This window comes from Mobula birostris, chromosome 6 (assembly GCF_030028105.1).
Source record: "Mobula birostris isolate sMobBir1 chromosome 6, sMobBir1.hap1, whole genome shotgun sequence".
Classification (NCBI taxonomy): Eukaryota; Metazoa; Chordata; class Chondrichthyes; order Myliobatiformes; family Myliobatidae; genus Mobula; species Mobula birostris.
The window spans coordinates 145,839,079-145,983,257 of record NC_092375.1 but is presented as its reverse complement, the minus strand read 5'-3'; the positions used below and the strand labels follow the sequence as shown (position 1 = coordinate 145,983,257).

General features: G+C 41.5%; 9 protein-coding genes and 1 pseudogene across 9 annotated transcripts; 1 reads left to right on the top strand and 9 right to left on the bottom strand.

Annotated features, from left to right (window-relative positions):
* Positions 1-13,405: 13,405 nt before the first annotated feature.
* Positions 13,406-15,654, bottom strand: LOC140198749 (gamma-crystallin S-1-like). The gene is made up of 3 exons (XM_072259763.1): positions 15,484-15,654; positions 14,760-15,002; positions 13,406-13,681 (listed from the first exon to the last, which is right to left on the bottom strand). The coding sequence occupies exons 1-3, from the start codon at positions 15,652-15,654 to the stop codon at positions 13,406-13,408; spliced, it is 690 nt and encodes a 229-aa protein (XP_072115864.1).
* An 11,397-nt stretch (positions 15,655-27,051) lies between these two features.
* Positions 27,052-30,064, bottom strand: LOC140198748 (gamma-crystallin S-1-like). Its single transcript, XM_072259762.1, has 3 exons — positions 30,023-30,064; positions 29,010-29,252; positions 27,052-27,327 (listed from the first exon to the last, which is right to left on the bottom strand). Exons 1-3 carry the CDS (start codon positions 30,062-30,064, stop codon positions 27,052-27,054), a joined length of 561 nt encoding a protein of 186 aa, XP_072115863.1.
* Positions 30,065-37,482: 7,418 nt separating this feature from the next.
* LOC140198747 (gamma-crystallin S-1-like) lies at positions 37,483-40,025 on the bottom strand. The gene is made up of 3 exons (XM_072259761.1): positions 39,834-40,025; positions 38,841-39,083; positions 37,483-37,758 (listed from the first exon to the last, which is right to left on the bottom strand). Exons 1-3 carry the CDS (start codon positions 40,023-40,025, stop codon positions 37,483-37,485), a joined length of 711 nt encoding a protein of 236 aa, XP_072115862.1.
* Positions 40,026-46,228: 6,203 nt separating this feature from the next.
* On the bottom strand, positions 46,229-55,253 carry LOC140198746 (gamma-crystallin S-1-like; annotated as a pseudogene).
* An 8,975-nt stretch (positions 55,254-64,228) lies between these two features.
* Positions 64,229-70,764, bottom strand: LOC140198745 (gamma-crystallin S-1-like). The gene is made up of 4 exons (XM_072259760.1): positions 70,672-70,764; positions 67,762-67,806; positions 65,591-65,833; positions 64,229-64,504 (listed from the first exon to the last, which is right to left on the bottom strand). Exons 1-4 carry the CDS (start codon positions 70,762-70,764, stop codon positions 64,229-64,231), a joined length of 657 nt encoding a protein of 218 aa, XP_072115861.1.
* Positions 70,765-73,757: 2,993 nt separating this feature from the next.
* LOC140198744 (gamma-crystallin S-1-like) lies at positions 73,758-78,702 on the bottom strand. The gene is made up of 3 exons (XM_072259759.1): positions 78,655-78,702; positions 75,874-76,120; positions 73,758-74,026 (listed from the first exon to the last, which is right to left on the bottom strand). The coding sequence occupies exons 1-3, from the start codon at positions 78,700-78,702 to the stop codon at positions 73,758-73,760; spliced, it is 564 nt and encodes a 187-aa protein (XP_072115860.1).
* Positions 78,703-83,557: 4,855 nt separating this feature from the next.
* On the bottom strand, positions 83,558-98,181 carry LOC140198743 (gamma-crystallin S-1-like). The gene is made up of 3 exons (XM_072259757.1): positions 98,146-98,181; positions 84,913-85,155; positions 83,558-83,833 (listed from the first exon to the last, which is right to left on the bottom strand). The coding sequence occupies exons 1-3, from the start codon at positions 98,179-98,181 to the stop codon at positions 83,558-83,560; spliced, it is 555 nt and encodes a 184-aa protein (XP_072115858.1).
* Positions 98,182-98,553: 372 nt separating this feature from the next.
* On the top strand, positions 98,554-106,996 carry LOC140198742 (gamma-crystallin S-1-like). The gene is made up of 3 exons (XM_072259756.1): positions 98,554-98,557; positions 103,954-104,153; positions 106,721-106,996. Exons 1-3 carry the CDS (start codon positions 98,554-98,556, stop codon positions 106,994-106,996), a joined length of 480 nt encoding a protein of 159 aa, XP_072115857.1.
* A 9,552-nt stretch (positions 106,997-116,548) lies between these two features.
* On the bottom strand, positions 116,549-122,004 carry LOC140198741 (gamma-crystallin S-1-like). The gene is made up of 3 exons (XM_072259755.1): positions 121,807-122,004; positions 118,813-119,055; positions 116,549-116,824 (listed from the first exon to the last, which is right to left on the bottom strand). The coding sequence occupies exons 1-3, from the start codon at positions 122,002-122,004 to the stop codon at positions 116,549-116,551; spliced, it is 717 nt and encodes a 238-aa protein (XP_072115856.1).
* Positions 122,005-133,648: 11,644 nt separating this feature from the next.
* Positions 133,649-143,855, bottom strand: LOC140198739 (gamma-crystallin S-1-like). Its single transcript, XM_072259754.1, has 4 exons — positions 143,825-143,855; positions 142,170-142,286; positions 136,156-136,418; positions 133,649-133,924 (listed from the first exon to the last, which is right to left on the bottom strand). Exons 1-4 carry the CDS (start codon positions 143,853-143,855, stop codon positions 133,649-133,651), a joined length of 687 nt encoding a protein of 228 aa, XP_072115855.1.
* Between the last annotated feature and the right edge of the window lie 324 nt (positions 143,856-144,179).

The window sequence follows — 144,179 nt, the reverse complement described above, 5'->3', positions numbered from 1 at the left end:
ATTTCAGGAGCAGGGCAAGGTGGCATAGGTTACCCTGATGAGGAAGCTGAGTCTGGCTTGTGGGATCTTCCGCAGGTCAGGCCAGCTGAATGACCTGTTGAAGGTGCCTCCCATGTTGTCTAGCTTTCCTGGCGGCCCTGTGCCACTGCCTTCACCCCGTAACGCTCCTGCTCTGTCTTTATCACCTCCTCCATTACCATGGCTTTCCTCTCTTTCTTCAAGACCTTGGACCACAAATGTTCTGCCTTCCCCCAGCCAAGTCCTGCTTGTCCAGCCTGGACTCTTCCGACAATTTCTTGGTGTTGCAACCTGCTGATAGCCTGGTCTACTTCAGCTTGAGCTCTCCATTTACTGCCAGTATGGATTGGGGCATTGGCATTCCTCACCAGTGGGTCAGTGGACTCTTCAACTCAATGACCAGTAGGGTTTTCTCCTGCTTGTACCCCAGGCTGGTGGATCTCAATGGTAGCTGCAACATATTCTTCCCAAAGAGGTCAGTGTCGAGAAACACCAAGGCAGCCCCAGCCATTTCTGGATGTACAAACTGACTATCCCATCCATCCTACTGGCAGTTGGTTAGGGAATATTACACGTTTTCAGGAGACCACATCACCCTTTGGTACAATGTGAACTTTATACTTTCCGGGTAGTTGACTCTGGTCGATTCTGACCAGGCCCTCTATGAGCTGTTTCTGTGCTACTTTTCCCATCTGCCTGTCAGAGAGCTCTGTGGTGTACTGCCTCCAAGGCTTTGGATGGGACTCCTGGCCAACAATGGGACTTTCTCGCCCCCTAAACGAAGGTGATTTTGTCACCTTTGACACCTGTTCAGAGGGGTGGGCTTAGTGACTTGCCCATGATATTTGTTCAACCTCTTCAGCAGTCTTCTTGTGTATGCAGCTGCCTGGAGAATGTTTGTGACATCACTTCTCAATGGAAATCTCTGTCTTGACTGTAGCTTTATCCCTCCAACCACCTGCCTTGCTCCAATAAGGACAATCTTGAAGGCTGCCACAAACAGGATGGGAGAGATGGGACACCCCATTGCAATGCCTACTTCGAGATGCTACAACTCCGTTGTAAAATCTTAAGAAAAGCCCATCTGGAGGTCACTGAAGTAATCGTAAACCATGCCTCTAATATAATCAGAAATGTAAAAGAACTCCATCATAAAGTTCATGAGCTGGTGAGTCACAGATCCATAGGCATTCCCAAAATCCAGCCACTCAACGTGTCAGTCAACTTTCTCACTCTTAGCTCATTGGATCTGGTTCCATTTCAATGATGGATGCTCCACACATCCTGGGAAGCCTGGAACTCCTGCCTTCTGGCAGCTGGTGTCAATGTATCCATTGCCCATGAGGTAGCTGGCCATCCTCTTAGCCACAACCAAGAAGATTTTTCCCTTGACGTTCAGTAGTGCAATGGTCCTGAACTGGTTGTTGGAACTGGAGTTCTGCTCTTTGGGGATGAACACCACCACAGTTCTTTGCCCCTCTGATGGGATGCGCTGGTTTTCCAGAGGTTCTCATTTGGTTCCACATGATCTTCAGCACACAAGGGCAGTTTATGTAGTGCCTGTAAGGAATTCCATTTAGACCTGGTGCTAACACTGACCTTTTTGATGACTTCTCTGACTTCACTTAGCTTGGTGGAGGGGTCAAACTAGACAGTAATCCAAGGGAGGTTTTCCTTGCTGGATCACTGTACTGGCCCATGATGTACTGCACCAGCTCCTCTCTGGTGGCTTTCAGCTTCCTGCTGTTTTTATCCTCCATCTGCTGTTGGGTGTACTTGAAGGGATTCTTGAAGAATCTATCTCTCTCTGTCTCTCTCTCACTCACTCACACTCTCTCTCTCTCTCTCACACTTTCTCTCTCTCTTTCTCACACTCTCCCTCACTGTCTCTCTTTCTCTCTCTCACTCTCTCTCTCTCTCTCTCTCTCTCCTTCTTAATCCTTCTAAATGTGCTCTGCCCTTCACAGCCTGGACAGCTCCATTCCACAATAGCTTCAAACCCACTTTCTCCTCCTGTGTTGCTTTCTTCCAGTTCTTCGCAGCTGGTGCTGCCTTTGTACGGGCTGCTCTATGTCCTTCTCTCTTCTTCCCTTTTCTCTTGGAGCAGTGAATTGCTTGACGCGTCAACTTCACCAAGACTAGCCTTACATGCCTCATAGAGGAAGTCTCTAAATGAGTTAAGCGTATCTTCCACTCGCTGAGTAGCGCATGCTCTAGGATCGCACTGAGATCCATGTCCAGCCTCTGCCACTTGCCTATTGATCTTGTAACTCTTCCTGGGTTCTTCCCTCAGCTTTGCAGCGTGGCTCCGCAGGTGGGTGGGTGTCAGTTCTGTTTGTGTGCCTACACACAGGGGGGTTACCTTCATTACTAGGCCTTTTTCCCCTACCAACAAATCACCTCCAGCAATGTTGGATCCTTCAGCTGGTTGTTTTCTACATGACTTTGAGTTCCTCTTGTCTGATCTGTCCAGCAGTGCAAGGTTGCTGTTGGCCTTTCTTGCTGCACTTCATTCTCCCCCGATGGATTTGTAGTCCTTTTATGTGTCGATACATTTGCCCATCCACATGTGCACTTCCAAAGGATCCTTATCTCATTGTCTATATTCGTTCTGGCTGTTGTGGTGTAATCGATCCTTTTCGACCCATCTTTCATTATGCCTCTCAGACAGCCTTCGGATTCTCTTCTCTTATCTGGCTTCATAGTCATTTGATTGATGTCTCCACTACAAGAAACTAGTGGGTTGGGTAACTAACTGTCCACTCCTACAGTCATCACTTTCCTGGACATCCTCCAGTCCTCCCTGGACTCTTCCTGCCTTCTCATGGTAGACGCTAGATACCCAGAAGTTTCAATGAGATTTACAGGAATATGTTGTTTCCTGCTTGGCATGGCTGCCTGCCCCACATCCAACTTTGCCCTTAGGTCAGCTGCAGGGTCATCAGCCGGGGACCACCACTCATTGATGTCTCGCTCTCTTAGCCCTGGTACCTCTCCTGGTGGCGGAGCAGTGGCAGGGACGTCTCCCTACTCACCCCCTGCAGCTTCCAATGGGGTTAGTCGGTCCCCCAGTTTCGTCCTTCCTGCTCAGGCACAGCCAAAAGCTGCCCTTTTCTGGCTCTTCAGCCAACGCTCTGATGGCCCTTCTGAACCTCACTCCAGTCACTGCCGTATTACCAGTAACCTTGTCGTCGATATGCCAATGAAGCCCTAGCGTCCCACCTCCACAGGGTAGATCCTTACATTCAGCTGCCAGGTCAGAATATTTCAGCCTTTTCTGTTCGTGGGCAGCCTTCACTCCTTCCTCCCATGGGACGGCTAACTGCCTTGGCAGCCCTGGACCACAGTGTTAAGTCTAGATGGTGAGATGTGGTGGTGATTTCCATGGGGAACGGTAGCTGTCTGCCGAGATCTGCCTTCATGTTCCACTGCTTGCCTGTGGAGGGGAGTCCTGAAGGAACTCTTGGGCAGATGCAATCTGCACGCTTACCAACCTTAACAAATGGGATCACTTGTCCCACTGGGTCGTCCACAATGATGAAGTGTGTTGAGAGGTGAATGATTCAACTCAACACGGATCTGGACCCACTGGAACTTGCCAATCGCCACTATAGGTCTACGGCAGATGCAATCACAATTGCTCAGCTTTAGAACACCTGGGCAACACAAATACTGATGTCAGGATGCTGTTCATTGACTATCGCTCAGTATTTATCCTGTAATATTATATACGGATGGATAGACTTAATCTTGTCATAATGTAGTTTGTACAAATCTGGCTCTAAAACTGGATCAGGCTTGAAGTAAGGTGTGGTGTCTTTTAAGTTTGTTTCTGTTTTCTCTTGGCATTTTCTGCATTAATGGTCTTGATTTATTGGTCTTTTATTATATATTTTGATAATTTCTTGTGTGTATGCCTCAAGGAACTCCTCAGATCATGCAGATGGACAAGGATAGATCTGGTCCTAGGGTTGACAGACTGAGAAGGGGGCGCCAAGCATTTTGTTATTTTACTTACTGAAAAATATATTGGAAAGGTACATGGACAAGGATAGATCTGGTCCTAGGGTTCTTAACTGGAAGAAGGCCAAATTTGAAGAAATGAGAAAAGATCTAAAAAGTGTGGATTGGGACAGGTTGTTCTCTGGCAAGGATGTGATTGGTAGGTGGGAAGCCTTCAAAGGAGAAATTTTGAGAGTGCAGAATTTGTATGTTCCTGTCAGGATTAAAGGCAAAGTGAATAGGAATAAGGAACCTTGGTTCTCAAGGGATATTGCAACTCTGATAAAGAAGAAGAGGGAGTTGTATGACGTGTATAGGAAGCAGGGAGTAAATAAGGTGCTTGAGGAGTATAAGAAGTGCAAGAAAATACTTAAGAAAGAAATCAGGAGGGCTAAAAGAAGACATGAGGTTACCTTGGCAGTCAAAGTGAAGGATAATCCAAAGAGCTTTTACAGGTATATTAAGAGCAAAAGGATTGTAAGGGATAAAATTGGTCCTCTTGAAGATCAGAGTGATCGGCTATGTGCGGAACCAAAGGAAATGGGGGAGATCTTAAATAGGTTTTTTGCGTCTGTGTTTACTAAGGAAACTGGCATGAAGTCTATGGAATTAAGGGAAACAAGTAGTGAGATCATGGAAACTGTACAGATCGAAAAGGAGGAGGTCCTTGCTGTCTTGAGGAAAATTAAAGTGGATAAATCCCCGGGACCTGACAGGGTGTTCCCTCGGACCTTGAAGGAGACTAGTGTTGAAATTGCAGGGACCCTGGCTGAAATATTTAAAATGTCGCTGTCTACAGGTGAGGTGCCGGAGGATTGGAGAGTGGCTCATGTTGTTCCGTTGTTTAAAAAAGGATCGAAAAGTAATCCGGGAAATTATAGGCCAGTAAGTTTATCATCGGTAGTAGGTAAGTTATTGGAGGGAGTACTAAGAGACAGAATTTACAAGCATTTGGATAGACTGGGACTTATTAGGGAGAGTCAACATGGCTTTGTGCGTGGTAGGTCATGTTTGACCAATCTATTGGAGTTTTTCGAGGAGATTACCAGGAAAGTGGATGAAGGGAAGGCAGTGGATATTGTCTATATGGACTTCAGTAAGGCCTTTGACAAGGTCCCTCATGGGAGGTTAGTTAGGAAAATTCAATCGCTAGGTATACATGGAGAGGTGGTAAATTGGATTAGACATTGGCTCAATGGAAGAAGCCAGAGAGTGGTGGTAGAGAATTGCTTCTCCGAGTGGAGGCCTGTGACTAGTGGTGTGCCACAGGGATCAGTGCTGGGTCCATTGCTATTTGTCATCTATATCAATGATCTGGATGATAATGTGGTAAATTGGATCAGCAAGTTTGCTGATGATACGAAGATTGGAGGTGTAGTAGACAATGAGGAAGGTTTTCAGAGCCTGCAGAGGGACTTGGACCAGCTGGAAAAATGGGCTAAAAAATGGCAGATGGAGTTTAATACTGACAAGTGTGAGGTATTGCATGTTGGAAGGACAAACCAAGGTAGAACATACAGGGTTAACGGTAAGGCACTGAGGAGTGCAGTGGAACAGAATATCTGGGAATACAGATACAAAATTCCCTAAAAGTGGCGTCACAGGTAGATAGGGTCGTAAAGAGAGCTTTTGGTACATTGGCCTTTATTAATCAAAGTATTGAGTATAAGAGCTGAAATGTTATAATGAGGCTGTATAAGGCATTAGTGAGGCCAAATCTGGAGTATTGTGTTCAGTTTTGGTCACCAAATTACAGGAAGGATATAAATAAGTTTGAAAGAGTGCAGAGAAGGTTTAGAAGGATGTTGCCGGGACTTGAGAAACTCAGTTACAGAGAAAGGTTGAATAGGTTGGGACTTTATTCCCTGGAGCGTAGAAGAATGAGGGGAGATTTGATAGAGGTATATAAAATTATGATGGGTATAGATAGAGTGAATGCAAGCAGGCTTTTTCCACTCAGGCAAGGGGAGAAAAAAACCAGAGGACATGGGTTAAGGGTGAGGGGGGAAAAGTTTAAAGGGAACATTAGGGGGGGTTTCTTCACACAGAGTGGTGGGAGTATGGAATGAGCTGCCAGACGAGGTGGTAAATGCAGGTTCTTTTTTATCATTTAAGAATAAATGGGACAGATACATGGATGGGAGGTGTATGGAGGGATATGGTCCGTGTGCAGGTCAGTGGGACTAGGCAGAAAATGGTTCGGCAGAGCCAAGAAGGGCCAAAAGGCCTGTTTCTGTGCTGTAGTTTCTATGGTATGGTTTCTATGGTTTCTTCCATGGAGGGCCGTATTTTTCCACTAGTTAACATTTTCTTCTGCAGTGATAATTTTTCCTCTATCTGGGTTGTGCTTTCACTTAATTTTAGTGGTACACATCTTAACAGAATTGCATGTGCTCACGTGGAGTGCTGCATCCTGTTTCTGTTGATGAAAGTATATCCTCCGAAGTTTTATTTGACTGTTGTGACTGTTTTATGTCTGTTATTCCTCTTCCTCATTCTGTCCCACAAGTGTGTTCGAGTGTACACAGTGTTTTCCAAAATTTGTCATTTCAGTGCCTATTTTTCTTTGTAAATTTTCCAAATGGGTTTTGGATCGAGATATTATGCCAAAAGAATATGTTAAAATTGACATAGTAAAAGTGTTTATTGCCTTTGTTGTATTTTTTACTGTTGAGCTCTGCTTAGCAGAGGTTCTTCAGCCATGAAGTAAATTCTTTCGGAAGGTTTCCCTTTAACACACTGTAATACTTACATGTTTCAAAGTCATCCAGCGGTTGTACTGTATCCTGCTGCTCTGTTTTCCATTCTGCCAGCTCTGTTTGCACCTTTCTTTATGATTAATGTTCTGCATTTATCCAGTCCAAAGTCCTTCTTTATATCTTTTGAAAATAGTTCTACTATTTGACTTAATTTCTTTAGCTTTACTAATGATGGAGCGTATAATTTCAAATCATTCGTGTATTAGAGCTGTGTTAAAGCATAACTTGTTTTTTCCTGATTTGCTACCCTATTTTCATCCAATTCAGTAAATTAGAGAGCCCGTTTAAACCTAGATAAAACCATAAACGGCTTAGAAAAATGCCCTGAAAGATATCTCCATTTATTTTGATAAAAACGGTTCTTTTTCAATTGTAAATAGATAGAAACATATAGAAAATAGGTGCAGGAGTAGGCCATTCGGCCCTTCGAGCCTGCACCGCCATTTATTATTATCATGGCTGATCATCCAACTCAGAACCCCGCCCCAGCCTTCCCTCCATACCCCCTGACCCCCGTAGCCACAAGGGCCATATCTAACTCCCTCTTAAATATAGCCAATGAACTGGCCTCAACTGTTTCCTGTGGCAGAGAATTCCACAGATTCACCACTCTCTGTGTGAAGAAGTTTTTCCTAATCTCGGTCCTAAAAGGCTTCCCCTCTATCCTCAAACTGTGGCCCCTCGTTCTGGATAGGGTGATTATAGAACACCAAAGCTTCATCAGATGTTGCAGGAATTTCACAAGTATTGGGTGTAGTTTATATATATTAAAACTTCTATTATCCATGAGTGTGGGACAGAATCAAATATAACAACATGAAAGACTTCTGCTTTTCCTCTGTGCTTGAGTAGAATTACAGGATTTATTATCAGATGTTATTTACATCCTTTCATACACTTACAGCATCCTTTCTGCTCTTCTGTAGGTATACTTGTGTGATTATTTATGTGAGTAGCAATTAATTACAAGATGATAAATGTTACAATTTTATATCTAGTTTGTAAACAAGTGCTAGGACAACATTTTGAGGGTCATTTTAGCTTTCTCCTTTAAGTAAGAGACTTGTTTTACCTTCTGTCAATAATTTGGACACTTTTTCAGGATTTTTAGAAAATTGTTGATATCTTTTAATAGTTACAAATGAAAGTAAGTAAATTTTATATCAATAATTATAAGTAATATCACAGTGACTACTTCAACAATTGTGGGCATTTTATAATTCTCAGGTGTTGATGAAGAATTCTCATTTAGTTCATTTTCTGAGTAGCCCTTGCCTTCCCCATTTTGAACACAGTTAGTCTGGTAACCAGCTGAATGTTTCACTGTCTAACACAAGTTGGTATTTATATGCAGGGTAGAAAGGCCTCACTAGGCAGTTTCTTGTTGTTCTGATGACACAACATTAAACATCAGCAAAATGCAGCAAAATCCTTTTTTCCATTTATTGTAGAAAAACAACAGAAAGACATTTGTTGCATCGTGCATTCTTTCAGTTGTGCTTTCTTGTCATTTTAATTGTTGTTTAAACCAAACAGTTCAGGAACGTTCATAGCTACATATCACCCAGGTCTATTCACCTTTGTCTGAGTAGCAGTTTGGTTCTCTTTCCCGAACTGCCAAAAGTAAAGCCATACATCATTAAACTGACAAACATCTTTTGAAAATCCATCTATACAGCTTCTGCTACACAACACTGATCAGTCACCTCTATTTTTTCTTCAGCCAATTCAGTTGTGATTTCTCTTTAATAATATCTGCTGCCTCTCCCATCATAACCCCTTGATCCTTCAAGTGAGAGTTAATATTGTCCTTCACTGTGGTTCTTTGTAGTTTTCCCACCTCCGACATTCATTATGTTTGCTCCACTTCTCTTGGTGAACGCGTTGAACAGTCAAAGCCTTCCACTCTCCTGTCATTGAAGAACTGTACACATACACTCAGCATTTCAGTCGCCTCCACATTCTGGATTTCCTCATCACACTTGTGATATCCCTTCCTTTCAATTCAAAAAGATCGATCTATCAATAATTGCCTCTGATAAGCTGGTTGTTTATAAAAGCAGTCTCATACGATTGTGTCACCACAAAATCATTCAGATATTTCCCCATATGGAAATGCTGGATGAATCACTTGATCTGAACTCTGCTGAGGGCCAGATCAGAGACATTCATGTCTGGCAACCAAGGAAGTTCCAAGAGTTCCAACTGCAATCTCCGGAAAGCCATCCCATGAGCAAAGTGGCAATTCTGGGCTAAACTCAAACCAATGAAGGATGCTCAACAGCTGTGGCAGTGCTTGAATACTATCACTTCTTACAAAGTGAAATCAGGGCTTCACTTCCAGATGAGCTCAATGAATTGTATCCTCGCTTTGGCCATCAAAATAAGGAAGAACCATCCTGAAGTCCCACGATTCCCAATGACCCTGTGTGTTTGGTCTCTGAAGCCAACATGAGAGCATCCTCAGGAGAGTGAACGCATGGACATCATTTGGCCCAGATGCCCAGGTACAGGAGACTCAGGACGGACACCCCCAGGTTTAGAAACAGGTATTAATCCTCAAGCATCAGGCTCTGCAACTACCAAACTGTTTCCACAACCTATGGACTCACTTTCAAGGACTCTTCATCTCATTTTCTCGATATTTATTGATTATTTATTAAACATTACTTTTTTTTTCTCAGCTCAAGCTGGTAAAACCTGAAGTACAAGGACTCTCCAAGCACTATCATTTCTCAGTTGCTGCGAACTTCCGGACTATTCTAGTGGTTTAGTATTAACATCATAGATATTGCCGTCTTGCCCAAGTTGTTTAATACAATTCTGTGGTGACCTTACGATGATACCAATTGTAGATATTACCAGTGGGATAATGTATGAACTGTTGATGATCCATAGGCATTCAACTTCCTCTTTTAATTCAGCATATTTCTGTTTTACTTCACTATTGATTTCTGTATGTTATGTGTATTTGGAATATCTGTATCTGCTAAGTAAGTTGATTATGATTATGATTATGAGGACACGCAGTCCCCTTTTATTGTCATTTAGTAATGCATGCATTAAGAAATGATACAATGTTTTTCCAGAATGATATCATGAAAACACATGACAAACTGACAAAAACCACATAATTATAACATATAGTTACAGCAGTGCAAAGCAATACCGTAATTTGATAAGAACAGACCATGGTACAGTAAAAGTCTCAAAGTCTCTCGAAAGTCCCATCATCTCACGCAGATGGTAAACCTCCAGCGCCGCCAACTTGCCGATGCAGCATCCTGGAAGCATCTGACCACAGTCTGACTCCGAGTCCGTCCGGAAACTCCGAGCCTCCGACCAGCTCTCCGACACCGAGCACCGAGCACCATCTCTGCCGAGCGCTTCGACTCCGGCCCCAGCAACAGGTGATACGCAAAGCCGGGGATTTGGGGCCTTTGTCTCCGGAGATTCTCAACTGCACAGTAGCAGCGACAGCGAAACAGGCATTTCAGAAGTTACTCCAGATGTTCCTTTGCGCTTCTCACAGCTGTCTCCATCAAATCCGGATTGTGCACGGCCCCCTAGTTACACATAATTGATATTCATTCAGAACGGCCGCGCGTGCTGCATCGCATCGCCATCTTCTCTTCCCTCCCAGTTCTTCTAGTTTGTTTACCCTGCACTATTATATCTGGAATGTTATTATGGATTGTCCTACTGGTAACAACAAATTGGTCAGAATATAATTTTTTCAACCTCTGACTCCGAAACTGGAAAAGACTTGATTTATAGTAAAGTATGGTGTCTTTCATATTTTGGTGAATGATGTTTGCTACTTGATTGTGCTTGTGTAAGGTATCAGATTGAGTTAAATTGCTGTAGGATCCTGTAATATGTTCGATTGTTAGGTTTCTCTTGGCATTTTCTGCTTTTACTGTCTTGAATTTGTTAGTCTTTTATTATGCAGGTTTGTTAATTTTTTGTGTTAACTACCTGGTCTTGTATTGTCACAAGGACTCCTTTCAGTTCTGCAAAGAGGTCTCCAACGCAGAGCCAGGCATTTGTCGCTTCCTTGTCGACATCTTGTCTGCTCAGATCATGGGATGTCTTCCATGGAGCATCATGCTCTTCCTATGGATAACTTTCTCTTCTATAGTGCACATTTCTTAATTTATCTGGGTTGTGCATTCATTTAAGTTTAGTTGTGTGTACTTCTTATCAGAATTACATATGCTCACATAGAATACTGAATCCTGTTTTCACTGATGAAACTATATCCTTAGTAGTTTTATTCCATCTGTTGTGTAAAGTTTTTACATCTGATATTCTTCTTCCTCCTTCAGTCCTAGGCTGTGTTAGCCTAAGTGCGCTCAGATGCACATAGAGTTTTCTAAGATGTTTTATTTGAGTTCTTGTTTTTCTTTGTAAATTATCCAGATCGGATTTACACCAAGATATTATGCCAAAACAATACATTAATATGGCTGCAGCGAAAGTGTTCATTGTCTTTGTTATATTTTACTATTGAGCTCTAAAGGATTTTCTTAAGTCTTGAGGTAAATTTTATCGAATGTTTCACTTTATTTCACTATGATCTGTTCTCTTTGCTTGTTGATATCCCAAATACTTACGTATTTCATATTTATCCATTGGTTGTATTGTATCCTGCTGCTCTGTTTTGTATTCTATTAGCTCTATTGCATTTTACCTTATGTTTAATGCGCTGCATTAATCTAGTCCGAGGTTCACGTTTATATCTTTTGAAAATAGTTCTGCTATTTGAATTAATTTTATTTGAATTAATTGTTTTGGATTTACTGATGAAGGAGCGTATAATTTCAAACTGTGCATGTATAGAAGGTGTATCATGGTGTAATTCATTTGGTTGTTTCAGATTTGATACCATATTTTCACCCAATTCAGTAAATTAGAGCTAGACAAAACTATAGTTGGCTTACAGAGTCACCCTGGAAAATGCTTCACTTTAGTTTGATACAGTGGTTGTATTTTTTTCGGTTATTAATAGATAAGGTCATCGTAGTACCCAAATGCTTCATAAGATGCTGAAGGATTTTCACAAATATTGGATGTAGTTTATGCTGTATATATTAAGAACTTCTACTAACCATGAGTGTAGGACAGAATCAAATGCTTTTTGGTAGTCTGGATAACAAAATGAAACATTTCTGAATTTCCTCCAGGCTGGGTTTAGAATTACAGAATCTATTACCAATTGTTCTTTATATCCGTTCGTACCCTGACAGCATCCTTTCTGCTCTTCTGAAAGGTGTAGTGGTTATCTAAGTGAGTGGCAATTAGTTGAGATGCATATGAATTTGTATGTAGTTTGTAAACAAACAATAGGACAATATTTTGATGGGTGATTTGTGATTTCCCCTTTACGTAAGAGGGAAGTTTTAACTTCAGATTTAAGAAAACCATTGATATGTGTTAATAGGTATGGATGAAGGCAAGTAAATTTTTTATACCAATAATAATGAATATTATCACTGGTGGTACTTTTCCAGTTGTGGGTATTTTTATAACTGCATCTAACATATCCATTTTAACTTCAGGTGTTTTCATATCTTGTGAAAATAGTTTGGCTTGGAGGCAACTTCCAGGTGGAGGTGTTTCCATGCTGTTGCTACCCTTATCCTTTTCGCTGGTGGAGGTTGAGAGTTTGGAAGGTTCTCTCCAGGGAGTACTTGGGTCATGGAGTTATACAGCACAGGCTTTTCAGCCCAACTCAGGCATGTTGACCAATTTGTTCACCTTTATCAATCCTACTTGCCTGCATTGATGCATATTTGCAATCCATGTACCTGTCTAAATGTCATTTAAACATTGAAATTAACAAATTCCTCTGATAGACTGTTCCACATACCCACTATGCTCTGTGTGAAACATGAGCTCTTCAGGTCTTCTCTGCCCTCTCTCATCCTAAACTATGCCCTCTAATTTTATACTCCTCTACAATGTGCAGGATACTGCAACCCTCCACCTTATCCAGGTATCTCATGTTGTAAGTGTCTTACAGCAGTTTCCTTCACTCTGGGGGAAGCTTTATCTTTACAGTGGTTACTTACTTCATGTAAAACTCCCATGGTTTTTGTGTATTTCATGGTTATCTGGAGAAGACAAACATCAGAGTTGTACTGTCCATGCATACGTTAAAAATAAAATGAAGCATTGAAGCTTAGAAAAGTGCCATTTTCTGTGCTTTTTAACTCATGTCTCTACTTATGTTATTAATACTTTTGTGAAGACATTTCACAAAACCATCAGAATCATGGAAATCATAAAGATAGATATCTGTACTCATTAAATTCATGGGAAATAAATTTTAGAAATGGAGCTCAATGCCACACAATGGACATAATAAAACAAGAGGAGAAGGACAACTTCCTATTCAGTTTATATTTTTCAGCCTCCGATGAATCATCACAATGTTATCTGTTAACTGGAACCAACTCAGGTAAAACAATTTAATGTGGACCTCAGATTATAATTACTGTTTTACAGTGATTTTCAGTGGAATCAGGGTAAATTAATTAAATGAGCTGATCGTGTCATCAAATGTATTTTATTAACTTCATAAATATTTCAACAAGATAAAATCAGATTTTCAAGAGTGACTTTTAGAAGTCCCTCATGCGCCTGAAGGACCCAATAGTTGAATTGTAGCCACCCCAGTCACTGTATCTCCTGTATTCCCCAGGTCTCAGGAAGTACTGTCGGCCTCTGTAGTTGGGATGTTCATAGAAGATCCAGTAGCCATCCAGCACCTGACAGGAGTGGATGTCACGGTAGCAGAAACGATCATAGACAGAGGGACAGTCTTCCATGAATTCCATCATCTGCCCCTCAAAGTCAGGCCTTTCGTAAATCCTCATTTTGTAGGTGCCGCCTCGGTACTGGAATAGATTTTAAAAAGCAGTTTTACTCATGATATTTGAGAGATCATTCACTCATTGTACACGACATCTGAACATCAATTCATAAACTGAACATTGACTTCAATAGGCGTTAAAGTCAGATGCAAATTGATCATTTCACTTATTATTTGTCTTAAAGATGCCTCCAACCAGCGTTGCTGCTGGTTCTAACATATGGTAAAAGAAAACTCAGGGAAAAATATGAGAAATTCTGCATTTAGAACATAAACAGAGAACAGGTAGAGCATCGGAACAAGCCCTTTGGCCTACAATGTTGTGCAAAACCAACTAAATTAGTAAATCTAAATTTAGTTGGCTATTTAAATTAAATGGCCAACTCAACTAATCCCTTCTGCTTAAACAATGTCCATACCCTTTCACTTCCCTCACATTCATGTGTGTAACTAAACATCTCTTAAATCCCCCTATTGTGTCTGCTAACACCACCCCTGTCAGTGGTTTCCAGGTACCCACCCCTCTCTGTGTAAAAACTTGCCACTCACGTCTTCTTTGAACTCACACCCGCTCACCTTATATGCATGTTCTCTGGTATGAGATATTTTAACCCTGGGAAAAAGATCCCGTTTGTTTACTCTATCTACGCCCCTCATAATCTTACAAAGCTCTGTCAGGCCTTCCCTTAGCCTCCACCACTCCAGAGAAAATAACTCAGGCTTGTCCAACCTCTTGTCATAGCACATGCTATCTAAACTGGGCATCATCCTGAAAAGCCTGCTCGGCACCCTCTCCAAACTCTTGATATCATTCCTATAACGGTGTGACCAAAACTGCATGCAAAAATCCAGATGGTTGGAAGAGATGTGAAGATTTTAGTGAATGTTCCAGTTATCCAATGTCTTGCCTCTCTCAATAACCAGAGGTATATTTCATCAGGCCCTGTAGACATATTCACTTGAATGGTCTTTAAGAGACTCAACACTATTTCCTCATTTACATTGAAATACCCGGGCATACTAATGCACTCAGACACATTTGATACATATTAGGTACTTGTTGGGCAAATTCTCCATTTTCAGAGCCAAACAGTAAAACTTACATATGGGTAACTGCGACAGGATTTGACACAGTCATTGAATCCCATCCAGCGCTGGTAGTCAGGATACTCTCCCCTTCTCAGGACATACTGGTATCCCATGTAGTTGGGTCTCTCGTACACCACCCACCAGTCACTCTCGACACGGATGGAGTTACAGCGGCTGAAGTAAGGCGAGAGGTCGGCACAGTCCGAGCTGCACTCATAGTGCCGACCATGGAAGTTTCTGTCCTCGTAGAAGATGATCTGTGGGAAGAAACATATCTGTGTTAATAGTTGCTCAGGTATTCATGAAGAATTCTCATTTAGTTCATTTACTGAGTAGTCCTTGCCTTTCCCATTTTGAATACAGTGAGTCTGGTAACCAGCTGAATGTTTCACTGCCTAACACAAGTTGGTATTTATATGCAGCGTAGAAAGGCCTCACTAGGCAGTTTCTTGTTGCTCGGGTGATGCAACATAAAACATCAGCAAAATGTAGCAAAATCCTTTAGTCTTTGTTGTAGAAAAACAACAGAAAGACATTTGTTGCATCGTGGATTCTTTCAGTTGTGCTTTCTTATCATTTTAATTGTTTCAACCAAATAGTTCAGGAACAATCACAGCTACATTTCATTCAGGTCCATTCACCTAGGTCAGGTAGAATTTTGAATTACTTTCACAAACTGCCTAAACTGAGGAGTAATCTTGTGAATCTGACAAATGTCTTTTAAAACTCCATCTGTACAGTTTCTGCTACACAACACTGATCAGCCACCTCTACTCTTTCATCAGTGAATTCAGCCAGATGAGTTAAATGTGATTCACCTTCAATAATCTTTGCTGCCTCTCCCTTCATAACCCCCTTGATCCTCATTTCACAGTGGTTCCTTGTAGCTTTCCCACCTCCGACATTCATTATGTTTGCTCCACTTCTCTTGTTGAACACGTTGAACAATCAAAGCCTTCCACTCTCCTGTCATTGAAGAACTGTACACATACACTCAGCATTTCAATTACCTCCACATTCTAGATTTCCTCACTACACTTGTGATATCCCATTCCTTTTAGTTCATTTTTCTGATGTGAAAAAGGCCAATCAATCAATAATTGCCTCTGATAAGCTGGTGGTTTATGAAAAACAGTCTTAGACGAGTGTATCTCTACAAAATCATTCAGTGATGTCCCCAAATAGAAGCACTGGATAATCCCTGAGACTGGCAATCTGCTGAGGGCCAGATCAGAGACATTCATGTCTGGCAACCAGGAAAGTTACAAGAGGTCCAAGTACAATCTCCGGAAAGCCATCTCACGAGCAAAGTGGCAATTCTGGGCTAAACTCAAACCAATGAAGGATGCTCAACTGCTGTGGCAGTGCTTGAATACTATCACTTCTTACAAAGTGAAATCAAGCAACAGGGCTTCAATTCCTGATGAGCTCAAAGTCTTCTGTACTCATTTCGGCCATCAAAATATGGAAGAACAATCATGAATCCCTCAAGTCCTGACAACCCTGTGATTTCAGTGTCTGAGGCAAATGTGGGAGCATCCTTAAGGAGGTTGAGACCATGGAAATTATCTGGCCCAGATGGGGCACCTGGCCAAGCACTAAAAACCTGTGCTGATGAACTGGCTAGAGTGTTCCACCAGTTATACCAGTGCCTAAGAAGAACATAATAACTTGCCTCAATGATTATCATCCAGTAGCACTTTCATCCACTGTGATGAAGTGTTTTGAATGTTCATCATGAAACGTTTCAATTACTGCCAGTCAGTTTGGACTGGCAACAAATTCTCCTCCACCATCACCATCATCAGAGGTGCACCTGGCCCCCTGCAATACTTGATGCAAGGATTCAGCTTGACATCTGAAACTCTTACAAATTTCTATAGATTGACTGGTTGCATCATGGCCTGGGTTGGAAACACCAATATCCTTGAACATAAACTCGTACAAAAAGTAGTGGATATGAGCCAGTCCATCCCAGGTAAAGCCCTCCCCAGCAATGAGCACATTTACATAGAGCTCTGTCACAGGAAAGCAGCATCCATGATCAGAGACCTTCCACCACCCATGTCATGCTCTCTTCGTACTGATGTTCTCTAGAGGAAGGTACAGGAGCCTCAAGATTCACACCACCATGTTTAGGAACAGTTATTAATCCTGAAGCATCCGGTTCTTGAACCACTGAGGATAACATCACTTGTCACGTCTCTGTACTGCTCCACAACCTATGGACTTGCTCTCAAGGACTCTTCATCTCATGTTCTTGAAGTTTATTGCTTATTTAGTAAATATTACTTTCTTTTTTCTGCTCACGCTGGTAAAACCTGAGGTACAGGAATTGCTGTGCACACTCATTTCTTAATTGCTATGAATTTTCGGACTATTCGAGTGGTGTTTAGTACTGTGACTTTCTGGAACTTCAATCACAGATATTGTCATCTATCCCTAACTGTTTAATGCAATTCTGTGGTGACTTTGGGATGTACCAATTGTAGATTAAGAGGAATGCATAGAGTGGACAGCCAGCGCCACTCCCCCAGGGCACCACTGCTCAATACAAGAGGACATGGCTTTAAGGCAAGGGGTGGGAAGTTCAAGGGGGTTATTAGAGGAAGGTTTTTTACTCAGAGAGTGGTTGGTGTGTGGAATGCACTGCCTGAGTCAGTGGTGGAAGCAGACACACTAGCGAAATTTAAGTGACTACTGGACAGGTATATGGAGGAATTTAAGGTGGAGGGTTATATGGGATGCAGGGTTTAAGGGTCGACACAACATTGTGGGCTGAAGGGCCTGTACTGTGCTGTACTGTTCTATGTTCTATATTACAAATGGGATAATGAATAACCTATTCATAGTCCATAGGCATTCAATTTTCTCTTTTAATTCAGTATATTTCTGGTGTTTTAAACTTATTGATTTCTGTAGGTTATGTGTGCTTATAATATCTACATCTGGTAAGCAAGTTGTTCGAGCTTGTTTATCCTGTATTATTATATCCGGACGGTTACTATAGATTGTCCTAGCGTTAATCACAAATTGTTCAGCATATAATTTGTCAAACTCTGACTCTAAAACTGGATAAGACCAGATTTATAGCAAGGTATGGTGTCTTTTATGAGTTTGTACTCTAACGCAAGATTTCAGTGAATTATATTTGCCTTTTGATTGCACCTGTGTAAGTAATCAGATTGAGTTAAACTGCTACAGGATCCTGTAATTTGTTGGATTGCTTCTGGTTTCTCCTGGCATTTTTTGCATTAATTGTCTTGAATTTGTTGTTTTTTTATTATGTATTTTTGATCATTTTTGTGTTAACCACCTGGTCCAGCATTTCCACAAGGAATCCTTCTGTTTCTGGGAAGAAGTCTCCAACTCAGAGTCAGGCATTTGACGCTTCCTTGTTGACATCTACTTTGCTCATATCATGGAGAGGTCTTCCATGGAGGGTCATGCTGTTTCATTGGTTAACTTTTTCTTCTACAGTGATAATTCCTTCATTTATGTTCATTTGTGTGTACTTATGAGAATTACATATACTCGCATGGAACGTTGGATCCTGTTTACATTGATGAAACTATATCCTTAGGAGTCTTAACTGACTATTGTGTAAACTTTTTATGTCAGTTATTCCTTTTCCTCTTTCTCTCCTTAGTGTTTTCAAGGGTCAATAGTGTTTTCTAAAGTTTCTCATTTCAGTTCTTATTCAATACATCAATATGGCTGTAGTGAAAGTATCTATTACCCTTGTTATATTTTACTATTGAGCTCTGTTTGAAAGATTTTCTTAAGCCTTGAAATAAATTCTGCTGAATGTTTTCCCTTTATTTTGCAATGTTCTGTTTTGTTTGCTTGTTGGTGTCCCAAATACTTACATATTTCATGGTTATCCATCACTTGTATTGTATCCTGCTGCTCTGTTTTATATTCTATTAGCAATATTGCAACTTTCTTTATGTTTAACATTCTGCGCTTATTAGTCCAAAGTACATGTTTATATCATTCGAAAATAGTTATACCTTTTGAATTACTTGCTTTAGCTTTACTGATGAAGGGGTATATAATTTCAAATTGTCCATGGATAGGTGTGTCAAGGTACAATTCATTCGGTTGTTTCTGATTTGAATTATTTTCATCAGATTCAGTAAATTAGAGAAGGGTTTAATGCTGGACAAAAACCTAGTGGGCTTATAGAGTCAAGCTGGAAAATGCCTCGCATTATTTTGATAACAGTGGTAGTTATCTTTTGGTTGTTAAAAGATAGTACACCAATGCTTGATCAGATGTTGAAAGAATTTCACAAATATTGGGTATGGTTTATATATTTTAAGTCTCAATAACAACATGGAAGTTTTCTGCATTTCCTCCAAGCTTGATTTGGAATTACAGAATTTATTATCAGTTGTTCTTTGCATCCTTTCATGCCCTTACGGCATCCTTTCTGCTCTTCTTTAAGTATATAGTGGTTATCTAAGAGTGGAAATTAGTTGTGAGATGCATGATGTGACAAATTTGTATATACTTTGTCAACAAGTAATAGGAAAATATTTTGATGGATCATGTGTGATTTCTCCTTTAGGTAAGGGGTAAGTAGTAACTTCTGTCAAAAATTCGGACACTTTTTCAGGATGTTAAGAAAATTGTTGACATGCGTTAATAGGTACGAATAAAGGCAGGTACATTTTTATACCAATATTTATGAATATTATCACTACTGGTATTTTTTCCAGTTGTGGTTGTATTTATAACCACGTTAAGCATATCCAATGTAACTTCTGGTATTTTCATATCTTCACGAGTGAGTGTGGCATGGAGGCAACTTCCAGAGGGAGGTGTTTCCATGCTGTTTCTGCCCTTGTCCTTTTCGCTGGTGGAGGTTGAGAGTTTGGAAGGTTCTGTCCAAGGAGTATTTGGGTCATGGAGTTATACAGCACAGTGACAGGCCCTTCAACCCAACTCAGCCATGTTGACCAATTTGTAAACCAGTGCAGGTCCCACTTGCCTGCATTGGTGCATATTTGCAATCCGTGCACCTGTCTAAATGCCTTTTAAACTTTGAAATTGTACCAACCATTACAAATTCCTCTGGTACCTTGTTCCATTTACCCACCATGGCCTGTGTGAAAAATGTGCTCCTCAAGTCCTCTCTTTCCCCTCTCATCCTAAATTGACTCAAATTGCATCCTTCACAATGCGGACTCATACAGAATCATAGATAGTTTTTTTTTGTAATTTATTTTTTATTGCATTTCATCATCAAACAAACATTTCCATAAAATGTGTTTCAGATACTGTACATATATATTATATAAACATATTTGTCACAAATCTCCACATAATATTTATCTGAGGTATACACTTATAGAAAGGAGAGGAAAGATAGAACAATCGAAAGAAGAAAACTATGTACAAAGTAGGGAGTGATTTTTTTTAACAGCATATTCATTGACTTGTGAGAATAAGATCAGGCCTATGAGGTGTTATATAGTTAAACCATTTTTCCAGTATGAATAAAATTGTTCCAACTTATGTTCAACAGATGCTGTTATCTTCTCCATTTTGTAAATGTCCATTGTAATTTCCATCTATACATTTAAAGTTGGGCTCTCCCGAGATAAACATTTCCTGGTAAGGGTCTTTTTACCAGCCACCAGCAGTACATTCATTAAATATTTATCTCTTTTCAACCATTCTTGAAGTATATACCCAAAATATATGGTCTTACTCTCTAAGGGTATTTCACATTTAAAGATGTCTCGTAGGGCATTATGTATCCCACTCCAATAGTCTTTGATAACAGGGCATTCCCAGAAAATATGATAATGGTTTGCATTTTGATTTCCACAATTTCTCCAGCAAGCAGGGGGATTACTATTATAATGGGATTTCTGAGAGGGTGTAATAAAATATCTTATCAAGTTTTTCCGCCCGAACTCCCTCCATTTCTGTGAACTGGTACACTTCCATTGATACCTCCATATTATTGTCCAGTCTTCCTCAGATATTATTATCCCTCCTTCCTTCTCCCATTTTGTTTTAACGTATGAAGTCGAGTGTGTTTTAAGATTTGACAAACCCTTATAAACGCTTAAAATTATTCTACTACTGTTGTCTGAATTATATGCTTTTCTAAATAGCTCTATCAGACATGTATTTGCCTTGGTTACATTTTTAACCATCCTATTAACATACGGTTGCATCTGTAAATACCGATAAAAGTCTTGTTTTTCTAGTAAGTGTTTTAAATCTAGCATCCAGTTTATTCAGCGTAAAATCTGAGTCATATGCACACCATTTAAGAATTGCAATGTCTCTCTCTAGTTTATATTCTTTTATAATAGTTTTCCATATTTTAAGACTTCATTCACCCACAGATTGTCAATATTATTTATGTAACTTTGTAGGTTGTTATCAGCCAAAATTGCCTGTATGGGGATGGAGAGTATCCTCTCCTCAATGTTTTTCCATTGTGCGTCATATGATGGATTGCACCAGCATATCACTGCTCTCAACCGTGCTGCAAAATAATAATCTCTAAGAGAAGGTAGGCCCCATCCCCCCTTTTCCTTGGATAATTGCAAAGTTTTGAGATGAACCCTAGGCCTTTTACCTTGCCATATATATCTTGATGGCATTTTGTTCCATTCATTGAATTGATTTTGGTTAATCTCTATTGGTAGGGTCTAAAAGAGACATAGTAGTCTGAGCAGTATATTCATTTTAATAGATGCAATCCTTAAACTGAGACCAAGAAAAGGAATTAGGTTCCATCTTGTTATATCTTTTTTTATATATATAGGCTGATAATTGCATTCTGATAATCTTGACAAATCTTTTGGCATAGTGATGCCCAAATATTTGACAGACTCTGTTTGCCATGCCCAAGGATATCTACTTAAAACTTCTCTTGGTGGGCTATAGTTATATGAAAGTAGTTGGGTTTTATCTATGTTGATCTTGTATCCTGATAATTGGCCATATTGTTCAAAGGATTGCATCAATTTAGTTAAAGAGTCTGTTGGTTGCCCTAGATAGATCAAAATGTCATCCGCATAACAGGCCAATTTATGCTCTGTCCCTTTAGTAGTAATTCCCCTGTTATCTTCATTTTGTCTGATGTATTGAGCTAATGGTTCCAGATATAACGCAAAGAGTAGCAGTGACCATGCACAACCCTGTCTCATGCCCCTTTCTAGGGCAAAACTATTAAATAAATATCTATTCCTTTTAATCCTGGCAGTAGGATTGTCATATAGAGCCTGAATAGTTTTAATAATTGTGTCACGTAGACCAAATCTATGTAAAACTCTGTAAAGAATATTCCAATTAACCGAATCAAATGCCTTTTCAGCATCCATGCTTATCACTATTGCTTCAATTTCATTTTTTTAAATATGTTCCATAATATGAAGTGTCCTTCGTATATTGTGTTTGGCGTTGTTGTATAAAACCTGTCTGATCATTATGTATCAGTGTGGGTAGAAACTCTTCTAATCACTTGGCCATGGTGGAAGTAAATATTCTATAATCCACATTAAGAACAGGTATCAGTCTAAATGACCTAGATTCCATTTTATCCTTGCCTTCTTTCGGTATAGCTGAGATTATCGCCTCCTTCCAGCTGGGTGGCATTTGCGCCTTTCTTAGGTTCCAGTTCAGTGTGGCAGTAAAATAGGAATTAACTCACTTCTAAACTCTTTATACCACTCTGCCATGTAAACAACTTATCCTGGTGACTTGCTTAATTTAAGCCTACTAATTACAGTTTTTAGTTCAGCTTCAGTTATGTCAGCCGTCATTGTTCTATTTTGTTCTTTCCTTAAGTGGGTAACTCTAAAGAATTCAGGAAGGTGTCAATTTGGGTTATGATTCCTCCTGGAACTTTGGAATATAGAATTTTGTAGAACATTTCAAAAGCTTCTTGAATTTCACTTAGCTTTTTTTTTATCACTTTTGTTCTTGGATCCCTTATTCTATGAATCGTATTTTCTGCTAGCTTTTTTTTCAGTTTCCACGCCAGTTTTTTCATAGATTTAGATCCACTTTCATAGTGTCTCTGTTTCAGAAACAATAATTATTTTCTAATTTCTTGAGTAGCCAAACTGTTAATTTCATTTCTATTTTTTAAATTTCGTCTAGTGTATCCTGTGCCAAACTCAATTTGTGTTTTTTTCTAGTTCCTTCAGCTTATTTTGTATTTCCTCTAATGTTTTATTCCTTATTTTTTTCTTATATGAGATATCGCTATAATTTTCCCTCTTAAGACAGCCTTCAGAATATCCCATAAAATGGGAGGTGAAACCTCTCCATTATCATTGAATTCTAAGTAAATACCAATTTCTTTTTTAATTTGTTCCTTAAAATAGGGATCATTGAGTAGACTTGAATTTAGTTTCCAAATAGTATTCTTTGGTTGTAGGTCAAAATCAACAGATAAATATATAGGTGCATGGTCACTTACAACTATTGTCCCAATTCCACAGGTGATTATTTTGTCTCTATCTTTTCCAAATGTTATGAAATAGTCTATTCTTGTATATACGGAATGAGGGGCAGAATAATGAGTGTAATCACTTCTGTCGGGGAGAAGGTCCCTCCATATATAAATTAGACCAGCATCCTCAAAAAGAGTGTTAACTTTCTTATGTAAGGACTTTGTTTCATAAGTTTTTCTACTGGAAGAGTCTAACTTTAGTTGTAATTGTAAATTTAAGTCTCCCCCACATATCAAGAGACCTTCTGTTTCCGTTACCATAGTATTAGTAATTTTCTGGAAGAAACTAATATCACTTCCTGGGGATGCGCATATATTCAATAAAGTAACTGTATTTCCATCCATATTCCCCCTTACCAGAATATATCTGCCCTCCTTATCTCCCATTTCGAATACTTTTTCAAAATTTAGCTTACTTGAGATGAGAATAGCAACTCCTCTTCTATGTCCTGATTTATATGAGGGGAAAAACAAATTAGTGAACCCCTTTCTCTTTAATTTTCCATGCTCATTATCACTTAGTGAGTTTCCTGTAAATATACTACATGGGCTTGTTCTTTTTTTCATTTTTGACAGAATTTTACTGCGCTTGACTGGATTTAACAGCCCATTGATAGTAAAAGAAATGAATTTTCCTTTGTCCTGAGCCATGTGTATTTATCTGTTAGTATATCATTGAAATTTGCAGAATATAACTTAATCAATCTACTCCCTGAACAAATAAGAGCCAAGAAACGTGAATAATAAAAAAAAGTTAATGAAGGTGTGATTCCAAGGCTGGGGTCTCTAGATGACCCTGGGTTGGGCTAGAAGAAAAGTCTAGCTGTGGGGGATAGCCCCTCCTACCTGTGGGTTGAGGGCCCCCCTTGCAGTACCTATAAAAGTAAGTAAAAAAAAACTATGTCCATTAAACAGAAATTATCTCCCTGTGTATTCCTCCCATGTATATATTCTCATTTAGGTGGGGAAAAAGGAATGAATAAATGACTTTTTAAAAATTGAGTAATATAAAATCCACATTATAACACGTATTTCTCGAGATAGGTATATCACTGTCTATTTTTGCTTCCATTTAGTTTATCAGCACTTTTAAAGTTAGCCAAACCTTATGGCTCTTCGGGAGGAGGTGAGGGCTGCTCTCGGGGAACTGACGGTCTCTTCCTAATATCCTTCTCTCGTCCTACTCCCGTCCCCTGCTTTCTAGGTTCTCTATTTCCCAAGCAGATCGGGATAACTGCTCAGCCAGACTTTCCCTTGGTTTGACCACATTAATGGGCAGTCCTCTGTTGTTCATGTCTGTAATTGCCTACTCCACTGTCTGGTATAGTCGTATCCCTTCTTGGTAAAATACCTTCAGTTTAGCAGGGTACGGGGTTTGGAATTTAATCTTGCTTTAATTTTCGTTTCGCTTCAGAATACTTTTTCCGTTTCTGTAGGACCACCGGAAGGTAATCATGATCGAAGTATATTAACTTACCGTTCCAAAAAACCCTCTTCTTGCCCCAGGCCCTTTGTAGAATCTCCGCCTTGCTCTTGAATCGAAGAAATTTGAGTACAATTGAGCGCGGTTTACTTTATCTGTCCCTGGGAGGCTGCTGGACGAGCGAACGATGTGCCCTCTCAATTTCAATCTCCATAGTCTGGGGAAGCTCCAGCACTTCCCTCAGCAGCTTGTCTACAAAGTCTATCATCGACAACCCCTCCGCTCCTTCGGAAACATTATAAATCCTGATATTTTTCTGTCGCGGTCTTCCCTCCTGGCCAAGCAATTTACTTTCCTGTTGATTTAGTATTTTTATCGTCTTACTTAGTATCTGTTCCAGGTTTTGCACGCGATCTTCCACCTTTTCAATTCCAGTCTCTGCCACCGCTATTTTCTGATTGACATTGGCGAGCTCTGACTTGGTATCATTGAGTTGCTGTTTTATATCTTTTCGGACTTTCAGCTTTGCCGCCACGCGTAGGTGTAGGAGGGCCATGCGCTGCACCTCTCTCTTCCATCAGCTCCGCAGTGGTGCTTTTTTTATCTCCACTCTTTTTCCCCATTCTGGCCCCCCTTATCAATTCAGATATTTTCGAAAGATCTTGTGTTTAATGAATTAACGGGGCAAAATATGCGTTTTTCCGGAGGGGCTGTTGATTTAAGCTGCCATTCTGAACGATGACGTCACCGGAACCCAGAGTCATAGATAGGTATAAAGTATCCAGAAGGTTTCTGTCCAGGTCATCATGTTATTTACACCAGTCTCAACTCTAGGAGAATTCATCACGTTTTGTAAATGTAAAAATAAAACTTGTAAAACATTTTGTAAATCTTCTGGTCAAGGAAGCATCTGTGAACAACAATTCCTCAAGAGACATCTCAAAAATAGCCAATCTTTTCAGTTATTTCACTTTCTCCACATCTTCTGTGTGCTCCTTTTATCTTCATTGCGTTACAGAAATTGCCTGTGACATACAGTTTGGAATTCCATCAAATGATCTGGCACTCAGCTGTGTCCGGAGAGGACCGAGAGAATGAGCTGCCTCATCAAGAGATCTGGAGAAAGAATCCCAAAGAGGACCAAAAGCACGAGCAGCCTCATAGAAAAGACCGAAGGTGGGGCATGTATGTTCACAAGCAACTTCATTTCGAACCATCCAGGAAGATTGAAGCATGGAGGCAAATGCGGAGGTCAGGGCTTACACTCAATGGTTGCCATAGGGTCCACAGCGGTCAGTAGCTGGATCAGCGGCATTCGAGCCCAGAGTTGCGGTCGTTCTTCACGGAAAGACTGAGTTCGTGTGGCCACTCTCCTCAAGTGCTTAAGAGAGGATGTTTTAATATTCGGAGATTTATGTGATTATTGGACCGTACGTTATATAGGTCTCCTTCAGTTGTCAGTTTTCTTTCTTTTTGCCTATCCGTAGACTTTTACTTTTTCTGAGAGGAAGCAGTTGGGATTTGATTCAGGTACTGATGTTCTTGTTGGTGATTTTCTGTGTGGGCAATCTGTTAGTTTTTTGTGAGCGAGAGAGTTTGAGGGTTTTCATGTGATTGTCACTGATTTTTTGCAAGAGTTGGAGATGGGGTTTTGATGTTATTGTCACTGTTTTTCTGTGAGGGAGGGGGTCAAGGGTTTGATGTCATTGTCACTGCTTTTTTTGCAAGGGCTGGGATTGGGGGTTTGCAGTTTCTGAGGTTCCAGCTGCCATTTTCCATGTGGCCAATCCGTTAGTTTTTTTGTGTGAGGGAGGGGGTGTGGGGGGTTTGGGTTTGCAAGTATTGCTTTTTTTTTCATGTTACATACAGAGAGTTGATGTCTTTTCCTTCAAAATGACCTTTGGTTCTTTGGTATTTCATGGTTATCTGGAGAAGATGAATATCAGAGTTGTATTGTGCAACCATACTTCAACAATAAAATGAACGTTTGAAGCTTTGAAAAGTGTTGCTTCCTGTGTTGTTCCAATCCAAGTCACTTAAATAAACCATCAGAATCATGAAACTCGTAAAGATAGATATTTGAACTAATTTAATTCACTGGAAATAAGTTCAGAAATGGAGCACGATGTCACACAATGGACACAAAGGCAAAGAACAACTTTCTGTTCATTTTAGATTTTTCAGCCTCCGATGAATCATCATAATGTTATCTGTTAACTGGAACCAACTCAGGTAAAACAATTTAATGTGGACCTCAGATTATGATTTCTGTTATACTGGGACTTCCAGTGGAATCAGGGTAAATGAACCAAATGAGCTGATTGTGTCATTAAAGGTATTTTATTACCTCCATAAATATTCCAACAAGATAAAATCAGATTTTCAAGAGCAACTTTTAGAAGTCTCTCATGCGCCTGAAGGACCCGATCATTGAGTTGTAGCCACCCCAGTCACTGTATCTCCTGTATTCCCCGGGTCTCAGGAAGTACTGTCGGCCTCTGTAGTTGGGATGTTCATAGAAGATCCAGTAACCATCCATCACCTGACAGGAGTGGATGTCACGGTAACGGAAACGATCGTAGACTGAGGAACAGTCGTCCATGAATTCCATCATCTGCCCTGCAAAGTCAGACCTCTCGTAAATTCTCATCCTGTAGTTTCCACCTCGGTACTGGAATAGGAAACACAGAACTTTAGTAGTGATCTTTTGTAAATCATTCACTCATTCTACACTACATCTGAGCACTATTTTACAAACTAGACATTGACTTCAATGGGAAATAAAGTCAGATGTAATTTGATCATTTCATTAATCATTTGCCTCAACGATGCCTCCAACCGGCATTGTTGCTGGTTCAAACAGAAGTTAAAGAAGAAAACAGCAAAATTAAATATGAGAAATTCTGCACTTAGAACATAGAACATAGAACAGTAAAGCACAGTTACAGACTCTTTGGTCCACACTGTTGTGCCCAACTAATTAAATTAGAAAATTTAAAGGGTTAGTTGGCTATTTAACTTAAACGGACAACTAAACTAATCCCTTCTGCTTAAACAGTGCCCATATCCTTCCACTTCCCTCACATTCATGTGCTTATCCAAACATCTCCTAAAAGTTCCAAATGTATCTTCCTCCATCATCACTCCGGGCAGTCCATTCCAGACACCCACCTCTCTCTGTGTAAAAAACTTGCCCCTCACATCTCCTTTGAACTCACATCCTCTCATCTTATATGTTTATCATCTGGTATGAGATATTTTAAACCCGGTAAAAGATACTGTCTCTCTACTCTAACTATGCCTGTCATAAATCTCTATCAGATCTCCCTCTGAAACTCCACCACTCCAGAAGAAAACAACCCAAGTTTTTCTGATCTCTCATTATAGCACAATCTCTCTAATCCAGGCAGAATCCTGATAAGCCTTTTCTGCATCATTTAAAGTCTCACCATCATTCATATAACAGTGTAAAACTGCATGCAATACTCCAGATTTATAGGAAAGATGTGAAGATTTATCCACCTTATTGCTCTTTAAGAGACTCCACACTACTTCCATTTCACATCGAAATGCCCGATGGGAGGAGAAGATGACAGCGCGACGCAGCTTGCAGCGGCCACTCCAGTGATGATGATATCCGTTATTTGTCAAGTACGGTGCCGTGCACAATCCTGATTTGATGGAGGCAGACGTGAGAGCACGGAGGAACATCTGGTGAAACTTCTGAAATGCCTTCTTCGCTGCCGTTGCTACTGTGTGATTGAGAATCTCCGGAGAGGAAGGCCCCGAGTCCGCGGCTTTACTTGTTGCTCGGCGGCCGGGGCAGGGTTGAAGCACTCGGCAGAGATGGTGCTCGGTGCTCGGTGTCGGAGGCTTGAAGTTTTCGGACGGATTCAGAGTCGGCTGCGTTCGGGTGCTTCCAATGCATCGGCAAGTTTGCGGTGCTTGGAGTTCATGGCAGGGAGAGTTTCTCCCCTCTACAGTCTGGGTGAGATGATGGGGCTATCGCGACTTGAGACTTTTTTTACCGTGCCCATGGTCTGCTCTTTATCAAGTTACGGTATTGCTTTGCACTGTTGTAACTATATGTTATAATTATTTGGTTTTGTCAGTTTTAGTCTTGGTTTGTCCTGTGTTTCTGTGATATCTCTCTGGAGGAACATTGTATCATTTTTAATGCATGCATTTCTAAATGACAATAAACGAGGACTGAGTGTCCTCATAATCTAATCTAATCTAATGTTAATACACACAGGCATATTTGAAACCCATTAGGTACTTGCTGGGCAAATTCCCCATCTATAGAGACAAACTGAAAAAAGTCAAATGCCCTGAAAAAAAATTGAAACTTACAGGTGGGTAACTGCGACAGGACTTGACACAGTCATTGAATCCCATCCAGTGCTGGTAGTTAGGATACTCTCCCCTGCTCAGGACATACTGGTATCCCATGTAGTTGGGTCTCTCGTACAACACCCACCAGTCACTCTCGACACGGATGGAGTTACAGCGGCTGAAGTAAGGGGAGAGGTCGGCACAGTCGGAGCTGCACTCATAGTGCCGACCCTGGAAGTTCCTGTCCTCATAGAAGATGATCTGTGGGAAGAAACATATCTGTGTTAATAGTTGCTCAGGTGTTCATGAAGAATTCTCATTTAGTTCATTTTCTGAGTAGCCCTTGCCTTTCCCATTTTGAACACAGTTAGTCTGGTAACCAGCTGAATGTTTCACTGCCTAACACAAGTTGGTATTTATATGCAGGGTAGAAAGGCCTCACTAGGCAGTTTCTTGTTATTCTGATGACACAACATTAAACATCAGCAAAATCTTTTTTTTTTCATTTATTGTCAAAAAACAGCAGAAAGACATTTGTTGCATCGTGGATTCATTCAGTAGTGCTTTCTTATCATTTTAATTGTTGTTTCAACCAAACAGTTCAGGAACATTCACAGCTACATATCACCCAGGTCCATTCACCTTGGTCAAAGTAGAATTTTGGTTCTCTTTCTCAAACTGCCTAAGTTGAGGATACACCTTATTCAACTGACAAACATTTTTTGAGAATCCTTCTATACAGGTTCTTCTACACAAAACTGATCGCCGCCTCCATTCTTTCATCAGTAAATTCAGCCAGATGAGTCAAACATGATTTGTCTTCAATATTTACTGCTGCCTCTCCCTTCATAACCCATTTGATCCTCCAAATAAGAGTTAATATTGCCTTTTGCAGTGGTTCCTTGTAGTTTTCCCACCTCCCGCATTCATTACGTTTGCTCCACTTCTCTTGTTGAACACGTTGAACAGTCAAAGCCTTCCACTCTCCTGTCAGTGAAGAACTGTGCACATACGCTCAGCATTTCAATTACCTCCACATTCTGGATTTCCTCACTACCCTTGTGATACCCCATTCCTTTCAGTTCACTTTTCTGATGTGAAAAAGGTCAATAAATCAATAATTACCTCTGATAAGTCAGTGGTCTCAGATGAGTGTGTCTCTACAAAATCAGCCAGAGATTTCCCCATATAGAAGCGTTGGATGATTCATATCCGCAGTCTGCTGAGAGCCAGATCAGAGGCATTCATGTTTGGCAACCAAGAAAGTTACAAAGGTCCAAGTACAATTTCTGGAAAGCCATCTCACGAATGAAGTGGTAATTCCAGGCTAAACCTGAATCAATGAATCATGCTCAACAGCTATGACAGAGTTTGAATACTATCACTTCTTACAAAGTGAAAGGAAGAGGATGGCCACAGTGATAGGGCACTCTATAGTTAGGGGGTCAGTCAGGTGATTCTGTGGACGCAGGAAAGGAACACAGATGGTAGTTTGCCTCCCAGGTGCTGGGGTCCAGGATGTTTCTGATCATGTCCACAATATCCTGAATTGGGAAGGTGAACAGCCAGAGGTCGTGGTACATATTGGTACCAACGACACAGGTAGGAAAAGGGAGGAGGTCCTGAAAACAGTCTACAGGAAGTTAGGAAGGAAGTTAAGAAGCAGCACCTCAAAGGTAGTAATCTCAGGATTACTGCCTGTGCCACGTGACAGTGAGTATAGAAGTAGCGTGAGGTGGAAGAATAATGCGTGGCTGAGAGATTGGAACAGGGGGAAGGGTTTCAGATTTCTCGATCATTGGGACCTCTTTTGGGGCAGGCATGACCTGTACAATAAGGATGGTTTGCACTTGAATCTGAGGGGGACGAATATCCTGGCAGGGATGTTTGCTAATGCTACAGTATTAGGGAGAGTTTAAACTAGAATTGCTGGAAGGTGGGAGCCAAACTGAAGAGATGGAGGAAGAAGTGTTTGGCTCACAAATAGAGAAATCTTGTAGGCAGTATGAGAGGGAAGATAGGCAGGTGATAGAGAAGCGCTTAGACTGATAGTTCGAGATGTTAATGCAAGGAGTATCATAAACAAAGCGGATGAGCTTCGAGCGTGGAACAGTATTTGGAGCTATAAAGTTGTAGCCATTACAAAGACTTAGATGGCTCAGGGGCAGGAGTGGCTACTTAGAGTGCCAGGCTTTAGATGTTTCAGAAAGGAGAGGGAGGGAGGCCAAAGAGGTGGGGGTGTGGCACTGCTGATCAGAGATAGTGTCACAGCTGCAGAAAAGGAGGAAGTCATGGAGGGATTGTCTACTGAGTCTCTGTGGGTCGAAGTTAGAAACAGGAAGGGGTCAATAACTCTACTGTGTATTTTTTATAGACCACCCAGTAGTAACAGGGGCATCGAGGAACAGATAGGGAGACAGATTCTGGAACGGTGCAATAATAACAGGGTTGTCATGATGGGAGATTTTAATTTCCCCAATACTGATCGACATCTCCATAGAGCTAGATGGTGTGGAGTTTGTTAGGTGTGTTCAGGAAGATTTCCTGACACAGTATGTAGATAAGCCTACAAGAGGAGAGACTGTGCTTGATTTGGTATTGGGAAATGAACCTGGTCAGGTGTCAGGTCTCTCAGTGGGAGAGTATTTTGGAGATAGTGATCACAATTCTATCACCTTTACCATAGCATTGGAGAGGGATAGGAGCAGACAAAATAGGACATAATTAATTGGAGTAAAGGGAAGTATGAAGCTATCAGGGAGGAACTTGGAAGAATAAGTTGGGAACAGATATTCTCATGGAAATGTATGGCAGAAATGTAGCAAATGTTCAGGAGATATTTGCATGGGGTTCTGCATAGGTACGTTCCAATGAGACAGGGAAATGATGGTAGGTACAAGAACCATGGTGTACGAAGGTGGTTGAAAATCTAGTCAAGAAGAAAGGAAGAGCTTACGAAAGGTTCAAAAAACTAAGTAATGTGAGAGTTCTAGAAAATTATAAGGCTAGGAGGAAGGAGCTGAAGAATGAAATTAGGAGAGCCAGAAGGGGCCATGAGAAGGCCTTGGCGAGCAGGATGAAATAAAACCTTAAGGCATTCTACAAGTATGTGTAGAGCAAGAGGATAAGATGTGAGAAAATAGAACCAATCAAGTGTGACAGTGGAAAAGTGTGTATGGAACCAGAGGAAATAGCGGAGGTACTTAATGAATACTTTGCTTCAGTATTCACTATGGAAAAGGACTTTGGTGATTGTAGGGATGACTTACAGTGGACTGAAAAGCTTGAGCATATAGAAATTAAGAAAGAGGATGTGCTGGAGCTTTTGGAAATCTTCAAGTTGGATAAGTCACCGGGACCAGATGAGATGTACCCCAGGCTACTGTGGAAGCTGAGGGAGGAGATTGTTGAGCCTCTGATGATGATCTTTGCATCATCAATGGGGACATGAGACTTTCCGGAGATTGGTGGGTTGCAGATGTTGTTCTCTTATTCAAGAAAGGGAGTAGAGATAGTCCAGGAAATTATAGACCAGTGACTCTTACTTCAGAGGTTGTAAGTTGATGGAGAAAATCCTGAGAGGTAGGATTTATGAACATTTTGAGAGGCATAATATTATTTGGAATAGTCAGTATGGTTTTGCCAAAGGCAGGTCGTGCTTTATGAGCCTGATTGAATTTTTTGAAGATGTGACTAAACACATTGATGAAGGTAGAGCAGTAGATATAGCGTATATGGATTTCAGCAAGGCATTTGATAAGGTACCCCATACAAAGTAAGGAGGCATGGGATCCAAGAAGACCTTGCTTTGTGGATCGGGAAACGGCTTACCCACAGAAGGCAAAGTGTGGTTGTAGATGCGTCAGATTCTGGATGGAGGTCGATGACCAGTGGTGTGTCTCAGGGATCTGTTCTGGGACCCCTACTCTTCGTGATTTTTATAAATGACCTGGATGAGGAAGTGGTGGGAAGGCTTAGTAAATTTGCTGATGACACAAAGGTTGGGGGTGTTGTGGATAGTGTGGAGGGCCATCAGAGGTTACAGTGGGACATTGATTGGATGCAAAACTAGGCTGAGAAGTAGCAGATGGAGTTCAACACAGACAAGTGTAAGGTGGTTCATTTTGGTAGGTCAAGTATGATGGCAGAATATGGTATCAATGTTAAGACTCTTGGCAGTGTGGAGGATCAGAGGGATCTTTGAGTCCATGTGCAAAGGACACTCAAAGCTGTTGCGCAGTTTGACTGCGTGGTTAAGAAGACATACAGTGCATTGGCCTTCATCCACTGCGGGATTGATTTCAAGAGCCGAGAGGTAATGTCACAGCTGTATAGGACCCTGGTCAGACCCTACATGGATTACTGTGTTCATTTCTGGTCACCTCACTACAAGAAGGATGTGGAAACTATAGAAAGGGAGCAGAGAAGATTTACAAGAATGTTACCTGGATTGGGGAGAATAGGTTGAGTGAACTCAGCTTTTTCTCCTTGGAGAGACGGAGGATGGGAGGTGACCCGATAGAGGTGTATAAGATGATGAGAGACATTGATTGTACAGATAGTTAGAGACGTTTTCCCAGGGCTAAAATGACTAACACGAGAGGGCACAGTTTTAAGGTGCTTGGGAGTAGGTACAGAGGAGATGTCAGGGGTTAGTTCTTTATGCAGTAAGTGGTGAGTGCATGGAAAGGGCTGCTGGCAACAGTGGTGGAGGCGGACACAATAGGGTCTTTTAAGAGACTCTTGGAGAGGTTCATGGAGCTTCGAAAAATAGAGACTATGTGTGACCCTAGGTAACTTCTAAATTAAGTACATATTCAGCACAGCATTGTGGGCTGAAGGGCCTGTATTGTGCTGTAGGTTTTCTATGTTTCTATATTCCATGTAAGAACCATCACAGTCTGCCACAACTCCCGATAACCCTGTATTCTCAGTCACTGAGGCCAACATGACAGCATCCGTCAGGAGAGTTAACCACAGAGATCTTCTGGCCCAGATGGGGTACCTGGCCAAGTACTGAAAACCTGTGCTGATCAACTGGCTGGGTGTTCACTGAGATATTTAACCTCTTGCTTCAGCAGTCTGAAGTACCCACCTACTTCAAGCAGGATCCAATTATGCAGTGGTCTAAGAAGAACATGGTAATGTGCCTCAATGACCATCATCCAGTAGCACCTACATCGAGAATGATAAAGTGTTTTGAGTGATTGATTATGAAACATTCTTGTTACTGCCTGAGAAGTGATTTGGATCTGCTGTAATTTGTCTTTCGGAATAACAGCTCCACAGCAGATTCCAGTCCATTGGCTGTTAACTCAATCCTGGAACATCTGGACAGCAAAGATGCATGCATCCGGTTGCTCTTTATTGACTGCAGCTCATCATTCAATACTATCATCCCCTCAAAACAAATCAATAAGCTTCAAGACCTTGGCCTCAATACTTCCTTGAGTCATTGGATACTCAGGTTGACCTCAGTCAGTTAGTTTTGTGTTCTATATGCTGAATTGCACCTTTCTTTATCTTTAATGTTCTGCACTTATCCAGTCCAAAGTACATTTTTACATCTTTCAAAAATTGTTCTACTGTTTGAATTAATTGCTTTAGCTTTACTAATGAAGGAGTGTATAATTTCAAATTGCCCATGTATAGAATGCGTGTCAAGGTGTAATTTATTTGGTTGTTTCAGATTTGATGTCCTATTTTCATCCATTTCAGTAAATTAGAGAGTGGGTTTAAAGCTAGACAAAGCCATAGTAGGCTTACAGTGAAGTCCTGGAAAATGCCTCACTTTATTTTGATAATGGTGGTTCTTTTTTGGTTGTTAATAGATAGGGTGATTATGGTACATTAATGCTTCATCAGATGTTGAAGAAATTTCACAAGTATTGGGTGTAGTTTACGTATTTTAAGAACTTCTTTTCACTATGAGTGTGGGACATAATCAAATGCTCTTTGGTATAGCAAAATCAAAAATGTCTGTGTTCTCTCGCTTTGATTTAGAATTACAGAATATACTATCAATTGTTCTTTACATCCTTTTGCATCCTTACAGCATCCTTTCTGCTCTTCAGTAAGTATATAGTGGTTATCTAAATGAGTGGTGATTAGTTGTGGGATGCATACGATTTTGTACATCATTTGTAACCCAGCAATAGAACAATATTTTGATGGTTCATTTGTGTTTTCTCCTTTAGTTAAGACATAAGTTGTAACTTCTATCAAAATTTCAGGCATTTTTTGGGATTGTAAGAAAATTGTTGACATGTGTTTAATAGGTATGAATAAAGGCAAGTAAAATTTTATACCAATAATTATGAATATTATCACTGTTGGTACTTTTCCAGTTGTGGGTAATTTTTATAACTTCTTTTAACATATCCAATGTAACTTTAATTGTTCCCATGTCTTCAATTGTGTGAGTGTGGCTTGGAGGCAACTTCCAGGTGGAGGTGTTTCCATGCTATTGCTATCCTTGTCCTTTTCTCTGGTGGAGTTTGAGAGTTTGAAATGTTCTCTCCAAGGAGTAATAGGGTCTTGGAGGTATATAGCACAGTAACAGGCCCTTCAGCCCAACTCAGCCATGTTGACCAATTTACTCAGCAGTGCAAGTCTCACATGCATTGGTGCATATTTGCAATCCATGTACCTGTCTAAATGTCTTTTAAACTTTGAAATTGTACCAACTTTTACAAGTTCCTCTGGTAGCTTGTTCCATATACCCCATTACACTCTGTGTGAAAAGCTAGCTCCTCATGTCCCACTTTTCCCTTTTGTCCTCAGTCACCTCAAATTCCATCCTTCACAATGCAGACCCACGCAGAATCATAGATATGTTCAAACTCTCCAGCAGATTTCTGTCCATGTCATCTTGTTGTTTACATTAGTTTCAAATTTGGTAGAATTCTTCATGTTTTGTAAAAGTAAAAAGTAAAATTTGGAAAATGTAAATCTTCTGGTCAAGATGTAATGAACAAATACAAACGTTTGTAATTCCTCAGGTGGCATCTTCCAAATTACCAACTTCTTCAATTATTTCACTTTCTCAACATATTCTGCTTGTTCTTTTTGTCTTTTTTTGTGTTACAGAAATTGCCTGTGACGTGCAGTTCGGAATTCAGTCGAATCATCTAGTGCTCTGCTGTGTCGGGAGAGGACTGAAAGTATAAGCTGCCTCGTCAGGAAGTCCAGAGACAGGATCCAAAAGGGGACCAAGAGCACAATAAGCTCCGTCAAATAGACCAAAGCTGGGGCACATTTATCAATGACTCCATTTTGAGCCATGAGGAAGATGGAAGCATCAAGGCAAATGCAGAGGAGGTCACCAAATGCTCTCCATAGAGGCCACAGAGCAAACGTTGGTCAGTAGCTGGATCAGGCAGCATTCGGACCCAGCATTGCAGTCACTCTTCACAGAAGGACTGAGTTCGTGCAGCCGCTTTCCTCAAATGCTGAAGGCAGGTTTTTCTCAATATTCTGAGATTTATATGATTATTGGATTGTATGTTATATTGGTCCCCTTCAGTTTTCAGTGATTTCTTTCTTGTTTCTGATTGGCAGACAGTCAAAATTTTACTTTTTCTGAGAGGAAGCTGTTGGAATTTGGGGACTGATGTTCTTGTTGATGTTTTTCTATGTGGTGTTTTTCTTTTATTTTTCTCTGTATGTGAGTGGGTGAGGGATTTGATGTCACAGACGCTGTTTTTTTGCAAGGGAGAGGGTTGGGGATTTGATTTTATTGTCACTGTTTTTTTCTGTGAGTAAGGGTGTTAGTGGTTTGATGCTATTGTCACCGTTTTTATGTGCAAGGGAGGGGATTAAGGGTTTGCGGTTTTTGATGTTCCCACTGCCAGTTTCCGCGTGGGCATCCTGTTAGTTTTTGTGTAAGGGTGGGGGTTTGTTTCTTTTTCTTCTTCCTCAGTGGGGAGAGTTAATGTATTTTCCGTCAACAAGATCCCTGTTTTTTTTGTATTTTCTACCTATCTGGAGAAGACAAATATCAGAGCTGTATTGTGCATGCATACTTTGACAATAAAATGAACTTTTGAACCTTTGAAAAACATTGCTTTCTGTGCACTTTCAATCCACGTCTCTAACTCTGGTGTTTCATTTCTTGTGAAGTCATTTCACAAAACCATCAGAATAATAGAACTCATAAAGATAGATATTTGTACTCAATAAATTCACTAGAAATAAATAAAAATTGGAGCTCAGCACCTCACAATGAACACAATAACACAAGAGGCAGAGAACAACTTTCTATTAATTTTATATTTTTTAGCCTCTTATGAATCATCATAATGTTATCTGTTAACTGGAACCAACTGTGGTAAAACAATTTAATGTGGTCCTCAGATTATGATTACTGTCCCGGATTCTGTCCAGTGGGATCAGAAGAAATGAACCAAATGAGCTGATAGTGTCATCAAAGGTATTTTATTGCCTCCATAAGTATTTCAACAAGATAAAATCAGATTTTCAAGAGCAACTTTTAGAAGTCTCTCATGCGCCTGAAGGACCCGATCATTGAGTTGTAGCCACCCCAGTCAATGTATCTCCTGTATTCCCCAGGTGTCAGGAAGTACTGTCGGCCTCTGTAGTTGGGATGTTCATAGAAGATCCAGTAGCCATCCAGCACCTGACAGGAGTGGATGTCACGGTAGCGAAAACGATCGTAGACAGAGGAACAGTCGTCCATGAACTCCATCATCTGCCCTCCAAAGTCAGGCCTTTCGTAAATCCTCATTCTGTAGTTTCCACCTCGGTACTGGAATAGGAAACACAGAGATTTAGTCATGATGTTTTATAGAGTATTCACCTATTTTACACAACATCTCAAAACTTATTCACAGAGTGGTGATCGACTTCAATGGGAAATAGAGTCAGATGTAATTTGATCATTTCATTAACTGTATGCCTCAAATATGCTTCCAACCAGCATTGCTGCTGGGTCAAATGGAAGTTAAATAAAAAGACAGTAAAAATAAATAGGAGAAATTCTGTATTTAGGACACAGAACATAGAGCATAGGAAAAGGTCCTTGGGCCCGCAATGTTGTGCCCAAACAATTAAATTAGTAAATTTAAATTTAGTTGGCTATTTGAGTTAAATGGCCATCTAAACTAATCCCTTCTGCCTAAACAATGTCCATATCCTTCCATTTCCCTCACATTAATGTGCCTATGTAGCCATCTCTTAAAAGTCCCTGACATACCTGCCTCTCATAACAGCCTAGGCTGCTCATACCGCCACACACCTCACTCTATGTAAAAAGTTCTCCCTCACATCTCCTTTGAACATACACCCTCTCACCTAAAATGTATGTCCTTTGGTATGAGATATTTAAACCCTGGGAAAAGATACTGTTCGTCTACTACATCTATGCCTCTCATAATCTTATAAACCTCGAACTCCGCTGCTTCAGAGAAAAATAATTCAAGTTTGCTCAACCTCTCATTACAGCACATGCCCTCTAAACCAGGCAGCATCCTGAAAAGCCTCCTCTGCACCCTCTCCAAACATTCGACATCATTCCGATAACGGTGTGACCAAAATTGAATGTAATACTCCAGAGAGCTAGAAAAGACATAAAGATGTTGATCAAAGTTCCAACTATCCCATCTCTTGCCTCTCTCAATTACCAGGGATATATTCCATCAGGCCCTGGGAACACGTCCACCTTAATGCTCCTTAAGAAACTCACCACTACCTCCTCCTCCACCTTGAAATGCCATTGCAATTTAAGACATTCAGGCATTTTTGATAACAGTTAGGCTCTAGCAAGGCAAATTCTCCATTTTCAGAGGCAAACTGAAAAAAAATCAAATTCCCTGAAAATTTGAAACTTACATAAGGGTAGGTGCGACATGACCTGATCGTGTCATTGAATCCCATCCAGCGCTGGTAGTCAGGATACTCTCCCCTGCTCAGGACATACTGGTATCCCAAGTAGTTGGGTCTCTCGTACAACACCCACCAGTCACTCTCGACACGGATGGAGTTACAGCGGCTGAAGTAAGGGGAGAGGTCGGCACAGTCGGAGCTGCACTCATAGTGCCGACCCTGGAAGTTTTTGTCCTCGTAGAAGATGATCTGTGGGAAGAAACATATCTATGTTAATAGTTGCTCAGGTGTTCATGAAGGATTCTCATTTAGTTCATTTACTGAGTAGCCCTTGCCTTTCCCATTTTGAACACAGTGAGTCTGGTAATCAACTGACTGTTTCGCTGCCTAAAACAATTTGGTATTTATATGCAGAGTAGAAAGTCCTCACTGGGCAGTTTCTTGTTGTTCTGATGACACAACATTAAACATCAGCAAAATGCAGCAAAATCCTTTTTTTTCATTCATTGTAGAAAAACAGAAAGACTTTTGTTGTATCATGGATTGTTACAGTTGTGCTTTTTAAATTGTTGTTTAAATGAAGTTGTTCAGGAACATTCGCAGCTGCTTATCACCCAGGTCCATTCACCTAGGTTAAAGTAACATTTTGGTTCTCTGTTCCAAACTGCCTGAATTGAGGATACACCTTATTAAACTGACAAACATCTTTTAGGAAACCATCTATACAATTTCTTCTAACCAGCACTGATCAGCTTCTTCTTCAGCCAAAGAAGTCAATCATGATTTACTTTCAATAATCTCTGTTTTCTCTCCTTTCAGAACCCATTTGATCATCCAAGGGAGAGATAATACTGCCTTTCGCTGTGGTTCCTTGCAGTTTTCCTACCTCTGGAATTCAGTTTGTTTGCTCCACTTCTCTTGTTGAACACGTTGAACAGTCAAAGCCTTCCACTCTCCTGTCATTAAGAACTGTACACATACACTCAGCATTTCAATTACCTCCACATTCTGAATTTCCTCACCATCATTGTGATATTCCATTGCTTTTAATTCCTTTTTCTGATGTGAGAAAAGCCAATCAATCAATAATTGCTTCTGATATGCTTGTGGTTTATCAATACAGTCATCGATGAGTGTGTCCCCACAAAACGATTGAGAATCTTCCCCAACCAGGAGCCCTGGCTGAACCATGAGATCTACAATCCACTGAGGACCAGATCAGAAGTATTCAAGTCTGGTGACCAAGAAAGTTACGAGAGGTCCAAGTGCAATCTCTGGAAAGCCATCTCATGAGTGAAGTGGCAATTCCATGCTCAACCTGAGTCAATGAAGGATCCTCAACAGCAGGGCTTGAATACTATCACAAAGTGAAATCAGGCAACAGGGCTTCACTTCCAGATGAGCTCAATGTCTTCAATACTCACTTTTACCATCAAAATATGAAAGAACCATCACAAAATCTCTCATCTCCTGATGACCCTGTGATTTCAGTCTCTGAGGTCAACATGAGAGAATCCCTCAGGGAGGACGAACCCACAGAAACCATCTGGCCCAGATGAGGCACCTTGCCAGATGAACTGACTGGAGTGTTCACTGAGATATTTAACCATTCGCTTCTGCAGTCAGAGGTATCCATCTGCTTCAAGCAGGCTTTAATTATACTGGTGCCTAAGAAGAACATGGTAGTCTGCCTCAATGACCATCATCCAGAAGCACTTAAATCTGCAGCATCAAAGTATTTTGAGAAGTTAATTATGAAACATTTCAATTGCTGCCAGAGAAGCGACTTGGATCCACTTCAATGTGCCTATTGGCACAAGTCCATAACAGATTCCATTTCTTTAGTACTTCACTCAATCCTTCAACATTTGGACAGCAAAGATGTATACAGCAGGTGCTCTTATTGACTACAGCTCAGCATTCAATACCATCATCTCCTCAAAACTAATCAATAAGCTTCAAGAGCTTGCCCTCAACACCTCCTTGTGCAATTGGATCTTCGATTTCTTCACTTGTAGACCCCAGTCAGCTTGAATTGGCAACAATTTCTCCTCCACAATCTCCAGCATCACCGGTGCACCACAAAGCTGTGTGCCTAGCCTCCTGCAATACTCGATTGTGAAGATACGGCTTGACATCTAAAACTTCAACAAATTTCTCTAGATATGTGGTGGAGAATATCTTGACTTGTTGAAAATGGTTTCGTATGGAAACACTAATATCCTTGAATGTAAACTACTACAAAAAGTAATGAATGCAGCCCAATCCATCACAGGTAAAGCTCTTCCCACCAGTGAGCACAGATACATGAAGCTTTGTCATAGGAAAGCAACATCAATCAAGGACCCCTACCAACCAAGCCGTGTTCTCTTGTTACTGCTGCTATCAGGAGGAAGATACAGGTACCTCAGGACTCACACCAGCAGGTTCAGGAACTGTTATTAACTTTCAAGCACCAGTGGGGATAACTTCACTCAACTCACTTGCTGTATCACTGACCAGCTTCCACAACCTATGGACTCACGTTCAAACACTCTTCATCACATGGTCTCGATACATATTGCTTATTTTTAATTTTTTTTTTCTTAGCTCAAGCTAGTAAAAGCTGAGGTATGGGCATAGCCAAGCACACTCATTTCTCAATTGCTATGAACTTTCGGACTATTCTAGTGGTGTTTAGTATTGTGGCTTTCTGAAGCTTTCGTAGATATTGTCATCTATCCCTAATTGTTTAATGCAATTCTGTAGTGGCTTTGGGAAGATACCAATTGAAGATATTACTAATGGGACATATACTCATGATCCACTGTTTCCTCTTTTCATTCAGCATATTTCTGGTGTTTTTCACTTAATGATTTCTGCATGTTATGTGTGTTTGGAATGGCCATATCTGCTAAGTACTGTATGTTGTTCTAGCTTGTTTATCCTGTATTATTACATCCGCACTGTCATTATGGATTGTCCTATCAGTAACAACGAATCAGTCGGAATAAAATCTATCGACCTGTGACTCTAAGACTGGATAAGGCTTGATTTATAGTAAGGTGTGGGGTCCTTTATGAGTTTGTATTTTAAAGCAAGATTTTGGTAAATTGTGTTTGCCACTTGGTTATCCCTGTGTGAATAATCTGATTGCATTAAAATGTTACAGGATCTTGTAATAGGCTGGATTGTTTCTGGTTTCTCCTTGCATTTTCTGCTTCTGTTGTCTTGAATTCTTTGGTCTTTTATTATGTATTCTTGATAATTATTTGTGTAATCAAACTGCTCCTGTAATGCCACAAGAAATCCTTCTATTTCTGGGATGAGGTTTCCAACACAGAGTCAAGTATTTTGTGCTTTCTTGTTGACAACTGGTCTGCTCAGATCATGGGGATGTGTTCCGTGGAGGATCATGCTCTTCCATTGGTTAACTTTTTCTTCTATAGTGATATTTTCTTCATTTATCTGGGTTCGGCATTCATTTAAGTTTAGTCGTGTGATTACTTATCAAAATTGCATATGCTAACATAAAATACTGAACCTTGTTTTCATTGATGAAACTATACTCTCAAAAGTTTTATCTGACTTTATTGATAAAGGAGTATATAATTTCAAATTGTCCATGTGTCATGGTGTAATCTATTTCTTATCTGGTACCCTATTTTCATCCAATTCAGTAAATTAGAGAGCAGATTTAAAGCTAGACAAAACTATAGTGGGCTTACAGAATCACCCTGGAAAATGCCCCAATTTATTTTGATAATGGTGGTTGTATTTTTTTTTGTCTTGTTAACAGACGAAATGCTTCATCAGATGTTATAGGAATTTAACAAATATTGGGTGTAGGTTATATGTATAAAGAACTCCTATTAACCATGTGTCTGGGACAGAATCAAATATAACAACATGAAAGACTTCTGCTTTTCCTCCAGGCTTGATTTGGAATTACAGAATCTATCATCAGTTGTGCTTTGCATCCTTTCATGCCCTTACGGCATCATTTCTGCTCTTCTTTCTACCACTGTAAGTATATAGTGGTTATCTAAGTGAGTGGAAATTAGATGTGGAATGCATACAATTTTTGTATATAGTTTGTAACCAAGCAATACTTTGATAGGCCATTTGTGATTTCTCCTTTAGATAAGAGGTAAGTTTTAACTTCTGTCAAAAATGTGAGCCCTTTTTCAGGACTTTTAAGAAAATTGTTGACATGTATTAATAGGCATGGATGAAGGCAAGTTTATTTTTAATCTCAATAATTATGAATATTATCATTGCCAGTATTTTTCAAGTTGTGAAAAATATTTTTATAACACCTTTTAACATATCCATTTTAACCAGCTGTTTGCGTATCTTCAAATGTGTGAGTGTGGCTTAGAGGCAACTTCCAGGTGGAGGTATTTCCATGCTGTTGCTGCCCTTGTCCTTTTCGTGGTGGAGGTTGAGAGTTTGGAAGGTTCTCTCCAAGCAGTATTAGGGTCATGTTATACAGCACAGTAACAGGCCCCTCAGCCCAACTCAGCCGTGTTGACCAATTTGCTCACCTGTGCAGGTCCTACTTGCCTGCATTGGTGCATATTTGCAATCCATGTACCTGTCTAAGTGTCATTCAAACATTGAAATTTTCCCAGCCATTACAAATTCTTCTGGTAGTCTGGTCCATATACCCACCATGCTCTGTGTGAAAAATGTGCTCCTCAGGACCCCCCTTTCCCCTCTCATCCTAAATCTATGTCCTTTAATTTTAGACTCCTCTACCCTGTGAAAATTACTGTGAGCCTCCAACTTATCCATACTTCTTATGACATTAAAAACCTCCCTAACGCTATCTATCCATTTCCTTCCTTCCGGGGAAATCTTAATGCTTAAGGAGGTTACATCTGAGATTATTATTTCAGTCAGTTCTATGAGATGACACACACACTACAGTAATTTTGCTACGACCTTACTAGGTTGTTGATTTGCTTATTTCAGTGAGAAGAAAATTTTCAGCACCTCAACTTTAAGTAAATGTCCCATTATCCTATTATGACAACTAGTCCAAGTCCCCTAGCCTTGGAAACATCTCGACATCAACCCGGTCATGTGGTTTGGGACATGATTTGTTTCAATAAGGTCATCCTTCACTCTACTCCAAAGAAAACAGAAATGTGACTTAAATCTGGTAAGATTCTTCTGTCCTCACATTAGCATCCCACAACAAGCCATTAGGAAATCTTCCCAAAGTAATGGTAATTGCTGCTCTTTGCCAAACCAAAAAGCCTTGCTCTAATATCTAATGCATCCACTTTCAGAATTAAATCCTTTCACAGCAATATGCTTTGATTTAATTCCAAGTTTACTGAAAACCACCTAAAATATATGGATTTGATGAGCTTCAATTTCAACTCAAATTGTGCTTCTATGTTAAACTATGATACACTTTCTGTATCTCTTTCATACTGTTAAATATTAAGTGGTAAGAAGTTATTGCTACACTAACAGAGTCTACTCCTGTTCTCTTCTGAGCCAATTCTGCATATCCTGATTTTCCAAAAGAGGTTCCACTTCTCCTTTTAATATCCCAATGATCTGCTTCTACAACAGTCTGGGATAGACAATTCCAGAGAATCATCATCTTCTTCAACACCCTGTCTCTGTCCCTGTCCCTGTCCCTGTTTCTGTCTTATTACATTCTTTAGGAAAAATTTTGACTGAGGTTGAGGTTTCAAAAATTCAAGTTCATTTCTTCTTTTTGATAAATTTCTTCAGAAGATTCTGCAGCTTCAAATCATTCCATATCAAATTTGATTTAAATTCCATCCTTCACAATGCAGACCCATACAGAATCACAGGTATGTTCACAATATCCAGCAGATTTCTATCCATGTCTTCTTGTTGTTAATACCAGTCTCACTTTGGTAGAATTCATCATGTTTTGTAAAAGTGTAAAGTAAAATTTGTGAAATGTTTTGTAAATATTCTGGTCAAGATGGCACCAATGAACAATTCCTCAGGCGACATCATCAAATAGCTAATCATGCTAATTATTTCACTTTCTCATCGTCTTCTGTTTGATCTTTCTGTCTTGGCTGTGTTACGGAAACTGCTGGAGCCTATAACTGTGGAGTTTGGAATTGGATCGAATTATCTAGGTCTGTGCTGTGCCTGGAGAGGACCGAGAGCATGATCTGCCGCATCGAGGTCAGGGACAGGGTCCCAAAGAGCACAAGCGTCCTTGTGGAAGAACCCACAACTCTATTTTGAGGTATTGAGGAAGATTGAGGAGGAGGTCAATGGTCACTCTCAAGAGAGGCCATGAGGCGACGCCGGTCAGTAACCAGCTCGGCAGTGTTCAGAACCAACGCTGCAGACACTGTTCATGGAAGGTCTGAGTTTGTATGACCACTCTCCTCAAATGCCTAAGGGAAGATGTTTTCAATATTCTGAGATTTATGTGATTGTTGGACTGTACTTTATGTTGGTTGCCTTCAGTTTTCAGTGTTTTCTTTCTTGCTGCCGATTGGCAGGCAGCTGTGATATGTTATTTTTTGTGAGAGGAGGAGTTGGGCATTTGTGGACTGCTATTTTTGTCGGTGGTTTTCTGAGTGAGCAATCTGTTACTGTTTTGTATCTGAGAGAGGGAGTTGGGGGTTTCGATTATATTGTCGCTAATATTTTTGAGAGGGAGGGAATTGGGATTTGATGTCGTTTTCGTTGATTCTTTTGTGAGGGAGGAGCTTGCGGATTAATGCTATTGTTGCTATTTTTTGCAAGGGCTGGGAATGGGGGTTAGTTTTCTGTTTGTGGGAGGGTGTTTCTGGGTTTACAAGTTTTGTTTCTTTTTCTTTTTCCTGCCAGGTGGGGGTAGGTGATGTCTTTCTTTTCAACTATTCACTTGGATTTTCTGAATTTCATGGCTATCTGGAGAAGACAAATATCAGAGTTCTATTGTCCATGCATACTTTAACAATAACATGAACCTTTGAACCTTTGAAAATTGCTGCTTTCTGTGCTGTTTAACTCCAGGTCTCTATTTATATTGTTCATACTTTTGTGAAGTCCTTTCACAAAACCATTAGAATCATGGAAATCATAAAGATAGATATTTGTACTCATTAAATTCACTGGAAATAAATTCAGAATTGGAGCACAGTGCCTCACAATGAATGCAATAACACAAGAGGCAACAAACAACTTTCTATTCAGTTTATATTTTTCAGCCTCCTATGAATCATCATAATGTTATCTGTTAACTGGAACAAACTGTGGTAAAACAATTTAATGTGGTCCTCAGATTATGATTACTGTCCCGGATTCTGTCTAGTGGAATCAGGGTAAATGAATTAAATGAGCCGATCGTGTCATTAAAGATATTTTATTACCTCCATAAATATTCCAACAAGATAAAATCAGATTTTCAAGAACAACATTTAGAAGTCTCTCATGCGCCTGAAGGACCCGATCATTGAGTTGTAGCCACCCCAGTCACTGTATCTCCTGTATTCCCCGGGTCTCAGGAAGTACTGTCGACCTCTGTAGTTGGGATGTTCATAGAAGATCCAGTAACCTGACAGGAGTGGATGTCACGGTAACGGAAACGATCGTAGACAGAGGAACAGTCATCCATGAATTCCATCATCTGCCCTGCAAAGTCAGGCCTCTCGTAAATCCTCATCCTGTAGTTTCCACCTCGGTACTAGAATAGGAAACACCGAGTTTTAGTCATGATGTTCAGTAGTTTTTTTGCTCATTAGTCAGTACATCTCAATGCTAATTCATAGACTGGACATTGACTTCAATGGGAAATAAAATCAGATGCAGTTTGATCATTTCACTCATTATCTGTCTCAATGATGCCTCCAACATGCATTGCTGCTGGTTCAAAAAGGAGTTAAAAGAAAACACGGCAAATAATATGAAAAATTGCATTTTGAACATAGAACATCGGATATAAGAGCACAGGAACAGGCCCTTGGGCCCACAATGTTCTGCCCAATCAATTAAATTAGTAAATTTAAATTTAGTTGGCTGTTTAAATTAAATGGCCAACTAAACTAATCCCTTCTGTCTCATCAATGTCCATGTCCTTCCACTTCCCTTACATTCATGTGCCTATGGAAGAGACTCTCAAAAGCCCCTGATGAACCTGCCTCTAACGTCACACCGGTCAACACATTCCAGGCACCCACCCCTCTCTGTGTAAAAGACTTGCCTCTCACATCTCCTCTGAACTCACAACCTCTCACCTTAAATGCATGTCCTGTGATAGGAGATATTTTAACCCTGGGAAAAATAGCTTTCTGTCTACTTTATCCGTGCCTTTCATAAACTTATGAACCTCTATCGGATCTCCCCTCAACCTCCAGGGAAAACAGCTCAAGCTTGCCCAACCTCCCAATATACGACATGCTCTCTAAACCAGGCAGCATCCTGGTAAGCTTCTGCTGCACTCTCTCCAAAATCTAAACATTCATGTAATGGTATGATCAAAATTATATGCAATATGCTGGATGGCGAGAAAAGACAAGAAGATATTGGGCAATGTGCCAGGAATCTCATCTCTTGCCTCTCACAATAAGCTGGGGTATATTCCATCTGGACTTGGGGCCTACCTACCATAATGCTCAGTAAGAGACCCAACACTACCTCCTGCTTAACCTCGAAATACCCAAGCATATTAATACATTTGGACATATTTAATACCAATTAGACACTTGCTTGGCAAATTTTCCATTTTCAGAGCCAATCTGGAAAAGATCAAATCGCCTGAGAAAAATATTGCAACTTACGTATGGGTAACTGCGACAGGACCTGACACATTCATTGAATCCCATCCAGTGCTGATAGTCAGGATACTCTCCCCTGCTCAGGACATACTGGTATCCCATGTAGTTGGGTCTCTCCTACAACACCCACCAGTCACTGTCAACACAGATGGAGTTACAGCGGCTGAAGTAAGGGGAGAGGTCGGCACAGTCGGAGCTGCACTCATAGTGCCGACCCCGGAAGTTCCTGTCCACGTAGAAGATGATCTGTGGAAAGGAGCATATCTGTGTTAATAGTTCCTTGAATATTCATGAAGGCTACTAATTTACCTCATATACAGAAGAGTCCTTGCCTTTCCCATTTTAAATGCACTTAGTCTGGTAACCAGCTGAATGTTTCACTGCCTAACACAAGTTGGTATTTATATGCAGGGTAGAAAGGCCTCACTAGGCAGTTTCTTGTTATTCTGATGACACAACATTAAACATCAGCAAAATGTGACAAAATCCTTTTTTTCATTTATTGTAGGAAAAAACAACAGAAACACATTCTGGATTCTTACAGCTGTGCTTTCTTATCATTTTAGTTGTTGTATAAACAAAACAGTTCAGGAACACTCACAGCTATATTTCACCCAGGTCCATTCACCTAGGTCAAAGTAGCATTTTAGTTCTCTTTCTCAAGCTGCCTAAATTGAGGGCATACCTTATTAAAATGACAAACATCTTTTGAAAGTCCACCTATACAGCTTCTCCGGCCAACACTGATCAGACATCTCTTCAGCCAGATGAGTTAAAAGTGATTTGGCTTCAATAATATTTGGTGCCTGTCCCTTCATAGCCCACTTGATCCTCCAAGTGAGAGTTAATATTGCCTTTCACAGTGGTTCCTTGTAGTTTTCCCACCTCCCGCATTCATTATGTTTGCTCCACTTCTCTTGCTGAACACGTTGAACAGTCAAAGCCTTCCACTCTCCTGTCAGTGAAGAACTGTGCACATGCATTTTAATTACCTCCACATTCTGGATTTCCTCACCACACGAGATATCCCTTCCTTTTAATTCATTTTTTTATGTGAGGAAGGCCAATAATAAGCCTCAGATAAGTTGTTGATTTATGATAACAGTTGTCGACAAGCGTGTCTACACAAAAACATTAAGCGTCTTCTTCAACCAGGAGCCCTGGATGAACCATGAGATCGACAATCTGTTGAGGGCCTGATCAGAGGCTTTCAAGTCTGGTGACCAAAAAAGTTACCAGAGATCCAGGCCCAATCTCCAGAAAGTCATCTCAGGAACTAAGTGGCAATTCAGGACTAAACTTGAATCAATAAAGAATGCTCATATGCTGTGGCAGGGTTTGAACACTATCACTTCTTATAAAGTCAAATTATGGGACAGAGGTGACAAGAAGACTTCATTACCAGATGATCTCCATGTCTTCTAGGCTCACTTTGACCATCAAAACGCGGAGGAACCATCACAAACTCCTACACTCACAATGACCTTGTGATTTCAGTCTCTGAGGCTGACATGAGAGCATCTGTCAGGAGGGTGAACCCATGGAAATCATCAGCCCCAGGTGGGGTACCTGGCTGACCAGCTAGGATCAATTGGCTGGAGTATTAAATGAGATCTTTAACCTCTCGTTTCTGCAGTCTGAGGTACCAACCTGCTTCAAGCACCCTTCAGCTATACTGGTTTCAAAGAAGAACATGCTAACCTGCTTCAATAACTATTGTCCAGTCGCTGTTAATCAGATTTACAGGTAGATGTTGTTTCCTGCTTGTCCTGGCTGCCTGCCACACATCTAACTGTGCCTTAGCTCAGCTGCAGGGTCATCAGCCGAGGATGTTTCACTCCCTTAGCCATGGTACATTTCCTGGTGGAAGAGCAGTGGCAGGAATATCTGTCTGCTACCCCCTGGGCTTAGTTGGTTCCATGATTTCTGTCTCTCCTCCCCAGCCAAAAGCTGCCCTTTTCTGCCTCTTCAGACAACTCTCTGGTGGCCCTCCTGAGCCTCACCCCAGTCACTGCCATGCCACAAAGTAACCTTGTCGTCGATGCGCTGACACCTTACCACCACAGGATAAATTATGGTTCTCCAGCCAGCTTCCTCAATTCAACCTCTTCCACCCATGGGCAGCCTCCATTCCTTCCTCCCATGAGCTGGTTAACTCAGTGAGGAGGATGGTCTTGGCAGCCATAGACCACAGCACAATGTCTGGGTGAAGAGAGGTTTTGCTTATTTCTGAGGGGAACTGCAGCTGTCTGCTGAGATACCCTCATGTTCCTCTCCTTGCCTGTGAAGAGGAGTCCTGAAGGAGCTCTTGAGTGGATGCATTCAGTACTCCTACCAGCCTCAACAAATAGGATGAGGTGTCATCCCACTGGGTCGTCCACAGTAATGTAGTGTTTTTAGAGGTTGATGATTAAACTCAGCAAGGACCTGGACCCACTGCAATTTGTGTATCACCTCAATAAGTCTACAGCAGACACAATCTCAATGGCTCTTCACACCGCCTTAGATCACCTGGACAATACGAACACCTATGTTAGGATGTTGTTCATTGACTATAGGTCGGCATTTGACACCATCATTCCCACCATTCCTGATTGATCAGCTGGACGACCTGGGTCTCTGTATCTCCCTCTGCAACTAGATTCTCAACTTCCTAACCAGAAGACCACAATCTATGTGGATTGGTAATAATATTTCCTCCTTGCTGACAATTAACACAGGTGCATTTCAGGGTTGCCCACTGCTCTACTCGCTTTATACCTATGACTGTGTGACTAGGTATAGCTCAAATGGCATCTATAAATTTGCCGCTGACACAACCACAGTTGGTAGAATCTCAGATGGAGATGAAAGGGTGCACAGGAGCTAGTTATACCAGCTGGTTGAGTGGTTTTGCAGCAACAACCCCACACTCAACATTAGTAAGATGAAAGAGCTGATTGTGGACTTCGGGAAGAGTAAGAAGAGGGAACATGAACCAATCCTCATAGAGTGATCAGGAGTGGAAAGAGTGAAAAATTTCAAGTTCCTGGGTGTCATGATCCCTGAGGATCTAAACTGGTCCCAACATATTGTTGCAGCTATAAAGAAGGCAAGACTGCAGTTATACTTCATTAGGAGTTTGAAAAGATTTGGTTTGTCGACAGTCTATCTTGACCATGTATAGCAGCCTTTCTCAACTTTGTTGCTCTAGATGAACTCTTGAAATAATTTTCAGGTCTCAAGGAACCCCTGTGGAAAAATGATTAAATCTACAGCTCATAGTGTATTAGCTTGATCAGTAAGTTGTAGGTATAATAATCCAAAAATAATTGCCAATGCACCTTTGAATTGAGAATGCAATTTTAGCCAACCTTTCTTGGAAAAAAAACAGGTAGCTGAGCTTAGCTTATCTTTCTTGAAATTAATCCTTTTCTTTCCCTGTCATAAATTCTTAAAACTCAGAATAAATATAATATCAATTTTCAGCCTCTCACTGCTACTGGTGGAAGTTCCCACTGGCTTCAAAAAAGCAACTATTATACCAGTGCCTAAGAAGAATAATATGAGATGCCTTAATGACTGTTCCCCAGTAGCACTCACATCTACTGTGATGAAATGTTTTGAGGGGTTGGTCATGACTAGACTGAACTTCTGCCTCAGCAAGGACCTGGATCCATTGCAATTTACATATCATTACAATAGGTCAATGGCAGTTGCAATCTCAAAGGCTCTTGACATGGCTTCAGACCACCTGGACAACACAAAGACCTCTGTCAGGACGCTGTTCATCAACTATAGCTCAGCGTTTAACACCATCATTCCCACAATCCTGATTGAGAGGTTACAGAACCTGAGCCTCTGTACCTCCCTCTGCAATTGGATCCTTATCTTCCTAATCAGAAGACCACAATCTGTGCGGATTGGTGATAATATCTCTTCCTCATTGACAATCAACACTGACGCACCTCAGGGGTGTGTGCTTACCCCACTATTCTACTCTCTATATACACATGACTGTGTGGCTAGGCATAGCTTAAATACCATCTATAAATTTGCTGATGATACAACCATTATTGGTAGAATCTCAGGTGGTGATGAGAGTGTGTACAGGAGTGAGATATGCCAACTAGTGGAGTGGTGTTACAGCAACAACTTTGCACTCAACATCAGTAAGACGAGAGAGCTGATTGTGGACTTCAGGAGGGATAAGATGAAGGAACACATACCAATCCTCATAGAGGAATCAGAAGTGTAGACGGTGAGCAGTTTCAAGTTCCTGGGTGTCAAGATCTCTGAGGACCTAACCTGGTCCCAACATATCGATGCAGTTATAAAGAAGACAAAACAGCGACTATACTTCATTCGGTGTTGAAGAGATTTGGTATGTCAACAAATACACTCAAAAACTTCTGTAGGTGTACCAAGGAGAGCATTCTGACAGGCTGAATCACTGTCTGGTAGGGGGGAGCTACTGCACAGGACCAAAAGGGGCTGCAGAGGGATGTAAATTTAGTTGGCTCCGTCTTGGGTTCTAGCCTGCGAAGTACCCAGGACATCTTCAAGAAGCGGTATCTCAGAAAGGCAGCATCCATTATTCAGGACCTCCAGCACCCGGGGCATGCCCTTTTCTCACTGTTACCATCAGGCAGGAGGTTCAGAAGCCTGAAGGCCCACACTCAGCGATTCAGGAACAGCTTCTTCCCCTCTGCCATCCAATTCCTAAATGGACATTGAACCCATGAGCTCTACCTCACCTTTTTAATATATATTATTTCTGTTTTCTGCATAATTTTTAACCTATTGAATACTGTATATGTATACTGTAATTTACTTATTTCCTTCTTTTTCTACGTTATGTATTGCAATGAACTGCTGCTGCTAAGTTAACAACTTTCACAACACATGTCGGTGATAATAAACCTGATTCTGATTCTGATCCTGAATTTAATATTTATATTATTTTTAAACATAATAAATTTCTGTTAAATAAATGGCTTAAGTCAAAATGGGATTTAAATTTTCTAAAGGTAGGCTTGGTAGATTTACTTTAAATAAAGGTCTTAAATTGATTTTAATTCATGCTATTTACAACATGAAAATTTATTGACAAGGTTGAATAGTAAAGTTACTAAAAACCATAGAAGGGCCGAGATGGCCTGTTTCCGTGCTGTAATTGTTATATAGTTAAGTGCTTATAAGCCAGAGCAATAGGAATAAAAAATATAGCCTAAGACACAGTTTTATACAAGACTTTGAAAAAAAAGCGTTTTTTTACTGAGTGACATGATCAGCCTCAAATATAGGCCTAGCATGTGAAACCTGTGCTTATTTTTTGCTGTACAAATACTTAAATCTGTGTTGAATTTGAGATAAGCACACAGATTTCACCTTCAACTGAAATGATTCAATTTCTATCCTTGCTCTTGATTCTTGTTAGCAAGAATAAAACTTGCTCACACAAGTAAGAAGTTGAAAACTGCAGCTAAATGTTCATTGCTTTCCTAGGAATGGCAGGATACTCTTCTTTTATAGAAATCCACATCTTGTCCAGGAACAGGTCAGTAAATTTCATTTTGAGTGCACTATCAGTCTGCAAGGTTCTTCCTCTTCTCTCAAAGTCAAGTTCTCAGGCAGAGCAGAAGATTCAGAGAAAGGGTCCCTCATCTAGTCATACACTGCAGTTCTTTCAGGTGTTTTTCAATAAGACTTGAGACTTTCTGACCCTTCCTCACTCTCAAGCCCAAGCAGCAGTGGAAACATTTCAAGATTTCCTTTTGCAAAATGATTTTTTCCAAAGATTCAGATTCCTTTTAAATCCAAGTATTTTGTCACTTGAAGTCAAAACATTTTCTCCAAGGACTTGCAGAGACTTGTTCAATTGGTTCATATGATGAAAAATGTCTGCTCAGTAGGCTAGTTTCTGCAACTATTCTTCATCTTCAAAGCACTCACTCAGCAAAGTCTGGCCTATTATGTTCTTGAAATTACTCTTGCAATTCACCTTTCAGCTGAGACACCCTGTTGACAATTCGTCCTCTGCTAAGCCTCCAGATTTCTGTGTATGGAAGGAGAATGGTGTACCTTTTGTCCAGGTTCTCACACAGTTTTAAACATTCTTGAGTGAACTCATCTTTGTTTAATAAAGTTAACCATTTTTGTAGCATCATCCTGGACGTTTTTCGTTTCAGCTGCAAGAATTTTTGACATCAGCACCTCTCTGTGAAGAAAGCAGTGTGTTGTGACAATGTCAGGACTTTTTTTTTCCCCCAAGAGAAATAAAACCTCTCATGGAGCCAACCATTGCTGGGGCACCATCAGTACAGATGCCAACACAGTTCCTCCAAGACAGACCTTTTGTTTCCAGTTATGAAGACAAAGCGTTAAATATATCTTGGCTTTTGCTTGTCTCAGGTAGCTCTTTGCAACAGAAAAAGTTTCCAACTGCTACAACATCACAAATGTTTGGGCCCTTCAGCAGGAGGATCTGGGCCCGAAATGTCAACTGTACTTTTTACCATACATACTACCAGGCCTGTTGAGTTCCTCCTGTATTTTATGTGAAATGCTACAACATGACATTTTTTGGTGGAATCTGTTGACTCATTAACCTGGATAGAGAAGCTGTTGTTTTTCAGTTTATCACATGTGGCATGTCATCAATATGTTAACTGATTGTACTGTTTGAGAGTGGCCGCCTTCTCGTCTGAGCAAAAATCGTACAAGAGCCCATTCTCAAGTTACTGTATGCAGATAACTGTTCTCTTCTCACACACACACACAAACAGACAACGCACTACAGGCTGCAGTCACAGTTCACCAAGGCTGCAAGGGCTTTAGGGTTAATGGTCAGTCTGAAGAAAACAATGATCCTCTAACAGAAGCCCCCCCGTGGTGTTTACAACCCATCTCGGATCACCATTGATGACCACTATCTCAGCAACGTTGAGCAGTTCACCTACCTGGGCTGCGTCATCTCCAGCAACACTACGATAGTAAGGGACATTGACAATGGACTCGCCAGAGCCAGCAGTGCCTTGGGTACCCCCAGAAATGTATATGGAAGAACCAGCAGCTGCATCTGTCCACAAGAATCCAGGTGTACAGAGCTGTTGTCATCACAACACTGCTATACAGCTCTGAAACCTAGGTCTTGTACCACAAGCAAATTAGGTTGCTCGAGCACTTTCATCAGTGCTGCCTCCCCTCCATCATGGCTATGAATTGGCAAGATTGTGTCTCCAATAACGAGGACCTAGAGAAGGCTCAACTTCCAAACATTGAAGCCACTTTGCTGCTCAGGCAGCTCTGCTGGCCAGGCCATATGTCTCACATGGACAACTCCAGGTTACCAAAAGCAGTACTCCATGGAGAACTCTTTCAGGACAAAAGAGATCACGGTGCCCAACGCAAGTGGTAAAAAGACCAACTTAAGAAGCAGCTCTCTCAGGCAAATGTCAAGGTCAGTGAGTGGTAGCAGCTGGCTTGTGACAGAGACTGCTGGAGAACACTGGAAAAAGGCGCAGCCAAGAATTTTGAGGAATCCAGAAGAGCAACTGCTGAAGAGAAGAGGAGATCCAGGAAGGATCCTACTACCCGAGCGCCCACATTCCAGCTGTTCCCGTGTCCCTACTGTTCCAGAGTCTGCAGATCCAGAATCGGCCTCTGTAGTCACCAACGATCCTGCCATCGCTCCTAAGGACTCTTCTTCCCTCCTGATCTTCACAAGTGAAGGACCAGCCATCATCACCGTTGAGCACAAAACCTTTTCAATTTCTCATACTGCATCTTGTCCCAGCATTTTACTCACTATAATTTTATATGCTGGCTTAATTATGTTCTCACCAACTGTGTTACTTTTCCTTTTCTGGGTACTAAGTTCTACTACTGAATAACTTGCTTCCTAGCTTTTTTTACTGACTGACTTTATTAACAAAAGCTTTACTCTGTTTGTTTTGAGATTCCAATAGCCATTTAAAATTATCAGCATTATGTGTCATATGGTTATGATTTGTAGTTCAGTGTCTTTTCAATTTTGCTGGAGCCGTTGCTGCATTTGTAAGTTGTTTACTACAAGACCAGGCACAATGGAATAGGACAACTTGGATCACCAGTCCATGTAAAACCCAGTGATAAGCAACTTTCATTGTAAAGACAGACTTTTTTGTGTCCATTGTTGCATTAGTGCAGTGAAATAGCTAGGAATATCGTAACTCAAAAATGTCAGACATGTCTGTAAAACACAGGGGTTAATAAAATATAAAAATGGATGAGTCCATTCAATGCTCGGAAAATACACATTGTCGGCACACCATCCTCCACTCCTTAAAGTAATACAACCCTCATGATCAGCTTACTGTCCTCCTGTCTGTGCGATACAATGCTCACCAATTATCAGCCTACCTTCCTCCCCTCCGTGCAATACAGCACTCACCAATTATCAATGTCCTCCCCTACCATGCGTCAAAAACTGAAAATGGGCTTAGCCAAATAAACATGGTCCTATTGTGCACTGCCATACTGCACTGAGAGGCCTCTAACGAGATTGCTAACGGGGCTGCTCAGTCACTGCGAGCGCTAGCATCACACAAGGTCAAAACTCAAAAAACGACGTTTACCTTATTTAATCATGATCTTTTGCAGAATCCCAAGCGAGCCCTCACAGACCACGGTTGAGAAACCCTGGTGTATTGTGAAACCATCATTCTGAATTACTGCGTCAAGTACAGAAGGAGTTAACCAGGATTCCATGAAGCAGAGGAAGCACACAGTCCTAATGTCCCTCTGATACAGCACCCTAGCTCTGCGATGGTCAATTTTATTTACCAGAGACTAGTGGTGTTCCGTAATGTGGCTCTCTGAAAGTTTACATAAATATTGCTCTGTAGGCTAATTGTTCAATGTTATTGTGTAGTGTAGTGTCTTTGAGATGTATCAGTTGTAGATATTACAGCTGGGACAAGGGATAATCTGTTCATTTTCCATAGTCTTTCAATTTCTTCTTTTAATTCTGCATATTTCTGGTGTTTTCACTTACTGATTTTTGCATGTTATGTGTGTTGGAATGGCTATAGCCATTAAACAGATCGTTCTTGCTTGTAAAGTAATTTATAGGTCTCTTAAACTGAATCAGGCTTCTATTTATAGTAAGCGTGGTATCTTTTATGAGTTTGTATTTTAAAGCAAGATTTTGGTGAATGATGTTTGCCATTTGATTGTGTCTGTGTAAGTAATTAGATTGAGTTAAACTGCTGCAGGATCCTGTAACATGTTGGATTGCTTCTGGTTTCTCTTGGGATTTTCTGCTTTTATCATCTTGAATTTTCAGGTCATTTATTATGTATTTTTGATAATTTCTTGCGTGTTAAGGACCTGGTCCTGTATTGTCACATGGAACCGCTCTGTCTCTGGGAAGAGGTCTGCAACTCTCAGTCAGGTGTTACATGCCTCCATCTCAACATCTATTCCTCCCAGATCATGGGGATGTCTTCCATGAAAGGTCATGATTATCCATTGGTTAACATTTTCTTCTACAGAATTAATAGAATTCATTAATAATTTCTTCATTTATCTGGGCTGTGCTTTCATTTAATTTTAGTAGTATGTACATCTTATCAGAATTGCATATCTCGCATGGAGTGCTGCATCCTGCTTCAATTGATGAAAATATATCCAATTTTATTTTCACTTTTGTGTAGATGTGTTATGTCTGTATTCCTCTTCCTCATTCTGTCCTAGGTAGCGTCAATCCAAGTGTGTTCAAGTGTACAACCTGTTTTGTAAAATTTGTCATTACTGCTTTTATTTTTCTTCGTAAGTCTTCCAGCTACGTTTTGGATGAAAACATTTTGCCAAAAGAATATGTTAATATGCGAGCAACACACATCAAAGTTGCTGGTGAACACAGCAGGCCAGGCAGCATCTCTAGGAAGAGGTACAGTCGACGTTTCAGGCCGAGACCCTTCGTCAGGACTAACTGAAAGAAGAGCTAGTAAGAGATTTGAAAGTTGGAGGGGGAGGGGGAGATCCAAAATGATAGGAGAAGACAGGACGGGGAGGGATGGAGCCAAGATCTGGACAGGTGATTGGCAAAAGGGATATGAGAGGATCATGGGACAGGAGGTCCGGGGAGAAAGACGGTGGGGGGGAACCAGAGAATGGGCAAGGGGTATAGTCAGAGGAACAGAGGGAGAAAAAGGAGAGTGAGAGAAAGAATGTGTGTATAAAAAAAAATAATGGATGGGGTACAAGGGGGAGGTGGGGCATTAGCAGAAGTTAGAGAAGTCGATGTTCATGCCATCAGGTTGGAGGCTACCCAAACGGAATATAAGGTGTTCCTCCAACCTGAGTGTGGCTTCATCTTTACAGTAGAGGAGGCTGTGGATAGGCATGTCAGAATGGGAATGGGATGTGGAATTCAAATGTGTGGCCACTGGGATATCCTGCTTTCTCTGGCGGACAGAGCGTAGGTGTTCAGCAAAGCGGCCTCCCAGTCTGCGTCGGGTCTCGCCAATATATAGAAGGCCACATTGGGAGCACCAGATGCAGTATATCACCCCAGCCGACTCACAGGTGAAGTGTTGCCTCACCTGGAAGGACTGTCTGGGACCCTGAATGGTGGTAAGGGAGGAAGTGTAAGGGCATGTGTAGCACTTGTTCCACTTACAAGGATAAGTGCCAGGAGGGAGATCAGTGGGGAGGGATGGGGGGGACAAATGAACAAGGGAGTCGCGTAGGGAGCGATCCCTGCGGAAAGCAGGGGGGGGAGGGAAAGTAGTGCTTAGTGGTGGGATCCCGTTGGAGGTGCGGAAGTTACGGAGAATAATATGTTGGACCCGGAGGCTGGTGGGGTGGTAGGTGAGGACCAGGGGAGCCCTATTCCTAGTGGGGTGGCGGGAGGATGGAGTGAGAGCAGATGTACGTGAAATGGGGGAGATGCGTTTGAGAGCAGAGTTGATAGTGGAGGAAAGGAAGCCCCTTTCTTTAAAAAAGGAGGACATCTTCCTCGTCCTGGAATGAAAAGCCTCATCCTGAGAGCAGATGCGGTGGAGACGGAGGAATTGCGAGAAGGGGATGGCATTTTTGCAAGAGACAGGGTGAGGAGAGGAATAGTCCAGATAGCTGTGAGACAGTAGGCTTATAGTAGACATCAGTGGATAAGCTGTCTCCAGAGACAGAGACAGAAAGATCTAGAAAGGGGAGGGCCATGTTGGAAATGGACCAGGTAAACTTGAGGGCAGGGTGAAAGTTGGAGGCAAAGTTAATAAAGTCAACGAGCTCAGCATGCGTGCAAGAAGAAGCGCCAAAGCAGTCGTCGATGTAGCAAAGGAAAAGTGGGGGACAGATACCAGAATAGGCACGAAACATAGATTGTTCCACAAAGCCAACAAAAAGGCAGGCATAGCTAGGACCCATATGGGTGCCCATAGCTACACCTTTAGTTTGGAGGAAATGGGAGGAGCCAAAGGAGAAATTATTAAGAGTAAGGACTAATTCCGCTAGACGGAGCAGAGTGGTGGTAGAGGGGAACTGACTAGGTCTGGAATCCAAAAAGAAGCGGAGAGCTTTGAGACTTTCCTGGTGGGGGATGGAAGTATATAGGGACTGGACATCCATGGTGAAAATAAAGCGGTGGGGGCCAGGGAACTTAAAATCATCAAAAAGTTTAAGAGCGTGAGAAGTGTCACGAACATAGGTAGGAAGGGATTGAAAAAGGGGGGATAAAACCGTGTCGAGGTATGCAGAAACGAGTTCGGTGGGGCAGGAGCAAGCTGAGACAATAGGTCTGCCAGGACAGGCAGGTTTGTGGATCTTGGGTAGGAGGTAGAAACGGGAAGGGCGGGGTGTGGGAACTATAAGGTTGGTAGCAGTGGATGGGAGATCCCCTGAGCAGATAAAGTTGGTGTTGGTGTGGGAGACAATGGCCTGGTGCTCCTTAGTGGGGTCACGATCGAGGGGTAAATAAGAGGAGGTATCCGCGAGTTGTTGCTGTGCCTCGGCAAGGTAGAAGTCAGTACGCCAGACTACAACAGCACCCCCCTTATCGGCGGGTTTAATAATAAGGTTAGGATTAGTGCGGAGGGAGTGGAGAGCAGAGCGTTCCGAAGGAGTGAGGTTGGAATGGGAACAAGGTGCGGTGAAGTCGAGACGGTTGATGTCCCATCGGCAGTTAGCGATAAAGAGATCCAGAGCAGGCAGAAGACCAGAGCGGGGTGTCCATGAAGAAGAGGAGGGTTGAAGGTGGGAGAAGGGGTCATCGGTGGGGGTGGAAGAGTCCTTGCCGAAGAAGTAGGCTGGGAGACTGAGACGGCAGAAGAGGAGTTCCGCATCATGGCGAACACAGAACTCGCTGAGGTGTGGGTGAAGAGGGACAAAGGTGAGGCCCTTACTGAGGACAGAGCGTTCTGCCTCCGACAGTTGAAGGTCGGAAGGGATGGTAAAGACCCGGCACGGATGAGAGCTGGGATCAGAGGGGGGAGGGGGGAGGCTGGGGGTGTCAATGGAGAGGGGAGGGTTGGGGTGAGAGGAAGATGGAGCTCTGAGGACCCAGGAGCTGACGATGGGATCTGAAGGAGATGGGATTGCAGAGTATTGGTGGGGGAAGAGGAGACAGGAGTCACAACAGCAGCACATAAAGACCCGGCCTGGAGTTCAAGGCTGGAGTCGCAGTTGGTGGTTGCGCAATCACTTTGAAGGTGTCCATGGTCGTTGCTGGAGTCCGGGTTTTGAGGTTAATATGCGAATAGTGAAAGTGTTTATTTTCTTATATTTTAACTATTGAGCTCTATTTAGCAGTTTTTCTTCAGCCAGGAGCTAAATTCTGTTGAAAGGCTTCCCTTTATCGTATCAGATCTGTTTTCTTTGCTTGTTCATATTCCAGATACTTATATGTTTCATATTAATTGATAAGTCGTATTGCAACCTTCTGCTCTGCTTTCTATTCTGCCAGATCTATTGCACCTTTCTTTATGATTGATGTTCTGCATTTATCCAGTCCAAAGTCCTTGTTTGTATCTTTTAAAAATAGTTCTACTATTTGACTTAATTGCTTTAGATTTACTGATGATGGAGCATATAATTTCAAGTTGTCCATATATAGAAGGTGTGTCAAGGTGCAATTCATTTGGTTGTTTCTCATTTGATACTCTATTTTCATCCAATTCAGTAAATTAGAGAGCAGGTTGAAAGCCAGATAAAACCATAGTCGGCTTAGAGAGATGTCCTGGAAAATACCTCAGTTTGCTTTGATAATGATGGTTCTTTTTTGGTTGTTTTTAGATAAGATAACTATAGTACACTAATATTTCATCAGATATTGATGGAATTTCAAATCCTATACTAATAATTATGAATAATATTACAGTTACTACTTCAACAATTGTGAGTATTTTATAAAACATCTTTTAACATATCCATTGTAACTTCAGGTGTTCCTGTATCTTCAATTATGTGTGTGACTTGGAGGCAACTTCCAGGTAGAGGTGTTTCCATGCTGTTGCTGCCCTTGTCCTTTTAGCTCATGGAGGTTGAGATTTAGGAACATTCTCTCCAGGGAGTATTCGGATCATAGTGTTATACAGCACAGAAATAGGTACTTGAGACCAACTCAGCCACATTGACCAATTTGCTCTCCTGTGCAGGTGCAACTTGCCTGCATTGGTGCAGATTTACAATCCATGTACCTGGCTAAAAGTCTTTCAAACACTGAAATTGTACCGACATTTACAAATTTCTCTGGCAGCTTGTTCCATATACCCACCACACTCTGTGTGAACAATGTGCTCCTCAGATTCCCCTCTTTCCTCTCTCTTCCTAAATCTATGCCCACTAACTTTAGACTCCTCTGCTATATGCTGGATACTGTGACGCTCCACCTTATCCATGCTTCTCAGGATTTTACGAACCTCTATAACGTCATCCATCAGTTTCCTTCATCTTGGGGAATTTTTATTTTTAAGGAGGTTACATTTGAGAATATTATTTCTGTCAGTTCTATGAAATGACACGAGTTATTTCGCAATGACTTTACTGTATCATTGATTTGTCAATTCCAGTGAGAAGAAATTTCTCAATATCCCAACATTAAATAATTTCCCCATTTTCGTGCAGCTATTGCAATTTGTCGAAGACCCTTAGTGGTGGAAAGATCTCAACATGAACCTGGTCATGTGCTTTGGGATGTTATTTGTTTCAAAGAGCTCATCCTTCACTCCAAAGTATACAGAAATGTGAATTAAATCTGGAAATGTTCTTCTGTCCTTAAATGAGCATCCCTCAACAAGCCACGAGAAAGTATTCAAATTTATCAAGTCAAATCAAGTCGTATTCATTGTCATTTCAACCATAATTGCTGATACAGTACACAGTAAAAATGAAACAACGTTCCTCCAGGACCATGCTGCTACATGAAACAACTCAAAACTACACTAGACTACCTGAAACAACACAAAAGTACACTAGACTTCAGACCTACACGGGACTACATAAAGTGCACAAAACAGTGCAAGACAGTACAATAATTAATAAACAAGTCAATAGGCACAGTAAAGGACAAATTACAATATAATAATAAATGATGTAAATGTAAACAATGTAACCAATGTTTTAGCTCAGATTGTTTTTCCTATATTAAACTGCTAAATTCTTTCACACTGTTATAGTATTACGCGGTAAGAAGTTATTTCGCTAGCACCAGAATTTGCTCCTATCCTGTTGTGGGCCATTTCCCCATATCCTGAATTCCCAAAGTGTTTCCACTTCAACTTTCAATATCCCAATTTTCTACTTCTACAACATTCTGAGATAGACAATTCCAGAGAATCACCATACTCTGCAAGACTTATGTTTCAGACCTTATTACGTGAGTTTGAATCTGTGCTTACTGAGATTTAAATTATCCTGACTTGCTTCTTTTTTTGTTAACTTTCCTTGGAAGGTTCTACAACTTCAAATAATTCCACATCATTTTCGACTCAAGCTTCATCCTACAAAATGCAGACCCACAGAGAATCATAGATATGTTCAAACTGTCCAGCAGATATCTGTCCATGTCTTCTTGTTTATACTGGTCTCAACTTTGGTAGAATTCAGCATGGTTTGTAAAAGTGCTGCTTTCTGTGCTGTTTATCTCCATGTCTCTATTTATGTTGTTCATACTTCTCTGAAGTCATTTCACAAAACCACCAGATTCATGGAAGTCATAAATATAGATATTTGTGCTCATTAAATTCACTGGAAATAAATTCAGAAATGGAGCACAGAGCCTCACAATGAACAGAATAACACAAGAGGCAACGAACAGCATCCTATTAAGTTTGCATTTTTCAGCCTCCTATAAATCATCATAATGTTATCTGTTAACTGGAACCAACTGTAGTAAAACAATTTAATGTGTTTAGGCAATAGGTAATAGGTGCAGGAGTAGGCCATTCGGCCCTTCCAGCCAGCACCGCCATTCACTGTGATCATGGCTGATCATCCACAATCAGTACCCTGTTCCTGCCTTCTCCCCATATCCCTTTACTCCGCTATCATTAAGAGCTCTATCTAACTCTTTCTTGAAAGCATCTGGAGAATTGGCCTCCACTGCCTTCTGAGGCAGAGCATTCCACAGATCCACAACTCTCTGGGTGAAAAAGTTTTTCCTCAACTCTGTTCTAAATGGCCTACCCCTTATTCTCAAATTGTGGCCTCTGGTTCTGGACTCCCCCAACATCGGGAACATGTTTCCTGCCTCTAGCGTGTCCAATCCCTTAATAATCTTTTATGTTTCAATCAGATCCCCTCTCATCCTTCTAAATTCCAGTGTATACAAGCCCAGTCTCTCCAATCTTTCAACATATGACAGTCCCACCATCCCAGGAATTAACCTCGTGAACCTACGCTGCACTCCCTCAATAGCAAGAATGTCCTTCCTCAAATTTGGAGACCAAAGCTGTACACAATTCTCCAGGTGTGGTCTCATCAGGGCCCTGTACAACTGCAGAAGGACCTCTTTGCTTCTATACTCAACTCCCCCTGTTATGAAGGCCAACATGCCATTAGCTTTGTTCACTGCCTGCTGTACCTGCATGTTTACTTTCAGTGACAGGTGAACAAGAACACCAAGATCTCGTTTTACTTCCCCTTTTCCTAACTTGACACCATCCAAGTAGTAATCTGCCTTCCTGTTCTTGCCATCAAAGTGGATAACCTCACATTTATCCACATTAAACTGCATCTGCCATGCATCTGCCCACTCACCCAACCTGTCCAAGTCATCCTGCATTATCTCAACATCCTCCGCACATTTCGCAATGCCACCCAGCTTTGTGTCATCTGCAAATTTGCTAATGCTACTTTTAATCCCTTCATCTAAATCATTGTTGTATATTGTAAATAGCTGCGGTCCCAGCACCGAGCCTTGCGGTACCCCACTAGTCACTGCCTGCCATTCTGAAAGGGACCCATTAATCCCTACTCTTTGTTTCCTGTTGCCAACCAATTTACGATCTATGTCAGTACCACACCCCCTATACCAGGTTCTCAGATTATGATTTCCGTTCATTTAGAATTTCCAGTGGAATCAGGGTGAATGAATCAAATGAGCTGATAATGGGATCAAAGGTATTTTATTACCCCCATAAACATTTCAACAAGATAAAATCAGATTTTCAAGAGCAACTTTTAGAAGTCCCTCATGCGCCTGAAGGACCCGATCATTGAGTTGTAGCCGCCCCAGTCACTGTATCTCCTGTATTCCCCGGGTCTCAGGAAGTACTGTCGGCCTCTGTAGTTGGGATGTTCATAGAAGATCCAGTAACCATCCATCACCTGACAGGAGTGGATGTCACGGTAACGGAAACGATTGTAGACAGAGGGACAGTCATCCACGAATTCCATCATCTGCCCTGCAAAATTAGGCCTCTCATAAATCCTCATCCTGTAGGTGTTCCCTCGGTACTGGAATAGGGAAATAAATGCACTTTTAGTCATGATATTTTGCCGAACATTCACTCACTGTATACAACATCTGAACACATTTTCATAAACTGGACATTGACTTCAATGGGAAAAAATTGGATGCAATTTGATCATTTCACCAAATATCTGCCTCAACGATGCCTTCAACTGGCATTGCTGCTGGTACAAACAAATGCTGAAGGAAAACACACAGAAAATATGAGAAATTCTGCATTTAGAACAAGGAATATAGAACAGTAGAGCACAAGAACAGGCCTTCTGGCCCACAATGTTGTGCTGAACCAATTAAATTAATAAATTTAAATTTTTTTGGTCACTTAAGTTAAATGGACGACTAAATTAATCTTTCCTGATTAAACAATATGCATATCATTCTACTTCCCTCACATTCATATGCCTATCCAAATACCTCTTAAAAGTCCCTAATGTATCTGCTTCTAACATCACTCCGGGCAGCACATTCCAGCCCCCTCCTCTCTCTGTATTAAAATCTTGCTCCTCACATCTCCTTTGAACTCACACCCTCTCATCTTATATGTTTGTCATCTGGTATGAGATATTTTAAACCTGGGAAAAGGATACTGTCCATCTACTATAGCTATGCCTCTCATACTTTTATAAACCGCTATCAGATCTCCCCTCGACCACCGCCACTCCAGAGAAGACAACTCCAGTTAGTCCATCCTTCCATTATATCGTTATAGCACATTCCATCTAAACCAGGCAGCATCCTGATAAGCTTCTTCTGCATCCTCTCCAAACTCTCGACATCATTCCTATAACATTGTGACCAAAACTGTATGCAATATTCCAGATGGGTAGAAAAGATGTGAAGGTGTTGGTCATGGTTCCAGCTATCCCATCTTTTGGCTCTCAATAACCAGGGATATATTCCATCAGGCCTTGGGGACTTATTCACCTCAATGTTCCTCAAGAAACTCAATTCATCTTAAAACGCCCGAGCATTTGAATAAACTCGTGCATTAGTCACTTGATAGGCCAATTCCCCATTTTCAGAGGCATACTGAAAAAAGTCAAATGCCCTGAAAAAAAATTGAAACTTACAGGTGGGTAACTGCGACAGGACTTGACACAGTCATTGAATCCCATCCAGCACTGGTAGTCAGGATACTCTCCCCTGCTCAGAACATACTGGTATCCCATGTAGTTGGGTCTCTCGTACAACACCCACCAGTCACTCTCGACACGGATGGAGTTACAGCGGCTGAAGTAAGGGGAGAGGTCGGCAGAGTCGGAGCTGCACTCATAGTGCCGACCCTGGAAGTTCCTGTCCTCGTAGAAGATGATCTGTGGGAAGAAACATATCTGTGTTAATAGTTTCTCAGGTGTTCATGAAGAATTCTCATTTAGTTCATTTTCTGAGTAGCCCTTGCCTTTCCCATTTTGAACACAGTGAGTCTGGTAACCAGCTGAATGATTCACTGCCTAACACAAGTTGGTATTTATATGCAGGGTAGAAAGGCCTCACTAGGCAGTTTCTTGTTATTCTGATGACACAACATTAAACATCAGCAAAATGCAACAAAAATGTTTTTTTCATTTATTGTCAAAAAACAACAGAAAGACATTTGTTGCATCGCGGATTCTTTCAGTTGTGCTTTCTTATCATTTTAATTGTTGTTTAAACCAAACAGTTCAGGAACATTCACAGCTACATATCATCCAGGTCCATTCACAAAGATGAATGTAACATTCTGAATCACTTTCCCAAACTGCCTAAATTGAGGAGATACCTTATTAAACTGACAAACATTTTTAGAAAATCCATCTGTACAATTTCTGCTACACAACACTGATCAGCCTCCTCTATTCTTTCATGAGCGAATTCAGCCAGATGAGTCAAACCTGATATGCTTTCAATAATATTTGCTGCCTCTCCCTTCATAACCCCCTTGATCCTCCAAGTGAGAGTAAATATTGTCTTTCACAGTGGTTCCTTGCAGTTTCTACCACTTGCATCACTTCTCTCGTTGAACACGTTGAACAGTCAAAGCCTTCCACTCTCCTGTCATTGAAGAACTATACACACACGCTTAACATTTCAATTACCTCCACATTCCAGATTTCGTCACCACATTTGTGATATCCCATTCCTTTTAGTTCATTTTTCTGATGTGAAAAAAGTCAATCAATCAATAATTGCCTCTGATAAGCTGATGGTGTATAAAAATAGTCTTAAACGAGTATGTCCCTACAAAATCATTCATTTCCCCAAATAGAACCACTGAATGACTCATGAGATGAGCAAACTGCTGAGGGCCAAATCAGTGCTATTCTTTTCTGGTGACCAAGAAAGTCACAAGAGGTCCAAGTACAATCTCCAGAAAGCCATCTCATGAGCGAAGTGACTTGAATCAGTGAAGGATGCTCAACAGTTGTGGCAGGGCTAGAATACTATCACTTCTTACAAAATGAAATCAAGTTCACCTTGGCCATCAGAAAGCGGAACAACCAACACCAAGAGCTTCAAGTCCCAGTGACCCTGTGATTTCAGTCTCTGAGGCTAACATGAGAGCATCCTTCAGGAGGGTGAACACACAGCAATCATCTAGCCCAAATGGGGCTCCTGGCCAAATACTAAAAACTAGTGCTGATGAACTGGCTAGAGTGTTCACTGAGATATTTAACCACTGTCTGAAGTACCCATCTGCTTCAAGCAGATGACAATTATGATGGTGTTTGAGGAGAACATGGTAACCTGCCTCAATAACCACTATCCAGTAGCACTTACATCAACAGTGATGAAATGTTTTGAAAGGTTGGTTATGAAATACATCAACCCCTGCCGGAGAAGCAACTTGGATCCACTCCAACAGTTCCACAGCAGGCTCCTATCCATTGGCACTTCACTCCATCCTGGAACATCTGGAGAGCAAAGATCCGTACAACAGGATGCTCTTTATTGACCACAGCTCATCATTCAATTGTATCATCCCCTCAAAACTAATCAATAAGCTTCAAGGCATTGACCTCAATTCATCCTCGTGTAATTGAATCCTTGATCTCCTCACTTGAAGGGAAAATACTACAAAGAGTACTGGATAAGGCCCACTCCATCACAGATAAAGCTCTCCCCACCATTAAGCGCATCTACATGGAGCATTGTCGCAGGAAAGCAGCTGACCCCAGTCTGTTTGGATTGACAAAAAAATTCTCCTCCACAATCTCCATCAGCACAGGTTCACCACAAGTCTGTGCCTAGCCCCCTGCACTACTCGATTGCGAAGATTCAGGTTGACATCCAAAACTTCGACAAATTTCTATGGATGTGTGGTGGAGGGTATATTGACTAGCTGTATCACAGCTTGGTATCGAAACACCAATGCTCTTCAAGGGAAATACTACAATAAGTAGTGGATATGGCCTCCCCAGCACATCTACAAGCAGTGATGTTGCAGGAAAGCAGCATCCATCATCTGGGACCTCCCACCACCCAAGTCTTGCTCTCTTCTCACTGCTGCTATCATAAAGAAGGTACTGGAGACTCAGGATTCACACCACCAGTTTTAGGAATAGTTACTAATCCTCAAGTATCAGTGTCTTGAACAAGAAGACATGACTTCACTCAATTACACTTGTCTCATCACCGAACTATTCTCACAACCCATGGACTCACTTTCAAGGTCTCATTATCTCATATTCTCAAAATTTATTGCTTATTTACTAAATACTATCTTTTCACTCAGCTCAAGCTGGTAAAGCCTGAGATTCAGACAGAGGCAAGCACGCTCATTTCTCAATTGCTTGGAACTTTTTGGACTATTCTAGTGCCGTTTGGTATTGTGAATTTCAGAAGTATCTGCCCAAATTGTTTAATGCAATTCTGTAGTGGCGCTGGGATGATACCAATTGTAGATATTACTAATGGGACAATATATAACTTGTTCATGATCCACAGACATTCAATTTCCTTTTTTAATTCAGCATGTTTCTGCTGTTCTTCACTTGTTGAGCTTTGTATGTTATCAGTATTTGGAAGGGCAATATCTGCTAAGTAAGTTGTTCTAGTTTGTTTATCTTGTATTATTATATCCAGATGATTAAAACGGATTGTCTGATCAATAATAACAAATCAAGCCAAATGTACTTTGTAGGACTCTGACTCTAAAATTGAATAAAGCTTGATTTATACTAAGGTGTGGTGTCTTTTACGAGTTTGTAAATTAAAGCGAGTTTTGTTTTTTTGTGCGGGAGGGCTGATTTGGGGGTCGATGTGCACAGTTCGTTTAGCTCAGTGTTTGCGCAGGGGGAGGGATCTTGAGGGTGATGATGTGCTTGTTTTGTTTTTCTTCATTTTATTGCAGGGAGGTGGGATTGGAGGGCTGATGATCCTGCTGCCTTTCTTTTCTTTCTTTGTTTCATGGCTACCCAGAAAAATGAAGAATTTCAGAGTTATATACTTTGATAATAAAATGAACCTTTGAACCTTTGAACTTTTGATTTTGGTGAATGATATTTCCCACTTGATTGCGCCTGTATGAGTAATCAGATTGAGTTAAACAGCTACAGGGTCCTGTAACATATTGAATTGTTTTTGTTTTCTCTTGGCATTTTCTGCTTTTATTGTCTTGAATTTGTTGTTTTTTTAATTAGGTATTTTTGATAACTTTTTTGTGTTAACCATCTGGTCTTGTTTTGTCACAAGAATCCTTCTGTTTCTGTCTCCAGCTCTGAGCCAGGCATTCAATGCTTCCTTGTCAATATCTACTCTGCTCAGAATGTGAGAGGTTCTTCCATGGAGGGTCACACTCTTCCATTGGTTAACTTTTTCTTCAATAGTGATAATGTCTTCATTTTTCTGCTTTGTTAAGTGTAATTGTGTGTACTTCTTACCTGAATTACACATGGTCACATGGAATACTGAATCCTGTTTTCACTGATGAAACTATATCCTTAGAAGTTTTATCCAACTGTTGCGTAAATTCATTACGCCTGTTATTCCTCATTCTCATTCGCTCCTAGGGAGTGCTTGTCTAAGTGCGTTCAATTGTGCATGGTGTTTTCTAAAATTTCTCATTACGGTTCTTATTTTTCTTTGTAAATTTTCCGGATCAGTTTCATACCAATATTTTATGCCAAAACAGTACAGTAATATGGCTGTAGCTAAAGAGTTTATTGCCTTTATTATATTTTTACTATTCAGCTCTGTTTGATAGGTTTTCTTAAGTCTAGAAGTAAATTCTTTTGAAAGACTTCCCTTTATTTCACTATGATCTATTTTCTTGGCTTGTTGATATCCCAGATACTGATATATTTCATAATTTTCCATCAGTTGTATTGTATCCTGCTGCTCTGTTTTGTATTCAGTTAGCTCTAGTGTGCTTTCTTTATGTTTAATATTCTGCACTTATCTAGTCCAAAGTTTATATTCATGCATTCTGAAAGTAGTTCTACTATTTGAATTAATAGCTTTCGCATTATGGATGAAAGAGTACATAGTTTCTATTCATCCATGTATACAAGGTGAGTCAAGGTGTAATTCATTTGGTTGTTTCTGATTTGATACCCTAATTTCATCCGATGGAAAGTGGGTTTACAGCTAGTCAAAGCCATTGTGGGCTTATAGAGTCACCCTGGAAAGTGCCTCGGTTTATTTGACAATGGTGGTTGTTCTTTTTTAGTTGTTTATAAATATCAGATGTTGAAGGAATATCAAAAGTATTGTGTGAATTTTATATATATTAAGGACTTCTAGTAACCATGAGTATGGAACAGAATCAAATGCTTCTTGGTAGTCAAGATAACAACATGAAAGATTTCTGTGTTTCTTCCAGGCTCGATTTAGAATTACAGAACCTATTATCAATTGTTCTTTACATTTTTCCGCGGCCTTACAGCACCGTTTCTGCTCTTCTACAAGTATATAGTGGTATTCTCAGTGAGTGGTAATTAGTTGTGAGATGGATACAGGTTTGTATATAGTTTGTAAACAAGCAGCAGGATGATATCTTGATGGGTCATTTGTGATTTCTCCTTTAGGGTAGAGATCAGTTTTAACTTCTGTCAAAAATCTGGATGCTTTTTCAGGATTTTTCAGAAATTTGTTGACATGTGTTAATAGGTACAAATAGAGGCAAGTAAAATTTATACCAATAATTATGAATATTATCACTGTCTGTACTTGCCAGTTGTGGGAATTTTGAAACCACTGTTAACATATCCGGTGTAACTTCAGGTGTTTCCATATCTTCAATTGTGTGAGTGTGGCGTGGAAACATCTTTCAGGTGGAGGTGTTTCCATGCGATTGCTGACCCACTTGCACGTCCCACTTGCCTGCATTGGTGCATATTTGCAATCCATGTACCTGTCTAAATGTCTTTTAAACTTTGAAATTCTACTGACCTTCACAAATTCCTCTGGTAGCTTGTTCCATTTACCCACCACCCTCTGTGTGAAAAACTAGCTCCTCAGGTCCCCTCTTTCCTTTCTCATCCTAAACCTATATCCTCTATTTTTGGACTCATCTACTCTGTGAAAAATACTGCAACCCTCCACCTTATCCATGCTTCTCATGATTTTAAAAACCTGTCCAATGTCATCCATCAGGTTCCTTCACTCTGGGGAAATCTTTATGTTTAAGGAGATTACATCTGAGATTATTATTTCAGGCAGGTCTATGAGATGACACATACACCATAATTATTACCTATAACTTTACTGGGTCGTTGATTTGCCAAGTTAATTGAGAAGAAATTTCTCTACACCTCAGCTTTAAGTAAATGACCCAATATCTTATAGTTATGTTTACAATGGTTTTTCTGTATTTCATGGCTGTCGGGAGAAGACAAATATCAGAGATATATTGTACATGCATACTTTGACAATAAAATGAATCTTTGAACCATAGAAAGTGCTGCTTTCTGTGCTGTTTAACTCCATGTCTCTATTTATGTTGTTTACACTTTTCTGAAGTCAATTCACAAAACCAATGGACACAATGACACATAGAAACATAGAAAATAGGTGCAGGAGTAGACCATTCAGCCCTTCGAGCCTGCACCGCCATTCAGTATGATCTTGGCTGAACATCCAACTCAGAACCCGGTACCTGCCCTCTGTCCATACCCACTGATCCTTTTAACCACAAGGGCCATATCTAACTCCCTCTTAAATGTAGCCAATGAACTGGCCTCAACTGTTTCCTGTGGCAGAGAATTCCACAGATTCACCACTCTCTTTGTGAAGAAGTTTTTCCTCATTTCAGTCCTAAAAGGCTTCCCCTTTATCCTTAAACTGTGACCCCTTGTTCTGGACTTCCCCAACATCGGGAACAATCTTCCTGCATCTAGCCTGTCCAATCCCTTTAGGATTTTATATGTTTCAATAAGATCCCCCCTCAATCTTCTAAATTCCAACGAGTATAAGCCTAGTCGATCCATTCTTTCATCATATGAAAGTCCTGCAATCCGAGGAATCAATCTGGTGAACCTTGTTTGTACTCCCTCTATGGCAAGAATGTCTTTCCTCAGATTAGGGGACCAAAACTGCACACAATACTCCAGGTGTGGTCTCACCAAGGCCTTGTACAACTGCAGTAGTACCTGCCTGCTCCTGTACTCGAATCCTCTTGCTATGAATGCCAGCATACCATTCGCCTTTTTCACCGCCTGCCGTACCTGCATGCCCACTTTCAATGACTGGTGTATAATGACACCCAGGTCTCATTGTACCTCCCCTTTTCCTAATCTGCCTCCATTTAGATAATAATCTGTTTTCCTGTTCTTGCCACCAAAGTGGATAACATCACATTTATCCACATTAAATTGCATCTGCCATGAATTTGCCCACTCACCTAACCTATCCAAGTCACCCTGCATTCTCTTAGCATCCTCCTCACAGCTAACACCACCACCCAGCTTCATGTCATCCGCAAACTTGGAGATGCTGCATTTAATTCCCTCGTCTAAGTTATTAATATATATTGTAAACAACTGGTGTCCCAGCACTGAGCCTTGCAGTACCCCACTAGTCACTGCCTGCCATTCTGAAAAGGTCCTGTTTATTTCCACTCTTTGCTTCCTGTCTGCCAACCAATTCTCTATCCACATCAATACCTTACCCCCAATACCGTGTGCTTTAAGTTTGCACACTAATCTCCTGTGTGGGACCTTGTCAAAAGCCTTTTGAAAATCCAAATATACCACATCAACTGGTTCTCCCCTATCCACTCTACTATTTACATCCTCAAAAAATTCTATGAGATTCGTCAGACATGATTTTCCTTTCACAAATCCATGCTGACTTTGTCCGATGATTTCACCGCTTTCCAAATGTGCTGTTATCACATCTTTGATAACTGACTCTAGCAGTTTCCCCACCACCGATGTTAGGCTAACTGGTCTATAATTCCTCGGTTTCTCTCTCCCTCCTTTTTTAAAAAGCGGGGTTACATTAGTCACCCTCCAATCCTCAGGAACTAGTCCAGAATCTAAAGAGTTTTGAAAAATTATCACTAATGCATCCACTATTTCTTGGGCTACTTCCTTAAGCACTCTGGGATGCAGACCATCTGGCCCTGGGGATTTATCTGCCTTTAATCCCTTCAATTTACCTAACACCACTTCCCTACTAACATGTATTTCCCTCAGTTCCTCCATCTCACTAGACCCTCAGTCCCCTACTATTTCCAGAAGATTAATTATGTTCTCCTTAGTGAAGACAGAACCAAAGTAATTATTCAATTGGTCTGCTGTGTCCTTGTTCCCCATGATCAATTCACCTGTTTCTGACTGTAAGGGACCTACATTTGTCTTAACCAGTCTTTTTCTTTTCACATTTCTTTAAAAGCTTTTACAATCAGTTTTTATATTCCCTGCCAGTTTTCTTTCATAATCTTTTTTTCCTTTCCTAATTAAGCCCTTTGTTCTCCTCTGCTGGACTCTGAATTTCTCCCAGTCCTCAGGTGAGCCGCTTTTTCTGGCTAATTTGTATGTTTCTTCTTTGGAATTGATACTATCCCTATCCCTATGACACAAGAGGCAAAGAACAACTTTCTATTAAGTTCATATTTTTCAGCCTCCTATGAATGATCATAATGCTAATTGGAACCAACTGTTGTAAAAAAATTTAATATTGTCCTCTAATTATGGTTACTGTTCTATTGTGATTTCCAGTAGAATCAGGGTAAATCAATCAAATGAATCATCAAAGGTACTTTATTGCCTCTATAAATATTCCAACAAAATAAAACCAGATTTTTAAGAGTGGCTTTTAGAAGTCCCTCATGCGCCTGAAGGACCCGATCATTGAGTTGTAGCCGCCCCAGTCACTGTATTTCTTGTATTCCCCGGGTCTCAGGAAATACTGTCGGCCTCTGTAGTTGGGATGTTCATAGAAGATCCAGTAACCATCCTTCACCTGACAGGAGTGGATGTCACGGTAACGGAAACGATCGTAGACAGAGGGACAGTCTTCCATGAATTCCATCATCTGCCCCTCAAAGTCAGGCCTCTCGTAAATCCTCATCCTGTAGTTTCCACCTTGGTACTGGAATAGGAAAAGCACAGTTTCAGTAATGAGGTTTTGCAGAGTATTCTTTCCTTATACACTACCTCTGAAAATCAGCTCACAGACTGGACATTGACGTCAATGGGAAATAAAGTCAGGTGCAATTTGATCATTTTATTTATTATCTGCCCCAATGATGTCTCGAACTGGCATTGCTGCTGGTTCAAACATAATTTAAAGGAAAACACAGGTAGAAATATGAGAAATTCTGCATTTAGAACGTAGAAGATCAGTGCACAGGAAAAGGCTCTTTGGCCCATGGTTTTGTGCCAAACGATGTATTTAGAAACATAGAAACATAGAAAATAGGTGCAGGAGTAGGCCATTCGGCCCTTTGAGCCTGCACCGCCATTTATTATTATCATGGCTGATCATCCAACTCAGAACCCCGCCCCAGCCTTCCCTCCATACCCCCTGACCCCCGCAGCCACAAGGGCCATATCTAACTCCCTCTTAAATATAGCCAATGAACTGGCCTCAACTGTTTCCTGTGGCAGAGAATTCCACAGATTCACCACTCTCTGTGTGAAGAAGTTTTTCCTAATCTCGGTCCTAAAAGGCTTCCCCTCTATCCTCAAACTGTGGCCCCTCGTTCTGGACTTCCCCAACATCCGGAACAATCTTCCTGCATCTAGCCTGTCCAATCCCTTTAGGATCTTATACGTTTCAATCAGATCCCCCCTCAATCTTCTAAATTCCAACGAGTACAAGCCCAGTTCATCCAGTCTTTCTTCATATGAAAGTCCTGCCATCCCAGGAATCAATCTGGTGAACCTTCTTTGTACTCCCTCTATGGCAAGGATGTCTTTCCTCAGATTAGGGGACCAAAACTGCACACAATACTCCAGGTGTGGTCTCACCAAGGCCTTGTACAACTGCAGTAGTACCTCCCTGCTCCTGTACTCGAATCCTCTCGCTATAAATGCCAGCATACCATTCGCCTTTTTCACCGCCTGCTGTACCTGCATGCCCACTTTCAATGACTGGTGTACAATGACACCCAGGTCTCCTTGCACCTTGCCTTTTCCTAATCGGCCACCATTCAGATAATAACGGCTATTTAAAGTAAATGGCCAACTAAACTAATCCCTTCTGCCTGAGCAATGTCCATATCATTCCACTTCCCTTACATTCATGTGCCTATCTAAGAATCTGTTAAAAGCCCCTGAAGAACATGTCCCCAACATCACCCCGGGCAGCGCATTCCAGACACCCACCCCTCTCCGTGTAAAAAACTTGTCCCTCACACCTACTTTTTGAACTCACACCCTCTCACCTTAAATATTTCAACATGTCCTATGATAGGATATATTTTAGCCATGGGAAAAATGTACTTTCTGTCTACTCTATCCTTGCCTCTCATAAACTTATAAAACTCTATCTGATCTCCCTTCAGCCTCCAGAGAAAGCGTCAAGTTTCTCCGATCTCTCATTATAGCACAAACCCTCTAAACCAGGCAGCATCCTGATAAGATTCTGCTGCATCCTCGCCAGTCTCAACATCGTTCATATAATGGCGTGACCAAAACTGTATGCAATACTTCCGACTGTGAGAAAGGACATGAAGATGTTGGTGTAAATGCCAGCAATCTCATCTCTTGCCTCTCACAATAAACTGGGGTATATTCCATCATACCCCGGGGCTTATTTACCCTAATACTCAGTAAGAGACCCAACACTTCCTCCAGCTTAACCTCGAAATACCCAAGCACATTAATACACTTGGACATATTTAATACCTATTAGGCACTTGCTAAGTAAATCCTCCATTTTCAGAGCCAATCTGTAAAAGATCAAATTCCCTGAAGAACACTGAAACTTACATATGGGTAACTGCGACAGGACCTGATTGTGTCATTGAATCCCATCCAGCGCTGGTAGTCAGGATACTCTCCCCTTCTCAGGACATACTGGTATCCCATGTAGTTGGGTCTCTCGTACACCACCCACCAGTCACTCTCGACACGGATGGAGTTACAGCGGCTGAAGTAAGGGGAGAGGTCGGCACAGTCGGTGCTGCACGCATAGTGCCGACCATGGAAGTTTCTGTCCTCGTAGAAGATGATCTGTGGGAAGAAACATATCTATGTTAATAGTTTCTTAGGTGTTCATGAAGAATTCTCATTTAGTTCATTTACTGAGTAGCCCTTGCCTTTCCCATTTTGAACACAGTGAGTCTGGTAACCAACTGAATGTTTCACTGCCTAACACAAGTTGGTATTTATATGCAGGGTAGAAAGGCCTCACTAGGCAGTTTCTTGTTATTCTGATAACACAATATTAAACATCAGCAAAATGTAACAAAATCCTTTTTTTTTGTTATTGTAGAAACACAACAGAAAGACATTTGTTGCCTCATGGATCCTTTCAGTTGTGCTTTCTTATCATTTTAATTGTTGTTTAAACCAAACAGTTCAGGAACATTCACAGCTACATATCATCCAGGTCCATTCACCTGGATCAAAGTAGCATTTTGGTGCTCTTTCCTAAACATACCTTATTAAACTGTGAAACAACTTCTGAAAATCCATCTATACAGTTTCTGCTGCACAACACTGATCAGCCACCTCTATCACCAAACTCAGCCAGATGAGTCAGACGTGATTTACCTTCAATAATCTCTGCTGCCTCTCCCTTCATAACCCACTTGATCCTCCAAGAGAGAGTTAATATTTCCTTTCGCAGTGGTTCCTTGTAGTTTTCCCACCTCCAGCATTCATTATGTTTGCTCCACTTCTCTTGTTGCACACGTTGAACAGTCAAAGCCTTCCACTCTCCTGTCATTGAAGAACTGTACACATACATTTTAATTACCTCCACATTCTGGATTTCCTCACCACACGAGATATCCCTTCCTTTTAATTCATTTTCTGATATGAGAAAGGGCAATAATCAATAATAATATTAATAATAATAATAATAATAATACATACTTATTGATCCTGAGTGGGAAATACATTTGCTACAGCAGCAACATTTAAAAACACACTTAGCAGTGTGCAAACTTAACTAGCAGTAAAGTACAGAATAATAAATACAACAATTTACCAATGTGCAATAATAATGCATGAAGTAATAAAACAGAGACCATTGTACAATGATGTGTGTTCTCCTGCCGCACAGAGCTGAAATGTTGTATATGCTTATTGTACTTGGTAGGAAGGATTTTCTGTAGTGACCCTTGTGACGGTGGAGCTGAATGAATCTGTTTGAACGGGTGCTCTGCTGCTAATTCAGTTGGTCATGGAGAGGATATGCCAGATTGTCCATAATGAATAACCATTTGTTTAGTGAGCTCCTCTCCACCACTAACCCAAAAGAGCCAAGGATAGATCCAGCCTTTTTGATGAGTTTATTTAACCTTTTTGCATCACCAACATTGATGCTGCTCCCCTAATATCAAGCTGCAAGGAAGACTGCACACACTGACTTTTTAATAAGAGATCTCCAACATCTCAGCTTCCTTAGAAAATGGAGTCTGCTCATCCCCTTCTTGTAAGCAGCCTTGGGATTGGTTTTCTAGTCAAGTCTGTTGTCGAGGTGAACACCCACGTATTTGTAGTCCTCCACCACCGCAACCTCTTCTCTCGGAATGTATACAGGACTCGTCACAGTCCTCTTCCTCCTAAAATCAATCATCATCTCCCTGGTTTTGGCCACATTCAGAAGCAGCTGATTCTTCTCTCACCTCTCCACAAAGCTGTCCACCAGACCTCTGTACTCCGACTCCTGCTCATCTCTGATACACCCAACCACTGCAAAGTGGCAAATGGCAAGACTCAGATATGCACTGAAAGTCCGAGGTGTGCAGTGTGAACAGATACAGAGACTGGACAGTCCCTGTGGTGCTCCAGTGCCACTCATTACCACCTCAGACAGAGAACTACCCAGCCGTACAAACTGGGGTCTATCTGTCAAGAAGGCAGTAATCCAGGAGATAGTGGATTTGTCTACACCCATCCTTTCCAACTTTGCTCAGTAGAAGTGGCTGGATTGTATTGAAGGCACCAGAGAAATGAGAAACTGAGATTCTCACAATGAGACCAGCATCATCCAGGTGGGAGAGAGTCCTCTGCAACAGGCAGATGATGGCATCATCCACTCCCACATGAGGTTGGTAGGCAAACTGTAGAGGGTCCAATGAAGATCTCACGTATGGGCACCCGTATGGGTCCTAGCTATGCCTGCCTTTTTGTTGGGTTTGTGGAACAATCTATGTTCCGTGCCTATTCTGGTATCTGTCCCCCACTTTTCCTTCACTACATCGACGACTGCATTGGCGCTGCTTCCTGCACGCATGCAGAACTTGTTGACTTATTAACTTTGCCTCCAACTTTCACCCTGCCCTCAAGTTTACCTGGTCCATTTCCGACACCTCCCTCCCCTTTCTAGATCTTTCTGTCTCTGTCTCTGGAGACAGCTTATCCACTGATGTCTACTATAAGCCTACTGACTCTCACAGCTATCTGGACTATTTCTCTTCTCACCCTGTCTCTTGCAAAAACGCCATCCCCTTCTCACAATTCCTACATCTCCGCCGCATCTGCTCTCAGGATGAGGCTTTTCATTCTAGGACGAGGGAGATGTCTTCCTTTTTTAAAGAAAGGGGCTTCCGTTCCTCCACTATCAACTCTGCTCTTAAACGCATCTCCCCCATTTCACGTACATCTGCTCTCACTCCATCCTCCTGCCACCCCACTAGGAATAGGGTTCCCCTGGTCCTCACCTACCACCCCACCAGCCTCCGGGTCCAACATATTATTCTCCGTAACTTCCGCCACCTCCAACGGGATCCCACCACTAAGCACATCTTTCCCTCCCTCCCCCCTGCATTCCGCAGGGATCGCTCCCAACACAACTCCCTTGTCCATTCGTCCCCCCCATCCCTCCCTACTGATCTCCCCCCTGGCACTTATCCGTGTAAGCGGAACAAGTGCTACACATGCCCTTACACTTCCTCCCTTACCACCATTCAGGGCCCCAAACAGTCCTTCCAGGTGAGGCAACACTTCACCTGTGAGTCGACTGGGGTGATATACTGCGTCCGGTGCTCCCGATGTGGCCTTTTATATATTGGTGAGACCCGACGCAGACTGGGAGACCGCTTTGCTGAACATCTACGCTCTGTCCGCCAGAGAAAGCAGGATCTCCCAGTGGCCACACATTTTAATTCCACATCCCATTCCCATTCTGACATGTCTATCCACGGCCTCCTCTACTGTAAAGATGAAGCCACACTCAGGTTGGAGGAACAACACCTTATATTCCGTCTGGGTAGCCTCCAACCTGATGGCATGAACATCGACTTCTCTAACTTCCGCTAGGCCCCACCTCCCCTCGTACCCCATCTGTTACTTATTTTTATGCACACATTCTTTCTCTCATTCTCCTTTTTCTCCCTCTGTCCCTCTGAATATACCTCTTGCCCATCCTCTGGGTTCCCCCCCTCCTTGTCTTTCTTCCCGGACCTCCTGTCCCATGATCCTCTCGTATCCCCTTTTGCCTATCACCTGTCCAGCTCTTGGCTCTATCCCTCCCCTTCCTGTCTTCTCCTATCATTTTGGATCTCCCCCTCCCCCTCCAACTTTCAAATCCCTTACTCACTCTTCCTTCAGTTAGTCCTGACGAAGGGTCTCGGCCTGAAACGTCGACTGCACGTCTTCCTAGAAAAGCTTGGAGACAGTGTGAAAGGGAGGATAGGCAGGTGATAGAGAACGGACACACTCAGACTGATGGTTTGAGATGTGTCTTTATTAACATGAGGAGTATTATGAACAAAGCAGATGAGCTTAGAGTGTGGATCAGCACTTGGAGCTATGATGTTGTGGCCATTACAGAGACTGGGATGGTGCAGGGGCAGAAATGGCTACTTCAAGTGCAAGGCTTTAGATGTTTCAGAAAGGACAGGGAGGGAGGCAAAAGAGGTGGCGCGTGACACTGTTGATCAGGGATAGAGTCACGGCTGCAGAAAAGGAGGAGATCATGGAAGGATTGTCTACGGAGACTCTGTGGGTGGAAGTTAGGAATAGGAAGGGGTCAATGACTACTGGGTGTATTTTATAGGCCGACCAATAGTAACAGAGACAACGAGGAGCAGATAGGGAGAGAGATTCTGCAAAGGTGTAATAATAACAGAGTTGTTGTAGTGGGAGATTTTAATTTCCCAAGTATTGATTAGCATCTCCCTAGAGTGAGGGGTTTAGATGGGGTGGAGTTTGTTAGGTGTGTTCAGGAATGTTTCTTGACACAATATGTAGATAATCCTACAAGAGAAGAGGTTGTACTTGATCTGTTATTGGGGAATGAACCTGGTCAGGTGTCAGGTCACTCATCGGGAGAGCATTTTGGAGATAGTGATCACAGTTCTATCTCCTTTACCATAGCATACCATAGAATAGGTTGAGTGAACTCGGCCTTTTCTCCTTGGAGCGACGGAGGATGAGAGGTGACCTGATAGATGTGTACAATATAATAAGAGGCATTGATCATGTGGATAGTCGGAGGCCTTTTCCCAGGGCTGAAATGGCTAGCATGAGAGGGCATAGTTTTAAAGTGCTTGGAAGAAGGTACAGAGGAGATGTCAGGGGTAAGTTTTTTTATGCAGAGAGTGGTGAGTGCATGGAATGGGCTGCCGGCAACGGTGGTGGAGGCGGAAACGATCGGGCCTTTTAAGAAACTCCTGGACAGGCACGTTGTGCTTAGGAAAATAGAGGGTTATGGGTAAGCCTAGGTAGTTCCAGGATAAGGATATGTTCGGCACAGCTTTGTGGGCCGCAGGGCCTGTATTGTGCTGTAGGTTTTCCATGTTTCTGTTCTTCTATGATTCTGAGAAGAGTTCTGCAACTCTAAGCCAGATGTTACATGTTTCCTTCTCAACATCTATTCCTCCCAGATCGTGTGGATGTCTTCCATGAGAGGTCATGCTTATCCATTGGTTAACATTTTCTTCTTCAGAATTAAAGAATTTGTTATTAGTTTCTTCATTTATCTGGCTGTGCTTTCATTTAAGTTTAATAGTATGTACTTCTTATCAGAATTGCATATGCTTGCATGGAGTGCTGCATCCTGCTTCTGTTGATGAAATAAATTGAATTGACTTTATTTCTTACATCCTTCACATACATGAGGTGTAAAAATTATGTCTCTGTCTAAATGTGCAATGTGTAATTTATAGTAATTTGTAATAATTACTATAATCACTAGCGCCTTTACTTCCTGAGAAAGCTAAAGAAATCTGGCCTGTCCCCTAAAACCCTCACTAATTTTTATAGATGCACCGTAGAAAGCATTCTTCCAGGGTGCATCACAACCTGGTATGGAAGTTGTCCTGTCCAAGACCAGAAGAAGCTGCAGAAGATCATGAACACAGCCCAGCACATCACACAAACCAATCTTCAGACCTTGGACTCACTTTACCCATGCACGCTGTCGAAGCAGTGCTGCCAGGATAATCAAGGACACGACCCACACAGCCAACACACTGTTTGTCCATCGTCCCTCTGAGAGAAGGCTCAGGAGCTTGAAGACTCATACAGCCAGATTTGGAAACAGTTTCTTTCCAACTGTGATAAGACTGCTGAACGGATCCTGACCCGGATCTGGGCCGTACCCTCCAAATATCCGGACCTGCCTCTCGTTTTTATTTGCACTACCTTACTTTCCCTTTTCTATTTTCTATTTATGATAAATAATTTAAATTTTTAATATTTACTGTCGATTTGTACTCCAGGGAGCGCAAAGCGCAGAATCAAATATCGCTGTGATGATTGTACGCTCTAGTATCAATTGTTTGGCGACAATAATGTAAAGTAAAGTAATAAATAGTATGTACAACAGGACAGTCAATATAACATAGAAATACAATTATATCAGTATAAGATAATCAGTCTGATGGCCTGGTGGAAGAAGCTGTCCTGGAACCTGTTGGTCTTGGCTTTTATGCTGCAGTACCGTTTCCCGGCAACAGTTTGTGGTTGGCGTGACTTGGGTCCCCAGTGATCCCTCAGGTCCTTTTTACACACCTGTAAATGTTCTGAATAGTGGGAAGTTCATATCTACAGATGTGCTGGGCTGTCTGCATAACTCTCTGCAGAGTCCTGTGATTAAGGGAGGTACAGTTCCCATACCAGGCAGTGATGCAGCCAGTCAGGATGCTCTGAATTGTGACCCTGTAAAAAGTCCTTAGGGTTGGGGACTCATGCCAAACTTTTTCAACCACTTGATTCCTCTGTAATTCTCTTTAATCCACTTGAATACTAATACATCTGTTTTAGCTTCTCCTTCTCAAATTTCAGGGTGAAATCGATCATATTATGCTTACTTTCCCCTAAGGATTCTTTTTCCTTAAACTCTCTAATCAATTCTGGTTCATTGCACAACACCCAATCAAGAATAGGTTATTCCCCTAATGGGCTCAACCACAAGCTGCTTTAAAAAGCCTCCTCAAAAGCATTCTAGAAACTCCCCCTCTTAGAATCCAGCACCAAACTGATTTTCCCAATCTAACTGCATATTGAAACCCCCTATGACAATTGTAACATTACTCTTCCAGCATGCATTTTCTATCTCCCACTGTAATTTCTAGACCACATCCTTACTACTGTTTGCAGTGGGGAGGGGGGTTCCGAATACAAAACTCATCAGGGTCTTTTTACCCTTGCAGTTCCTTTGTTCTATCCACAATGATTCAACACCTGACCCTATGTCTCCTCTTTCTAATAATTGATTTCATTCTGGGTCATTTCCCCATATCCTGATTTCCCAGAAGTGTTTCCACTTGCCATTCAATATTTGTCTTTATGTCTCTGTCTATTACATTTTTATGGATCTATGCTTCCTGAGGATTAAATAATTCTTATTTATTTCTTTTTTAGTTAACTTTCCTCAAAAGATTCTACAGCTACAAATACAGTAATTCCACATCAATTTCGACTCAACTTCCACCCTTCACTATGCGGACCCACACAGAATCATAAGTATGTTTAAACTATCCAGCAGATTTCAGACCTGCCTTCCTGTTGTTTACACTGGTCTCAACTTTGGTAGAATTCATCATGTTTCGTAAAAGTGCTGCTTTCTGTGCTGTTTAACTCCATGTCTTGATTTATGTTGTTCATACTTTTTGTAAAGTCATTTCACAGAACCATCAAAATCATGGAAATCATAAAGGTAGATATTTATACTCATTAAATTCACTGGAAGTAAATTCAGAAATGGGGCTCAATGTCTCGCAATGAAGACAGTAACACAAGAGGCAAAGAAAAACTTTCTATTAAGTCTATATTTTTCAGCCTCATATGAATCATCATAAAGTTATCTGTTAACTGGAACCAATTGTGGTAAAACAATTTAATGTGATCCTTAGATTATGATTACTGTTTGACTGTGAATTTCCAGTGGAATCAGGGTAAATGAATCAAATGGGCTGATAGTGTCATCAAAGGTATTTTATTGCTTCCATAAATATTTCAACAAAATAAAATCAGAGTTTTCAAGAGCAACTTTTAGAAGTCCCTCATGCGCCTGAAGGACCCAATAGTTGAATTGTAGCCACCCCAGTCACTGTATCTCCTGTATTCCCCGGGTCTCAGGAAGTACTGTCGGCCTCTGTAGTTGGGATGTTCATAGAAGATCCAGTAGCCATCCATCACCTGACAGGAGTGGATGTCACGGTAACAGAAACGATCGTAGACAAAAGGACAGTCATCCATGAATTCCATCATCTGCCCTGCAAAGTCAGGTTTTTCGTAAATCCTCATTCTGTAGTTTCCTCCTCGGTACTGGAATAGGAAAAACACAGTTTTAGTAATGATGTTTTGCGGATCATTCAGTCATTGTACACAACATCTAAACACTAATTCATCAGCTGGATATTGACTTCAGTGGGAATTAATGTCTGTTGCAAATTGATCATTTCACTAGCTGTTTGTCTCAACAGTATCTCCAACTGGCATTGCTGCTGGTTCTAACACAAGTTCAAGGAAAACACAGAAGAATATATGAGAAATTTGGCACTTAGAACATAAACATAGAAAAGTAGTGTACAGGAATAGGCCCTTTGACCTACAATGTTGTGCTGAAGCAATTATATTGGTAAATTTAAATTTGATTGATCATTTAAATTAGATGGACAACTTAATAATCCCTTCTGTTTAAACAATGTCCATATCCTCCCATTTCTCTCACATTCATGCAACTAACTAAACATCTCTTAAAAGTCCCTGATGTACCTGTCTCTTATTCCAGGCACTCACCACTGTGAAAAACTTACCCCTCACATCTCCTTTGAACTTACACCCACCCACGTTAAATGTATGTCCTCTGGTATGAGATATTTAAAACCTGGGGAAAGGATACTGTCTGTCAACTACATCTATGCCTCTTATAATCTTATAAACCTCTATCAGATCTCCCCTCAACCTCCGCTGCTCCAGAGAAAAATAATTCCATTTGTCCAGCCACTCATTACAGCACATTGCTCTGTAATCCAGGCAACATCCTGATAAGCTTCCTGCACCCTCTCCAAGCTCGAAACATCATTCCTATAATGGTGTGACCGAAACTGCATGCAATATTCCAGATGGGGAGAAAAGACATGAAGATGTTGGTCAAGGTTCCAGCTATCCCATCCTTTGCCTCTCTCAATAATCAGAGATACCTTCCATCAGGCCCTGGGGACTTATCCACCTTAATGTTCCTTAAGACACTCAACACTACCTCCCTTCTTCACCTCGAAATGCCCAAGCATATTAATACACTCAGGCATGTTTAATACCCATTAGGCACTTGTTAGGTAAATTCTCCATTTTCAGTGCCAAACTGCAAAAGATCAAATCGCCTGAGAAAAATTGAAACTTACGTAAGGGTAAGTGCGACACGACCTGATTGTGTCATTGAATCCCATCCAGTGCTGGTAGTCAGGATACTCTCCCCTGCTCAGGACATACTGGTATCCCATGTAGTTGGGTCTCTCGTACAACACCCACCAGTCACTCTCGACACGGATGGAGTTACAGCGGCTGAAGTAAGGGGAGAGGTCGGCACAGTCGGAGCTGCACTCATAGTGCCGACCCTGGAAGTTCCTGTCCTCGTAGAAGATGATCTGTGGGAAGAAACATATCTGTGTTAATAGTTGCTCAGGTATTCATGAAGAATTCTCATTTAGTTCATTTACTGAGTAGTCCTTACCTTTCCAATTTTGAACACAGTGAGTCTGGTAACCAGCTGAATGTTTCACTGCCTAACACAAGTTGGTATTTATATGCAGGGTAGAAAGGCCTCACTAGGCAGTTTCTTGTTATTCTGATGACACAACATTAAACATCAGCAAAATGCAGCAAAATCCTTTTCTTCATTTATTGTAGAAAAACAACAGAAGGACATTTGTTGCATCGTGGATTCTTTCAGTTGTGCTTTCTTATCACTTTAATTGTTTAAACCAAACAGTTCAGGAACATTCACAGCTACATATCACCCAGGTCCATTCACCTAGGTCAAAAGAGCGTGTTTATTCTCTTGCCCACTCTATCTACATTGAGGGCATGACTGACTAAACTGAAATTTTTTTTAAAAATCCATCGATAATGCTTTTGCTCCACAGCACTGATCAGCCACCTCTATTCTTCCAGCAACAAATTCAGCCAGAGGAGATAAACATGATTTGCCTTCAATAATCTCTGCTGCCTATCCCTTCATAACTCACTTGATCCTCCAAGAGAGAGTGAATATTGCCTTTTGCAGTGGCTCCTTATAGCTTTCCCACCTCCCGCATTCATTATGTTTGCTCCACTTCTGTTGGTGAACACATTGAACAATCAAAACCTTCCACTCTCCTGTCAGTGAAGAACTGTACACATACACTCAGCATTTCAATTACCTCCACATTCTGGATTTCCTCACCATCCCTGTGATATCCCATTCCTTTTAATTCATTTTTCTGATGTGAGAAAGGTCAATAAATCAATGATTATCTCTGATAATTTGTTGGTTTATAAAAACAGTTGTCGATGCGTGTGTACCTGTAGAAGTGTCTGTAAACATTGAAATTTTCCCGGCCATTACAATCACCTCTGGTCGCTTTTTCCATATACCCACCACACTCCATGTGAAAAGTGTGCTCCTCAAGTCCCCTCTTTCCCCTCTCATCCTAAATCTATGCCCTCTAATTTTAGACTCATATGCCCTATGTAAAGTACTCTCACCCTCCACCTTATCCATGTTTCTCATGATTTTAAAAACCTCTCTAATGTCATCCATCAGATTCCTTCACTCTGGTGAAATCTTTCTGCTAAAGGAGGTTACATCTGAGATTATTATTTCAGGCAGCTGATGAGATGACCCATACACTACAGCTATTTAGCTACAACTTTTTTGGATCATTAATTTGCCAATTTCAGTGAGAAGAAAGTTCTCAACAACGCAGTATTAAAAACTTACTGCTTTATCCTGCAGCTATGGCAACTAGCCCAAGGACCCTAGTGGTGAAAAGATTTTGACATCAACCTGGTAGTGTGATTTAGTGCATTATTTGTTTCAATAAGATCATCCTTCACTCTACTCCAAAGAACACAGAAATGTGACTTAAATCTGGAAAGACCCTTCTGTTCTAACATTAGTATCCTTCAGCAGGCCATGAGGAAAACTTCCCAAATTGATGGTAATTACTACTCTAATACCTGTTGCATCCACTTTTAGAAATAAATCCCCGCACAGCGTTCTGCTTTAATTTCAGATTAACTGAAAACCACCAAATATATGTGGATTTGAGGAGCTTAAATTTTACCTCAGATTGTACTTCTATGTCGAGCTACATTTTCCATATACCTTTCATAATATTATAGTATTAAGGAGTTATTGCTAAACCATCAGAACCTGACCCTGTCTTCTTAGACAATAAAATATAACAGCAGAATTATACCATTTGGCCCTTAGCTTCTGCTCCACCATTTCATTATGGCTGATCCAATTTTCTTCCTAAACCTAATCTCCTGCCTTCTCCCCATATTTCTTCATCCCCTGACCAATCAACCACTGCCTTAAATATGCGTAAAGATGTGGCCTCCACAGTTGCCTGGGGCAAAGAATTCCACAGATTCTCCATTCTCTGGCTAAAGGAATTCCGTATCATCACTGTTCTAAACGGATGCCCCTTTATTATGAGCTGGTGTCCACTAGCCTTAGACTCTCCTACCATAGGAAACAGCATCTCCATATCCACTCAATCAAGGCCTTTCACCATTCAATAGCTTTCAATGAGGTTACCCCTCATTTTTCTGAATTCCAGTGAATACTGGCCCAGAACCATCAAACGGTCTTCATGTAACAAACGGTTCAATCCTGGAATAATTTTCGTGAACCACTTTGAACCCTCTCCAGTTTCAGCACATACTTTCTAAGATAGGAGACCCAACACTGCTCACAATATTCCAAGTGAAGCCTCACCGGTGCTTTGTAAATTCTCAAATTACATCTTTGCTTTTATATTCTTGTCCTCTTGAAATAAATGCTAACATCATATTTGATATCCTCACCACAGACTAAACCTACAAATTAACCTTTAGGGAATAAGAACATAGGAATATAAGAAATAGGAACAGGAGTAGGCCATCTGGCCCATCAAGCCTGCTCCGCCATTCAATAAGATCACGGCTGATCTGGCCATGGACTCATCTCCATCTACCTGCCTTTTCCCCATAAACCTTAATTCCCCTACTATACAAAAACATATCCAACCTTGTCTTAAATATATTTACTGAGGTAGCCTCCACTACTTCATTGGGCAGAGAATTCTACAGATTCACCAGTCTCTGGGAAAAGCAGTTTCTCCTCATCTCTGTCCTAAATCTACTCCCCCAAATCTTGAGGCTATATCCCCTATTTCTTGTCTCACCCACCAGTGCAAACAACTTTCCTGCCTTTACCTTATCGATCCCTTTCATAATTTTAAACGTTTGTATAAGGTTTCTCATTCTTCTGAATTCCAGAGAATACAGTCCCAGGTGACTCAATTTCTCCTCATAGTCTAATCCCTTCATCTCTAGAATCAACCTGGTGAACCTCCTCTGCACTGCCTCCAAAGCCAGAATATCCTTTCTCAAGTAAAGAGACCAGAACTGCACACAGTACTCCAGGTGCGGCCTCGCCAGTACGCTGTGCAATTCCAGCATAACCTCCCTGCTCTTAACTTCAATCCCTCTAGCAATGAAGGCCAACATTTCATTTGCCTTCTTGATAGCCTGCTGCACCTACAAACCAATCTTTTGTGATTCATGCACAAGCACTCCCAAGTCCCTCTGCACAGCAGCATGCTGCACTTTTATACCATCTAAATAATAATCTGCTCCTCCGTTTTCCTTCCAAGGTGGATGACCTCACATTTACCAACATTGTACTCCATCTGCCAGACCCTTGCCCACTCACTTAACCTATCTATAATCTCTCTGCAGACTCTTCGCATCTTCTGCACAATTTGTTTTTCCACTCAATTTAGTATCATCAGCAAACTTAGATGCACTACGCTTGGTTCCCTCTTCCAGATCATTAATGTATATCGTGAACACTTGTGGGCCACTGCTCACCGCTGATCGCAAACCAAAGTAACACCTATGTATCCCAACTCTCTGCTTTCTGTTAGTTACCCAATCCTCTATCTATGCTAGTACATCCCCCCCAACTCTATGCATCCTTATCTTATGGATAGGTGTTTTATGCAACACCTTATCTAACATGTTATGGACAAGGACTCCCAAGCACCTTTTGAGGAAGCCTCTCTACTTCCTCAAAACTACCTGCACAACACCTGTCTTCATGTTGTCTGAAAACAAAGCCATCAATTCCATTATCCAAATTACTGACATATAACGTAAAAATAATTGGTCCCAACACAGACACCTGTAGAAAACCAATTGAGTCCGTAGGTTGTGGTATCAGCTCAGGGTTGAGGTGAATGAAGTTATCCACTCCTGATGGCTGAAGGGTAGCAACTGTTCCTGAACCTGATAGTATAGGACCTAAGGCTCCTGTACCTCCTTCTCAATGGTGGTAGTGTGAAGAGAACATGCCATGAATGGTGGGAGTCCTTGATGATGACTGCTGTTTCCTTTTGGCAGCGCTCCTTTTAAATGTTCATCACCAAACTCAGCATATTAATCAAACGTAATTTGCCTTCAATAATATCTGCTGCCTCTCCCTTCTTAACTCACTTGACTCTCCAAGTCAGGATTACTATAATATTCTACTTTACGGTGGCTCCTTCTCATTTTTTTCCTCCTCTGGTGTTTGACCAATGGGCCTGCACTGTTATGTTTGCTCTACTTCTCTTATTGAGCAAGATGCAACAGTCACAGCTTTCCACAGAAGGACTGTACACTTGCACTCAACATCTCAATTAGCTCCACATTCTGGATTTCCTCATCATCCTAGTGATATCCCATTCTTTTTAGTTCATTTTTGTGATGAAAATAAAGCCGGTATTTATTGGCCATCCTATTGCCTTTGGAGGATGTTGTGAGCTGCCTCCTTGAACCATTGCAGTTCTTCCACTGACAGTAATCCCACTGTGCTGTTGGAAGAGAATTCCAGTTATATAATCTAATATTTTGATTTTTTTGTGGCTTGGAAGGTACATGTGCTCCTTGTCCTTCCTTTTGATAGAGGGCCTGGGATTGTGAGTGCTGTCAGAGTAGTAACTGCTCTACATTCTGTAGATAGTACCCACTGCAGCTACAGTGAGGGTGTGCTGAAGAGAATTAATAGCATTCATCAAAGCAGCGAGCATTAATTTGCAGAGTGAACTGAGATTCCATTGAGCTGAAGGGCCTATTCTGTGATGTATATTTCCATGACTCTAAGTCTAGGTCAGTTTTCCCAAATGCTCACTTATTTCCCTACAACCTATTGTCCCACCCATCAACCTTAACCTGCCCCTCCCACCCAATTCTCCCACCAGGTCAGTAATACTGTGGATAATTTACAGTAGCTAATCAACCTAACAATCAGCACAATAATGGAATGTGGGAGGAAACCCAACCAAGTGGAGCAAACTTGGTTACTGGGAAAATCTTTTGAGGAGGTCACTCAACAAACTGTTATCCATTATGGACAATTTGGCACATCCTCTCCATGACCTATTGAATAAGTACCCTTTCGAAAAGACTCAGTCAGCTCTGCTGTCACAAGGATCGTTACAGAAAATCTTGCCTTCCAAATGCAATAAGCATATATAACAGTTCATCTCTGTGCGACAGAACATTTGTCATAGTACAATAGTCTCTGTTTTCTTATTTCGTACATTATTATTGCACATTATTATTGTGAATATTATTATTCTGCACTTAATTATTAGTTAAGTCTGCACACTAACCTGTGAGGACTCATCTAGGGAGGCTATTTGGGTGAAATTGAGGAATGGGAAAGGTGTAGTAACGCTTATAGGGATGTATTACAGACCACCTAATGGGGAGCAAGAATTGGAGGAGCAAATTTGTAAGGAGATAGCAGATATTTGTTGCAAGCTCAAGGTTGTGATTGTGGGAGATTTCAATTTTCCCCACATAGACTGGGAAAGCCATTTTGTAAAAGGGCTGGATGGTTTGGAGTTTGTAAAATGTGTGCAAGATAGTTTTTCGCAGCAATACATAGAGTTACCAACTAGAGAAGGAGCAGTGTTGGATCTCCTCTTAGGGACTGAGATAGGTCAGGTGATGGAGGTATGTGTTGGGGAGCACTTCGGGTCCAGTGATCACAATGCCATTAGTTTCAATATAATTATGGAGGAGGATAGGACTGGACCCAGGGTTGGGATTTTTGATTGGAGAAAGGCTAACTTTGAGGAGATGCAAAAGGATTTAGAAGGAGTGGATTGGGACAATTTGTTTTATGGGAAGGATGTAATAGAGAAATAAAGGTCATTTACAAGTGAGATTTTGAGGGTGCAGAATCTTTATGTTCCTGTTAGGTTGAAAGGAAAGGTTAAAAGTTTGAGAGAGCCATGGTTTTCAAGGGATATTGGAAACCTGGTTCGGAAAAAGAGAGCTATCTACAATAAATATAGGCAGCTTGGAGTAAATGAGGTGCTCAAGGAATATAAAGAATGTAAAAAGAATCTTAAGAAAGAAATTAGAAAAGCTAAAAGAAGATATGAGGTTGCTTTGGCAAGTAAGGTGAAAATAAATCCTAAGGGTTTCTACAGTTATATTAATAGCAAAAGGATAGTGAGGGATAAAATTGGTCCCTTAGAGAATCAGAGTGGATGGCTATGTGTGGAGCCAAAAGAGATGAGGGAGATTTTGAACAATTTCTTTTCTTCGGTATTCACTGAGGAAAAGGATATTGAATTGTGTAAGGTAAGGGAAACAAGTAGGGTAGTTATGGAAACTATGATGATTAAAGAAGAGGAAGTACTGGCTCTTTTAAGGAATATAAAAGTGGATAAGTCTCCAGGTCCTGACAGGATATTCCCTAGGACCTTGAGGGAAGTTAATGTGGAAATAGCAGGGGCTCTGACAGAAATATTTCAAATGTCATTAGAAACAGGGATGGTGCCGGGGGACTGGCATATTGCTCATGTTGTTCCATTGTTTAAAAAGGGTTCTAAGAGTAAACATAGCAATTATTGGCCTGTGAGTTTGACATCAGTGGTGGGTAAATTGATGGAAAGTATTCTTAGAGATGGTATACATAATTATCTGGATAGACAGGGCCTGATTAGGAACAGTCAACATGGATTTGTGCATGGAAGGTCATGTCTGACAAATCTTATTGAATTTTTTGAAGAGGTTACATAGAAACATAGAAACATAGAAAATAGATGCAGGAGTAGGCCATTCGGCCCTTCGAGCCTGCACCGCCATTTATTATGATCATGGCTGACCATCCAACTCAGAACCCTGCACCAGCCTTCCCTCCATACCCCCTGATCCCCGTAGCCACAAGGGCCATATCTAACTCCCTCTTAAATATAGCCAATGAACCGGTCTCAACTGTTTCCTGTGGCAGAGAATTCCACAGATTCACCACTCCCGTATCCTCAAACTGTGACCCCTCGTTCTGGACTTCCCCAACATCGGGAACAATCTTCCTGCATCTAGCCTGTCCAATCACTTTAGGATTTTATATGTTTCAATCAGATCCCCCCTCAATCTTCTAAATTCCAATGAGTACAAGTCCAGTTCATCCAGTCTTTCTTCATATGAAAGTCCTGCCATCCCAGGAATCAATCTGGTGAACCTTCTTTGTACTCCCTCTATGGCAAGGATGTCTTTCCTCAGATTAGGGGACCAAAACTGCACACAATACTCCAGGTGTGGTCTCACCAAGCCCTTGTACAACTGCAGTAGTACCTGCCTGCTCCTGTACTCGAATCCTCTCGCTATAGATGCCAGCATACCATTCGCCTTTTTCACCGCCTGCTGTACCTGCATGCCCACTTTCAATGACTGGTGTATAATGACACCCAGGTCTCGTTGCACCTCCCCTTTTCCTAATCGGCCACCATTCAGATAATAATCTGTTTTCCTATTTTTGCCACCAAAGTGGATAACTTCACATTTATCCACATTAAATTGCATCTGCCATGAATTTGCCCACTCACCCAACTTATCCAAGTCACCCTGCATCCTCTTAGCATCCTCCTCACAGCTACACTGCCGCCCAGCTTCGTGTCATCCGCAAACTTGGAGATGCTGCATTTAATTCCCTCATCCAAGTCATTAGTATATATTGTAAACAACTGGGGTCCCAGCACTGAGCCTTGCGGTACCCCACTAGTCACTGCCTGCCATTCTGAAAAGGTCCCGTTTATTCCCACTCTTTGCTTCCTGTCTGCTAATCAATTCTCTATCCACATCAATACCTTACCCCCAATACCGTGTGCTTTAAGTTTGCACACTAATCTCCTGTGTGGGACCTTGTCAAAAGCCTTTTGAAAATCCAAATATACCACATCCACTGGTTCTCCCCTATCCACTCTACTAGTTACATCCTCAAAAAATTCTATGAGATTCGTCAGACATGATTTTCCTTTCACAAATCCATGCTGACTTTGTCCGATCATTTCACCGCTTTCCAAATGTGCTGTTATCACATCTTTGATAACTGACTCCAGCAGTTTCCCCACCACCGACGTTAGGCTAACCGGTCTATAATTCCCTGGTTTCTCTCTCCCTCCTTTTTTAAAAAGTGAGGTTACATTAGCCACCCTCCAATCCTCAGGAACTAGTCCAGAATTAAACGAGTTTTGAAAAATTATCACTAATGCATCCACTATTTCTTGGGTTACTTCCTTAAGCACTCTGGGATGCAGACCATCTGGCCCTGGGGATTTATCTGCCTTTAATCCCTTCAATTTACCTAACACCACTTCCCTACTAACATGTATTTCGCTCAGTTCCTCCATCTCACTGGACCCTCTGTCCCCTACTATTTCTGGAAGATTATTTATGTCCTCCTTAGTGAAGACAGAACCAAAGTAATTATTCAATTGGTCTGCCATGTCCTTGCTCCCCATAATCAATTCACCTGTTTCTGTCTGTAGGGGACCTACATTTGTCTTTACCAGTCTTTTCCTTTTTACATATCTATAAAAGCTTTTACAGTCAGTTTTTATGTTCCCTGCCAGTTTTCTCTCATAATCTTTTTTCCCCTTCCTAATTAAGCCCTTTGTCCTCCTCTGTTGAACTCTGAATTTCTCCCAGTCCTCAGGTGAGCCACTTTTTCTGGCTAATTTGTATGCCTCTTCTTTGGAATTGATAATATCCCTAATTTCTCTTGTCAGCCACGGGTGCACGACCTTCCTTGATTTATTCTTTTGCCAAACTGGGATGAACAATTGTTGTAGTTCATCCATGCAATCTTTAAATGCTTGCCATTGCATATCCACCGTCAATCCTTTAAGTGTCATTTGCCAGTCTATCTTAGCTAATTCACGACTCATACCTTCAAAGTTACCCCTCTTTAAGTTCAGAACCTTTGTTTCTGAATTAACTATGTCACTCTCCATCTTAATGAAGAATTCCACCACATTATGGTCACTCTTACCCAAGGGGCCTCTCACAACAAGATTGCTAATTAACCCTTCCTCATTGCTCAAAACTCAGTCTAGAATAGCCTGTTCTCTAGTTGGTTCCTCGACATGTTGGTTCAAAAAACCATCCCGCATACATTCCAAGAAATCCTCTTCCTCAGCACCTTTACCAATTTGGTCCACCCAATCTACATGTAGATTGAAGTCACCCATTATAACTGCTGTTCCTTTATTGCACACATTTCTAATTTCCTGTTTAATACCATCTCCGACCTCACTACTACTGTTAGGTGGCCTGTACACAACTCCCATCAGTGTTTTCTGCCCCTTAGTGTTATGCAGCTCTACCCATATCGATTCCACATCTTCCCGGCTTATGTCCTTCCTTTCTATTGCGTTAATCTCCTCTTTAACCAGCAACGCCACCCCACCTCCTTTTCTTTCATGTCTATCCCTCCTGAATATTGAATATCCCTGAACGTTGAGCTCCCATCCTTGGTCACCCTGGAGCCATGTCTCTGTGATACCAACTATATCATAATCATTAATAACAATCTGCACTTTCAATTCATCCACCTTGTTACGAATGCTCCTTGCATTGACACACAAAGCCTTCAGGCGCTCTTTTATAACTCTCTTAGCCCTTATACAATTAGGTTACTCAGAAAGTTGCCGAGGGTAAAGCAGTGGATGTTGTCTACCTGGACTTCAGTAAGGCCTTTGACAAGGTTCCACACAGAAGGTTAGTTAAGAAGGTTCAGTCATTAGGTATTAATATTGAAGTAGTAAAATGGATTTAGCAGTGGCTGGATGGGAGACGCCAGAGAGTAGTGGTGGATAACTATTTGTCAGATTGGAGTCTGGTGTCTAGTGGTGTGCCTCGGGGATCTGTACTGAGTCCAATGTTGCTTGTCATATATATTAATGATCTGGATGATGGGGTGGTAAATTGGATTAGTAAGTATGCAGATGATACGAAGATAGGTGGAGTTGTGGATAAAGAAGTAGGTTTTCAAAGCTTTCAGAGAGATTTAGACCACTTAGAAGAGTGGGCTGAAAGATGGCAGATGGAGTTTAATGCTGATAAATATGAGGTGCTACGTTTTGATAGGACTAATCAAAATAGGACATACATTGTAAATGGTAGGGCATTGAAGAATGCAGTAGAACAGAGGGATCTAGGAATAATGGTGCATAGTTCCCTGAAGGTGGAATCTCATGTGGATAGGGTGGTGAAGAAAGCTTTTGGTATGCTGGCCTTTATAAATCAGTGCATTGAGTATAGGAGTTGGAATGTAATGTTGAAATTGTACAAGGCATTGGTAAGGCCAAATTTGGAGTATTGTGCACAGTTCTGGTCACCGAATTATAGGAAAGATGTCAACAAAATAGAGAGAGTACAGAGAAAATTTACTAGAATATTACCTGGGTTTCACTTCCTAAGTTACAGAGAAAGGTTGAACAAGTTGGGTATTTATTCTTTGGAGCATAGAAGGTTGAGGGGGGACTTGATAGAGGTATTTAAAATTATGAGGGGATAGATAGAGTTGACGTGGATAGGCTTTTTCCATTGAGAGTAGGGGAGATTCAAACAAGAGGACATGAGTTGAGAGTTAAAGGGCAAAAGTTCAGGGGTAACATGAGGGGGATCTTCTTTACTCAGAGAATTGTAGCTGTGTGGAATGAGCTTCCAGCAGAAGTGGTTGAGGCAGGTTCGATGTTGTAATTTAAAGTTAAATTGGATAGCTATATGGACAGGAAAGGAATGGAGGGTTATGGGCTGAGTGCAGGTCAGTGGGACTAGGTGAGAGTAAGAGTTTGGCACGGACTAGAAGGGCCGAGATGGCCTATTTCCATGCTGTAATTGTTATATGGTTATATGGTTATAGAAGATATCATGCTTAAGTCTAGCCAGCTGCTCCACTGAAGTGAGGTCATCGAGAAGTTTCTTTTCATGTTATACAAAGGGATGCTAATGGGGCATAATGAATCTGATTATAAAAATTATCGTAATTTTTATGTCTTACACTGCGCTGCAGCTGAAAAGCGACAAATTTCATGTAATATAATAGTGATAAGAAAACTGATTCTGATTACTAATGATGTCCTGCACATTCATGTTACAATGGAATACAGCAGCTTCATTATTTGAATGTTGACTTGTTTCACTGGCATTGCCTTCATCGAGAAGCTGACATAGTGAAATCTGTGAATAATTGGTGCGGTTCAAAGAATAAGATAGGCTAAAACTATTGTGCAAATCACCTCTTAGAAGTTTTAGATATTCACAGGACTCCTAGGAGCAATGGAGACAATTTAAGTTAAGAAGATGCAGTATGTACAGCAAACTTGAATTTATGTCATGGATTTTTGTGTTCTCCCAGTATGATTACCAAAATTTCAATGCATGTTATGAATTGAATCACACTTTCTTCAAAGGTCAGGGCTCTAAAGTGAAAAGTTATACTTGCTGGTAAAATGAGAGTACTTGGAAATTCATAAATATCATCAGTGGGGTTGTTAACACCATTTTTTTGGATGCACTAATCATTGCCCAATGTGCACTTGGACACTTTTAAGGTGAGCTACAGCAGATGTTTTATCCTCGACAGTGCTACTGCACACACAGAGAATGAGCACTGAAAGACTCTGCTGCCAATCAGCAAGTGACGTTGATTAGTCAGAGAGTCTAGAGCCATACAGGCCCTTCACCCCAATGAGTCCACTCTGACATCACACCCAGCCCTATTTCCTATATTCAGTACAAATTCCTCTCAAATGTACTTGTCCCTCCGTGTAGCTACCCAAGTGTTTCCTGTATGATATCATAGTACCTGCTTCTGGTGGCTCTGTACATATACTCCCCACCCCTCAGGTCCTACTTAAATCTTTCCCCTCTCACCCTAAACCTATACCCCCAGGTTTTGGATTCCCCTAGCCTGGAGAAAAGACTGTTATCTTCCACCTTATCTGTGACTCTCACTGAGAAGGCCAGAGACTCCTTCTACTTGGCTTTTTATCCAACTGTTCATGCTCTTAATTTCTTTTTTGCATTCTAAGGTGTCTCATCCTTAGCTGATGTGTACAGTAACTTTAATGTCAGTGTAACACTCCCTATCTCTCCCTTAAAGATGATCACAGCTTGTAGGAATCCCAGTGGAATCATTGCAACTTGCTCCTACATTCCATCTACGCTTGTCACCAGTGCTGCAATTTTGAACCTCAACACTCCAGCTAATGCTCTTTATTGGACCTGCACAGTTGAGTGAACGGTCAACCACATAGAAAGCCCTCCAACCGCAACCCCCCCCCCCCCCGCCCCCAATGATACAGATCACAGCCAGAAGTTTGGTCACCTCTTCGGTTTGTTGCTATGATTCCATTGGGATTCCTACAAGTTGTGATCATCTTTAAGGGACAGTTAAGAAGTGTTACACTGACATTAAGGTTACTGTACACATCAGGTTCTTGAACAGATCTATACAAACCTAGCCCTACCCCAGAACACTACTGACCAACTCTTGTACTGCCATGGACTAGTCTTTGATTGTGTCTTTCTTTCTGTTGCTTTAGCAAAGTTTTTTTCATTGTATGGTCCATTTTGTATAATTTATATTCCATTTGCCTGTAATGCTGCAGCAATTTTATTTGTATTGTACCTGTAAATGTGAGCATGACCATAAACTTCACTTTACTGAGGAAATGTTGTAGTGTATTCAATTTTGTCAAAATATTAGATGAGAGTCTGAACAATTCCAAGTGACACTTTAACACTTTGTGAGCATGCAGCATGTAAGGTGTCTGTAAAAATTAAACACTGCAGATTTGTTAAATTGTTTGCTAGACACTCAAATTGGTTTGATCTTTTAGGTCTGACAAACTCAGTCCATTACCAGGAACCATATATCATTCTGAACTTCAGTGAGAGGCAGTTTTTATCCAAATGTCATTAGGTTATTCTCATGGATGTCTGATTCCTATTATCAGACACGTGGAGCAGGCTGAGGACTGCGTTGTCTGTAACTTTCACAATTACCTCAGATATTGAACTTTTACAGTTCTGATTTCTACCTTGTTAAATTTAGAGATATTTGCAGCATCTTCCATGTTGCCACATACTGGTACATTGAGTTCTCTGAGGCTCTCTAGTTAAAGATTGTTCACAGTATTTCATTCTCCCTTGCCTCAGACTAGAGTTAGAGAGAGCATGTGGTTTTGTTAGAATTAGAAGTTCCTTGTGATGCAGTGACTGCATGCATATCACCTTGAGGGAGTGACATGATGTTCTGGCAAGTAATCACTACCAAAGTGATTTCATGACCTTGACACACAGCCACGCTGTAACCCAATAATACATAGTAGCAATAATATGATCACTCGAGTCGAGTGAGACGTTATCCCAAGGTATTGCCTATTGGTGGGTCCACAGGTGTCTGCAGAATGTTATCTGGGATCCACAAATTCTGGTGCAGGGCAGACATGAGTAAGTGGTGACTGGAGTTTGTGGTTGGGTCTTTTGGTTGTTCATTCTCTCCTTTCACAGTTCCTTCTTGAACAGATTTCCACCAGCTGCATCCATTGAGTGCAATGCCTTCCCAGTTTTTAGATGTAAACTCCAATAGTTTGAATCATAGATGCCAATGTCCAATATGTTGACAAGAATCATGGCATCCACTTTTTCCTGGCAGTCCACTTTGCCAGCTTCACAGACAGTTGAAGTGGAGTTGCTACAGTAATTGTCAGAAGGGCGGAGAATAAGAGAACATGGGTGCATGGGTTTGAATTTTTTTTAAAAAGTGTTTCATGCAAATGAGCTGAGGACCTGTTTGAAGGCAACAGTGATATTGAACTTTGGCCATTAATGACAAAAGAACCATATGTCACCCAAACCATAACTTTGCAATGTTGAGTTATTGTTTAAAATCCATTTGCTCTGGTTTTCAATGGGAAACTGGATCTGCACTTGAAAAATAAACAATTGGGTCATGGGATGGCTGGGGTGTAGGATGTGGCTGCTATAGGGAAAGGCTGCCTAGGGGGACCAATATCCTGGCAGGGAGATTAGCAGGGGCTACTGAGGTGACTTTAAACTAGAATGGTTGGGGGGTGGGAATCAAACTAAAGAGGCTAGGCGAGAGGAGGTTAATTCACAACAGGGGGATGGGAACCAGTGCAGAGAGACAGAGGGGTGTAAAGTGAGGGTAGAAGCAAAAAGTAGTAAGGAGAAAAGTAAAAGTGGCAGGCCGACAAATCCAGGGCAAGCATTAAAAAGGGCCACTTTTCAGCATAATTGTATAAGGGCTAAGAGAGTTATAAAAGAGCGCCTGAAGGCTTTGTGTGTCAATGCAAGGAGCATTCGTAATAAGGTGGATGAATTGAAAGTGCAGATTGTTATTAATGATTATGATATAGTTGGGATCACAGAGACATGGCTCCAGGGTGACCAGGGATGGGAGCTCAACGTTCAGGGATATTCAATATTCAGGAGGGATAGACATGAAGGAAGGGGAGGTGGGGTGGCGTTGCTGGTTAAAGAAGAGATTAACGCAATAGAAAGGAAGGACATAAGCCGGGAAGATGTGGAATCGATATGGGTAGAGCTGCGTAACACTAAGGGGCAGAAGACGCTGGTGGGAGTTGTGTACAGGCCACCTAACAGTAGTAGTGAGGTCGGAGATGGTATTAAACAGGAAATTAGAAATGTGTGCAATAAAGGAACAGCAGTTATAATGGGTGACTTCAATCTACATGTAGATTGGGTGGACCAAATTGGTAAAGGTGCTGAGGAAGAGGATTTCTTGGAATGTATGCGGGATGGTTGTTTGAACCAACATGTCGAGGAACCAACTAGAGAGCAGGCTATTCTGGACTGGGTTCTGAGCAATGAGGAAGGGTTAATTAGCAATCTTGTCGTGAGAGGCCCCTTGGGTAAGAGTGACCATAATATGGTGGAATTCTTCATTAAGATGGAGAGTGACATAGTTAATTCAGAAACAAAGGTTCTGAACTTAAAGAGGGGTAACTTTGAAGGTATGAGACATGAATTAGCTAAGATAGACTGGCAAATGACACTTAAAGGATTGACGGTGGATACGCAATGGCAAGCATTTAAAGGTTGCATGGATGAACTACAACAATTGTTCATCCCAGTTTGGCAAAAGAGTAAATCAAGGAAGATAGTGCACCCGTGGCTGACAAGAGAAATTAGGGATATCATCAATTCCAAAGAAGAGGCATACAAATTAGCCAGAGAAAGTGGCTCACCTGAGGACTGGGAGAAATTCAGATTTCAGCAGAGGAGGACAAAGGGCTTAATTAGGAAGGGGAAAAAAGATTATGAGAGAAAACTGGCAGGGAACATAAAAACGGACTGTAAAAGCTTTTATAGATATGTAAAAAGGAAAAGACTGGTAAAGACAAATGTAGGTCTCCTGCAGACAGAAACAGGTGAATTGATTATGGGGAGCAAGGACATGGCAGACCAATTGAATAATTACTTTGGTTCTGTCTTCACTAAGGAGGACATAAATAATCTTCCAGAAATAGTAAGGGACAGAGGGTCCAGTGAGATGGGGGAACTGAGCGAAATACATGTTAGTAGGGAAGTGGTGTTAGGTAAATTGAAGGGATTGAAGGCAGATAAATCCCCAGGGCCAGATGGTGTGCATCCTAGTGTGCTTAAGGAAGTAGCCCAAGAAATAGTGGATGCATTAGTGATAATTTTTCAAAACTCGTTAGATTCTGGACTAGTTCCTGAGGATTGGAGGGTGGCTAATGTAACCCCACTTTTTAAAAAAGGAGGGAGAGAGAAACCGGGGAATTATAGACCGGTTAGCCTAACGTCAGTGGTGGGGAAACTGCTGGAGTCAGTTATCAAGGATGTGATAACAGCACATTTGGAAAGCGGTGAAATGATCGGACAAAGTCAGCATGGATTTGTGAAAGGAAAATCATGTCTGACGAATCTCATAGAATTTTTTGAGGATGTAACTAGTAGAGTGGATAGGGGAGAACCAGTGGATGTGGTATATTTGGATTTTCAAAAGGCTTTTGACAAGGTCCCACACAGGAGATTAGTGTGCAAACTTAAAGCACACGGTATGGGGTGTAAGGTATTGGTGTGGGTGGAGAATTGGTTAGCAGACAGGAAGCAAAGAGTGGGAATAAACGGGACCTTTTCAGAATGGCAGGCGGTGACTAGTGGGGTACCACAAGGCTCAGTGCTGGGACCCCAGTTGATTACAATATATATTAATGACTTGGATGAGGGAATTAAATGCAGCATCTCCAAGTTTGCGGATGACACGAAGCTGGGTGGTGGTGTTGGCTGTGAGGAGGATGCTAAGAGGATGCAGGGTGACTTGGATAGGTTGGGTGAGTGGGCAAATTCATGGCAGATGCAATTTAATGTGAATAAATGTGAAGTTATCCACTTTGGTGGCAAAGATAGGAAAACAGATTATTATCTGAATGGTGGCCAATTAGGAAAAGGGGAGGTGCAACGAGACCTGGGTGTCATTATACACCAGTCGTTGAAAGTGGGCATGCAGGTACAGCAGGCGGTGAAAAAGGCGAATGGTATGCTGGCATTTATAGCGAGAGGATTCGAGTACAGAAGCAGGGAGGTACTACTGCAGTTGTACAAGGCCTTGGTGAGACCACACCTGGAGTATTGTGTGCAGTTTTGGTCTCCTAATCTGAGGAAAGACATCCTTGCCATAGAGGGAGTACAAAGAAGGTTCACCAGATTGATTCCTGGGATGGCAGGACTTTCATATGAAGAAAGACTGGATGAACTGGGCTTGTACTCATTGGAATTTAGAAGATTGAGGGGGGATCTGATTGAAACATATAAAATCCTAAAGGGATTGGACAGGCTAGATGCAGGAAGATTGTTCCCAATGTTGGGGAAGTCCAGAACGAGGGGCCACAGTTTGAGGATAGAGGGGAAGCCTTTTTAGGACCGAGATTAGGAAAAACTTCTTCACACAGAGAGTGGTGAATCTGTGGAATTCTCTGCCACAGGAAACAGTTGAGGCCAGTTCATTGGCTATATTTAAGAGGGAGTTAGATATGGCCCTTGTGGCTAAAGGGATCAGGGGGTATGGAGGGAAGGCTGGTACAGGGTTCTGAGTTGGATGATCAGCCATGATCATAATAAATGGCGGTGCAGGCTCGAAGGGCCGAATGGCCTACTCCTGCACCTATTTTCTATGTTTCTATGATATATGAATGGAACCAACTGCATTTGCAGCAAGTTGACATACTTAAAGTACTGAATGCCTTCGTATTTATGATTTCATGGCAGGAGATATGCAGTTAGGTGTTGATGCCGTGGCATTGTGTGAGGAAATCTGACATAAGGGTCTGTAAAGATTCTCTTCAACCTGTGCTCTTTTCATAGCCCTTAATATCTCATTATGCACCAGAGACTGATACTGTCTTCCTTCCTGTGTGAACCATGAGGCTTGTCATTTTATCCTAGTCAACATAAAGTTAAAAAAAGTGAAAATGAGCTTCAAGTATTTGTGCAACAAACTGCTTTGAAATTTGAGAAGGAACACCTCTTCCTAATGAGTTTAGCTTGAGTTAGAAGACAACTAAGCTATTGAATTTTCAGCTACAATGCCAACAACTGTTCTGACACCAGGTTTTTGATCTTCTGCTTTGGACAATCATTGGCTCAAGATATTAAACTCAGTAATTAGCCCCAGCCCTCAAAGGTCTACTTTAACTCTCTCAGGGTTTTCTAGAATCTCCCCTTCCTCATTAGTTTTCCTACTATTACGTCTTTTAGTGAATCCTAATTCTGGAACAGAGTAAGGAAAGGAAGAGCACCACAGACAAAGCCAATGAGTAAATCTGATCCTTAAAAACAGAATGCTGGAAGAACCCAGCTGTCAAGTGGCATCTATGGAGTTAAAATCCATAATCCAATATTTTCTGTCACGACCTTGCATGTGAACTGGGAGGAAAGATTGCAGCCTTTCAACCCGATCTGTCCACTTGCACATCTTGCCACCAAAGATGCTGCTTTACCTGCCAAGTTTCATTTTATTTACTTTGAGATACAGCAGAGTAGCAGGCCCTTCAGCCCATGTGACAGTGTCTCCTGATTACACTCATGTGACTAATTAACCTTTGTCTTTGAAACCTGAGCATCTGGAAGAAACCCACACGGTCAAAGAGAGAACATACAAACTCCTTATAGACAGTGGCAGAATCAAGCCCAGGTCACTAACGCTGTAACTTTCATCAGTCCGATTACTTTTCTGAATTCCGGCATCTTCAATATCTTTTGTCTTCATTTTTAATCAATCACTGACAGAACCCAAAGAAAAACCTGTCATAGATATTTCTAGGGCAATCACCAAAATTAATGGATTTTCCTTCCATTACAAAGGAAGCAAAATTATTGTGTGGAATCCACTGTTGCAGATTTCTTTTCCATGTTCTGCTCAATCCTAGCAATAAAACATGTGAACAACTCCCTTTTTCTGAAACTGAACGCACAGTTGACTTTACTATTTTCTAACAAAAGTAAAATGACACTAATGCAAAAAAAAAAGTAAGAGCCAATGACGTTATCAGGCGTTTTTCTGCTGAGTTTCTACAATGTATGGAACGTGCAGTTTTTAGACTTTTGCTGATTTTTGCCCTGGATCATTAGAGTAACAAAAGAAAGTTCAGCAAGGCATTCCTACCCAGCACATAAATACCAAGCTAAACAATGTCGTGAAACATTTGTTAACCAGATAACCATGAGGATAAAATGGGAAAGGCAAGGACAACTCAGAATTTATATGTTGCATTAGAATTCCACAGTGTGTGATTACTCATTTTTGAAATTATTTAATGGAAAATTTGTTTTCTCCATAGATTATTTTCTACGAGGACAGGAACACTCCCCTTACTTCAGCCGCTGTAACTCCATCCGTGTCGAGAGTGACTGGTGGGTGTTGTACGAGAGACCCAACTACATGGGATACCAGTATGTCCTGAGCAGGGGAGAGTATCCTGACTACCAGCGCTGGATGGGATTCAATGACTGTATCAGGTCCTGTCGCAGTTACCCTTACGTACATTCCTATTTTTTTTTCTCATTGGATTTGCTCTTTTGTCTGCTGTGTACATTGCAGCTCTAAGGACAGAGCATTTGCTCAGCAAGTGCCCAATGGATATCAAATGCACAATTTCTCACAGCTGTTAGGCAGTCAGCACATCTAGTGTGCCAGTGTTCCTGAGGAAACATCGGATTGCACAGCAAGAAAGAGAGAGTTTAAAAGAAATGGGGGGGGGGGGGTGACATTTGGCACTTTTTCCGCACCACAGTTCCCAAGGAGACAGTGGATTGTGCATAATTAGGCACTTAACAAGGGCCAATAAAAAGAAGCTATGTGGAGCAGCCACTGTGGGAGCAGCCATTGTGTGAGTGGAGAGTTCAGGCTTTGGCTCATCAAGGCTTTGAGAGGAGACGCATGGGCCATAGAGGGATTTTTTTTCATTGTTTATGCTTTCTTTCTTATTGCACATTTTAGAGCAATGGGGATGCCAGGTACGATAGTGGAAATGCTCCTCTCACAGGATGAGGGAAAGTCCCTAACAATTATATCAGTATCAAATGCATCCAGCTGCAGCTTCTAACAGACCACGTTAAGGAGTTGGAACTGGAATAAATGAACTCCGAATCATTCCGGAGGCTGAGGGGTGGATAAACAGGAGATACAGGGAGATAGTTACACCCAAGGTTCAGGACCCAGGTACCTGGGTGACTAGGAAGAAGGAGAAAGGGGTTAGGCAGCCAGCATAATGTATCCCTGTGGCCATTCCCCTCAACAACAAGTTTGAATACTCTTGATGACTTAGCAGAGAACAACATCAGCGGTCAGGTCTCTGGCACTGAGTCTGGCTCTGTGGCTCAGAAGGGAAGTGGGCAGAAGAGGTGAGCTGTAGTGATAGGAGATTCATTGGTTAGGGGAACAGGAAGGAGGCTTGGTTTCTTGTCTCCTGGGTGCCGGGGTTAGGGGCATCTCAGATCGAGTCCACAGAATTCTTAAGTAGGAGGGTGAGCAGCCAGAGGTCGTGGTCCACATTGGTACCAATGACATGGGTTGGAAGGGTAATGAGGTCCATCAAAGTGAGTTCAGGGAGGAAGGTGATAAATTAAAGGACAGGACCTCTAGGGTTGTGATCTCAGGAGTGCCACCTGTGTCATGTGCTAGTGAGGTCAGAAATAGGAAGATCATACAGTTTCAAATACAAGTTCAACTTTAATTGCCATTCAAGCGTACATAAATACAGCCAAATGAAACAGTGCTACTTCGGGACCAAGGTGCAAGACACACTACCAAGAATTATACACAGCACGCGGCATATATAGCCCATATAAGATAGCAAAAACATATAAGCTGTCAGTAAAGTACAGCCACACAAAAAAATACAGGCCAAGACCCTGAGCCCATGAACATTACAGCAGTCTGCAGTTGAACACAATCCGGCTTGTCTCCTGCCAAGCGAACACCGGGGAGCAGCACCGGTTCCAGCTTGGATGCTGCACCACACCTCCCTGGCACTCCGGTGCAGCATGACGATTCCAAGGCCTCTCTCCCGGGCAGCCGTAAGCAAGTGATACCACAGCTTGTGGCCTAGTCATCATTATGACCCAGGCCATGCAGCTCCCCCACCATCCACCAATAAATTACTGAATTGGTCTTGCAGCAGTTCACATTAACAATGTCCAACAGGGTCTTGCAATCACAAGAAAAGCAACTAAGATGCGCACTCTCAATTAATCTGCACACCTCCTTCGTGCCTCCGATGCCTCTCCAACACAAGCAGCAGCATGATCCGCACAGAATCCAGCTCCTTTAGTTTCTGTGCCAATCAGCAACCCACTGATGGGATTTACTTGCAGTACTTTAAGTTTTTAACATCCAGCAGGGTCTTGCAATTGTAAAATATATATTTTAAAAAGACAATAACACCTTTAGTTAGCCCTGTAGAAGCTGCAGTAACTGATCGTGTATCCATCTTACCCTGGCAACAGAGTTGAGCCATGGTGGGACTGATGCTCTGAGCTACATATATTTCTGTGCAAGGAGCATTGTTGGAAAAGTGGATAAGCTTCAGGTGAAAGGCGAAATGTTTAAGGGCAACATGAGGGGGAACTTCTTCATTCAAAGGGTGGTGAGAGTGTGGAACAAGCTGCCAGCACAAGTGATGGATGTGAGGTCGATTTCAACATTTAGGATTAATTTGGATAGGTACATGGAAGGGAAGGGTATGGAGGGCTATCGTCTGGTGCAAGTCGACAGTACTAGGCAGATCAATGGTTCAGCACAGACTAGATGGGCCAAAGGTCCTGTATCTGTGCTGTATTGGTCTATGACTCAATTCTTTTCCTATGCCACAACCGCATTAACTGAAGCAGCAGCAATGTCAGTGGGAGACTTCACTGAAGCAGATAATAAATGAAATGATCAAATTATATCTAGCAAATTTCCCATTGAAATCAATGTCCAGTCTATGAATTGGTGTTCAGATGGCACGTAGAATGATTGGGTAATCCAGCACCAACCATTCCCCCTACAAGAAGTCAAACTATCTTCAGAACATCATTACTAAAGCTACCTTTTTTCTATTCCAGTACCGAGGTGGAAACTACAGGATAAGGATTTACGAGAGGCCTGACTTCGGAGGGCAGGTGATGGAATTCATAGATGACTGTCCCTCTGTCTACAATTGCTTCCATTACCATGACATCCACTCCTGTCAGGTGATGGATGGTTATTGGATCTTCTATGAACATCCCAACTACAGAGGCCGACAGTACTTCCTGAGACCCGGGGAATACAAGAGATACAGTGACTGGGGTGGCTACAACTCAATGATCGGGTCCTTCAGGCGCATGAGGGACTTCTAAAAGCCGCTCTTAAAAATCTGATTTTATCTTGTTGAAATATCTATGGAAGAAATAAAATACCTTTGATGATACCATCAGCTTGCCTGATTCCACCTTGAAGGATCTCATTAAGTTGCTTGAGCACAGGTGGTCCCAGATAACAGATATCATTATGAAGGCTGGAAAATAGAAAGACCATAAGACCATAAGATATAGGAGCAGAGTTAAGCCATTTAGCCCATCAAGTCTGCTCCACAATTTGATCATGGCTGATCTATTATCCTCTCAACACCATTCACTTGCCTTCACCCTATAACTTTTTACATCCTGACTCTCTCAACCTCAGCGTTAAATATACTTAATGACCTGGCCTCCACAGCTGCCTGTGGCAATGAATTTCACAAATTCATCACCCTCTGGCTAAAGACGGTCATCTTCATCTCTGTTATAAATGGATGTCCTTCTTTTCTAAGGTTGTGTCCTCTGGTCCTAGACCTCCCCCACCATTGGAAACATCCTCTCCACATCCACTCTATCTAGGCCTTTTGGCATTTGATAAGCTTCACTGAGATCCCAGCTCATTCTTCTTAGTTCCAATGAGTACAGGCCCAGAGTCATCAAGCATTCCTCTTGTGATAAGCCTTTCAATCCTGGACATATTTCCGTGAACCTCCTTTGAACCTTCTCCAATGTCTGCACACTCTTTCTTAGATAAAGGGCCCAAGACTGCTCTCAGTACTCCAAGTGAGCCCTCACTAGTGCCTTGTAGAGCCTTCGTATTACATCCTTGTTTTTATGTTCTAGTCCTCTCAAAATGAATGCTAACATTGCATTTGCTTTCCTCTCCAGTGACTCAGCCTGCAAGTTAACCTTTAGCGATCTTTGCACAAGGACTCCCAAGTCACTTAATACTTCAGATTTTTGAATTTTCTCCCCGTTTAGAAAATAGTCTACACTTTTATTCTCTCCACTAAAGTGCATGACCATATGCTTCCCAACACTGTATTCTACCTACCACTTCTTTGCCCATTCTTCTAATCTGTTTAATTCCTTCTGCAGCCTCCCTGCTTCCTCAACACTACCTGCCCCTCCACCTATCTCGTATCATTTGCAAACTTGGCCACAAAGTCATCAATTACATCACCCAATCATTGACATACAATGTGAAGAAAAGCAGTCCCAACACCAACCCCAGCGGAACACCACTAGGCACCGGCAGCCAATCAGAAAAGGCTCACTTTCCTGTAATACCATGGGCTTTATCTTGCTAAACAGTCTCATATGTGGCACCTTGTAAAAGGCCTTTTGAAAATTCAAATACACAACATCTACCAATTCTCCTTTGTCATTTTCTCAAAGAATTCCAACAGATTTGTCAGACAATTTTTTTTCCGTAAGGAAACCATGCTGACGTTGACCCATCTTATCATGTGCCACCAAGTACCACGAAACCTCATCCTAAACAATCGACTTCAATGTCTTCCTAGCTACTGAGGTCAGGTTAACTGGCCTATAATTTCCTTTCTTCTGCCTCCTTCCCTTCTTGAAGAGTGGAGTAACATTTGCAATGTTCCAATTCTTCAGAACCATGCCAGAAACTAGTGATTCCTGAAAGATCATTACTAATACTTCCATAATCTCTTTAAATACCTCTTTCAGAACCCTCAGATGTTGTTCATCTGGTCCAGGTGACTTATCTATTTTCAGACCTTTCAGCTTCCCAAGCACCTTCTCCCTAGTAACAGAAACTTAACACGCTTCTTCCCCCGACACTCTCGAACCTCTGGCATATTGCTAATATCTTTCACGGTGAAAAATGATGCAAAATACTTATTCCGTTCACCTGCCCTTTCTTTGTCCCCTATTACTATCTCTCCACTGTCGCCTTCTAGCGATCCAATATCTACTCTTGCCTCTTTTTTACTCTTTATATATCTGAAAAGGCTTTTGGTATACTCCTTGATATTACTAGCTAGCTTACCTTTATATTTCACCTTCTTGTGGCTTTTTGTTGCCTTCTGTTGGTTCTGAAAATCATCTCAGTCCTCTAACTTCCCATTAATTTTTACTCTATTATATGTCCTCTCTTTTGTTTTTATGTTGGCTTTGACTTCCCTCCTAAATACAGTTTTGTCATCCTGCCTTTCAAATACTTCTTCTTTTGCATGCATCTATCCAATGCCTTCCGAATTGCTCCCAGAAGCTCCAGCAATTGCTGCTCTGTTGTCAACCTTGCTAGAATCCTCTTCCCATCAACTTTGGCCAGCTCTTCTCTCATGCCTCTGCAATTCCTTTTACTCCACTGTAATACTGAGAAATCTGACTTTAGCTTCTCCCTCTCAACTTGCAGGATGAATTCTATCACATTATGATCACCGTCTCCTAAGTGTCCCTTTACCTTAGGCTCCTTAATCAAATCTAGTTCATTCCACAACACCCAATCCAGAATAACTGATCCCCTATTGGCTCAACCACAAGCTGCTCTAAAAAGCCATCTTGTAGGCATTCTACAAATTCCCTCTCTTGGGATCCAAAATCAACTCCAACTTGATTTTCCCAATCTACCTGCATATTGAAATCTCCTATGGCTATCATAACATTGCCTATTTGGCATGCATTTTCTATCTCACAGTGTAATTTGCAGCCCACGTCCTGGCTACTTTTCAGAGGCTTGTATGTAACTCCCATCAGGTTCTTTTTATCTTTGCAGTTCCTTAACTCTACCCACAATTTTACATCTTCTGATCCTGCATCAAGGATTTGATGTCATTTGTCGCCAACAGAGCCCTGCTATTTCTTCTGCCTACCTGCCTGTTCTTTCGATACAATGTGTATCCTTGGGTGTTAAGCTCCCAACTATAATCCTCTTTCAGCCACGACTCAGTGAATCTGACAATGTCATACCTGCCAATATCTAACTGCACTACAAGATCATCGACCTTATTTCATATACTGCATGCACTCAAATATAATGCTTCAGTCCTGTATTCATCACCCTATTTGATTTTGTCCTCCTGTTACACCACAACTCATTCCACTGACCGCACTTCTGTCCCATCATCAGCCCGTCCTTCCTGACAGTCTCACTACACCCGGCCTGTGCTTGTATACCCCATCTCCAGCCCTATCTGTCTGCCAAATTAGTTTAACCATTTTCCAACACTTCTAACAAAGCTGCCCAAAAGGATATTGGTCCCCCTCATGTTCAGGAGCAACTTGTCCATTTTGTACAGGTCATACAGATCCCAGCAGAGATCCAAATGATCCTGAAATCTGAAATCCTGCCCCCTGCACCAGTTTCTCAGCCACGCATTCATCTACCAAATCATCCTATTCTTATCCTTACTGGCGCTTGACACAGGCAAATATCCATAGGTTACTATCCTGAAGGTCTGCTTTCCTTGTCTGCTTTCTACCTGGCTCCCTTAGTTCTCCTTTCAGGACTTCCTCCCTTTTCCTATCTACATCTTTGGTGCCAATATGTGCACGATCGAGACATCCCTGAACCAGGCACCTGGGAAGCAACATACCATCTGGGTGTCCTTATCACATCCACAGAGTCTCGTGTCTACCCCTCTAACTATGGAATCCCCTATCACTACTGCAGTTCTCTTCTCCCACTTCCCTTCTGAACCACAGTACCAAATTCATCGCTGGAGACCCATTCACTGTGGCTTCCCCTTGGTAGATCATCCCCCCAACAATATCCAAAATAGTATACTTACTATTGAGGGGAACAGCCACAGAGGTACTCTGCACTGGCTACCCATATCTTTTCCCTCTCCTGACACTCACCCAGGTAACTGCCTCCTGCAACTTAGGGGTGACTACCTCCCTGTAGCTCCTATCCACCGTCTCCTTAGTTTCCCGAATGAGCCAAAGGTCATCGAACTGCAGCTCCAGTTCCTCAAGATTTTCTCTGAGGAGCTGCAGTCCGGAGCAGCTGGTGCCGTTGTGGTTATTCGGAAAGCTGGAGGTCTCCTAGACTTCCCACATCTCTCACAAGGCACACAACAAAGGCCTTGGAGCCATCCCCACTGCTCTAACAATGTACTAAAAGACAAAGAATAAAGAAGAAGAAGAAACTTTGCAGATACGATCCCTGCCCAAGCCTGTTGTCACTGAAGTTTGATAATCTACAGCCTTCCCACTCTAACACTGGTCCACTCGAACAATAACCTCTCTGCTTGTCCTTGCCTTAATTTTATTTACCCTTGCTAATGAATTGCAATTTGATTAGGCTGCCGGAAAAACTCTGAGAAGGCCCACAACATTCTTTTTTAAATCTCACTCTCGGACCTGTGAGTTGCCTCCTCTAAAATATGGGGAAATTGGTTGTTTGCCTCTAGAGTTATTGTGTCCATTGTGTGGCACTGAGCTCCTTTACTGAAATGCATTTCCAATGAATCTGCTGAGGACAAATGTCAATATTTATGATCTCCATGGTTCTGATAGTTCTGTGAAATTACTTCTCATATACAACCCAATTCATCCATGCTGAACAAGAGACATGTCTAAGCTAAGATGTTGTCTATATGGACTTCAGTAAGGTCTTTGACAAGGTTCCACACGGAAGGTTAGTTAGGAAGGTTCAATCGTTAGGTATTAATATTAAAATAGTAAAATGGATTCAGCAGTGGCTGGATGGGAAACGTCAGAGAGTAGTAGTGGATAACTGTGTGTCAGATTGGAGGCCGGTGACTAGTGGTGTGCCTCTGGATAATGGGGTGGTAAATTGGATTAGTAAGTATACAGAAGATACTAAGATAGGTGGCGTTGTGGATAATGAAGTAGGTTTTCACAGCTTGCAGAGAGATTTAGGCCACTTAGAAGAGTAGGCTGAAAGATGGCAGATGGAGTTTAATGCTGATAAATGTGAGATGCTACATTTCGGTAGGACTAATCAAAACAGGACATACATGGTAAATGGTAGGGCATTGAAGAATGCAGTAGAACAGAGGGATCTAGGAATAATAGACAATAGACAATAGGTGCAGAAGCAGACCATTCGGCCTCTCGAGCCTGCACCGCCATTCTGAGATCATGGCTGATCATCTACTATTAATACCCGGTTCCTGCCTTGTCCCCATAACTCTTTATTCCCTTACCCATAAGATACCTATCTAGCTCCTTCTTGAAAGCATCCAGAGAATTGGCCTCCACTGCCTTCTGAGGCAGCGCGTTCCACACCTCCACAACTCTCTGGGAGAAAAAGTTCCTCCTCAACTCTGTCCTAAATGACCTACCCCTTATTCTTAAACCATGCCCTCTGGTACTGGACTCTCCCAGCATCTGGAATATATTTCCTGCCTCTATCTTGTCCAATCCCTTAATAATCTTATATGTCTCAATCAGATCCCCCCTCAATCTCCTTAATTCCAGCATGTACAAGCCCAGTCTCTCTAACCTCTCTGCGTAAGACCGTCCAGACATCCCAGGAATTAACCTAGTGAACCTACGCTGCACCTCCTCCATAACCAGGATGTCCTTCCTTAACCCTGGAGACCAAAACTGCACACAATACTCCAGGTGTGATCTCACCAGGGCCCCGTACAAATGCAAAAGGATTTCCTTGCTCTTGTACTCAATTCCCTTTGTAATAAAGGCCAACATTCCATTAGCCTTCTTCACTGCCTGCTGCACTTGCTCATTCACCTTCAGAGACTGATGAACAAGTACTCCTAGATCTCTTTGTATTCCTCCCTTACCTAACTCCACACCGTTCAGATAATAATCTGCCTTCCTGTTCTTGCTCCCAAAGTGAATAACCTCACACTTATTCACATTAAACGCTATCTGCCAAGTTTCTGCCCACTCACTCAGCCTATCCAAGTCACCTTGAATTCTCCTAACATCCTCATCACATCTCACACTGCCACCCAGCTCAGTATCATCAGCAAACTTGCTGATGTTATTCACAATGCCTTCCTCTAAATCACTGACATAAATCGTAAACAGCTGTGGTCCCAATAGCAAGTCCTGTGGCACCCCACTAGTCACCACCTGCCATTCTGAGAAACACACATTCACTGCTACCCTTTGCTTCTATCTACCAACCAGTTTTCTATCCATGTCAATATCCTCCCCCCAATGCCATGAGCTCTGATTTTACCCACCAATCTCCTATGTGGTACCTTATCGAATGCCTTCTGAAAGTCAAGGTACACCGCATCCACTGGATCTCCCGCGTCTATCTTCCTGGTTACATCCTCGAAAAACTCCAATAGATTAGTCAAGCATGATTTGCCCTTGGTAAATCCATGCTGGCTCGACCCAATCCTATCACTGCTATCAAGATATGCCGCTATTTCATCTTTAATAATGGACTCTAGCATCTTCCCCACTACTGATGTTAGGCTAACAGGGAGATAGTTCTCTGTTTTCTCCCTCCCTCCTTTCTTAAAAAGTGGGATAACATTAGCCATTCGCCAATCCTCAGGAACTGATCCTGAATCTAAGGAACATTGGAAAATGATCATCAATGCATCTGCAATTTCCAGAGCCACCTCCTTTAGTACCCTAGGATGCAGACCATCTGGACCTGGGGATTTATTACCCTTCAGTCCCATCAGTCTTCTCATCACCGTTTCCTTCCTAATGTCAATCTGTCTCAGTTCCTCTGTTACCATATGTCCTTGGCCCATCCATACATCTGGGAGATTGCTTGTGTCTTCCCTAGTGAAGACAGATCCAAAGTACTTATTAAATTCGTCTGCCATTTCTCTGTTTCTCATAATAATTTCTCCCAATTCATTCTTCAAGGGCCCAAAATTGTTCTTAGCTATCTTCCTTCTCTTCACATACCTAAAAAAACTTTTGCTATCCTCCTTTATATTCCTAGCTAGCTTACGTTCATACCTCATTTTTTCTCCCCATATTGCCTTTTTAGTTAAGTTCTGTTGCTCCTTAAAAATTTCCCAATCATCCGTCTTCCCACTCACCTTAGCTCTGTTATACTTCTTTTTTAATGCTATGCTATCTCTGACTTCCTTTGTCAACCACTGTGGCCACTTTCCCCCCCTTTGAATCCTTCCTTCTCCGGGGGATGAACTGATTTTGCACCTTGTGCATTTTTCCCAAGAGTACCTGCCATTGCTGTTCCACTGTCTTTTCTGCTAGGATATCTGACCAGTCAACTTTGGCCAGCATCTCCCTCATGGCTCCATAGTCTCCTTTGTTCAACTGCAATACTGACACTTCTGATCTGCCCTTATCCCTCTGAGCTTGCAGATAAAAACTTATCATATTATGGTCACTACCTCCTAATGGCTCCTTTACTTCAAGATCACATCAAATCCTGTTCATTGCACTACACTAAATCCAGAATAGCCTTATCCCTGGTCGGCTCTCATACAAGCTGTTCCAAAAATGCATCCCGTAGGCACTCTACAAACTCCCTATCCTAGGGTCCAGTACCAACCTGATTTTCCCAGTTCACTTGCATGTTGAAATCCCCCATAACTACTGCGACATTTCCTTTGCCACATGCCATTGTTAACTCCCTATTCAACTTGCACCCAATATCCATGCTACTGTTTGGGGGCCTGTAGATAACACCTATTAGGGTCTTTTTGCCCTTACTGTTGCATAATGATGCATAGTTTCCTGAAGGTGGAATCTCATGTGGATAGGGTGGTGAAGAAAGCTTTTGGTATGCTGGCCTTTATAAATCAGTGCATTGAGTATAGGAGTTGGAATGTAATGTTGAAATTGTACAAGGCATTGGTAAGGCCAAATTTGGAGTATTGTGTACAGTTCTGGTCACCGAATTATAGAAAAGGTGTCAACAAAATAGAAAGAGTACAGGGAAGATTTACTAGGATGTTACCTGGGTTTGAGCTCCTAAGTTACAGAGAAAGGTTGAACAAGTTGGGTCTTTATTCTTTGGAGCGTAGAAGGTTGAGGGGGGACTTAATAGAGGTACTTAAAATTATGAAGGGGATAAATAGAGTTGATGTGGATAGGCTTTTTCCATTGAGAGTAGGGGAGATTCAAACAACAGGACATGAGTTGAGAGTTAGGAGGCAAAAGTTTAGGGGTAACATGAGGGAGAACTTCTTTACTCAGAGAGTGGTAGCTGTGTGGAATGAGCTTCCAGCAGAAGTGGTTGAGGCAGGTTCGATATTGTCATTTAAAGTAAAATTGGATAGCTATATGGACAGGAAAAGAATGGAGGGTTATGGGCTAAGTGCAGGTTGGTGGGACCAGGTGAGAGTAAGCGTTCGGCATGGACTAGAAGGGCCGAGATGGCCTGTTTGTGTGCTGTAACTGTTACATGGTTATATGGTTATATGGACATGTGATATGTGGAGATACAAAAGTCTGCAACTGCTAGAATCTGAGCAGGAAGAAAGGTGAGAAGCGAGGGATGGTGGTGAGATATTTTATGCGTTCAGATAACAGATTTCAATTTTGGATGTTTTTCCATTTTCCCCTTTTCTGTGTCTAGTTGGAGGTCTACCCTTTTCACAGTCTGATCTTACCCATATCACTATAACTATAGTTCTTACTCTTTAACTTTCTGACTTCCTTTAAAAACTCACCATCACCAAATGCACGAAAGTCCTTGAGACTTTCACTCATCCCTTCAAATAGATTGTCTGCCATCCTTTCCTCCCCTTTTTTGTATACTGGCTACATCCCCTCTATCTTACAGTTCAAGGCTACTTGCATGACAGATAGCTGTCAATGTCAGCTTCCAAACTGCATTTATCCCTCACAAATCATAATCCAAATAAAATTGCTTGGAATTGGGACTATCCCTGCAACATGGTAGGAAATTGGTTGGAAGGAAACATTATATGGGAAAGGGGAGTCTCTCTAATTAGTAGATTGTGACAAAATTCACATTAAGTATAGCAAATTAAAAACACTAATGCAAAAATGAAGGGTATGCATCGACTTTGCAACAGGTGAGAAGAGGCGGTGCAATGGTACATCTGGTAGAACTACCGCCTCACCATGTCAGCACCTAAGTGATGTCTGTGAGGCGTTTGCACATTCTCATTTTAAGCCCAGGGTTTTTTTTTCTAGGTGTTCTGGTTTCCTTCTATACCTGAGCGGTGAGCTGTATGGTAATATGTGTTGTCCGTTGTGTGTCGGTGACTACAATTTGGAGAAAAGATGAGAATATGTGGAGATTGTAAAAGTGAAATCAATGAAGGATTAGTGTAAGTGGGTAGTTGATGTTCAATACTGACTCAGTGGGCCAAAGGGCTTGTTTCCATGTTGTATCTCTCCATAAGTGCAGGAATCCACAGAAGTGTGACAATTTATCACTATCCTCTCAATAGGAAAAGATGACCTGATCAATAATGAATTACATATTCAGCATGCCTCTGGATAAAATTTATCTCCACAATGACAGCAGCTAAGATGAGAAATAATCCTGAGTTAAGGTCAATATGGGTCAAAGCCTCCACACAGGACTCAGGTACCATTGCTGTTTTGTATAGTTAACGCAATGTTATAGCAACATGAAAATAAATGAATTACAATAACAATGGTCTTGCAAAGGTTATTTTATTTTCTGAAATCCGTTTTCAGAATAATATGCTGGTGATTGAGAGCCAACTAGAAGTCCCTCATTCGCCTGAAGGACCCGATCATTGAGTTGCAGCCACCCCAGTCACTGTATCTCCTGTATCCCCCGGGTCTCAGGAAGTACTGTCGGCCTCTGTAGTTGGGATGTTCATAGAAGATCCAGTAACCATCCATCACCTGACAGGAGTGGATGTCACGGTAACGGAAACGATCGTAGACTGAGGAACAGTCGTCCATGAATTCCATCATCTGCCCTCCAAAGTCAGGCCTCTCGTAAATCCTCATCCTGTAGGTGCCTCCTCGGTACTGGAATAAAGGATTTTATTGCTTAACACAGTACGATCATGTCAAAAATGTATCTAATTAAGGTAGATTTTTTACATAGATGCAATAGTACCAAATCTCAGCAATGATAATAATTAATTATATTTCTGGACTATCCCTAATGAAATAATAATAAGAAAATTTATCTCTACATTGAGGGCAGTTAGACAATCATGTTTAAGATTGATGTAGTTCATTGTTTCTACAGTTAACAGGATTAGTTCCATTAGAGATAACATGATGTAATTAATGTAAAACGTGTAAAAGCATCAAAGTAAATTAATTTACAGTAGGTGCTGGTCTGTGTCTATAAATCGGTTGAGTTGCTAATATAAAAAGTAATGCAAATTGATCTGAGCATTTCAGATTCTTCATTCCTCACTTCCTCTCTGTCAGAGCCATAAATAAACTGTACATAGCGTGTGATTGTTGGAAACAATTACACCACCATCTCTTATTTCAACCTAGGTATCATCTGGAGTCTGACTTACTTTATTGGAACTCATTACCTGACAAAAGTGAACCAGATGATCTTGAAAGAATTTTCAACTTATGGGAGAGGGCAGATTGCTTCAACATTGAACTAACATGGCTTCAATGGGCCAAACAGCCTCACTCCATGCTTTAACCTTACTGTGGTTCTCTGAAATCATGCAATATCAGGCAGATTTTTGTAATGCAGCCCACAGGAAGCCTGATTTATTATAATTGTTTTATTATGAATCAATTATCACATAATTCATGAAAAGAAGCCATTTGTCCCACTGAAGACTTGATAGATGGAATTCTTTTCTGGCCAAACCTTATTATCATGAGATGATAAGAGGAATAGACAGTGGACAGTCAGAGACTTTTTCCCAGGGAGGAAGTGGCAAACAGGAAGGCATATCATTTTAAAGAATCTGGGGAGATGTGCAGGGGTGGGGGATGTCACAGATAACTTCTTTAAACAGACAGTTGTAAGTGGATGGAACACTGCCAGGTGTGGTGATAGAGGCTGATGGTTTAGGAACATTTAAGTGACATTTCGATGGACACATGACTGAAAGAAAAATGGAGGGCTATGTGGGAGGGAAGAGTTAGGTTGGCATTTGATAAATTTAAAAGACTGGCACTAAATCATGGGCTGAAGGACCTGTACTGCGCAGTACATATTCACATTCTATGTTCCATGTTCCTGCTCTTGGTGGATTACAGTACATCAAGTGAATTACAGGCTAACGCAGCACAGAAAGAGACTCCTCACACCAACTGGTCCATGCTGAACAAGATGTCCATCTCCCATTTCCCTATGTTTGACTCATAACCCTCCGATCCATTTTTCAAATTTTGTGATTTTTGTTTTACTGAGGTCTGAGTCATCAATGTCCAGCTGCTACATAATGTTCGATAAAACTAGCACAAACTGACCAAGTATTTTCTGTGGCCCAAATAGACTTCAATAAAGGGCACACAGAGCAGACCAGCTTCTGGAATCTGGATCAGCACACAAAATGCTGGAGGAACTCAAAGGGTCAGGCAGTGTCTGTGGAGACATTTCAGTTTGAGGCTGTTTATCAGGACTGATAAATGCTGCCTGACTGGCTGAGTTCCTCCAGCATCTTATGTGTAGACATCGGTTCAGCATAAAAAGCCAGTGATGCATACGCCAGTGATAATAAACCCGATTCCCATTCTTTACCCAGTGCCCTCACAATCACGGATACATCTCCGTCTGTCAAAAGCAATCGGTCATTCATCCTTCACACCAGATTCACTACTTTCCTGTACCATTTCTATTGACTCCTTCAACAAGTACCTACTGACTCCAAACTTGACTTCAAATGCCAGCAGCTAACTCTAGCATTTTCACATCAGCATAACATTTCAGAGAACGTGCTTGTGCTCAAGTGTAATTATTGCAAATGTCAGTCATTTTCTAGCAGTGTGCCAAGTGGCTTGGAATACCTCAGTCACCAACAGCAACTTACAGGTGGGTAGCTGCGACAGGACTTGATACAGTCATTAAATCCCATCCAGCGCTGGTATTCAGGATACTCTCCCCTGCTCAGGACATACTGGTATCCCATGTAGTTGGGTCTCTCGTACAACACCCACCAGTCACTCTCGACACGGATGGAGTTACAGCGGCTGAAGTAAGGGGAGAGGTCGGCAGAGTCGGAGCTGCACTCATAGTGCCGACCCTGGAAGTTCCTGTCCTCATAGAAGATGATCTGTGGGAAGAAATAAATAGTTTAAATCAGACTGGGGACAAATGATGGTTACAATATAATTCACAAAATGAAAAGTGGTCTTGCCTTTCCCATTGTGGTGTACGGTCAATAACCAACTGACTACATGTAACTGTAACTGGGTATTTATATACTGGACAGAAAGGCATTTACAGCAAGGTCTTTGTAATGTAAATGACGCAAACCTGAGGTCAGCAGAAAACAACATATGTCCCGTGAATGCTGAAAAAGCACCTGAGGATACGAGACGTGTCAGCGATCCAGTGATTGTTTTTGTTTTGCAGCAGGCAATTTAATTCTACAAGGCAGGAAATCAGCCTTTTTCATTCTCTGCTAGGGATCATTCTAGGGTTCCAAAAAGTCGCGGTGCCGAGATATGTCCTGAGTTATACCAAAATTTACACGTCAGAAACAACTTGCAATGGCCAATTAATGTACCAATCTGCACAGCTTTGTGATGTAGGAGGAAATTAAGTCACCCAGAGGAAACCGATGAGAGAGGAGAGAGGAGGTGCAAACACCCGAGCTATTGAATCTGGCTCTCTGTGGGGACCGGGAGATGGCGTCTGTCAGAGAGATGTTTCAACAAAACTTCTTTCAATATCCAGCCGCAGATTCTGGAGCAGCACAGTAGCATAGGTGTTAGCGTAATGCAATACAGTACCAGTGATTCAGGTTCAGTACCCACGCTGTCCTTAACAAGTTTGTTTATTCACCTGATTATCGTGGTTTCCTCCTGATTCTCTAGTTTCCTCCCACATTCCAAAGGCCTACAGGTGAGTAAGTTTTGGGCATGCTATGCTGGCACTGGTGACATGTGCCAGACCTCAGTACATCCCCAAACTGTGTTGATTGTTGCTGCAAATGATACATTTCACTGTATACTTCAATGATTCAATAACTTCTTTAAAAAATTATTTATTTCTCATGATCTGGTGTTGCTGGCAAGACCAACGTTCAATATCCATCCCTAACTACCCGAGAGAAAATGGAGGTGAACAGTTTTCTAAATCCCTGCGATCTAGTGATGTTCTCCAACAAAGCTGTTAGCAGGGAGTTTCAGGATTTAAACCCAGTGGTGATGAAGGACGAGTGATAGGTTTCCAAATCAGTGAGCTATGTGATGTGGAAGGGAAAATAAAGATGGTAATATTCCCCTGTCCTTTGGGAAATATTATCAGAGCAGCCAGGGCACGTATCTGCAGTGTATTTTTGTAGATGATACACACTGCAGCCACTATGTATCAATGCTCTGAATGAACATTTCAGATAATTGGTAATCTGCCAACCAAGAAGAATACTTTGATAGTGTTAAACTTATTGAGAGATGTTGGAGCTCCACTCATCCAGCCAAGTGGAGAATATGATGATGTGCCATGGGAATGTGATTCTTCCTGTGCCTCGTCATGCTCTTTATTCTCCACAAGGAGTGCCAGAATCGCCTTCCTGGCCACTGGATCACACGATTAATTTCATATGTCTGGTCTGCTGGAGCTGACTGTGCCTGCTAGGACAGGCATGACCTTAATCTTACTGGATATGAGGCCCACCAGCTACCCTCACCTGGTTTAGTCTGCCTGGTGAAGCAGTGTACTGAGGTGTATAGAACATACAGACAACATACCAGGTGCCACAGGTGAGTGCTGAGTGCTGAATGGAGACCAAAGGTGAGAGAACTGCCTCAGAATGGACACAACAAGCTTCTTCACCAGAGGTGCTACCCTCTGCGGACACAACGTACACCCTAACAATATAAATAAGTAAAATATAACATTTTTTTGGTTATAGTGCTGAGTACATGCTTCAATGTGTTGATTTGTAAAGCAGGGGAAAGCTTTGGAAATGTTCAACAATATTGTCATTAGGGGAGCAGAGAATTCCAGCCAAACAACAAAAGAGAACAAAGTATTGTCAACTCTTGGGCAGCACTTTATAGATTTGTTTATTCTTGAACATAGGTGAATGAAAATATGAATGTATTTTTTATGCTGTGATGGAAGATTTATTATTACACAGCTGTCAGTTGACCTTGCCAACCTCTACTCCTATTTCATCTCCATATCACTGAAACGTTCAATCATGTCTTGCCCCGAGAATGCAGTGTCATTTCTTTTTCATGTAGATATATGATTCTCTTTTGAAACTAACCAGTAATCCATTTCAACTCTGAGATGCAAACAGTACATTCTAGATTATCACAACTTGCTGTGCGGAAAATATCCTCTTTAACTCCCGTCATGATTTTTACTGTCAGCAAGGTGCTGCTTTGTTCCCAGCTCTTCACAGGGGATGTGCAACCACAGTTTGATTAATAGGACTGGATGTTACAATCTCTAAAGTTTCTGCACCACATTTGACTTGAGTGGAAGAAATTCTTAAAGATGACCACTAGATGATGTTATTACCATTACGACACATCTTCAGTTGTGTACCTCAACATCACCAGGTGTTTCGATCTTTTATCACAAGTCACTCTCAGTCGAGGCAGGTCCACCACAGGCTGATCAGTCCTGGATGTGTGTCACATGGTTAGTCTCTAGATGGTCACTTGGCAGCCCAGACAGCACCCCTTCTTTTCAGCCACAGCCAGTGACTGCTCATTTCGGCGGCATTAGCAAGTGCTTTAATTGCCTTCCTGTGGGCCTGCCCTCTAACCCCTACTTCCCTCAGCAGCTTTACGGTGGAACTGGCTACAAAGCACCTGAACCCCACTTCAACTGGGCGCACTTTTACGTTCCAGCCTGGCTCCTCTGCTTCAACTGCAAGGTTGGCATATCGCGGCCTTTTCCGTTCGTAAGCCTCCCAGGGGACCGTCAGCTCAATGATAAAGACGCGCCAACAGGAGTTGGACCAAAGGACCAGGTCAGGCCACAGGTTGGTCGTTGCAATTTCAGATGGGAAGGCAAGTTTCTGGCCTAAGTCAGCACGCATTTCCCAGTCCCTGGCTGCACTCAGTGGGCATGAGTCGTGAGGCCAGGGGTTAGCTCCCAGTTTCTCTCCTTCCTGGATAAAGGATGGTAGTTGTGGGACCGTTGTCTGGGCATTGAGAGGCCTGGCATTGGCAGTTACTCTCTTACACTCAAGTTCAGCTGCCAAACACCTCAGAACTTGGTTGTGTCTCCAGGTGTATCTGCCTTGTATTAGGCTGCCCTTGCAACTAACCAAGATGTGCTTGAGGGATGCCGGAACTTTGCACAGAGGACAGGCTGGACCCTCTCCCAGACAAAGATTTAGGTTTGTAGGACAGGGTAGGGTATACGTTTCTCTGATGATGATGATCTGTTTGACTCCATGGTCCACAGCTCACTCCATGTGATTTTCCTCCTCTCATCACCCTCCCACCTCATCCAGCAGCCTTGCTTGGTTTGGGATATTGCTTTGGCACATCTGGCTGCTGCTTCTTGGTGTCGCACCTCCTCCATCACCAGGTGTCGGTGTTCAGTTGTAGTAGCCTTTTGCCAGGTAGGTTTCATCACTCCAAGGCCAAAGCCTCCTCTGCCCTGTTGGACTTAGCCCACTATGTCCCAGTGTCAGACGGCGGCTTCTACGTCCAGTGCTGCTGTGGGTGGGGTCCATTTCTTCCGGGTTGCTAGAACAGGAGCAACTCCTCTTACGATTGGGTCCCGAGATTTTTTGAATGTCATATCCAGCCTTGTTTTGGCACATTTGTATTCCTCCACCAGGCTAGAAATTGGCAGAGAAAGGGCTCCGTTCCCATAAAGTCCTATGCTGCTAAGGCATCTTGGTAGCCCAAGCCACTTCCTCACATGTGAGCTCACCAGCCTCTCCAGCCGATTTGCATGAGACCTAGTGACCTCATAGATGGTAATTGGCCACATAAGTCAGAGCAGCAGTCCAAACTGAAAGCACCAAAGCGTCAACCTCCCTGGGAGAGCCATGTTGTTGATTAGCTTGAGGCCACTGATTGTATCCTGCCTTAGTTGTTCCACCTGCTCTGTGTCTCTGAGGTCTGCGTTGTACCAACGTCCGAGGCTCTTGATGGGTTTCTCCAGGACAGTAAGTATTGGCCCAAAATTGATACAAAACCTTATGTCGGTGAGCCGGCCTTTAACAATTGAGATATTGCGAGACTTACTGGGTTTGATCTCCATTCGTGCCGATTTGATGTTTCCCTGGAGTTTATCCAGCAGGTATTTGGTACATGCTTTAGTTGTTGTTATTGTGGACATGTCATCTAAGTACACCCTGATTGGAGGACGACGCAGCCCACTCTTCAAGTGTTTCCCTCCGACCACCCATTGTGATGTTTGGATAATGAGCTCCATTGCCATGATAAATGCCAGAGGAGAGATGGTACAGCCCGCCATTATGCCTATCACAAGGTGCAGCCATGTGGTGGTGTTATCTTGTGTGGTGACACAGAACTGCAGATCCTGGAAGTACGCTTTGACCAGCTTTGTGATGCCCTCTGGAACCTGGAAAAAGCTGAAAGCTGTCCACAGAGTCTCGTGAGGCACCGACCCAAAAGCATTGGCAAGAACTAGGAAGACCACATGCAGGTCTTTCTTTTCTTTCTTGGCAGTTTGTATCTGGTGCTAGGTGACATTTGCGTGTTCCAGGCATCCTGGGAAACCACGTATTCCTGCTTTCTGCACCGATGTATCGACGAAGTTGTTGTTCTGCAAAAAGGCTGAAAGTCTTTGAGCCACGACACCAAAGAAGATCTTTCCTTCCACATTCAGGAGACTGATCTGGCAGAACTGACTGATTGTTGAGGAATTCTTCTCTTTGGGTATTAGTATCCCTCCCGCCCTTCGCCATGCCTTAAGTATAATTCCTTTCTCCCATGCCACCTTCATTAGATTCCAGAGATATTTCAGGATGCCAGAGGTGTTCTTATAGAGTCTATATGGGACGCCATTGGGCCCTGGAGCTTGATCTTGCTCGTTTAACTTTACTTTCCACCTCCTTCCATGTAGGGGGCCTTATGTCCATCTGGTGCTCAGGTGGGTGGATTGGTTCCATGTCATTCGGAATGGTGACTGGTTCATGCCCCTGGTTATCAGAGTGGGTCTTCCTTAGGAGCTCCTCCAGTTCCCTCACAGGTACTCTAAGGACCCTGCTCTTCTCCTTGCCAACGAGGCTTTTGATGAACTTGTAAGGGTCTCTGTAAAAGCTTGCCCTCACTCGTTCTTTCCTCTTATGTTGTTTTTCTCAAACATTCGCTGCTTTGTCAAGCGCTGCCTTATTTCTGCTTGTAATACCTCAATTCCTTTCCTTTCCCCTTCTGTGGACTTCCTCCACTGTTTCCTCAGCTGTCTCCTTTCCTTCACCAGTCTTTCGATTTCCTGCTGTCTCCTAGATGTAGGCTGGACTGAAGGTTCCTTCTGTGTTTTTTCACCCCAAATCTCTCTAACCCACAGCTGTATATGGTGTCTCCCCACTTCTTCAGTTTTATTTCCACACTTCCCTTCAGTCCTTCTAGAAGATGGACTAGGTCCATGTTGATGATTTCCCACTCATTCTTCTGGCAGGATTTAGGCCACAAGATTTGGGGCTTCTGTCCTTTCATCTTCCTTTCTGCTGCTGGCCGTGGCTGGTTGGGCTCTGGACTCGTGTCTGGTGGTGGATCTGTGCTTGGTTGAGCTTCGCCCGGGGTGCGGATACCCTGTGGACTGTTGTGTTTGTCCTGCCACTGGACTCCGCTTGACTGATTTGATCTACCTCTTAGAAGATAATGGTCAACGCGAGGCCCCTCGCCGAGCTCCCTCAGGCACTTTTTCCTGCCCTGGTGGATCTTGAGCCCCTTCTCTGATGTTATCTTTGTCCAGCCTCAGATGCAACATTGTAGTTCGTGTCCTTCCGGAGCTGCTGCTCTGTCAATTGCCGTGCTAGTTGTCTGTTTCGTCGTCGTTTCCATTCCTAGGTCTGTTACCGTGTAGTCTGTCACTGAGTCCCCAGTTCTCGCAGATTGTACAATTTGCCCAGACATTTGCAACTGTACCTGGGCCGGATAACTATAGTGATCACTTCCAGGTGAAATGGTACTCATTGGGACAATGACCCCGACAATTCTGTACACAATTCACCTTCGTATGACAAATGGTTTCCAGACATCATTTGCATACTTCTTACAGCAGTGTTTTTACCCCGTAAATCAGGTCTTTAGGTTGCAATATGCAACCTCTGCTGAAAGTTCACAATAACATTAGGATTACCTTGTGCTGTAAAGCTGATGGGACCAATTGAAGGATTTCGGTGCTGACATTGAATCTGGGAATATTAGCCTTTGACCATAAAACAATGATAGAGTGAGCTGGAGATTGTCCATCCACACCTGGGCAGGAGATGGCAGTAAATCTGTGCTGATCTTCACTTTCAAAGTTTAGTTCAGTGGAATTTATTAGAACTCTGCTTTGGAAATGGAGTATAATGTGTCAACACTGCCATTGTACATAACGAGTATGATTGTAGGGTAACGTAATTGGAGGGAATGTACATAATTCAGAAACTCCGACATTGAGTTAGGGTTTCGCTTTAAGAGTCTAGTTTGAGGTGATAATATTGTTAAGTAAGGATTTTTAGCGTGCTTTTGTGTTCAGGTTTTGGAGTTCAATAAAAAGTGTTACAGGTTTCATTAAATATAAAACACCTCACTACATTTTATTTCTGGAAACCTGTGTTAGTAACCCCCAATGCTCTGGGACAATTCCAGATTTATTGAACATGTTCGCCAACAAAGTTGCTTTGAAAATGCCAAAGATTTTGGAACAAAATGCCATCGCTTGGTTTGTACAAGCAGAGGCCTAATTCGCTCTGTGAGAAATTACTGCCAGTGACACCAAAATCTACGATATGGTAGCATTGCTCAGCAATTCCACGACTGTGAGAGTAGTGAGTCTGTTTGAACACCCACCTGTACACCATAAATACCAATCACTGAAAACTCAACTTTTACAGACTTTAGGACTATCGGAGTCTAAGCACACCAACCAAACAATTGCTCTCCCTACCCAGTCTCAGCATTGTTAGACCTTTGGGGCTAACGGACCACATGCTGTCTCTCCTGGGAAATCACCATCTTTATATTATTTTTAAAGAACTCTTCATGCAGCGAATTCCTCAGCAAGTTCGCAATGCCCCTGCTAATGCACCCATGAAGGATTACAGAGAACTTGTTAAAATGTCTGATAACCTCCACTCTACTAGGCAGAGGTGCGTTATTCCTCCTCCTCTCCCTACCTCAATAAGCCCAGGCAGCAAGGCCACCAACACCAGGAAATAGACTGCTCCGTGTCTGTGTTTTTACCACAGTCACTTTGGAACGAATGCGAGGAATTGCCAATCACCTTGCAACTTTGACAGTGCCAGCACATCGGGATATCAGAGATCTGTGACCACCATGGGCTCCAATTGCCAGGGGCATGGACTGTTCATTACAGACACCATTTCGGGTTGACATTTCTTATGTGATACAGGTATTCAAGTTGGTGCACTGCCAGCATCGCCTGTTGATGAGAAGGCAGAGGGTGACGAAACCTCACTGGAGGCCGCCAACGGCAGCAGGATCCAGACTCACAGGACACGACGGGTGATGCAATGGATGACATTGCACATGGGACTTTGTCCTGGCTAACGTGGCTCGAACTCTGCTTGGTGCAGGTTTCCTGTATGCCCAAGGATCATTAGTCAATCTTAAGACTGCCGGCTTGTGGATGTCAAGGGCTTTAGGTCATTACCCTGCTCGCCCAGTAAGTTCCCCACAATGACTCTGCCAATCGCATGCACCACCACATATGAGCTTGCTCGATGTTGGGCAAATTCCCAAACCTCACCAAGCCTACATTCTCCACTACAGTCGCAAAACATGGTGTCAAGCACCATATTCCCTCAACTGGCCCAGCAATCCAAGCCTGCGCGCATAGACTGAACCCAGAAAAGCTGGAAACTGCCAAGGCTGAGTTTGCCAACATGGAAAAATTCAGCATTGTACACTGTTCGAGTAGCCCCTGGGCTTCTCCCTCCATCTGGTCCCTAAATCTGATAGTGGTTGCTGCCTATGTGGAGATTACCAACACCTGAACGAAGTCACTACCTCAGATCGTTACCCAGTGCCACACATCCAAGATTTTTTGGCACATTTAGCCAAAAAGTTAATTTTTTCCAAAGTTCCCAAAGCAGCTGTGATAACCCTGTTTGGATTTTTTGTGTTTCTGCACATGCAGTTTGGACTGAAAAATGCAACAGAAACTTTCCAATGGCTGATGGATTCTCAATTAAAAGACTTCGATTTTCTTTATCTTTACCTGGGTGACATACCTGTCACCAGTGCATACCAATCTGAAACTCCACACACTTTTCAAGTGCTTAAGCCAACGCGGGTTGATTATTAAACCTGCTAAATGCCAGTTTGGGTTGTCACCCATGACTTTCTCAGCCATCGCATCTCCAGGGAGGGTGCGAAACCCCTCCCATGTAAAGTAGCCACTGCTTTAGATTTCCCCACACTACATTATGCTCTCCCTGTATCGTGCACTTAAAGGCAATACCCCGATCAAGTGCTTGACTAATCAGCAGACATAACCAGGGCATTTGACATTACCAAATGTGCACTTTCTAATGCGAGCCTAGTGGTGCATCCGGTTCCCAGCATATCCATAGCCATTGCTACTGATGCCTCAGACTATGCTGTGGGTGCTGTGCGTGAACAGCTGGTTGGAGGAGTGTGTCAGCCGCTCACCTTCTTCAGCCAGCAGCTCCACCCCATCAAGAGGAAGCACAGCGCATTCGACCATGAGTTTCCCAATCTCTATCTGGCTGTTCGCCATTTTCTTTTTCTTCTGGAGGGTCGCCATTTCACAGCATTCGTTAACCACAAACCTCTCCTGCGCAAGATGGTCAAAATATCAGAATCTTGGTTTGCATGACAGCTACACCACCTGCCCTACGTATGTGAGTTCACAACTGATGTACAGCATAACTAGGGGAAAAATATTGCCATGACTGATTGCATCTCACAGCCAGCCACTGGGGCCGTTCACATAGGAGTTGCCTATGCTGGCATGGCAACCAACCAGGTTATTGACTCAGAGGTCCATGCTTACTGAACAGCTCTCACGGACCTGCAGCTGGCTGACATTAAGTTCAGGGAAGCTAGGGTTTCTCTTCTGTGCGATGTCTCAACCAATCACCCTCGCCCCATCGTGCCCGCAAACTGGAGACAGACTGTTTTCAAATCTAGACATGGCCTCTGCATCCAGTCTGGAAGGCCTTACAGAAACTGCTTGCACTAAAGTTTGTTTGGCATGACCTCAGAAGGGACATGCATGATTGGACTGCAGCTTGTGTGGAGTCCCAGTGGACAAAAATTAACCATCATGTTCAGGTGGCATTGATATCTTCTGAGGTTCCTGAGCAAAGGTTTGACCATGTCCATGTGGACCTTGTTTGTCCTCTTCCCCTGTCGCGCAGTTTCACTTACCTCCTTTCCTTGATAGACCGTGCCACCAGGTGGCCAGAGGTCATCCCTCTAGCATTGACAACTGCTGCAGACACGACTCAGGCATTCATCAGCACCTGGGTTGTTCGGTTTGGCATCACATCTGATATTTCCTCTGACCACGGCCCACAATACATTTCAAACCTCTGGACTGCCCAGAACCTTGGTGTTGGGCTACATCACACCACAGTATATCACCTGCAGTCCAATGGCCTATGCAAGCAGTTTCACCGCTCCTTAAATGCGGCTCTGAGGGCTTCCCCAACTGATGAAACCGGCCCACCAAGATTTGGAGTATTCCACTGCCAAGCCCCTGGAGTCACAACATGGAGTCAATGTTCCTCTGGACAAGCCAGGTACACCTGCAGTTCCTCCACCGATGGAATACAGGAGATGAGCCGAGCTCCAGAAAGGCTCATAATGCCGATTTTAGTGAATTCTGGGGTTGGGCCTGTGTAGGGTGATGTAATTGAGAGGAATGTACGTAATTCACAAACACTGACATCGAGTTAAGGTTTCGCTTTAAGAGGCTGGTCTGACATGATGATGTTCTTACTTAACGATTATTAGCACACTTTTGGAGGTTTTGGTGTTCAATAAAATGTGTCACGGGTTTCATTAAACATGAAATGCCTCACTTCGTTTTATTTGCAAACACCAACATGATCAGGAATGACTTTCTACTCGAGTGCATCTTATCTACTGACACATAATTGAAAATAGATTTAGAACTGTAGTGGATTAAAGTTTGTCTCTGTTTTCTTTTGAGCAGTAGTTTCTAGGAGTGCTTTATTCCATATTATCTGCAAATGTAAGTTGTCAAATCACTGTAGTGAAACTTATACAAGATCGTATATGGGTTCAAGAAAATTCAAAGCACAGAACTGATAACTTACTAACGGCCATTTTATCTGAGTCCACCAAACCTTACTCTAGACAACATTATGCTTTACAGTAGCTGCCTAGAATTTGCTCAAGTAGCTGAGCGAGCCAAACTAAAGACCCAGACATTGTATATCATGGTCTTCTTAGGTCTCAGGAAGTACTGTTGGCCTCTGTAGTTGGGATGTTCATAGAAGATCCAGTAACATCCATCACCTGACAGGAGTGGATGTCACGGTAACAGAAACAATCATAGACAGGGGGACAGTCATCAATGAATTTCATCATTTGCCCCCCAAAGTCTGCCCTGTTGGCCATGGAGGAAATAAAATATGAAAGAAAACATCATACTCAAATGGTCAAGGACAGTGGAAGCAGACAGATCAATTGCCTTTGTTCCTGCCATGTAATTGGAGATGGAGGCCGCCACTTTGTGGAACTGTTTTACGTCTTCCATTTTGTGAGATAAAGTTGCTTTGCTTTCTGTGTTTTAAAGAAAACACAATGTTGCTTCAGGTAACATCCAAATAAGAAGTAATTTGTGAGGTGTTTTGATATAATGTAAAATGCAGGTTTGTGAATGCTGGAGTGATTCGAGCTGGTTACTGAAGAGAGCAAAGAGCGATAAATTATTGATTGTCACTTGCTGGGAAGAGGGTAATAAATGGATGTGAGCCTGGAACAGAGCCAATAAAAGGGTGTTAAATGTCAGACCCTTGACCTACAGCCAATGACACTGCAATGCAATATTTGAATTGGTAAGGAACGAATACAAAAGTGGGCTCTTCGAGCATCCTGTCAAGAGATCCACCATTACAGGAAGAACCCCCACACAGGGGCTGGGCGAAGGGGCTGGCCAACGGAAATCCCCCATTACGGTGTTATAAACGGGAAAAGTGCTATGAGTGAGGAAACAGTAGAATTCATATTCTAAGTTGTTGACACGGGGGCAATATAGTTCCATTGTTGTATGTGCAGAGACAATAAAGTGCCAGTGCCCATTAGTTACAGTTTGTGTAGTGAGTTTCATCACCTCGTACCATGGATGAATGGTCAACAGCCCTCTGGTAAATTCTCACCATTGTAGTTGCCTCCTCAGTACTGGAATAAATTATTTTAATGCATACTTTATATAATCGTGTCAAAAATGCATGTAATATACTGTGGATATTCTATATACAGTAAGAAACAATGTGCTGATACTGGAGAGGGTTCAAAGGCTTGTCACATGAGGAGGGTTGCATTGTTCTGGGGTGTACACACTGAAATGTAGAAGAATGATAGGGTGAGGGACGGTGATGAAGAAGAATTGCTTTAGCTGAGGATGGTGAAGCTGTCGAATTAGTTCTCACAGGCAGCTGTGGAGGCCAGGTCATTGGGTGTCTTTAAACAGGAGGTTGATAGACAGGATAGGGTGTGAAAGGTACGGGGAGAAGGCTGGAGAATGGGGTTGACAGAGAAATGGACCAGCCATGATCAAATAGGGGAGAAAACTTGATTGGCCAAAGGGCCTAAATTTTGCTCTATGTCTTATGTCTTAAATCTTTCCCCTCTCACTGCGTCTATATATGCCCTCCAATTTTAAACTCCACTACCCTGGGAAAATATTGTGACCCTCTACCTAATCCATATGCCCCTCATAACTTTAAATATTACTGTAATATCACCCATCAGTTTCCTTTACTCTGCGGGACACAATTCTGTCACTTCTCGTAACTCAAACTTCAAGTCCCAATATCATCCTTGTGAATTGTTCCTGCTCCCTTTCTACCTTAATGACACCAACTGGAAGTTGCCATCCAAGCTACAAACTGTCTTGACTTGGAATATATCCCCATTCCTTCACTGTCACTGGGTCAAAATCTGGGAAATCTCTCTCTTAATAACTTAATGAGTACACCCACATCCCACCAACTCCAGCACTTCAAGAAGGTGGATTTCTGCAAGATTTGTAATGAACCCTCTCTCTTTGCACAACCTTTGATCTAAAACAGCTTATGTTCTCATTTTTTTCCCACACACTGGTCTTGAAAACCATCTGACTTACTCTCCATCAATTCTACCTCTCTGCAATAATAGCTAACTTGATTTTCTCTGTCTTTGTAGATGAGAGTGGCCGATAGTTACTGTATTTTCTGTGCCTTTCATTGGTATTACTATTTACTGGTCTGGAACTGACTCACGCCAATATTACTGTCCTTGGCGCTTTCTCCGCTTCTCCAAAACTCATTCACTTTAGTTATTAAACAATAAACTGCTGAAGGAACTCAGAGGGGCAGGCAGCATCTGCAGAGGGATATGAAGATTTCATTTCCACAAATTGCAGTTTTGATTGCTGGTCATTATAAGCTTTGATTTTTGTACTATACAAAAAATCAGTCCACTGTTTTCTGCAGGATGCACCTTGGTTTAGCCAATGAACTGACACCTCAGCTTACTTAGTTTGGCATCTGAAGGTTGCATGTGAGCTTTGTCTTCACATTAACTCCTGACACAGTAATCAGGTCCCAGTGTAGCCACCGAATGTGCATTTAATACTGACATCAGCATCTCCTGTCCAACTCACAAAAGAAGTTCATGGAGGAAAATGGCTGATTTAGTGTTGACTCGCTGGGTGTTGGAAATTTCCTGTGGAGGCAAAAGGGTGGTCAATGTTTTACTTCGAGGCCTTGCATCAGGAATAAGAGTGTAGAAGGGAGATAGCCAGTAAATAGAGGGGAGGGAGAGGAATGAGGCAGGGACTGGCAGGCAACAGGTGTAACCAGGTGGGAAAAGGGATAGAACCATGTATGGGGAAGGTCAGGGTGAAGGGTGCGAGAGAATGGCTGGAAGGTGATACATATAAACAGACAAGGAGAGGGGGAGTAATGGAAGGTGGATCCAGGAGGGAGAGACAGAGGATGAAATGTGATAGGCGGAGATACAAAAGGCCATAGGAGCTGGAAAATGAGAAGGAAGGAAGATGAGAAAGGAGGGATGATGGTGAGATATTTTATGATGGAGGGATTCTTCCAGATCTTCACTTCAGGATGTTTTCCATTTTCTCCTGCTCTATCTCCAGTTGGATGTCTACCCTCTTCACAGTCTGGTTACTCATATCACTATTACTATTGTTCTTACACTTTAACTTTCTGAATTCCTTTGAACACTCCCCAACAACACTCACACAAGAAATCCTTAGGACTTTCACTCATCCCTTCCCCTGTATCTATCTGCCAACCCCTGCTCCAGTCCTTCTTTATACTGGCTACCTTCCCTCTGTCTCACAGTTCAAGGTCTCTTGCACGATGGACAGCTGTCAATGCAATCTTCTAATCTGTATTTATCCCTCACTAATCATAATACAAATGAAATTGCTTGTAATTGGAAGTGTCCTTTCACATGGTCAGAAATTAGTTGTGAAGGAAAGATCATTCGGGAAAAGGGAGTCTCTCTAATTAGTAGCTTGTGACAAGAATTCTCATTAACGATGTTATTGTCGGCACTTTTGTCTTTTGGGCTGTAAACGTCTCAAGAATGCTGGCACAAAAATGGATGGTATGTGTCCAGATTGCAACAGGCGGGAAGAGGCAGTGTGGTGGTGCAGGTAGTAGAACCACTGCCTCACTATGTCAGCAACCTAAAGTGATGTCTGTATAGGATTTGCACATTCTCACTGCAAGCCCGTGTCTTCTTTCTAGGTGTTCTGGTTTTGTTCTAGATCTGGGAGGTGAACTATTTGGTGGGTAAATCGGCCATTGTATGTTGTTCTCTGTCTGTAGGTAACTACAATTTGGGGAAATTATGAGAATATGTGGAGATTTTAAAAATGAGATCAATGAAGGATTCATGTAAGTGGGTAGGTGATGTTCAGCTCTGACTCAGTGGGGCAAAGGGCTTGTTTCCATATTGTATCTCTCCATAAGAACAGGAATCCACAGAGGTGTGACAATTTATCACTATACTCTCAATAAGAGAAGATGACCTGATCAATAATGAATTACATATTCAGCATGTCTCTGGATAAAATTTATCTCCACAATGACAGCAGCTAAAATGAGAAATAATCCTGAGTTGAGGTTAATATGGGTCAAAGCCTCCACACCGGACTCAGGTACCATCGCTGTTTTGTATAGTTAACGCAATGTTATGGCAACATGAAAATAAATGAATTACAATAACAATGGTCTTGCAAACATTATTTTATTTTCTGAAATATGTTCTCAGAATCATATGCTGGTGAAAGAGAGCCAACTAGAAGTCCCTCATGCGCCTGAAGGACCCGATCATTGAGTTGTAGCCGCCCCAGTCAATGTATCTCCTGTATTCCCCGGGTCTCAGGAAATACTGTTGGCCTCTGTAGTTGGGATGTTCATAGAAGATCCAGTAACCATCCATCACCTGACAGGAGTGGATGTCACGGCAATGGAAACGATCATAGACAGAGGGACAGTCATCCATGAATTCCATCATCTGCCCTCCAAAGTCAGGCTTCTCATAAATCTTCATCCTGTAGGTGCCCCCTCGGTACTGGAATAAAGGATTTTATGTGTCCTTAATGCAGTATAATCATGTCAAAATGCATATAATTATCAGACTTTATATATAGATACAGTTGTATCAAGCCTCAGGATTATCAATAATTAATTATATTTCAAGACTATCCTTAATGAAATAATGTGGAGAACATTTATCTCTGCATTGAAGGCAATTAAAACCTAGACAATCATGACTTAAGATTGAGGAAGTTCACTGTTTCTACAGGAGGCAGCTAAGAACCATTTAATTTCATGAATATCAAAAAAAATTTGGTTATTGATCACATAAAAGATATACAAGGACATTAAAGCATGCTCAATATAATCACGAATGTATATATGACAGAAATAATGTTGTTATTGTGTTTCTGAATTAGATGGATCTTTTGCGTATCGATAGAGAGTAATACCTGATTGAGGAGCTTGTTATGGGTTTCTGAAGACAGTATTAACAAAAAGAACAAAGTTTACAGAATTTAGTTCCACTGAAGATAACATGTAACTAATGTAAAATTTGTGTTAAAGGATCATGGTAAATGATAAATGTACATACAGTATGTGCTGGTCTGTGTCTGTAAATAGCTTGAATTACTAATATAAAAAAATGCAAATTATTCTGAGGGTTTTCAGATTCCTCATTCCTCACTTCCTCTGTCAGAACTGTAAATATAACTCTACACAGGATGTGATTGTTGGAAACAATAACAATCATCTCTCATTTCAACCTGGATATCTGATGGAACCTGACATTTTGTTTCTTATTACCTGACAAATGTGAAGCAGATGATTTTGAAATAACTTGCAATTTGTGGGAGAGGACAGATTGCTTCAACATTGGCCCATTGAATCCATGTTAGCTCAAAGAGCCTCATTCCATGCCTTAACCTCACCGTGGTTCTCTGATATCATGCAATTAAACAAGTAGGTTTTTGTAATCCAGCCAAGAAGCAACCTAATTTGGTGAATAAGGTGGATGTTTTATTGTGAATGAAACACCACACAAATTCATGAAAAGAAGCCATTCATTCCATTAAAACTTTAATAGTCAAAATTATTTTCTGTCCAATTCCTCTTATCTCTTATAAGATGTTACAAGGAATAAGTAGAGAGGACAGTCAGAGAATTATTCCCAAGGCTGAAGTGGCCAACAGGAGAGCACATAAATTTAAAGAAACTGGAGCAAAGTGTGGTGGGGATGCAAAACATAAGGTTTTTACAGAGTTGTAAGTGTCTGGAACACTCTGCCAGGTGTGATGATAGAGGATGATATATCTGAGCAACTTTAAGATGGGCATATGATTGAAAGAAAAATGGAAGGCTCTGTGAGAGGAAAGGGTTAATTTGACATTCCAACAAGTTAAAAGGCTGGCACAAAATCATAGTCCGAAGGACCTGTACTGTGCAGTATATTTTCACATTCTATGTTCCATGTTCCCTGCTCTTTGTGGGTTACATCAAATGAATCATAGATTAACACAGCACAGAAAGTGTCTCCTCACACCAACTGGTCCATGCTGACTGAGATGTTCACTTCCCTATGCTTGACTTATAAACCTCCGATCCACTTTTTGTATTTTGTGATTTTTGTTTTACTGAGATCTGAACTATCAATGTCCACGTGCTATAACTGTGTACATGATATTCTGTAAAACTACCACAAACTGACCAGATATTTTCTGTGGCCCTACTAGACTTTAAGACACAAGAGAGGGCAGTTTCTGGAATCTGGATGAGCACACAAAATGCTGGAGGAACTCAAAGGGTCAGACAGTATCTGTGGAGACATTTCAGTTTGAGGCTGTTTATCAGGACTGACAAATGCTGCCTGACTGGCTGAGTTCCTCCGGCATCTTATGTGTAGACATCGGTTCAGCATAAAAAGCCAGTGATGCATACGCCAGTGATAATAAACCCGATTCCCATTCTTTACCCAGTGCCCTCACAATCACGGATACATCTCCATCTGTCAAAAGCAATCGGACATTCATCCTTCACACCAGATGCACTACTTTCCTGAACCAACTTCATTTCTGTTGACTCCTTCAAGAAATATCTACTGACTCCAAACTTGACTTCAAGTGCCAGCAGCTAACTCTAGCATTCACAGCAGTTTAACATTTCAGAGAACGAGCTTGTGCACAAGTGTAATTATTGCAAATGTCAGCCATTTTCTAGCAGCGTGCCAAGTTGCTTGGAATACCTCAGTCACCAACAGCAACTTACAGGTGGGTAGCTGCGACAGGACTTGATACAGTCATTAAATCCCATCCAGCGCTGGTATTCAGGATACTCTCCCCTGCTCAGGACATACTGGTATCCCGTGTAGTTGGGTCTCTCGTACAACACCCACCAGTCACTGTCAACACGGATGGAGTTACAGCGGCTGAAGTAAGGGGAGAGGTCGGCACAGTCGGAGCTGCACTCATAGTGCCGACCCTGGAAGTTCCTGTCCTCGTAGAAGATGATCTGTGGGCAGAAATAAATAGCTTAAATCAGACTGAGGACAAATGATGGTTACAATATAATTCACAAAATGAAGAGTGGTCTTGCCTTTCCCATTGTGGTGTACGACCAATAACCAACTGACTACATGTAACTAACTGGGTATTTATATACTGGACAGAAAAGCTTTTCCAGCAAGGCCTTTGTAATGTAAATGATGGAAACCTGAGGTCAGCAGAAAACAACATATGTCCCGTGAATGCTGAAAAAGCACCTGAGGATACGAGACGTGTCAGCGATCCAGTGATTGTTTTTGTTTTGCAGCAGGCAATTTAATTCTACAATGCAGGAAATCAGCCTTTTTCATTCTCTGCTAGGGATCATTCTCGAGTTCCAAACAGTCGCAGTGCCGAGATATGTCCTGAATTTTACCAAAATTTACACATCAGGGACAACTTGCAGTGGTCAATTAATGTACCAATCTGCAAACACGAGGAAATCTGCAGATGCTGGAGATTCCAGCAACACACAGAAAATGCTGGTGGAACGCAGCAGCATTGTGTGTGTGTTGCCTGAATGTACCAATCTGCACAGCTTTGTGATGTGGAAGGAAATCAAGACACCCAGAGGAAGCCAATGAGAGAGGAGAGAGGAGCTGCAAACCCCAGAGCTATTGAATCTGGCTCACTGTAAGGACCAGGAGATGGCATCTGTGTCAGGTTTTGGTGGGACTCAAGTGCAGACCAATGAATACTTTTTCACCAGGATTTATTAGGGAGCACAAAGGCAACAGTCTTTCAAAAACAGAAGGCAGGCACAAATCCAAAATGGCAGGCAGAGGTCTTACCAGGAAAGGCAGTCAGGCGAGGGCAGACAATCCAGAGTGCACAGGCAAAAATCAGGTCCAGGATCAGGCAAAATCCAAAACACAGAATCAGGCAAAATCAGTTGGCAGAAGTCACAATGACAGGCTAGAACAACACAGGTCAGAACTGGGACGAACTGGCAGAGAATGCTAGTCAAGGCGGGGTTTAAATGGACAGGGTAATGAGTGAAAATTAGACACAGGTGGGTGCAAATGAGGAGACAAGCAGGTAATTGGAGGAAGTCCAAAAAGGAAAGGGGCTGGGCCAGAACCCACGTGGCCAGGTGAAAGAAAACAGAAATTAAAGACTGTCGTGATCCAGAGCTACCAACAGAGGCCCTTTGACCCAGTGTTCAGACCGGATCCTTAACAGTCTGTCATAGAGATGTTTCAAAAAATTTTCTTTCAAAATCCAGCTGCAGATTCTGGGGCAGCACAGTAGCATAGGTGTTAGCGTAATGCAATACAGCACCAGTGATTCAGGTTCAATTCATACGTTGTCTTTAACAAGTTTGTATGTTCACCTCTTTCCATTTCATTTATCACATTGTCCAATTTTCCTGTTTGGTATAGGGTTCTTACATTCCAAGTGGTAAAATTTTGTTTTGTGTTACTTGAATTTTATAAGCAGTAGCTTGATGCAGGACTCGCTTGAGGGCACTAGATGGAGTAGATTGCATTTTGGCTCTGCTCCGTTCATTTTTCTGTCTTTTTACCACCCTTTTACTATTTATATTAAAGTGTTTATAACATTTTTATATGCTTGAATTTTGATTTTTAATCGATTGAAATGACTACCAGAGGCAAAAAGGCATTAGCTGAAGGCAAGGAAGTCGGTAATGGAAATGGAAAGAAAGAAGGTGCTTTTGAACAGCCAAAACAGTCTCAACTTACTTTGGAGGCTATCTCGAAGTTCCTGGATGATAAAAAAGATAAAAGATTTGCTAACTTTGGAAGTATTGTTAAAGGAGATAGAAGGTAGATTGGCAATACTTAAGCAGGAGAGCGAAAAACAACAGCGACAAATTTCTGAACTCGTTGAAGCTTGGAGACAGAGAGATCGCAGATTGAATTTATTGGAAAAGATATTAACTTCGAACACTTAAACATTGGAAAAGTATAAAGTCAGGATTATTGACTTGGAGTGTCATAGTCGGAGATAGAATTTGTGAATAATAGGACCCAGTGAAGACGTCGAGAGTGGTGATCTTACTAAATTTTTTTCTCAATTTTTAATGCAGGTGTTTGGCTCTGATGTTTTTTCTCCTCCCCTAATACTTGATTGTGCCCACCGGTCTTTAAGATCTAAACCCCCTAAAGAGTTAAAACCTCAAACTGTGATACTTCGATTTCACTATGTGCACATTAAGGAGCATTTAATTTGAATTGCTTGTCAGAAAGGGATTATTATACATGGAGATCTCAAATTTTGTCTGGTTGAAGACTACCATTCTGAGGTAATGCAACAAAGATCGCTTTTAAAAACGGTGATAACTGAGTTATATCAAAGAAATTTTCGACCATCCCTGCTATTTCCAGCTCACCTAAGGGTTGTTCTGCCTGATAAATTGCGTAAATGGTTTAAATCCATGGACAAAGTATATTAATTTCTTGAGGATCAAAGTTCGAGCTCTGACGTCTAATTAATTTACTGTTTTTTTTATGTATGTATTCACTTGTTTATAAGTTAATAACCTGTTCATAGATTTGAACTTTTAAAGTCTGAAGAATTTTGCCTTTGGTTTGATAATGCTCATACTTTGTTTTGGAGTATTGATATTTATCATGCTTTTATGTTAAAGTTCCTTTTTTCTCTCCCTTTGTTATTTTATTGTATTATTTTCAATTGTTTTTGAAAATAAGAATCTGATTTGGTGATTGATTTTTCTTTCTTGAAATAATAATAAGATTGTATTCTGTTTCACTTTCCAAGATCTTGCCTTTCAAAATATTTTGTAAAAAGCTGTTTTTTTAAACATTTGTTTGGGTTTTTTATGGCATTCTCTTCTCAATGTTTTGACTGCGGGTGGCATTTTGTATTTCTTTTCATTGGAGACTTGCCTTCAAGGGAGATGGGGGTAGGGAAGTGTCTAGTTAGTTATCTGGCTGTCTATTGGCCAGTTTCTGGGTCTTTGTGAGTGAGGGGTGGAGCTATTTTTAGTTTGATTTTTTTCTATCTGGGTTGATCTGAGACTACAAATATGTCTGAATTGTCATAACTTTCCGTTCCTCTTTAAACCCTTTTCCCTCTTTCTGATTCATGAGTTTCCTATGCAGTAAAGTTAATCCTTTTATCACCATATGGTTTAATTCAAGTACAATGGATAATATTATTAATTTTGTTTCATGGAATATGATTGGTTTGAATCATCCGATTAAACGGAAGAAGATTTTAAAAGTTTTTCATAGAATGAATGCTGAGATTATCTTTGCCCAAGAGACTCGTGTAAGGAAGGAAGATAATCAGCATTTTTTTTTAGGATTTGGGAAGACTAACTATTCCACTCTAATTCACAGGCTAAGGTGAAAGGAGTACCTATTTTTATAGATTCCTCAATTTCATTTGTTCACTATGAAACAATTTCAGACCTGAATGGTAATTACTGGTTTACTTTATAACTAAAAAGTTGTTATGGTTAATATCTATGCACCAAACACCGATTATCCCAAATTTTGAAACATTTATTTGCACCTCTTCCTGATTTAAATGAATATAGGTTGATAATGGGCGGAGATTTTAATTGTTGCTTGAATCCGTCAATGGACAGGTCTGTGCCCAGTCAGGTACTTCCAGACAAATCCACTATTTTTATTAACTCCTTTTTAATTGATTCTGAAATTTTAGAAGTTTGGAGATTTTCATATCCTAACAATAAAGAGTTCTCATTCTTTTCTCATGTACATCATAATTACTCCAGAATTGATTACTTTTTCATTGACTCTCGATTATTTTCATCTGTTACTCCCTGTGAAGTATGATGCAATTGCCGTTTCTGAGCATGCGCCCCTGAACCTATCAATGAAATTAACTGATGTAACTTTCAGTGCTAGACAATAGCGGTTCAATTCTATTCTGCTTCAGGACTTAAATTTTGTTAACTTTATTAAAGAAGAGATGCCCTTTTCTCAACTAATTTTATGGAAGAAATTTCCAGTGGGATATTATGGGACACTTTTAAAGGATATATCCGTGGGCAAATTATTTCATATTCTACTGGATTGAAAAAATGAATTAATAATGAAATATGTGCATTGGTTGAAAAGATTAAAGAAAGTGATAAAAAAAATTCTTCTGCTTCTAATTTGGAGCTTTACAAAAAGAGAGTTGAACTTCAGATGCAACACAATTTGTTATTAACATCCCCAATTGAAAATTAATTACATAAATCTAAGAGTCAATTTTATATAAATGGTGATAAATCGGGTAAATTACTGGCCAACGAATTGAAAGCTACTTCAGTTAAACGTCAGATTATTAGAGTTCGTAAACGGGATGGTATTTTGATGGTTGATCATGATGAAATTAATAAATCTTTTCAAGAATTCTATACCTCTTTATATCAATCAGAATTTCCTGACGATTCTACCATAACGCATGAAATTTTAAGAAAATTGAATATTCTGAAATTACCACTTAATGAATGTTTAACATTCATGCACCCATCAAGGAAGAAGAAATAAAGAAAGCAATTTCTTTGAAGAATTCTGGTAAAGCACCCGGCCTGGATGGGTATACAGTAGAATTTTTTAAAATCTTTTTCAAGTCTACTTTCTCCTTGATTATGTAGAATTTTTAAGGATGCCTTATCTGCAGGTAAATTACCACAATCTTTTTGTGAAGTATCTATTTCTTTAATTCCTAAAAAAGATAAAGACCCCACTGAATGTGCATCATATAGACCTATATCTTTGTTAAATGTGGACTCCAAAATTCTTTCCAAAATATTAGCAATTAGATTGGAAAATGTATTGCTATAAATTGTTTCTGACGACCAGACAGGATTTATTAAAAATTGTTTTTCGTATTTTAATGTTAGGAGGCTGATGAACATTGTTTATACTTCTCCATCTAAAACTCCAGAGTGTGTTATTTCACTTGACGCCGAGAAAGCGTTTGACAGAGTTGAATGGGAATACTTATTTAACATCCTTGAGAAATTTAATTTTAGCCCAAAATTCATGTCTTGGACTAAATTGGTATATCATATACCTTTGGCTTCTGTACTTACTAATAATCAGAGATCTCCCTTTTTTAGGCTTTTTTGAGGTACTAGACAGAGCTGTCCTTTAATCCCTTTACTATTTGATATTGCCTTGGAGCACTTAGCAATCGCTCTTCGTGATTCACCCAATATATTTGGCATTATTGTGGGAATGAGTCGCGTAAGATATCATTATATGCAGATGATCTGTTACTATATATCTCTAATACAGAGAAATCCATCTCTGCAGTAATATTACTACACGCTCAGTTTAGTAGTTTTTCTGGTTATAAATTTAATCTAAATAAGAGTGAGCTTTTTCCATTAAATATACAAGTTCCAATTTATAGACAATTACTGATTATTTTACTTATTTGGATGTTAAGATTACTAAGAAGCATAAGGATCTATTTAAAGTTAACTTTTTACCCTTAATTGATCATGTTAAACAACTGCTTACTAAATGGTCCCCATTGTTCCTATCATTGTTTGGTTGAATCAATGCTATTAAGATGATTATTTTACTTAAATTTCTGTATCTATTTCAGGTGGTACTAATCTTTATCTCTAAATCTTTTTTTGATATTTTTTGATATGAAATTTCTTCATATATATGGCGGAATAAAAATCCTAGATTAATTAAGAAATATTTACAGAAATCAAAAAAGGATGGCATTTTGGCATTGCCGAATTTTAGATTCTATTATTGGGCAATTAATATTCAATACCTAATGTTCTTGGACACAAGATCTGGATGAAATTCAATGTCCACGATGGGTGAACCTCAAGTGTACAGGGGTTCTCGTTGGCTTCTATTTTAGGGGCTTCGCTTCCCTTTGCATTTACTAAAATGAATAAATAAACAAACGATTAATCCAATAATTAAACATACAATACGAATATGGTTTCAATTACGTAAATTTTATGGATTGAATAAATTTATCTTATCAAGTCCTATTATATCCATTTTTTTCTCCCAACCATCCAGAACTGATCAAGCTTTTCTTTTATGGAAAATGAAGGGAATAATATGTGTTCGTGATTATTCATGGATAATTGTCTCATGTCCTTTGAACAGTTGTCTAATAAATATAATTTGCCTAGATCACATTTTTTTCAGATATTTACAGATTAGAAACTTTTTGAAGGTTATCTTACCTACTTTTCCACTATCACATCAAACTGAAATTACAGAAAACATTTTAGGTTTAAACCCCTATCAGAAGAGTTTAGTAGCAATTGTTTATGATTTAATTATGAAAATACATTTAGGTGTGTCTGATAAAATTAAGAATGCATGGGAAAGAGAACTTCAGGTATCTTTACCCGCAGAGAAATGGGAGAAAATTCTCCAACCACTCAACACTTCTTCAATGTGTGCTAGACACACTTTGATATAATTTACGGTGGTTCATAGGGCTCATATGTCTAAGGGTAAGTTAGCTCGTTTTTATGGTCATATAAATCCTGTCTGTGACAGATGTAATTCTGAGGTAGCTTCCTTGACACATATGTTCTGGTCTTGCTCTCTTTTGAAAAAATATTGGAAAGACATTTTTGATATTATTTCAGTAGCTTTGCATATTGATTTACAACCTCATCCTATTACTGCAATTTTTGGACTACCAATGATAGACTTTAGTCATTTATCCCCTTCAGCTTGTCGTTTGATTGCTTTTGTTACAATAATAGCCAGAAGATCCATTTTACTTAAATGGAAATATTCCAATCCCCCTACTACATTTCAATGGTTTTCTCAAACTATAACATGCTTAAATTTGGAAATAATTAGGAGTGGTACCATTAATCCATCGGTTAAATTTGAAGAAACTTGGAGGCCATTTATTCAACATTTTCATATGATCTAAGTTGACCCTTTCCGAATCCTTTTTAATAACTTTTTGTTTGTGTATAGAGGAGCAGAGTTAATGACAAATAATGATCTTAACCGATGAAATATGGCAGCCCAGTCTTTGTTTTGTTTTGTTTTGTCTTGTTTTTTTTTACTGTGGGGGTTAAAAATTGTTTTGATTCTTTTTCATGTTCAGTTATTAAGAGATTGGGAGGTTTAAATTAAATATGTTATCGGAGTCTGTGCCTGTATACATTAACCATTATTAATGCAATCCTGATCTCTTTGTCTCATGATCATTGTAATGTTTATCAATTTAAAACTCAATAAAAAAGATTGTTAAAGAAAAGAAGTTTGATGACGGTCAGGGATCCCCTACTGCCCAGAATCAATCATACAGAGCAAAGCATCTTCAGAATTGTCTTGAAGACCCTCTTGACGCTGTTGCTGCGTGATACATTTTGTGAGTTTCACCATTGTTTTCTTAGCAAATAGATTCCAGGAAACGGAGCAACAGTTTTTTGTCATTGCCTTCCAATAGGCGAACAGAAGAAATCGCCATTTCTCTTCCCAAATGTTCATCTGCCTGTACTATAGCCATTGACATTTGAGGTCCTGGCTCATCCGTCTTCTCCGTTATAAATTCAGTTACTGAACCTGCTGGATCTGCCGTTGGCCTTCGCTCGTATCCTGAGCAGGAACCCTTGCAGGTGCTACCTGTTCGGTAACTGGCAACAATGAATATCAATCGAGACAGGTTATATAAAAACAACCAAACATTTATTAAACATGGATAAATGATTGAAAAAAACAAATGAAAACCTTAACCAGAAGTTAACCACTATGCAGCCGTTCAACAAATCGTCACTCGTTGTTCAACAATCAT

Coding starts and splice junctions, on each gene's coding strand:
- LOC140198749 (XM_072259763.1), bottom strand. CDS start 15,654: ATGAATGTCGGAGGTGGGAAAGCTACAAGGAACCACTGTGAAATGAGG. Junction 15,003..15,483: donor AGTGTTGTGTAGCAGAAACT/GTACAGATGGAG, acceptor TTCTTCCCACAG/ATCATCTTCTACGAGGACAG. Junction 13,682..14,759: donor CCTGTCGCAGTTACCCATAT/GTAAGTTTTACT, acceptor AATCTATTCCAG/TACCGAGGCGGCACCTACAA.
- LOC140198748 (XM_072259762.1), bottom strand. CDS start 30,064: ATGGGGTATCACAAGGGTAGTGAGGAAATCCAGAATGTGGAG. Junction 29,253..30,022: donor AGGAAATCCAGAATGTGGAG/GTAATTGAAATG, acceptor TTCTTCCCACAG/ATCATCTTCTATGAGGACAG. Junction 27,328..29,009: donor CCTGTCGCAGTTACCCACCT/GTAAGTTTCAAT, acceptor TTCCTATTCCAG/TACCGAGGTGGAAACTACAG.
- LOC140198747 (XM_072259761.1), bottom strand. CDS start 40,025: ATGGTTCAGCCAGGGCTCCTGGTTGGGGAAGATTCTCAATCGTTTTGT. Junction 39,084..39,833: donor AGGAAATTCAGAATGTGGAG/GTAATTGAAATG, acceptor TTCTTCCCACAG/ATCATCTTCTACGAGGACAA. Junction 37,759..38,840: donor CATGTCGCACCTACCCTTAT/GTAAGTTTCAAA, acceptor TTCCTATTCCAG/TACCGAGGTGGAAACTACAG.
- LOC140198745 (XM_072259760.1), bottom strand. CDS start 70,764: ATGTTTCCACGCCACACTCACACAATTGAAGATATGGAAACACCTGAA. Junction 67,807..70,671: donor TTTCAAAATTCCCACAACTG/GCAAGTACAGAC, acceptor ACACATCCATAG/AAATTTGTCGAAGTTTTGGA. Junction 64,505..65,590: donor CCTGTCGCAGTTACCCACCT/GTAAGTTTCAAT, acceptor TCCCTATTCCAG/TACCGAGGGAACACCTACAG.
- LOC140198744 (XM_072259759.1), bottom strand. CDS start 78,702: ATGCGTTTAAGAGCAGAGTTGATAGTGGAGGAACGGAAGCCCCTTTCT. Junction 76,121..78,654: donor AGGAACGGAAGCCCCTTTCT/TTAAAAAAGGAA, acceptor TTCTTCCCACAG/ATCATCTTCTACGAGGACAG. Junction 74,027..75,873: donor TCGCAGTTACCCATATGTAA/GTTTCAGTGTTC, acceptor TCCAGTACCAAG/GTGGAAACTACAGGATGAGG.
- LOC140198743 (XM_072259757.1), bottom strand. CDS start 98,181: ATGGAAGATGCTGCAAATATCTCTAAATTTAACAAG. Junction 85,156..98,145: donor ATATCTCTAAATTTAACAAG/GTAGAAATCAGA, acceptor TTCTTCCCACAG/ATCATCTTCTACGAGGACAG. Junction 83,834..84,912: donor CGTGTCGCACTTACCCTTAC/GTAAGTTTCAAT, acceptor TTCCTATTCCAG/TACCGAGGAGGAAACTACAG.
- LOC140198742 (XM_072259756.1), top strand. Junction 104,154..106,720: donor CCTGTCGCAGTTACCCTTAC/GTACATTCCTAT, acceptor TTTCTATTCCAG/TACCGAGGTGGAAACTACAG.
- LOC140198741 (XM_072259755.1), bottom strand. CDS start 122,004: ATGCGTGCTGACTTAGGCCAGAAACTTGCCTTCCCATCTGAAATTGCA. Junction 119,056..121,806: donor CAGAGGAGCCAGGCTGGAAC/GTAAAAGTGCGC, acceptor TTCTTCCCACAG/ATCATCTTCTATGAGGACAG. Junction 116,825..118,812: donor CCTGTCGCAGCTACCCACCT/GTAAGTTGCTGT, acceptor CCTTTATTCCAG/TACCGAGGAGGCACCTACAG.
- LOC140198739 (XM_072259754.1), bottom strand. CDS start 143,855: ATGGCGATTTCTTCTGTTCGCCTATTGGAAG. Junction 142,287..143,824: donor TTCTGTTCGCCTATTGGAAG/GCAATGACAAAA, acceptor TATTCATTTTAG/TAAATGCAAAGGGAAGCGAA. Junction 133,925..136,155: donor CCTGTCGCAGCTACCCACCT/GTAAGTTGCTGT, acceptor CCTTTATTCCAG/TACCGAGGGGGCACCTACAG.